This window comes from Alosa alosa, chromosome 19 (assembly GCF_017589495.1).
Source record: "Alosa alosa isolate M-15738 ecotype Scorff River chromosome 19, AALO_Geno_1.1, whole genome shotgun sequence".
Lineage (NCBI taxonomy): Eukaryota > Metazoa > Chordata > Actinopteri > Clupeiformes > Clupeidae > Alosa > Alosa alosa.
In genome coordinates, this window is record NC_063207.1 from 18,326,105 (window position 1) to 18,468,769 (window position 142,665).

The 142,665-nt window shown below is 43.1% G+C and overlaps 9 protein-coding genes across 17 annotated transcripts in view; 5 read left to right on the forward strand and 4 right to left on the reverse strand.

Annotated features, from left to right (window-relative positions):
- Positions 1–2,495: 2,495 nt before the first annotated feature.
- LOC125284665 (zinc finger protein 513) lies at positions 2,496–7,878 on the reverse strand. Its single transcript, XM_048228716.1, is given in 5 exon segments — positions 2,496–3,317; positions 3,320–3,526; positions 4,247–4,975; positions 5,202–5,330; positions 6,932–7,878. Coding segments are annotated over 5 exon segments (1,701 nt in total). The 5' UTR covers positions 6,972–7,878; the 3' UTR covers positions 2,496–2,721.
- Positions 7,879–8,239: 361 nt separating this feature from the next.
- fndc4b (fibronectin type III domain containing 4b) lies at positions 8,240–18,677 on the reverse strand. Its single transcript, XM_048228631.1, has 6 exons — positions 17,891–18,677; positions 13,009–13,124; positions 12,566–12,770; positions 12,202–12,291; positions 10,568–10,704; positions 8,240–9,780 (listed from the first exon to the last, which is right to left on the reverse strand). The coding sequence occupies exons 1-6, from the start codon at positions 17,955–17,957 to the stop codon at positions 9,739–9,741; spliced, it is 657 nt and encodes a 218-aa protein (XP_048084588.1). The 5' UTR covers positions 17,958–18,677; the 3' UTR covers positions 8,240–9,738.
- gckr (glucokinase (hexokinase 4) regulator) lies at positions 18,547–27,240 on the forward strand. Its single transcript, XM_048228630.1, has 20 exons — positions 18,547–18,599; positions 19,072–19,215; positions 19,684–19,839; positions 19,991–20,059; positions 20,222–20,290; positions 20,488–20,561; positions 20,742–20,808; positions 21,879–21,932; positions 22,063–22,157; positions 22,396–22,501; positions 22,779–22,897; positions 23,029–23,127; positions 23,290–23,387; positions 23,628–23,704; positions 23,872–23,968; positions 24,321–24,418; positions 24,524–24,604; positions 24,816–24,965; positions 25,278–25,412; positions 25,878–27,240. The coding sequence occupies exons 2-20, from the start codon at positions 19,162–19,164 to the stop codon at positions 26,001–26,003; spliced, it is 1,824 nt and encodes a 607-aa protein (XP_048084587.1). The 5' UTR covers positions 18,547–18,599; positions 19,072–19,161; the 3' UTR covers positions 26,004–27,240.
- Positions 27,241–28,235: 995 nt separating this feature from the next.
- rp1l1a (rp1 like 1a) lies at positions 28,236–45,956 on the reverse strand. 4 transcript variants are annotated; one of them, XM_048227661.1, is made up of 5 exons: positions 44,706–44,915; positions 44,383–44,421; positions 38,475–39,138; positions 37,554–37,728; positions 28,236–37,055 (listed from the first exon to the last, which is right to left on the reverse strand). In XM_048227661.1, exons 3-5 carry the CDS (start codon positions 39,117–39,119, stop codon positions 29,152–29,154), a joined length of 8,724 nt encoding a protein of 2,907 aa, XP_048083618.1. In that variant the 5' UTR covers positions 39,120–39,138; positions 44,383–44,421; positions 44,706–44,915; the 3' UTR covers positions 28,236–29,151. The 4 variants fall into 4 exon arrangements, with proteins under 4 accessions (XP_048083618.1, XP_048083621.1, XP_048083620.1 ...); XM_048227664.1 differs by lacking the exons at positions 44,383–44,421; positions 44,706–44,915 and adding an exon at positions 45,873–45,956; XM_048227663.1 differs by lacking the exon at positions 44,383–44,421.
- Positions 45,490–48,333, forward strand: c19h8orf74 (chromosome 19 C8orf74 homolog). The gene is made up of 4 exons (XM_048227669.1): positions 45,490–45,570; positions 46,088–46,277; positions 47,368–47,762; positions 48,051–48,333. The coding sequence occupies exons 1-4, from the start codon at positions 45,523–45,525 to the stop codon at positions 48,222–48,224; spliced, it is 807 nt and encodes a 268-aa protein (XP_048083626.1). The 5' UTR covers positions 45,490–45,522; the 3' UTR covers positions 48,225–48,333.
- Positions 48,334–49,209: 876 nt separating this feature from the next.
- LOC125284001 (L-threonine 3-dehydrogenase, mitochondrial-like) lies at positions 49,210–56,089 on the reverse strand. Of its 4 annotated transcripts, none has more exons than XM_048227667.1 (9): positions 55,954–56,089; positions 54,595–54,793; positions 53,997–54,039; positions 53,726–53,796; positions 53,464–53,613; positions 52,621–52,793; positions 52,367–52,457; positions 51,836–52,105; positions 49,210–50,322 (listed from the first exon to the last, which is right to left on the reverse strand). In XM_048227667.1, the coding sequence occupies exons 2-9, from the start codon at positions 54,770–54,772 to the stop codon at positions 50,183–50,185; spliced, it is 1,116 nt and encodes a 371-aa protein (XP_048083624.1). In that variant the 5' UTR covers positions 54,773–54,793; positions 55,954–56,089; the 3' UTR covers positions 49,210–50,182. The 4 variants fall into 4 exon arrangements, with proteins under 4 accessions (XP_048083624.1, XP_048083623.1, XP_048083622.1 ...); XM_048227666.1 differs by having other exon boundaries at positions 54,595–54,790; positions 55,958–56,083; XM_048227665.1 differs by having other exon boundaries at positions 55,958–56,083.
- Positions 56,090–67,120: 11,031 nt separating this feature from the next.
- Positions 67,121–97,954, forward strand: xkr6a (XK, Kell blood group complex subunit-related family, member 6a). Its single transcript, XM_048227816.1, has 3 exons — positions 67,121–68,007; positions 93,964–94,160; positions 94,539–97,954. The coding sequence occupies exons 1-3, from the start codon at positions 67,436–67,438 to the stop codon at positions 95,498–95,500; spliced, it is 1,731 nt and encodes a 576-aa protein (XP_048083773.1). The 5' UTR covers positions 67,121–67,435; the 3' UTR covers positions 95,501–97,954.
- A 10,737-nt stretch (positions 97,955–108,691) lies between these two features.
- maco1b (macoilin 1b) lies at positions 108,692–126,156 on the forward strand. Its single transcript, XM_048227903.1, has 11 exons — positions 108,692–109,234; positions 112,812–112,953; positions 114,521–114,647; positions 116,371–116,494; positions 117,716–117,894; positions 118,315–118,879; positions 119,724–119,882; positions 120,232–120,414; positions 120,639–120,759; positions 120,976–121,150; positions 123,640–126,156. The coding sequence occupies exons 1-11, from the start codon at positions 109,155–109,157 to the stop codon at positions 123,840–123,842; spliced, it is 2,058 nt and encodes a 685-aa protein (XP_048083860.1). The 5' UTR covers positions 108,692–109,154; the 3' UTR covers positions 123,843–126,156.
- Positions 126,157–129,309: 3,153 nt separating this feature from the next.
- The window catches only part of ldlrap1b (low density lipoprotein receptor adaptor protein 1b), a 61,177-nt gene continuing 47,821 nt past the window's right edge, over positions 129,310–142,665 (forward strand). For all 3 annotated transcript variants that reach the window (XM_048227676.1, XM_048227678.1, XM_048227677.1), the window contains exon 1: positions 129,310–129,580. In XM_048227676.1, coding sequence (XP_048083633.1) covers positions 129,496–129,580 — 85 coding nt within the window. In that variant the 5' untranslated portion in view covers positions 129,310–129,495. The remainder of the gene's footprint in view (positions 129,581–142,665) is intronic.

Genomic DNA, 142,665 nt, shown 5'->3' on the forward strand with positions numbered 1-142,665 from the left:
TACACTGTTATATATATGTATATATATTAAGAATCTGACTGCGCTTTATCTTGTGCTGTGCAAGGAAACTGTGTATACCATACAATGTGTGTGCCATACATGCAATGGCACATATTAGAAGCATAACCTATAAGTTCTGCATGGATGTTTCCTTAGCCGCTGTCTCGCATGTCGGCATCACAGCCCGGGGAACATGACTGCCGGGCCGACAGACTGCTGCAAGCTGTCATGGTGACTCTCTTTGACTGACAGAACACAGGTGCTGTCCATCAGGAGTATGTCTGCTTATAAATAGTGGAACAGGTGTGAGAGGGCTCTAATTATGAGCGCTCCCCGCTTCTGAAAAAGGACAGATAATCTCCACTTCCCCGTCGATGGCTTTGAAGGGTGGAAACAATGTCAGCTCAAGATGAATTACAAGTTTCCCACTGCTGTCACGATTCTAAAATTATTTATGCTTTACACAACACTGTTGACCGACCATCAACAAACCATCTATTTGTCTGGCAGAAGCTATGCTGCTGGTTAGTGCTACACCACTTAGTTACTTATTAAACTAACCTCCCTGGCTATTAATTCATTAGAAAACAAATAAACATAACTGTCGTGTATACTATACCTCTGGAATGCAGTCCTTTATGTTGCCCAGGTTCAGAACGTCCTCGGTCTGCTCTGGACGCTCCTGACCATGCTACAGGTAAGATACCAAGCAGCTGTGACAACTACTAGGAAAGCCACAGTCAGTCCCGAAACACAGCCATTCAGCCAGCCCACTGTGTCAGGGCCCACATGGCTTAGGAGCTGGTCAAATGGAACCAAGTCAGGGGTCTCAGTGAGGTTTGGTCCCTTTCAACCAGCTCCTGCGCTGTGCCACCTGCCTGCACCGTGTCCCCCGGCCTCCTGATCCCCACACAAGCATACAAGCTCTTCACCGTCACTATCCATAGCTGAGCCATACAATGTGTTTGATCCAATGATTCATTGCAAGCCCTTGTCTGTAATCTGTGCAAGAATACAAATACAAGTATATGCTGGAAAACCTGCTATTGTTATTCATTACTACAAAATAAAACATTACTACATAATAATACCCCGGCTGATCTTGGGATTCAGTTTTGTAAGCTTTGACTAGGTGAAAAGTCAGGCCAGAAGAGATGGCGTAAAACTCACTAAACCGAGCTTGATTTTCACAGATCATTCATTTTTCCGCCTGATGTAGTGCATTGAGTTCCATTTACCAGCAAACAAACTGAAATGTTCATAAGCAGCTTTGACGTGTCCTGTGCACTACACAGCAGGCAGTTGAAGCTCACATTGTGCACTGCGATGGCCTCTGAAGGACTTCACAGGCACCTACTAGACAGACCTAGAACTCCGAGATAAAAACAGGTCATACAATGTATTCAACTCCCTACTGTCCTCTACAGGCTTCTAGCAGTTACTGCAGCCATTGTGCACACCCACCTCCTGCACTAATACCAATAGCCAAGACACCAATGACCCTAGGAACTAAAATATCCAGATCAATGTTCCCAACATTATAAAAACTCATCTCTTCTCAAAAAAAACTCAAGCAAGTTTGCACTCCATTCACAAACGGTAGAAATCTTTTTTTTTATTATTACAAAGCGAAAGGTCACTTGACAATTCCTGCAAACCATCCTCATGATGGGGAGCAGTAATTCTTTGACTGAGGCAACACCACAGACATGGTGAGGACAGTACTAATGGCACCCAAACATTCAAATGCATTTCTTCCCTGATTCATAGAGACACACTGGTCTCTTTACATGGTGGCCACAGTGACAGAGCATTTTTAGGCAGAGCTTAAGAGCTTGATCACATTCTTTAGGCATTAAATAGTTCTGTCCAGGAAACACGTACTAAAGAGAGTTAAAGCTTCATGAAAGACAACATCAAGAGTTAAACAAGAGAAAAAACCCAGACATGGCTTCTGAAATGCTACTAACCAAAATAGCCAAAGTCAAAAGTAAATGTTAAATACATCTGTACGAGTGTGGTGGTCCCTTCCATTTTGAACATAAAACATAATCAAATAAACCGAGTCAATAACAGATCAAAAATAAAACCAGTAGCATTAAAATCAAAACTTGAATCTGGCAACAGTATTCACCTTCTATCTCAAAAAAATTCACAGTAGATCAAACTAAAGAAAATCAACAGCAACAACATGATACATTTGAGTCAGAATCAATCAAACTCAATCTCACTCTATTCCATCCTCTTCCTCTATCACTCTCTCTCTCACACACACACACACCTCGCAGTCCCCTTTAATGCCCTTGTTAGCAGTGTGCGAGGGGTTCAGTGCAGAATCACCCAGAAAAAAACAGTCAGGGTCAAAAGGTCAAGGCCGGCCCTGACTCAGCGGCAAAAAGGCAACTCTGAAACCTGTGATCCCAATGTGCTCGACTCCATAGCAGCCAGCAGTGCCTGCACAGTATTTAAACAGTCTATTGTCATCAAGTCAAAGAAATCATACACAAAATAGGTTTATTTACAGTTCTCAGAGATTAAGAAAATAAGTGAGTCAGTGTGTGTGCTTATGTCAGAGTGAGTGTTCACCTGTGCACGTTAAACAGTATTCTCCGGAGTGTCTTAAGGTAAGTGCAAGTGTGTGTGTGTGTGTGTGTACATGTGTACATGTGTGTGTGTTTGTGTACAGGTGTGTGTGCCTGAGATTCAGTGCCCTCATCTGTGCTACACCTCCTCCTCCTCCTCTTCCTCCATCTCCTGCTGCTGCTCTGGGTGGCTCTGAGGCCAGCCCTGTGGCATGGTCATGCCCCCGCTGTGCTTCTTCTGGTGCCGCTTGTAGTTGTCCCAGTGGCCCGTGGTGTAGTTGCAGAGCGGGCAGCGGTGTGGCTTGTGCCCGTTGTGGCGCAGCATGTGCCGCTTGAGGTTCATGCTCTGGTTGCAGCTGTACGGGCACAGCGGGCACTGGAAGGGCTTGGCGCCCGTGTGGATGCGCTCGTGCCGCCGCAGGTTGGCCAGGTTGCCGCAGGCGTAGTCGCAGCGGGCACACGCGTACGGCTTCTCGCCCGTGTGCACGCGCAGGTGCCGCTTGAGGTTGTCCAGGTGCGCCGAGGCGTACGGGCAGTGCGGGCAGCCGTACGGCTTCTCGCCGCTGTGCGTCTTGCGGTGGCGCGCCAGGTGGTTGGGGTAGTGGCTGGAGAACGGGCACACCGGGCACGTGTAGAGCCGCTCGGGCTGGGCCGCGGCCGGAGGCTCGGGCGTCTGCTGCGGGGGCTCCTCCAGGGGGTGCTTGGCGGAAGAGGCGCAGGGTGGGGCCGCCAGCGGGGCAAGGGCTGGCCTGGGTCGAGCTCGCAAGATGGACGCCACTCGAGGAGGACGGACGCTACCTCCTCCTCCTCCTCCCCCCCCCCACCCTCCTCGGCTCCAGGCTCCAACAGGCTGGGCGGGGGCTGGTCCTCCTGCAAGCCCTCGTAAGAGTGCAGGAAGTCAGCGTCACTGCTGCTGATGGAGAGCATAAAGTCTGACATCACCCCTACAGAGAAAGAGAGAGAGAGAGAGAGAAAGAAAGAAAGAAAGAAAGAAAGAAAGGAGAGAGAAGGAGAGAGAGAGAGAGAGAGAGAGAGAGAGAGAGAAAAGAAAGAGAGAGCGCAAAAATATTGAAGAAAGACATCAAACCAGAGATGTTAAAGCAACAGACAAATCAGTCTTCCTCTTTCCTGGGGTTGAGGCCTACTTCCTCTTCCTTTTCTGTGGCATTCTGTGCAATGTCCAGTTCCTCACATGGCCTGTCAGACAACACCCCAACACAAGACACTCAGTCCAGCCTACAACTCATCTCTGCTTCTCCCACACACCACATTTACAAAGAAATACTGCTGAACACATACAGTTACCAGAACATGAAAAAACAAGTCAGTACTTAGGTACTGACCCTGAGTTATACAGCCATCAAAATGACAAACAATACATGCCAGAGGCCTATCTAGTTGGGTTTGTTATGGATTCTTCATAAAAAGAGCCATACATTCATAAACAATCATTGAATAAATACTTCCATTACTGAATTAATGGACTACACTATTATACACTACAACATTTTCTGTTTGAAACCAAAACCTCCTTACACCTTCCTATATCAGTCTACCAATAAGTGTACCCACTAACAACACTAAAATTAACACCACCAACACAAATACTAACACTAACAACACCACCAACATCAACAACAACAACCAGTCTATCCATCCCCTACCATCCTCAGTGGTCTCCTCTCCACTGCCGCTGCCCTTGTGCGTAGCCATGTGCCTCTTGAGGCTGACGCTGCTGCCAGCGCGGTAGCTGCACTGGCCACAGGTGTGCGGGCGCTCCTCGGCATGCAAGCGCTGGTGCCGGCGCAGGTTGCCCAGCGAGCTGCAGGCGAAGGCGCACTGCGCGCACTTGTAGGGCTTCTCGCCCGTGTGCGTGCGCGTGTGGCGCTGGAGGTTGACCAGCTGAGCCGAGGCGTACGGGCAGCGCGGGCACTGGTACGGCTTCTCGCCGTTGTGCGTCTTCATGTGCCGCTTCAGGTGGTTGGAGTAGCGCGAGGTGAAGGCGCACAGCTGGCATGCAAAGCTCTTGCGGGAGGTGCCCGCGGCATGGGCGGAGGCGGCGGTGCCAGCGGACGCCGTCTTGGCCGGCTTGTTTCGTCTCCGCGTTCGGAGGCGACCTTCGTTTTGGGCATTCGTCACCTGAGCGATGCCACCTGCAGACCTGCGGCCTGTCCCCGAGTGGGCGAGGACTCCGCAGTGGAGGCACAGGGGCTGGTCGGGCTCGTCCAGAGCCTCCCCGCACCCCCTGCAGCTGAGGTGGGGCCGAAAGGTGTGGTCGCTGGTCGGGTCACGCAGCTCGTCCACATCGCTGCCCAGGCTGAGCTGCTTGTAGCTGCCGCAGTCCTCGTCGCTCAGGGAATACACGGCCATGCCCATGTCCCCAGACACACAGTCTGCTCACACAACACAGCAGAAGACTGGGTTATCATGTTGCCTTTGGGATCAGTTCTACTGACATGCTATTTGTTCCAAGAATACATTAGCTACATACAGTAGACCTATACTTTTCCTACCACATGTATTAATATGAAAATGCTCTTGGGTCAGATCAGCTGCATCACAACATGTCAGATATAGCTGCAACATCCCTTCTCCATTTTAGCCATTGCTTGGGTCTACCTGAGTCTCTGTCGAAGCCGATGATCTTGAAGTCGGCCTCTCCGAATTCCAGGTCCTGTCCCAGCAGCAGGTTGCTCTCCAGCACCAGGGTGTCTGGATTCCCCACCGTAATGCCATCCTCATACTCCACTGGAGAAAAAATGGAACACGCAGGTTGAAATCTGACAAATTCACGGCACAAAGCTACAGACTGTGAACAGAGTAGACATGTGGTCAGCACACTTCAGACTTCAGTGACACTGAGCACAGAATAGGTCTTTATTACTTTATTATAACTGAATGTTAAAAATCTGCACCCTCACATTTTTGCCAAGCAAACAAACTCCAAGTTACAGCTGCTTTGTAATACAATCCTATTTGGTGCATATCAAGGTCTACCCTCTATATGCAAATCTAGATGCGCTTAATGAGATAGTGGGACATGTAATGCACTTCTAGCACTCTTCTAGCATGCCTGATTTGTATTCTGAGAACCTCTATCTCTAGTCTTTTCCTGTCTTAAGCTTCCCCTTTCTATTTCTTCCTCTTTCTGCATCTTCCTCTCCCTCAGCCATCTTCCTCTTACCTCCTCTACTTCTCTTTCCTGCTTGTTTGCAGGACACACACACGCACACACACACACACACACAATTAAATGCATATTTACAAGCTTTTCTTTTGACTTCTCAACAACAGCAAGGTTGCCACTGTAATCTAAATGAAAATACAGGGTCCCCCGAAAAGAAGTCATCTCATTCTGCAGTGGGCAAGTCCAGATGATAAATAACAGTACTAATAACAGGAAATACACAGCCCCTGAGGTCTCATGGTGGCAGCTTTCACATTAAAACATAAAAGCCCGAGACACGGTCAGCTCAAAGACATGGATGGGTCAGGAGTCATTTTGTGAGGAAGGAACATGCAAATAGGAGCCAAATGTGTGTGTGTGTGTGTGTGTGTGTGTGTGTGTGTGTGTGTGTGTGTGTGTGTGTGTGTGTGTGTGTGTGTGTGTCTCAAGGGTGGGGGTAAAGGGAGAGGGGTCAGGGATGGGTTGACCCAACTCTTCTTGGCAGTCTCAAAGGGGAAATGGAGTTAGGAAAGACTGAGGAAGAAGAGGAAGTCTGGAGGGGACACGAACTGATAGCTGCTAGGTTGAGATTTTGCTGTGAACAAGGTACACAGCCGTTGAAAGGCTGTTTAATATTTGTTGACCGAGGATTTTCCTAGGCATGTTTTATTTATATCATGTACTTCGGTGGCAAATTCGGATGTACTGAAATTAATCCCAAACGCAAACGTGCTAAGCTTGAGACAGATCCACCATAATCAACTAATCAAACCTTGGACAAAGGAGGCACTTCCAGTGACGAAACCCTCATTCCCAGAAGAACGGCTCTAATATAAGTTTACAACTGTTCTACACTCTTCCGTAACCAGATTAGTTTGGAAGAAACGTAAACACAAGACTTCATCATGTGTTACATACAAAGCCTAGATGAACTGACCGACACAGCAAACAACTTGGAGAATGACAGGAATCCGCTATATTGTAACACACTAAATAAAAAGCTAGCGGAGTGTGGAGAGATTTTAGATCAAGTTACTTCCTCATGGTTGAAACATTAACATTAGTTGCGAGAGAGAATTGGTGTTAGACTAAGCACATAAAAAATACCATTTCACTTCCACAGAAAACCAGTCACAATATGCGTTGCATTCAAGTAAGTACATAAAATTACTGCTTTACTCACATTTTACTGGCTGTGGATTGGATTGTTTCCTTCGGGGCATTTTGTCCGCTTCTCAAATGCAGTTCCCTCTGGTCGAATGGCAATCAGCTCATTCCTTTAACTGCACACTGTCATCTTCCTCTTCCTCTCCCACACAAAGACACAACTATCAGTGTCATCAGTCTGGTCACCATTGCCTTTGGCTATTCACCTAACAGCAATGATGCGCACACCTTGCCAATGTCGTCGCCTGACAATTTCGGATCATATTTCATTAACGTTAGATATCGTAGTAACCGTAACAAGTGCGGAGGTGGAACAGGTTGCTAAACTCAACTGGGCAGTTGACTAAGTTGGTTTGACTATCGTTACTAAGATCAACGTTAGTAAACAATTTGCCAATTCGATTTAGTCAGTTTGTGTTAGCTATACAATCAATATGCCCAGAAAGTAGTAGTGGTAGGTTAACTAAATTATAATCTAAGGTGTTGACGTAAGCGCCAAGCATGAACCATGTGGTTCATGTACGTCGGTAAAGTTAACCAGCTATCATATCCAGTCCACTAAACTTAAAAATGTACGTTAACTTACTGTAGTGTAGGATTAGTGTAGTGAGGACAGAAAGCTAGCCAAATTGTTTAAGCAGATAGATAGATAGCAATATCTTGTAATAGCATGATATAGTCAACATTGAAAGCTAGTGTTGGCTAGGAAACTTGACTGCATGTTAGCTAAGCTTTTGAGCAAAACTTGTAAGTCTGTCAAGCTACAGAACAGTATCATAACGAAGTTTTGTTGCCTAGATGGTTCGTATGTATACTTGCTTTGACAACACATATACTTAACGTACGATTTTACCATTCTATAAAATCAAATCCTTGCCATCGCTACTAAAACAAATGAACTTTTAAAGATTCATTGTTAGTACATTTCCTGAAATTTCCTTGTCCTGTATGCATTTCCGCTTTAGATTATGACAACATCCGCTTTGCGATCTCTCATCAGAAAGTGGGAAATCAAAACATTTTGCATTAGCCACCCCAAATGTACAGTAATTTTGTGCTGAATTTGAGTCTTTTCTTGACATTGTTAAAATATTGGATACCAAAAAGCTACCATATTGCTTAAACATTACAATAATGTGCTTGTTAATTCTTCTATGGATAATTTATTTTTCCCTTTTCCTTTCCTTTCTATTTTTTTTTTCTTTTTTAGTGCACCTTGTGCACCTACCGTACTGTTTCACATTTGTCTAATAAAGCATTAAAAAAAAAAACAAAAGTGGGAAATCTGATTGGCTCATTTGAACGAAGTTTCGCCATCTATGTAAGCTCAAAGACTTTATTTTATAACTCAATAAACAACATAGCAATACAAACTGTGATTATAATGAGATACATAATTTAAAAATATATTTTAAAAGCACTTTGTGTCATTTAACCTGCCTATTTCCATAAGTAGCCTAGTATGGGAGCCCCAAGCGAGTGAAAATAATACAAGTAGCCTATGTCCATGAAAGACTGTTATTCTATACTTATATACTTATTATATAAGTAGCTTATTATTTATTAACACTTTTGCATGTACATTTTAGGACCTGAAAATATCACTTGCCTAGGCAATGCCAGAGGTACAAGGTCTTATTGTAAAAACAAAACAAAACACACTACTTCTAGGCCTCCTTTTTTCTTCCTTAAGTGGTGACTAGTGGACCTTACTGTATGTCCACATGGGTAAAATAAGTCCCACTGTCCAGAGGTCCTTTTAGTGTGTACAGAACAAGTGCAACATACTTAAAAAGGTTGTTTACCCCACATCTTTAATGAAATCTGTAACATAGGCCTAGCCTAAATTAACCATCTGGATTATCAATGTTAAGACAGTAGGTTTAACTATTCTGTTCTCTAGTAAACATCAAAAACATCAACAGTGTTTCTCTGAAAATGCCCATTTTAGCATATAAGTCCCAATTTTCTGACAGGCACATCTCAATCCATTCATCAGACAGTGTTTTAATGCAAATATGAATTCTGGCAGTTTTCTCCATAGTTTCATTAACACACACATAAGTAGTTTCCTTTGCCTACTCTACTCTCCACATAACAATATACAGAGTGTGATCGAAAATAAGTCACACACACACACACACACACACACACACACACACACACACACACACACACACACACACACACACAAGTAGGTCCACTTGGAATTCAAGTGGGGTCCATGTGGGCTACTCAAATGTCTTCAGATGTCCCTGTTGGATCACAGCTAAATGCATCCATGACATGACACCCAAACCCAGTTCTGTGTGCCTTGAGGCAACCTAAGTAGTCATATTATGAAAAAATGTGATGAGCCAGATAAAAGTGCCGTGCAGTTGAGTGGCCAGATAAGGTGGCACTCTGCCCAGGCAAGAAGGTCACACCAGTTTTCGTGGGAGGGGTTTGGCTCAGCTGATTCAAGAACTGATCGGGATTGTGCACGGGGTCAGGAAGGGCCAAGCCAGTGCTGTTGGGTCAGGTGGGAATCAGGATCAGGCGATCCCTTCCTTGCTTGACTAAGAGTAGCCTGCAGGATCACATAGCTCCAGGGGTCATGTCAGAGGAGGCCTGGTCAGGTGGGAGGACACTGGAGCCGTTGTGTGAGGTGACAGGGTCATGTGCCAAGCAGGTGTCTGAGCCACACCTCTGGGGCTGGGACAGGTAAGTGGCTAGTAGTAGCCAGGGTCAGAGCCTGGTACGAAAAGTGGTTGCTCAAGTCAGTTGGAGGTCTAATGTAGAGGTAGGAGCTAAGCTAGAACCCTGGCCTAGTGGAGGCCTGGGTCAGACCTTGATGATACTAATTGATGATGTGGTTCTTTGAAACTGTAAGAGAGCACAGATATCACAGATTATCACCAATACTGTTTGCAGAACATAATTACTTGTCACTTATCTTTAGATTAGTGCAATGATGCATAGCAGAGTACATTCATAGATGTAACATTGATATTCTGTCTTCTTTGTTAACTGTCTCTTAGCTCAGGCTCTTAGCTCATCTGTAACAATGATATGTCAGATAAACACAGTTGGAATAGAAGGCAGGGATTGGACACTGCATGAAAGTTCACATTGCTTATTTCTCATAACTTGTTTCACATGTTTCTAAAAAAAATTAACCTAGAGCTGCTGATACAGGGGGCAACATTTTGAGCAATGTTGCTGGGCAATGTTCCTTATTATTGTGGTTCTGGCCTGTTCCTACTGATATTGGGCAACAATTTCTTTTCTTGAGAACTTTAATCATCAGTGGGCAAATCATCTTGATCATCCAATCAGAATCAATGGAACTGGTTATGTGGTTGCCCAGCAACATTGCTCAAAAAGTTGCCCCATGTCTCCTCATCTGAAGAGTTCAAATAGTCTTCTACAGCAGGGCTACACCTGGCACAAAACTTTTCTGTAGACAGATCATATGTTGCAACAATTGGCTTTTACTATTTTATATTAAAAAAAAATAGACCAGTCTTCTAAAACTATTTTTGGCTCCATGAACGGAACAATTCACTTGCATGCCCTGTGTGGTCTTGCTGTTAGTTACCATGTGGCTTGCAGGATTCTTTAAGTACATTTGTAAATGTAGTTAGGCCTATAGGGTGTTCTCTTCACTTACCTTACTGCCTAATAAGCCTCCATTGTGGTACTCGGGAGTACTGTGCTCTGAGGGGGGCTTGGCCTTCTCTTTGCTGTGGTTGTTGGAGTCATTGTCTTTGATGATGTCATACTGCCTACAGAACAGTGCTATGACAGCTGAGAAAGACGGTGAGACAATTATTTAATTTCAACAAATGAAATGTATGAATGAAATGTTTAATTCAACAATTGGAAGACAAGCCAATAGCTGTTTGCCAGCTAACAGAAAAATCTGTTTCTTTTCCCATAAGTTCCCTCATGACAGTCGTTTTTCTTCCTTCTGGATTCCCACAGAGCGCCCTCACTTAAGGCTTTAGCACTGTGATATGCATCTCAGCATGAGGCTGCCAAGTATAGATAGCTGATGTATGATCGCACAACAGGTGCCAATTTTGCCAGTAAGGACCAGAGGTGGATGAAGTACACAATTCCTTTACTTAAGTGAAAGTATCGATACACCTTGTCAAATATTACTCTATTACAAGTGAAAGTAGCTAAGTCAGATTTTTAGATAAGCAGAAGTACATAAGTACCGGTACTTGCTTTTAAAAATACTTAAGTATTCAGAAGTACAAGTATTTGTCCTTTTTAATGTATTGTAATGTAATGTTTATTTGGTCATTACAGTAATAGATATACATCATTTGGTCACTAGGACTTACAGTACATACAACAAAACCTATTTTGACCTATTTTCATAACCTTGCAACTGTTCAAATGGATGCAATAATATAATTTAAATCATTATTCATTCTCTGTTCACAAATCTAAAAACATTTTAACTGCCAAATACAAAACCAGATAACTCAATTTTGAGTAGGATAACACCAGACCACTTCTCAAGTCTCAATTGCAAACAGGTTTGTGTAGTTCTCCCAGTCTACATGGAGGATGTTCTGATGAATAATCTATTGCAAACAGGTTCGTGTAGTTCTCCCAGGCTACATGGAGGATGTTCTGATGAAGAATATTGCAAACTTTGTATAGTTCTCCCAGGCTACATCATGGAGGATGTTCTGATGAAGAATCTATTGCAAACAGGTTTGTGTAGTTCTCCCAGGCTACATGGAGGATGTTCTGATGAAGAATCTATTGTCACCATCATTACCACAACCAATTCAGGCAAGTTCAAATTGGACTACTGAAAAAAAATAACTTCAAGATGGTCTATCGCATTATTGCATTCAAAGACTCAAATGTGGTTAAAAGTAACGAGTACTTCATGCTCGTATTTCAAATGTAGTGGAGTCAAAAGTATAGTATTTATCTTTCAAATGTAGTGGCGTAAAAGTCACAAGTTTCAAAGTATAGATACTCAAAAATCATACATAAATACTGTAATCGAGTAAATGTTCTCAGTTACTGTCCACCCCTGGTAAGGACATTCATATGTGTGAGGGACAGAAGAGTGGCAAATTGTGTGCAAGTCAGAAAGCAAAATACCATAAGAAAGCAAAACATTAGTAACTGTATAAGTTTGACAAAAAATATGGAAATTTAAAAGCTGAAAAGATAACCCCACAGTCCTTTGGCAAACATTAGGGTGGAACTTTTCATTATTGGAGTGCCAAGGCAGGACTAGTGTTGTCCACTAAGATCTGCATGGGTGTTTACCTGCCCACATGATTAGTACTGTCATAATAATGACCATCTCTCCAGTCTGCAGCTGTCTGGACATGTCCAGGCCCTCCACTGAAGGGTCATCTAAATCAGAGTAACACAGGAGAAGGGAAAGGCAATATGAATAAGGCACACATGAAACTGTGAGAAGCAAGGAAAAAAATAACCTGCATTCTAGCTTTTGTATTGACACTTCACCACCTCTGCATTTTACTCAATTTATACCATAAAATGTTTGTTTGGGTGAACGTTAACAGGCAGCCATCCTGACTAACAATCCATGTGCTTTAGATCCCTAATGAAACCTGTCAAGTCTGTCTGCCTTGCAAGTCAAGTGGACCTTTGATCTCATGTGTACCTTGGTCCATTAGGCTTGACTGAAAGCGATCCGACTCCTCTAGTGTTCTGAAATGGATCCTCTTGCTTGCTTGGCTCTCGCCATGCAGGCCAATGGACTGGACCTGAATGATGTAATCAGTATCCTCATCCAGGTTCCAGAGCACACAAGCCCGGCTGCTGGTGTTCACCTCTCTGATGAACCTCTGTGCCAAGCCATCCTGCCTCTGACACACACACACACAGACACACACAATAAGGCATACACACAGACACACAAGCCGAGGAAACAAATACATGTACCCACACACACACACACACACACACACACACACACAAAGACATTTCTTTTTAAAACTTAAATCTCAAATCTAATCTAAAAAACTCAGTTATTCAAGGTCACAGCCCAGGAAGCAATTCGATTTGCCCCCTAGGACACAGCCAGTTTCCAGATCTCGCACTAACCTGCTGTGAGATAGCATAACCAATGACAACATCTCCGTCCACAATGTTCCAAGACACGGTCGCCGAGTCAGCTCGCAGGTGTGTGATGGACACGTTGATGGGGGCGGAAGGCCGATCTGATGGAGAGGAGGACAAAGGGACTTTGAAGATAACAAAACTATAATCACAATGTCATGTCCTTCACTGGCTCATTACCACATCATAGACATCTTCCACTCATTTTCAGCAGGCTATGGTGAGTAAGTCCCCTTTGTCCTGCAATAAACCCCCCGTCAAGGTTACCTTGAAGCAGCTTACAAGTAAAAACAAAACACACAGTTTATAGTCTCAAACACTGTGTGATTCACTGTGTTCAGTGTGAAATCTGTCTTCATGGCGTTCTACGGCACATTCTCAGTTCTGAATCAGAGCAGTCTGTTGTTCACTTGAAAGGATGACATTACAAAAAACAGCAGGGGATGATCAGGCAGCGCACACACCAGTGTTAGCTGACATGTCTCTATAGTGTCTCTGTCACTGTGTTTTGAAGGTAAAAATAATCCGGCTCCAATGCCACAGCTTCTTTCTCAAAAACATCCCAGTCTGCAGCTGTCATCAGGCCAGAATAAAAAGGGCCTGGGCATATCATGGGGTGATGAATATGGAACAGCTTCTTTATTTAGCTAAAGCTGTCATGTAGGGTCATTATGCAAATATATTCCCTTTTCCATTCATGTTCTATCCAGTAATTGCAAAGGCAGGACCACTGCAGTGCTAGCAGACATATCTCTGCAGTACCTGAGAGGACACCGCTGCCAAGGAGATGACTAGGCCTTTAATCTGCCCTGGGCCAGTGTCTGCCTTAGGCCTGTTTGGTTTAGACAACACATTAACACTGAAAGATGCTTAAAATCAAACATTGCTACTTACTCTCTTTAAAATCAATTTTGAAGTGGGATGAATGAAGGCAGTGGGTTGTATCTAAAATGTAACATTTCAGTGTCAGATTCTGTGAGTCACACTCTAAGCCGGTAAATCTGTGAGTAAATTGAAAATAAAGTTATTCTCTGAACAATCATACCATGGCATATGTTTTATTAAATCTATTGTCAAGCAAAATCTATTGTCAAGTCACAAAACTTGCTATCCTAAATACTTGATTCAGAACTTTATAAGTACCATATACTTAATTGAATTGTATGTGGTAACCTGTGCTGAATGATATATTTGCAAATATATTGCTGTTTAAATTTATAAAGAGAACTACTGTGATCAAAGAGGATTTCAATAGAGTGCTAATGCTTGTTTTTAAGCTCTTTTTATTGAGCACTTGGGCCCATATAGAGTAGGTAAGTGTTCCTTCCCTCTTAAAATACGCAGTCATGTCAAAAGAGTAAAATATGGGTTAGTTAATTGTAATGCATTTGTAAGCACACAGTATGATCTATGTAGGGTCTTAAAAGGGTAGACCTGAGTTGAATTAATTGTTATGTAGAATATCAGAAAAGGAGAAAAGGCTGCACTTAGCATATCAGTCCTTTTATAGGATGCGTTTCGGCGTAGTGCCGAAAATGGGCTCGAAGTACACTGAAGAAATTACTACGCCGAAATGCGTCTGTGCAATAAAAAGATTGATGTATGCAAAGTGCAGCCTTTTCTCCTTTTCTGATTACTTCTAAGTTGGGCCCAGCACTCCTAAAAACTACCACTCCTACCCTTTGTAATGACATTAAGCTGAATAATATCTGCACTGTATGTAACTTGCTCTTGCTAATGTTATTGAATGATTTCAACCCGAGAAATTGATTGGAACTGGGTTAGACCAGTTAGCCTATAGCTAACTGGTCTAAAAAGGAGCCATAATTTCTAGTGAATTATGTAAAGTTAGGCTGTACAGTGTCCATCTGACTGCGTCATTGCATGCACAAAGAAGAAAGGGTCTCCTCTTATCTAAGTCTGGGGTAGACGGTAAATAAACTTATCTTCCAAAAAGTTGTCCTGTTGTATGATAAATTATTAATCAAATATTTTTTTCAGGTCTCAGTGACTGGCATTAGTTAAAAGACTACATTCTTTCAAGAAAATTGTAGATTATACATACACATATACTGTGGGTTAAACGTAAAATAATATAACATAGATGATAAACAACCACTTACAAAAACACCTCTCGTTCACCTATTCAATGATGTATATCTTGTACTACTCGTACTTGTCAGAGCTAGCTGGTTGAATGAATGCTGAATGAATGAATGGATGGATGAATGATCTTCTTTTTCTTTTGTTTTTCTTTTTTTTCTTTTTTTTATTCCAATTTCGGGTGAGAAATTGAGTTTTGCTATACAGGTGATTAATTAATGCCTGTGTTTCAGCTGTTGTTTTGTCTATGTATTTAGTCAGTGACAGTTGCCTCACAATGCTATCTCTGTAAGCTACAATCCCTTTGCCGCATTCACTGTGTATTGTCTGGTAAAATATATTTCTGCTGCTTTCCAAAATGGCACTGGTCATAGTCTTTCACTCATGTTGCATTTAACCAATAAGTGTGAAACATCTCTGATAACACAATCCAGCAGTTTCAGGGCCACTCAGAGGTATCTGGAAACAGGTACTTATCTCTTCTCTAAAATCAGCCCTGAAAGAAAAAGGTACAGAGGTGGTTTCTGTGGTCCAAACACACACAAAGGTGCAGGCCACCCCAAAATGGCCCACCATCTCCTGCAGTGGAAAACCACCTTTTGTTAAATTCATTAACTGGTTGTCCTGATACAGTGATGGGGGAAGCATTAAGAGCCAAGAGACCAGCCTACTGTACTCTCCAACAAAAATACATCCTCTTTTACCTGCTGTCAATCACCTGACTGGCTAACAATACCTTCAGCCTGGCTCTAAAGACCTGCAATTGATTACACTATGACTCCCAGAATAAGACAGAGTCCATCAAGTTAGCACATGTGGTTTTCAACATGTTACATTTATATAGCACTTATCTAGACAAAGGACTTCACAGTGAAGGGGGAACCTCACTAACCACTACCAATGCGTAGCACCCACCTGGGTGATGCACGGCAGCCATTATGCACCAGTATTCTCATCACACACCAACTTGAGGTGGAGAATGAGCCAATTACACTAAGGTATGATTAAGGGGGCAGATTGAGTGAGTCAGGTTTGGAATTTAGCCAGGACACCCCCCTATTCTTTTGCAATAAGTGCCATGGGATCTTTAATGACCACAGTGAGTCAGAACCTCGGTTTAACATCTCATCCGAAGGACGGCATCTCCTATAGGACAGTGTCCCCATCACTGCACTGGGGCATTGGGATTGCCATGGGGGTTGCCATGGTCGTGGACACTTCAATAGGCACAGGCAAAATACAATATACAATATAAAAATATACAATATCAGTATAGTCTGAGTCTTAAGATTTAAATTTAAATATAGTGCAGTTCAGTGCAATGATAATGTATTAATAACAATATTGTAATTGTGTAAGACTGAAGTATGCATGAGGTAGATGAGCAGAACAGTGTTGATTGACTTTGTTCAGTGTATGGGCGGGGGCTATTTCGGAGCGTTCAACAGAGTGACTGCTTGGGGAAAGAAGCTGTGTTTGTGTTGGCTGGTTTTGGCGAACAGTGCCCTGCATCGCCTACCAGAGGGAAGGAGGTTGAACAGCTTGTGACCAGGATGTGAGGGGTCTGCAGAGATTCCAAGTACTAACCACACCTGCTTAGCTTCAGTAATTCAGCTGAGACAGGATATCCGTTGATATGGTTGCTCTCAATACTGGCAGCTCTGTAAGAATGAGCTCTGCATCTCCTTCAACATCGCCATATTGCTATTTGTACATCATAAAAAGGATTATTAGCATCTGTTTATTTGTTTTCTCAACTCTGCATAGCAACACTCATATTTGACTGTTGACCCACATAGGCCACTCTTGAATAAGATTCTGTCATCTGTGACAGGGGTAAACAGACCAGACCCCACAGGCCATAAAGTGGTCCACTAAAAATGCTGATCTTAAATGTGAGTGCAGGTTCTTTAAGCGCTCCCACTGATTGATAAACGGGTTCTGGCAGCCGTGTGGATGAATATTGAGCTGGCTGGCACTGCGCTGCAATCCACTAAATGCGCTTTAAACATGAGCGAGCACCATGCTCACTCATTTCTGATAAGTGAGTACATCAATTACATTTGAAGAGAGCGTGCCCAAGTCTGCCCTTGGTTTTTTGTCACTGATATACCCTCTACATTATGAAGCACAAAAATATCATTAAGACAGAAATAAATACTGTATGATATATAGGAAAAAGGTTTGTCTAGGCTGCTTAGATCTAACCATGTGTGAGTGCTAACAGAGCACTAATGATGCTGTCATTTTATAGCAAGTATTTCTGTAAGAGTAACTGAGTTTGTGACAGAATCAGGTAACACACTTCAATTGACTTGGCAGCTGTTACGTGTCATGACTTCATGTGATTTACAGTGGACACTTTCACACATTTCACTCCCCTACCCCCAAACCCCAACCCCTACCCCACCCTGCCACAGCCTCATCCACACACCTTCAGGCACACATAAACACAAACACACACAATAAATCCAAGGCGCTTAAAGGCAAGCCCCATTACTCTAATGGCTGGCCGGCACAATATATGTGTTCTGGAATTGGCTAAATAGCTGGTGTTGCAGCTTAACCAGAACTGTATTGTATGTTGACTGGTAGATATAATAGAAGTTTAACCAGGTAGTGTTTTCCTTTTAATCATCCTCAATACACCTGCATTAGAATGCACATTATAACTCTGATGGGCATCAGAGGGATGGGAAGACAAGGAATAAAGTGAATTTAAGACTCAATGATTGATAGATGGGGAACGTACTGGTCTACTTACTTGCCCCTGCGTGAAGTATATGACCTCCACACAGCATAAAAATCACATGTAGAAGAATGGGTGTCATTTTCCACAAAGCACTGTCGCTCCGCAGTTGGTTAAGAAAAACTCAAAGGGACGCGTCCTTCACCTTTCCATCCTTTTAACCGCCTGCAGTGCTCTTCAGTACGACATCATATCGGTAACGATACCGTCGTTTCGTGATTAGGCTGAAGTTCAGACTCGCTCATCTCACCGTCATACAAATGTCACCCACTGGTTCGAACAGCTGACCTTCTGGATATCCGGTTCCAAGAATATGTCCATTCGTATTTATCGGCAGCTGCTCCGAGTTTTTTGCTGTTTCAGTGAATGGGACCAGTTGTGTCTCTGTCACAACAATTACGCACACTGCCGGTGGTTTCCATTATGACAGAACTCCGGTAATAGCGCCGACCTAAATAGCAAATCTCGTAGGGGTCTTTCGGATTGGACCCGAACCGGGTCAGCTATCATTTTGATGAAGGTGTAACACAATCTGATACAAACTGACCACGCATGAGGAATGGCGAACACTCAAATGGCGTCCAAAGCCCTGTATTGCGCACGCAGTGTTTTCTCTCAACTATTTCTCCAGTGCGCGATGCGCCTGTACGCCTCCAGCATATCAATAGCTTCAAACCCACCGCTATCCGAGTCCTCTGCGGAACACGCGGATCACCTCCCACAGGTGGGTTGGGTCTCACTCGTCGCCACAGTCTTCATTGGCGACTTTTTCTCCATAAATCTGTCAGTCTGACGGATGGTCCACGCTCTGTGATGCTGACAGTATCTGTGACACATCTTGCTTATTCACAAGATGCAATAGTTTATATTCTATGTGAATGGACGAGATTTGACATGGTGATAAGACAAATTGTATTATAGAATTCTAATGCAATTAGAATTGATTATTGTCCGCCACATAAGCTGTACACTTACAAAATGATCTATGACAGTAATTGCATTCAGTTCATGCTACACTATCTGATATGATATAAATTGCTCCTGTTTTGCCTATCTGCCACACCTCAGCTCTGCCTGAATCATGTGGTAGCCTTCAGGCTGGGCTACTGTAGATCAAAGAGCATTTGGTGAACTCTGGACTTTCATTTTGAATCTCCAGTGACTAGTGGTTGTTCCTCTATTGTCACATAAACCAGCATTTGAAACCCCACCACACCACATACGACCTGTGAGTGGCTAACAGCAGAAATTGTTCCAGCAAACTGTATTCTTACTGCACATGTGCAATGCCAGGAGACCAGGAGAAAGCCAGCAGGGCTAGAGCTGCACAAGAATGGGAGGTAATGTCTGATAATGGGAGGTAATGTCTGATTTCTGTGCACTGACAATAAAGAAAAGTATTGAGTAACCTAGCTGCATTTTCCCATAGACCCTTTCCTCTATAGATTTTTGTGAGATGACTATCTTATAATTTTGTACATAATTTCTTTACATTTTGTACACTGTTGCTATGTGAAAGTGCTAAGGCTTGCAAATTGTGTGAAATTAGCTGAGAATCAGTTAACCATCACTACTGCTGCAAGCACTCAAACGGTCAAATACAGTATTGACATTTTCTCTGGTGCCAACTGCTACCAATCTCTTTTGTTGTCTGTAGATACTGTAACTATATCATTCCTACACCTTTATGGCTTTTCTTTAAATAACAAATCTGGCTGGCCTGGCCTCTGCCAGCAGAGAGTGGAGACACAGCTGTGAGTTGACATGGCACAGATCAAACCTTGACAGTAACAGAGGCACCCTGTCAGTTTCCAGGTTACGAGTCACCACTGCCCGTCACGGAGAAGTCCAATCCGCTATCCCTTGACATAGACAGGGCGGGGCCGCAGCAGATTGTGCATGTCCTGCAGGAGTGTGATGCTGAGGTATTCCAGGGAGACCTGCAGCCAGACGCAGAGTTTAAGGTCAGGACTAAGGTCAGGACTTTGACAAAAGCCCAGTGACAGCTATGTACTGAAGCAACAGCTGCACAACATCACAGAAAGATGTGTGTGTCAGATGTGTCATGCGACATTTCTTGCCTTAAATATAACATTTGGTGCAATGTTTCTGCAGAGACTCTACAGTGAGTCTGTGATACAAATTCTGGTGGATGTGGCTGACAGGGTGAAAACAATTCTCAGGGTGGGTAAGATCTGTTTGCTACAGAAAAGCATATGGCTATAAACAGATCTGTAAAGAATTAACCTTCTGTTTTGTATACTATATACTATATTCTGTTTGTATATTTTGTACATATATAATTTATTTTTATTAAATCAGAATTTCCCTGTTATTTTTATTTAGGAACCAGATGACAGTTTAATCGTCCTCAGTGGATGTGGGACATCTGGCCGTATTGCTTTTCTTTTAGCGGTAAATTATCTTGTATACATTTATTTTCAATTTTATAAAATCATTGCATTTTAACATTAATTATGTTGTATATCACTTTTGTTTTAGCCATAAAATATGCTTAATTAGCTATAAACTATGCTCAATTTAATAATTACTGGTGCAACACACCCCCTGACTTTTTAGAAATAAAAATGAATGACTCATCTTGTCTATAGAACACATTCAACAGGATGCTTGGATGGCATCAACAAAAACCAGTGTACTCTTACATTATTGCTGGAGGTGACAAGTAAGTAACCTCTTCTGAAATTCAGCATGTTTCCATGACATTTTTACATTTATTCATTGCTGTCTTGCTTGATTATTACTGATTGATATATTCTGAGGCTTGCAAGCATAAACACCCTCTTACTGAATGTGTTGTGAATGTGTATGGTGTACCATTGTAATGACATCCACACCTCCACAGGGCACTGTTGACCTCTCAGGAGGCGCCAGAGGACTCTCCCTCACTGGGAGCACAAGTGCTGAAGGAGGTGAGGAGAGAGGGAAGGAGAGGGGGAGAAAAGGGAGAAAAGGATTCAAGCTAAACACCTAAAAGAGGAGAGCAGAAGGCAGGTTGGATGGGTGAGGTGAAGTGAGGGTCAAAAATAAGAAAAGACAAAATAAGAGGACTGAAATGAAGATCAGAGGATGAAAGGAGAGGAAGAGAGGAGGGTGGGAAAGAGAAAGAGACAGAGACAGCTTGGTGGATGAATATCATATTCATGAAACAGAGCATCCAGAACAGAATGGCCTCCTGATAATATTCCTCATGTCAAGAAATATGAACTGCTTTGTGTATGTTGTCGAGGTTGCCACTTACTGTAGTCAAAGTCCTTTTAGGCAAATCCCTCCACTCGGCGGCCATATTGCAACGCTTTTTGGGCACTTATCGGGCATCTATTTCGGCAGAAATGCACGTGCGCAAGGCTTCACGACACCAATCTTGCTCCAGCGGTGAGATCACAACACATGATTGGCACGATATCTTCACAACACACCACATGGTGTTGGCTCAGTGTATTTACAACACAACACATGATTGGCTCAATATATTCACATATTGACGTTTTGCCGCGGAAGGGTGGGACATGTGTAGACAACTGCCATATTGAGTGTTACAAACTAACCCCATGCATTTCTACGGAGGATTTTTTGAGTGCTGTGTCTCCTCATTAGAAAGTCTCTGGTGTAGTTTTAGATGTTTGTATTATCTGCTTTTTAGGACCTTAAAGCCTAATAAAAAACCTAATTATCTCATGATGATCTCATTACGCCTCCACAATGATGAGTCATTACCAAACCTGAGCCAAAAAATTAGGCTGAGATCTGCTCCACTTCTTGGCTCTAGATTTTCAGTTTCATTTGATTTGTAAAAGGCATTAAAGGCATATATGCCTAGGAGGCATGGAACACTTAGCATCTGCAATCAACCCTGTAAGGTGGATGGGTAGCCGTGCACCTCCTATCCTGAAAGAGGCTTGCACTCCAGACATTGTGGATCATTAGTGTTGTGCCCAGCCACACTACCACACTGAATGACTTGTTCTTTTTTCTTCTACAGGCTTGTGTTGGAAGGAAGCATGTTTTCTTCATTGGAATTTCCTGTGGTCTATCGGTAGGTTTCATGGTTCAGGATTCTGGTAACACAGTGGAGTAGGCCCTTTATCACTCCCTTGGTTAGTGTAAGCAAAACTACCGGTTTGTATCTGCTTTGTAATGGACTTTAATTTATATTCATGATGAAGGCACCATTTGTTGCTGGCCAGCTCGACTTCTGCTTGAACAATTTGGACATGCTCACGCCTGTGCTGATAGGATTCAACCCTGCACACACGGCAAGGTACGACAAACAGGATGTGACACAATAATTATGACCAAAACAATGATGGTGGTGGTGAGGATGTCAGCACGGATTTTAAACAAATTAGATTGGATTAGATGAGCAAATTGATGATGTTAATTAGCTAATAATGAAGACAGATATTTAGATTTTTTTTTTTAAATGGAGATTTAATGGAAATTGTTGTGCACTTTTACCTCGGGTGTCTTCTCATATTCGATTATTAATCTTTCACCAGGAATGAGCCTATCCAAGGGTGGCCACATACTTTCAGACAGGTCACGGAGAGGATGCTGGACTTGCAGAGGGCTCAGAGAGCTTTTGTTCTAAACCCAGTGGTTGGGGTAGGCCAATGTAAAATTCATAACTACAATGTATTATGCTGTCTGTAATCTCAAGCTATGAAGAGTGATGAGAATGGAGTGAGATCACGTAACCCTGAGTATCCCAGCAACCAAAATGTATCATGTGTCAGCGGAGCTGTGGTTCAAAGTTATAAAAAGCTTTGCCATATCACAGGACACAAGTGGGCGGCCGCCATTATCATCACTCTACATGGCTAATACTGTGTATTTGCGTTAATTGAAGTCACCATTGTATATTTCTGATTTCCCTTTGAAGCCTGAGGCCATCAGTGGCTCGTCTCGGATGAAAGGGGGCACGGCCACAAAGGTCCTGCTGGAGAGTGTGCTCCTGCTGGGGCACCGAGCGGCCCATAGCCATGTGGAGATCAATCGCCAGTAGGTCCAGCAGCCAGCTGACTTCAGAAGCTCTATTTGTATGATTCCAATGCACATCACCCTAGTGCACTGAAATCGATAGGAATATTTAATGTGGTTCTTTTAACTTGATTTTCTTGCTGGGGAAACAGAGCTGTGTTGGACTGCATCAGAGATTATGAGAAGGTTCATGAAATGACATACTGTAAGACCAATGAGTTGGCCAGTGTGGTTGGAAAAGCCGGAACTAGGTAAGACAGAGAATAAGCAGGTAAGCAGCCCCCCATCACAGAAGCTTCAGGCTTCCTGAAATTGTGGATGACTCATTTGTGTGTGTGTGTGTGTGTGTGTGTGTGTGTGTGTGTGTGTGTGTGTGTGTGTGTGTGTGTGTGTGTGTGTGTGTGTGTGATCAGCCTACAGAAGGAGGGGCATGTTTATTACCTCGGCTGGAAAACTCTGGGAATTATGGGAATTATTGACGCGAGTGAGTGCGTCCCCACATTCGGAGCAGGTACGCAGCTCGATAGATTAGACATCACTGACATGCTAATCAAGATGAATGTAGGGACCACTCACTTCTGAGACCTCTGATATATGAATGGGTCAGGAGCATCTTAACCAGGACATCTCTGTATGGTATGATGTTCATAAAGGCAGGATTCTAGTAGGTCAAATGGTTTGGCTTTACTGATGTTTGTGGCACTGATTATTCAATGAACTGATGCAGTTTTATTGGTTTGTTTTTCTTCAGACTTTCAAGACATTAGAGGTTTTATGTACGGGGGTTTCAGTGAAATGAACAATAAAGAGGGAAATTTGTCCTCTCTGGTTTGTATAATTCAGTCCATAATGTACAATATTGCTTAATGGGTGTTTTTGCTCTAAAACACTCAATTATCTTTATGACTTATAGTAAACTAAAGCACATTTAAACCCCATTCACCTGTTCTATCTCTTTTTTCCATCCTTCATTCTGGTTCACACTCCATTTCTAGGGTCCACAATTCTGTATTGACCACAAGGACTTTGTGAGCACTATCTTGCCCCTCATAGGAGAGAATGACACAGTTATCTTCATATTTACTGTGGATGGTAAGACAGAAAGAGATTAATATGTTCTACGTATAACATTATTCTGAAGCCTAAGATCACCAAGAACAGTCTACAATTGTGTGGTGACCATGCAAGTTAACAGTATGTATTTATGGTTTGTTACCATGAGATTAAAATATCTATATAGATTTTTTCTTTTCTATTTAAGAACACATATGTTTCCATTCATTTATTAAGCCCAGCAAGTAACGCTACTGTAAGCCAATTTAACATAGCGTCTAACTCAACATAGAGTTATAGGACCTTGACCAGACTGCATGACCATTATTTTAAAAAATATATTTATCCTTTTGTTAATATACTTTTGCAATATTATTTGAATGTGAATCAGATGATTTTGGCGATGTTGAGAAATTAGCTGGACAAGTGAAAAAGAAGACCTCAAATGTGCAAGCAATTTGTCATGAATACAAAGGACACTGTTTTCCTGTGAGTATAAGCATTTACAGCCAACCCACTTCCAGGTCCAGTTGTTAATGCTATCATTTGTACTATTTGTGGTGAAAGTAATCAAGTTTTCTTTTTTAATTTCAGGTGAACATCAACAACATATTTGACTCAAAAGTCCTTAAAATTAGTTGGACCCCATCAGATGCAGATGATGATTTTTTCATGGTACCTATAGCACATCCACAACACAACGCGAACACATCTCGACATTATGCTCAATGCTGGGGCCTCATTCTTTGAGATATCAATTACTTCATGAATAAAACATTTCTTGAAATATCTCCCATTATAACCCCTCTAGTGTTCTTGTGGTTATCGTTTAAGGATTCCCATTTTACGATTCCCTTTCCCACTTGCCTGTTCCCTGTTCATTCAGAGGCTACAGTGGGAACTCTCCACAAAGTGGATGCTGAATGGAATCAGCACAGGTGCTCACATCTTAAAGGGGAAAGTCTATAAAAACTACATGATAGATCTCAAGGTCACCAACAGCAAGCTGTACAGAAGGGCCATAGGCATACTACAGGTAAAACATTCTAATGAACCCTGCGGCCAAGATGTCAGGCTGATAGCTCATGAAGAGAGAATTAACCTTCATTCTAAGTAATAACTGTTCATTGGCCTAGAAAAAGAAAACAAGAGTAAAATGATAGAAAAGAAATGATAAAATGCTAAAAAGTAAATTAGGTACAGCCATACTGTAAGATACCAGTATTATACTTTCTTGAATCACAGATGACTGTTGATTGTTCTAAAATATGCTGTCCATTTTTTTCACCTGTCCGACATACATGATGTTATTTTTTGCTGAAGTGAATGAGCTGTCTCTGGTTCTCAGAGGTTCACAGGTTGCCAGTGGACGCAGGGAGAGAGAGCCCTCCTTAGAGTCCTCTATGGAGCGGAGGAGCTTACTAAGGAGATGGCCACGGCGGATGTCAGCAGACACACGCAGGCAGCCACCACGAGTGACAGGGTATAAGGCATCATAATAGATCACCTCGATCTGATTCACTTTTAAGTGGTCCCTAAAGGGCCTGCCGCAGGACATATAATTTCTACAAATACACTTTGGCAAACATCCATCTGGAAACAGACAAATACAAGACCTCAACTGGAATTTAATCAGTGTATTTACAGTTTAGTGACTTTTACTGGCTAGATGGTACTGTTCAATTGATCGTTTTATTGTACTCCCAAGCCCACCGATATTTTGGAAGCAATTCCTTTTGGGTCATTTAATGTTTCATCTGTAATGTAGAAGTGTGCGGGAAACTGCCACTGCCACCCACAGGTAAACACGTAGGACTACTGCCACAAAGCGAAACCATGAGGTTCATACAATATATGGCAATTGGTATAGAAGACATCACTGCATTGGTGTCTATGTTAATTAGTTCCCTTTTCCTTTAACCTTTATTGGTCTTTGTCCCTTTGCCAGGTGGTTCCGACGGCTCTGGTGGTTCTCCAGACGGGCTGCTCAGTGTCACAGGCACAGGCGCAGCTGAGAGAGTGCTCTGTGGTTAGGGATGCTGTGGAGACCTGTCTGACCTCTGGACGCCACTAACTGCACTCCCAAACTGAAATAACCTGACAGGGCTCTTTGTGTTAAGCATGGCTGATCACAACACGTGTCAGGAATATCATTGTATATGTTTGTTTGCATTTTTTGTGGTGTGTTTAAAACAATATGCTTTCTTTCATTAGACTTACATAATGTATAGTGCAATATAATTGTTTAATTTACAACATGTACCACTTATATGTAAGAAATAAATATCACTAGATTAGTACATTAAAGGTACACTATGCAAGATTTTCACCTTAATATAACCTTTACGAAGCCACTTTGATGGTAAACAAATCTGTAATCGGGGAATCTTTCACCTAGCATAGCCACAGAACAGCGGTGCAACTTCAAGAATAGCCCTGAAGACATCTTGTGAGAATCGGATAACATTACCTTGTCAAAGGTCTTTGGAGATTTTGCCTGTTGCTGTTAATCCATCACCTCCACAGTAAAAAGCATTTTCATTGTGTATAGGGGGAACAAGCCATGAGAAGTAGGCTATTTACAACGGCAGAGTAAATATAAATATATTGTGACTCTGGGGGGAGCTCTACAGTCGCCAAAAATAGTTGAACCTGCATAGTGTGCCTTTAATAAAGGCATTAGATCAGTATATTTGAACAGGGGTACCAAAGTCTGTAAATGAAAAACGTGGGCCTACTCAACATAACCTCAGGATACCTGTGAAAGACAGGTCACATGACGAGTAATAATTCAACACAGTCTGTTAGTTGAGTGAATGGATTAAAACAGGATTTGTCTGCCCAACCAATTGCCCATAAGGGTCTTATTATCAGGGCCTGTGTTGCATACTCATAACTTCAGAACTGAAACTTTATGGAATGAAAAATAATAAAAAGGGGGGAATGTTGCCTTTAACTTTCACCTTCTTTGAGTTCTACATATAGTACAACCCAGAGCCAAAGGTACCTTTATACGGCTCTGGTACAACCCTCCTATGTGACCAGCCACGACTGGGGCATTTATTCCACACACAATTCAAACACCCTAATGACACTGAAATGACTGTGACACATCAGCAACATTTCCAGTCATCAACAGTTCAAAATTGGCCACACTGTTATTATACAGTATATATATGTAATATACAGTCCTTCCACCAGATGGCTCTGCATTGTGCATTGTGCCGTATATTGACCCTTTCAATATGTTCCTAGAGAGATTCCGGTTTAAGTGTTCAAAACCAACACAGATAGTTTAAATGAAAAATGTATCTGACTTTAGTGTAATGCTCTATAAAATGTTGACTTTAAAACCTGTTTTTTTTTTGCTTGTCCCCAAGTTACCATTACTGTAGCTCAATGTTGTTTTCTGTGCCACCGGAAATGCCTTAGGAATGCACCTGTTTGTTTCTGCAATTGAAAGGGTCTGGTAGAGATCACAATATACGGCTCTGCTCTCTACCCATCTGTCTTCAATTACCACCCTGATGTCACAATTAAAATTGGACCATTCATTTCAAACCTCACCTAGTTCATAAAATCAGCAATGCCAAAACACATGTTGCCAAAACAACATGATAAAAACCAGACCATGAGATGACAACACAACATGCACTTTGTAAGAAATGAATGTTGAATATATCATTTTCAAATGAAAGGAAAAGTATAATTGTATGTGGCTCTCCAGCCATGGCTATTTCTTTTTTGCTGCTGACACTCTTGGAGTACCCTGAAGCTGTTAGCTGATACACCTGTCCTATATAAGGTGTGATGCAAGCCTGCCTCAATCCAATCTGTTTGCTAAAGATACTCCTGAAGCACTGGCTCAGGGATTACGATGGCGCAGGTACATTTGTGTATTAGGTCCTGGCAGGACACAAGCAATCTGGATGCAGAGGTCTGCACGCACCATAAAGACAGCTACAACCATGACAATTCAGTTCAAAGGTGGATGGGGTATCTCTCAAAATACATACACCAATTGCCATCTATGTTACAATTTATCTCAGAAAAACATCAAGTAACAGCAATGGTTTTATTTACATACTAAATGCATGCCACCACTGAAAAAATGATGGCACTATAAAATTATTCCGGTTCATTTTGAAGCATGCCACCTACTAATATTCCCCAAATACTTGATGTGGGTGAAAATTACAGTAAGTTGTTTGTGGCTTTTCTGTACTATTCTGGGTTAATTTAACTGTTCCAATTTGAGAGTGAAAACATTTCCATAAGAATTAGCACAACATTTTAAACAATTCTATAACATGTACAGTTCATATAATTTATTTAATAATGACAGACAGTATGATTACACTAATAATAAATATTACATCATGTTAGGGTCAAGTATGATTTACATACAGTACATCCCTTTATCCAAAAGGTTTAAATGTGTGAAATACCAAGTAGAACTTAAGCAGCATCAAATATATATTCCATAACATCTTTCAAAACACTCATACCATTGCAGCATCTTTGAATATTACAGTACATCAAGGGGCACATGAAAGAAATATAATCTTTTCCCTCTCCAGAGACCCTTGCCTGTAAGCACACATATACACTCACCATCAGAGAAACTTAGTCTGGAAACAGACATACCCGTAAAGTGACACATTTTTCCGGATGAAAGTCTGGCTTTGAACACGGCAGTTCTGTACATATTAGCAGTTCTCTCTGTTGCCCAAAGATAAAAGCCCTTTGTTAAATACTTCAGCAGAAACGTTTTAAAAAGTTGAAATAATACTTCCAAACTCCCTGAGGTTGGGACAACTTTTCATATGTCCTCTGAGAGCATTGAAAAACAGCGTTGTGTTATGCACAAATCACAAAGATAGATTAGTATAATGCTCTCTCTTTTCTTGAAACGTGCTGTTTTTACACAATGACAATGATGATATATTGTTTAACAACATACTCCTAAAATCCCTGTCAATCATTGAATAAAATATGGATAATGCACTGATACATCTTTACATCATAAAAAGTCATGACAATTTCTACAAACACTGTACATTCTGTGTGTATAACCAGTTCTGAAACACATTATTACAGTACTGAATGTTGAGATTGTGGTTTCTAACACAAACAATAGGCAGGCCCACTGTAGACGAATAATCAGAAATGCAGTCTTTTCTTTTTTTAAAGTGCGTTATGCAGTAGGGTGTATGGTCAGACTAAAATTCAAGGTCGTCCACTTTAATGTCACTGTCCTTGGGTCTCCGTGGTTTGTTGGCTCTTGCGGGAGACCTGCTTCTTTTCTTAGAAGTAGTCTTCAAGCCTTCGTCGGTCTCATCCCTGTCCATTTTATAACCAGAGATGCTTGAGAAAACTGACTGTACAATCTCCTTGGCTTCCAGCTCCAGCTGCACGGAGTCCATCGATCCTGGCTGTGATTCGACTGATGTTCTGGTCATCTGTCTGTTTCGGAACTGCTCCCACGAATCCCCTCTGGCGGGTTTCAAGTCAGCCACCCCAGTGTCCTCCTCAGCTTCATCTTCATCACCCTCGTCCTGATCCTGGGGTCCTTCGCTAACTTCCTCGGCTCCTGTGTCACTTTGAACTGTAGCATCCCCTTCAGCGTCAGTGACCTCTTCGGCCCCATCTTCGTTGCACACGTTTTGAATCTCCTCATCTACATCTTCCTCTATTTCATCCACTGCTTCAGAGGAATCACCTTGGTTGCCGTCGACATCTCCTTCTGTGTCATCCATGGGTGTCTTCTCTGCAATGGCCTCATCTTCAGTTCCATCCTTACTCAACTGCTGATTTGCTGTGTCTTGCTCTCCTAAACCATCTGCCGCCGCCTCTGCTTCTTCATCTTGAGCTGCCTCTTCCTCAGTGATCTCTGCTTCAGCTGTGTGCTCTTCATCTCCTTCCTCTGTTTCGAGGTCCTCGTTTGTCTTTTCAGCTTCTTCTCCTTCCTCCTCCTCCACCTCCCCAGTAACCGTTTCATCTGCTGCTGCTGCCTCTTCTTCTTCTTCCTCCTCCTCTTCACCTCCATCCTCCCCATCAACAACTTCTCCTTCATCTCCGCCATCCTTCTCTTCTGCTTCTGCGTCCTCTTTTTCACCTGCCTCATTTGGCTCCTCCCCCTCCTCCTCTGCATTTATTTCCTCTAGAACCTCTTCCTCCTGCTCAGGTTCCTCCTGGACCGCCTCCAAGTTGCCCCCTTCCTCTTCATTCTCTTGCATCTCTGACTCTGGTTGGTTCTTGGGAGGCTCTGCTGGTCTCTGTTCTACCTTGGGGGCCGGAGGGGGATCTCTTTTGATCTGGAGGATTTTTCTAAGGTCGAAATCCATTCTGATGGGGGCAGTGTTTATGAGCTCAGCTCGAAGCACCTGCCTGGCCTCCAGTTTCTTCTTCATGCAAGCATCACATGGGCAGTACTCGTCATCACTGCGCTGATCGCTGTTATCTGTGCCAGACGCAGCATCGCTATCCTCGCTTTTGGATGGCATGAGTGATTGCTTACGCATGACCTTCAAACGCCGACGCCTTTGATCAGTCTGAACAGAGAACTCCTTAGACAGGCTGGTCATAGGTGGTCTCGGGGATCTCCCTGCACGACCCTGAATCTTCTGGAGCTCCCTTTTAATGCTATCTTGTATTCTTTTATGCACTTCAACTTTGAGTTCGTTGATCATTGTGTCAAGCATCACATTGTCATCCAAGTCCCAGCGCACCTTGAACTCTGCCATTGCACTGGCATAGTGAGACATGAACTGCTTCTCTATTTTCTTCAGTAGGCTCAACACCCACATTGGATCTGGGTCTTGGGAGACTTTCCTTGACAGCTGAGCTCGTTGTACAGAGGGAGGCGTGCCTGAGCTGGAATCCTCTGGTCGATCGCTCTCGGTTCCATTGGCTGATCTGCTTTCTTTCCCAGAGCTGTCAATGGGTGACTGAACTGTTTCCTCATTTTCTTTGGGACTCTCAGGACTCTCTCCCACCTCCACTGGGGCATCATCTGGGATATTTTCAGCTTCTTCGTCTGGGCTTTCCTGGACTCTTGCAGCAACATCGGGTGTGGCTGGGTCTGAAACAGCTTCCTCTTGCTCCGATTCTGCTGTCTGCTCTGGTGCAGAGACTGATCCGTTCTCTTCATCGCCCCCTTCTTCTGGGGCAGCTTCTGCAGGGGTTTCCTCCTCAGCTTCCTCGCCGCTACCAGCCCCTTCTTTGTGCCCCTCTGAATCTGACAGCTGTTCTGCTATCACAGTAGGAGGTGCTGATGCAGCTTTCTCCTCCTCACCGTTGATCATGCTCTTCGCCGACTCAGCCGAGCCACTGCTGACATCAACCCCAGAGGATGATCTGGGATTTGCCTCATCCTCAGCCGGGGAATGATCTTTGTCTCTCTGCGTCTTCTGATCCCCCTCAGTGGGGTCATACAGCCAGAGCGTTTGGAGAATGTTCATGATCTCACTGTATTTTGCATTTTGGGTGCCTGTTGGATCAGAGTCAATGAGTCTAAGTTTTGCGAGGCAGTCTAGGAGTCCTTTGGCAGATTTGCTGAGTTTCCTGCCATACACAGGGGAGACCTCTGGGAGGCTGTTGCATCTGTCAATTTTGGGGCTCAAAAGGGCCTTCATGACCTGGGCGCTAGAGTGGGATCGCTTTGGGAAATGCTCTTTTCTGGGTGAATCAGAGTTGGGTTTGGGAGTGTTTGACTCCTCTGCCGGGGAGGTCTCGGCCATGTCACCTTCAGTGGCAGTGTCTTCTTCTGGCTCCACTGGAGCATGCTCCTTCTCAACATTCGGCTCAGATGCATTCTCCTCTGCAGCCCCCTCGACTTCCTGTTCACTCTCTCCTGTCTCCTCAGCATTCTCAACTGATTCCACTTGTGGTGCATCCTTGGGTTCTGCTAATTCATCTTCCATTTCGTACATTGGGCCATCTACCGGAATGTTCCTCAACCACTCATTCACAACATCATTGGGAGATGTGTTTGGCAAGCAAGCCTGCACCAACTCTAAAGAGGACTGCTTGTCTCTTTGTAAGGAGCTGATTTTCTTATGTGTGTCTTTGCTGCTCTTGTTACTTTTAGTTTCCAGCTTGTCATTTTCTTTTTCTCTATATACATTACTTGAAACTCTGCTGCCTGGTCTTGTGTTTCCAGACAGCTCTCTTAAGAGATCTGCCGCAGAGAGTGCATTGGATAGGACACTATCACTAGATGTAGAGGCAAGGCGTATTGTAGGTGTCTTATTTTGGTTTGGATGTTCTGAAGCTGGGCTTGAGCAATTCTGTGATATATCAGATGTGTCCCCTGAATTTGTCCTTGCAGTTTTCTCCTCGGTTGGTTCTTTTTCTGGGGTCTTATCAAATTTAACAGACTTCGCTTTTTTGGTTGACTTAAAAGACTTAATACTGCCATTTTCACTCTTACCATCTAAATCAGTTATGGGAACTTTTACATCTAGATAAGATGCTTCCTTGGACACATCACTTGTTTTGGTGACTTTGTGTGATTTAGTTGACTTTTCTGACCGCACCGAAGCACTTGACTTTGGCCGAGAATCTCTTGCAGCTTTTTCATTTCCACTGTCATTCCCCTCTTTGCTCGTATCTGTGTTCTCAGGTGGATTGATAGCAGAAGGCTCTTCTGCTTTGGCAGGTGCTGGCGATTTACTGCGGGTCACTTTGGCAGATGATGTTGACAAAGCTGAGGGACTCCTATCTTCCCTCTCTTTCTTTAGACCTCCAGCCTTGCTCTTTGTGCTTGATCTAGATGATTTTACACTCTCTGCTTTCTTCTCCACCAAGGGGTCAGGTTCCTCCCGATCCTCACTAGGCTCAGTGGTAATTATAGCAGTTGCTTCAAGTCTTGATGGCCTTTCTGCATTTTCTGGCTGTACATTCTCTTCTTGCATTTTTGATGCCTTTGATGTTGTTGACTCTAGGGAATCTGATGTTTTTGGAGGTGAAGAATGATTGCACTGACACTTCTTTGACTTTGAAGACACTTTTGAATTACCGGACAATGCACTGGACGCCCTTGGCTCTTCTTCAGCTTTTCCGGTCTTACTTTGGCTAGATTTCGGTCTGGGAGAGGGAGCTCGGGCTGACTTCTTGGAGGTGTGGGAGGCCACACTTAAGGCACTCTTTGACCTCTCGTTGACCTCCTCTGAAGCCTGTTCGACCTCTTGGCCTGCAGGGGTATCGGTGGGCTCTGCTTGAGCATTGTCTGTTTCTGTAGCACCTTTGAGACATTTTTCGTCAGAGGTTTGTGACGTTACACTTTCAGGTCTCTGCTCTGCTTCCTTCGCTTTTGCAGTGTCATCAGAATGTGCTTCAGGATTGTGGCTTGCCTTTTGGGACTTTCTAGATTTAATAGACACCGTGGTTTTATTTGACATTGCACTGGATACTCTTTCCTGAAATTCATTTTCTGCCTTACCCTGTTTTTTTGATGACTTTGTGGACTTCTTGGACATAGCACTAGTAGGTCTTTCTTCGGAAGTAACTTCTAATTCTTGTCCATCAGGCTGTTTTGTTGCAGGGCTGGGAGATCGTTTAGCCTCTTTAGCCTGAGATTTTCTGGATGATCTTGATACGTCTGTTTCAACAGACAATGAGCTTAAAGGTCTTTTTTCACTCTCGTCCTCCTTCCCCCTGTCAGATGGAGCAGGACTCTTGGCCCGAGCTGTTTGTGCTTTGTCTGATGTAGATTTGGGAGATTTCCCGGACTTGACTGTGGCATCTGTTTTATTTGACATTGAACTTGCTGCCCTCTCCTCCTTTTCTTCCGCACCTTCTGCTGGGTTGGAGTTTGCTAATGGCTCTGTTGTTTCATGGTTTGAAGCATTGTCTTTTACATTTGTTTCACTAGGCCCACTCTCCTCAGCTGCAGGCTCCTCATGGGTTTTTGGGGAGGACTTTGCTGATTTCCTGGACATGGCACTGGATGATCTCTCCTTTGGGGCAGAGTTTGTCTTATCTTCCAGTGGATTGGCTGGACTCACCGCTCTCTTTGACCGTCTTGAGGTTTTCGATACATCAGACTTAACACTTAAGGAACTGGCTGGTCTCTTCTCAGCTTCATTTTCTTTCTCTTCTTGCTTCACTTTTGCTAGACTCTTAGGCCTGGGTGATTTGGCCCTCTCTGGAGCAGCGAGGGCCAACTTCTGTGAGGCTTTGGATTTAACAGAAGCATCTGATTTATTAGACATGACACTGGCTGCTCTCTCCTCTGTAATAGCCTCAGGCTCTGGATCACTGACATTCTCTCTTTCTGCTTCAGGTGCTTTTCCATTTAAATCCTTGACCTTTGCAGGTGTTGCTGCCCTTGGGGATTTTGCCCGTGACGCTGTTGAACAAGCTGACTTATGGGATGCTCTTGATCTGGCAGAGGCATTGGACATCACACTGGGTGCCCGGCTGCCCTCTGCAGGTTCTTCAGTTGCTTTTGCCGAGTTGTCCTCTGCAGGTGAAGGTTCCTCATCAGTGTATGACTGCTTTGGAGATAAATTGGATCTATTGGAGGCCTTTGATTTATTTGATAGCGAGCTTGCTGCTCTTTCTTCCTCGGGTGCTTCAGTTTCCTGTTGGCAAGTGTCAGATACAGCTGAGGTTTGGCTTGCTGCCCTCTCTGATGCTTTGCTTTCAGGTCTAGCAGATCGCCTTGATGCTGCAGACAATGCACTGTCTGCCCTCTTTTCCTCCTCTTCTTCACCTGTAGTGACAGCAGTCTCATCAGGGCTCTTGGCTGCAGGCGATTTTGCTCTTCTCAAAGCAGAACAGTTTGATTTGTGGGATCTGTGGGACTTGACTGATGTGTTTGTCTTATTTGACATAACACTTGTTGCTCTTTCATCGATGGTTTTGCCTTCTACAGCTTCATCAGTGCCTGGCTTCTCCTCCACGGATGCCTGCTTTAAGGATGACACAACACTAACAGATCTCTCCGGAAGGGCTTCTTCTGTTTCCTGTTTCTCTGAGGCAACAGAAGCTTGACTCTCTGCTTGCTTCACCTCAGCTCCTTCAGACTTCCTTGACATCCTCGATGCTTGTGAAGCATTTGACTGAGCTGATGTGGCCCCATCCCTTGCTTCACCATCCTCTGCAATGGAAGCTGGACTCCCTGAATGGTTTGATCTTGGTGATTTTGCTCTGTTTGAGGTGGAGCAGTTTGATGTGTGTGATACCCTGGATTTATTGGACAAGGAGCTACCAACTCTGTCCTCTTCTTTCTCTGAAGAGGCAGATCCTGATTTCTCATCCCCTGTAGCTGATTCAGTCACTGATGACTTCCGACAGTTTGAGCAAGCAGACTTCTTGGAGGCTTTTGAATTGTTGGACTGAGCACTTTCCACTCTGTCGTCTGGGACTTCCTGTCCACCATCTGCTTCACCCTCGGCTATGTCTGATGCTGGTGTGGTGCCTCTTGATGACACATGATTCTCACATTTCGTAGATTTGCTGGATTTCTCTGATTTCACTGACCTTGCTGACCTCTCTGACATGACACTGGGTGGCTTTTCCTCAGCCTCTCCATTGGCTTGGTTATCTTCTACTTTATCTGTCAACTCCTCTGAATGTCTGGAAGTACTCTCACTCTCAGGGTCACACCCACCACAATGGGGACACACACTGGACTTTACAGATCCTCCACTGACTCCTGACATGGCACTTAGTGTTCTCTCCTCCTCCTCCTTCTCCTCCTCCTTCTCCTCCTCTTTCTCCTTCTCCTCGCCTTCATTCTCAGCAGACTGGGCATTTGATTTGTGAGACGTGTGCGATTCTCTTGACTTTCTGCTGGATTTTGACACTGTGCTTGGGGGCCTGTCACCCTCTTCAGCATTTTCTGATTGAGGGGACGCTGCTCCGCACTGACAAGAGTGGCATTTTGAGGAGCCTCTGGATGCTGTGCTCTCGGGCCTGCCATTAGGAATGGGACTGTCTTGCTGCTGGTCTGCTGGTGCGGGAGAAGCATTTTTGAGCTTGTGCTTTGATAACCTTGAAGAGCAAGCAGACGCTTCCCTTAGCTTTGGAGACAAAAGACGCTCATCTGGCGTTTTACTGCGAGTTTTCGCCCTGCTGGACACTTTGTTTTCCTGTTCACCCTGAGAACACAGAGAGGCTCTGGACGAGCCGAGTGGGAGGTCATCATCGTCATCATCCTGATCCTCCTTCAGGGACTCAAGCACTTTGGAGGAGTTGCTGATCGCAGAGACAGGGCGTTCTTCTGTGTCTGATGCCTTGGTGACCTCAACACAGCACATGCCTGAGTGACGGTGCTTTCGCTCTGATGTGTCTGGTCTCCTCTCGCCATTGTGAAGCATTCGGCTCTCTCCCTCACACCTCTCAGCGTGGGACCTCTTGCTCTTTGATGTCGTGGCCATGGAACAAACCTCGCTGCGGCTGCAGCAGCGGCTTATGGTGCAGTACTCCACCATGGTATCTCCTCCTTCCACAGTCTGCTGGTAGCACGAGGCCTTCTCCACCACGTGCTCTGTATATTCCTCACTGGAGCGGGAGACGGTGCGAATGCTGTCCACAGACGCCTCCTTGTGGACAATTTTATGGGATGATGCGCTGGAGCTGGAGGACTTGACCAGCCTGGATGATCTGTGGTGTTCTCTGTGCATGGGATTCTTCCATATGTCATATTCCTGGCAGTGGTTGCAGCAGTTTTCACAGTGAGATTCCGCCATTCGTCTCTGGTGTACTTTGCCATAAGTCTCTTCGACCTCACCACTTGACTCCCGCTCTGAGGACTCTTTACCTTGCTGTAGGTAATGGGGATTTGCTTCCTTCTCGTTAATGGCATCGTTGGTGACCCCAGGGGATTTCTTGATCTCCGTGGACCACTGGAGAGTCTCATCGTTGGTGAGGCGGAAGCGGACTTTCATTTCAACAGAGAGGCTGCCATCTTTGTTGACAAGGACTCGCTTCTCAATGTCATCATTTATGATGGCTTCCTTACTATGAGGGCAGTTTGTGACATAGCCAGATTGGCCAGGTGTACACAGTCCATTTGGGTAAGATTTCTCTGATGACAGAGAGAATCGAGTTGACCTGTTGCTGGAGTCTGACCTTGGGTGGATGATGCTCTTCTTTGTCTCGAGACCAAAATTCACTGTAAGTACAAAATAATGACACAAATTAATATTACTGCACTGTATGATCATTAATAGTCTCAGTAAAACATCTACCAGTAGTACTAGGCCATAGTATTAGTATTAGTACTATGCCACTATGAAGATAATGGTAATCACTTTATATTGGCAAATGTACCCTTACTGACTGGACAGCATATGATATGTAGAGGACAGAGGACATAGTCTATATATGCTAAATAATTAATATCTATCTTACTAGATAATACAACACACATTGCATACTTGTTATCAGCAATGGGCCTCATTTTTCTTATATAGTATCATATAGTGTCAACTCAAGAAACATGTATTGTGTACATACCTGAAGGTTTTTATAGGTTTAGTATGCTACTATTGTATAATGTTTGCTATGGTGGTCTAGAAACACTCTGTATGCTTTTGGTGCTTTGTATTTTTCGTTTCATATTGTTAGACAAAGGAGTGTATTAGCTATGCCACTCTTCTCATGGCCCTACCATTTTTCTTGCTCTCGTGTCCCTCGCTGCAGAGGCTGGAGCGGGAGCGGGCGCTCACCCCCGGGAGCTTCTCCTCGGAGTTCTTCCGGCATTCTACCATTAGAGGCCTGAACGGCTCCCGACCCACACACACCAGCACATTAGGGCAGTGCATCAATGTCTGGATGCTGTCAATCTGCACACACAGGCATACACAAAGGGAACAATGTTAGGGCACTGTTTCTGAACAGGAAGAGACCATATCAGTATATGATGTATCAGGTTTTCATGATTTTCAATATGCACCTAAGCATTGCTGGTAAACATATTTTTTAACTCAACCTACCCTGACTTCAACACGAACATGAATAATACATCAAAATGTCACCGAAACCACTGGATATATCAATCAATACTACACTGAGACAAAGTCAAGGTCACAATAACCCCATTCATCTTTTCAAGTTCTAACATCACCATGCAGTGTAGATGAAAGCGTTGTACTGCAGCAGCATGACACATCTGTAGATTTGACTTTTAAGGATGACTCACAGTGACTCTATTGACTTAATATGACACTATTTTTAGGGAATAATGTTTTTGTGAATAACTTTCAGTTCAGTCATTATACTGTGCTTTAAGATCCTCTGAACAAAAAATCTGTTTCTCAAATTAACTACATTTAACCTCAAAACCTTCTATACAGTTACAGATTCAGATACAGTATTCTCTGTAATGCACTTTAAAAAAATAAAATATTACCTGATATCAGAACATCAGGTTGTGCACTATTACAGTATGGCAATAGTTGACAGCCACAGGTTGATTTGTAATGATAATCAGATTAATATCAGTAATAAATTATCTGCAGATGGCACATGTTGTGAATGGGGTGCTTCTACATGAGATATGATAGCACTGTCTTCACAAAAGTCCAGTTACCTTGCGTCCCTCAATCGTGTAGAGTTTTTTGATGTGGCACTGCATGAGCTCGGACACCTCCTCCATGAAGACGCGGAGGCTGCGTGCCGTCCGGCGGCTTAGGACAATGGAGCGCCTCACCGCCGGGTCGGCGTTCTTCACTAGCACAATGCGCTTGGAGTGGCGGTAGTAGTGCGGGCTGGCGTGCTCGGGCGGGGCCTCCTCGGGCCGCGTGGGCCTACGGCGGGCACTGTGCGGGCGACTGTGGTTGTGCCACACGGTCGGCCGTTTCCCCGCCACCTCCATGTTGATGGGCTTGACGAGGCGGCGGTCCGAGCACAGGTAGCAGCCGCCGTCCTCCAGCTGCTCCAGGCGCTTGATGCTGTGCGTGCCACGCGGCGTGGTGATGGTGCGCACGCCGAACGGCAGCGGCACTTTCTGCGAGAGGTCGTCCAGCAGGGCGTCGAAGCACTTGAAGCTGCGGTTGTGAATGGCCATGCGCACGCCGCTGAACTGCGCGTCGCCGCTCTTGAAGAAGGTGATTCGCTTGGCCGGCGCGGCAGTGGTCACGTTGGTGGGGAAACGAGGCGTGAGGGACTGAGGCTGCTGGGGGTCATTCTTAAACGGGGAGCTCAGGTCCGGGAAACCAGAGGGTCCACTGTGCATTCTGCCCACTCACTCCACACTGGGCACAGAGTAAAGGAGGATTAGAGTCATTACAGTAATCATATTATACTACTCAAATTATTATTCTATTCATTAGTCATCAAAGTAATCACATTCTCTTCATTAAGATATCAAACTTGATGTGAGACAAAGCAATGTCCTGCTCTATGTCCCCATCTTAACAATTTATATGGACACTCATATAACCCTGACCCTGCCCACTCATAGAGTATGCCCATAATGCCAATGTTTATTTGGGATTTTCAATCTATTTAAATACAGGGAACATATAGTCATGTGACAGCAGTGCAGTTCTGAATCTAATCTCTCCCTCCAATGTTCTACCTATTGCTTTTGTGACCGTTTAACTACTTGGACAGCTAGAGGCTGCCAGATTTCTGTCTGTCAGTCTGCCTGTTCCCAAGAGGATTGTAACAGCAGGGAGTTTCCAATGCCTTACTTGGCAGAGGTGTGGGGGTTAAGGCAGCAGTCTTTAGAAGCAAGTTTTTCATACCAAGGCCATTACAAACTATTCAATAGCTAAGTACAGTCTGCTTGCCTTCATAGTCAAGATGAAGAAGTGTGAAGAGTGTCTACAACAAGTGTAAAACCTGAATAAACTTCAACAATTAAAATAGTATAGTTTACCAGCACAATATATATATATATATATATATATATATATATATATATATATATACATTTAAAGAGAGCTTTGGCAAAATAACTGGCAAAATCCACTACAGGTATCAAAACAAGCATAATAACCTTGCCAATTACTACAAAGTGTCTGAATTTGTCATGTACAATACATAATATAAGTGTCAAGTGTCTGACTTAAATCATTCATCCTGTAAACATTCAATTGATTTAGTTATTGAATGTTCTGATGACTACATAGTATTAATATTAGGTGCCAATCTCAAATGGATACCATCTGATTAAATCTCATTGCTAAATTACATAAGAGGAAACACTTAAGAAGTAATATCTGCTGGCCAATTCAGTAGCTTGAGGTTAATTAGCATAATGTTATTCTGTGCCTCTCAACAAGCTGCTTTTCCCTGAGAGAGGGGTTGTGAAAAGGCTACATGAAACAGAGAAACCTAATTATTGAGATATCATCTCTAGCAGACAAGTGAGTCTGCATCCCGTGATGATTTCAGCTCCCATACCCTTTCCAAACCCAAACAACCCAATGCAATAGTTTTACATTGTAACTAATAGACCTGAATATTTTAGATTGTGTCTAGTAGTAAAAAGAACAATAAACCAGAAATGTAGTGAGGGTGGAAACTGAACTGGGGAATACCAAGTCCAAACCCACAAACTAGGTCTGTCTGGGGATTAATGAAAGGCCTGATTTAAATGGCACTTCCATGCTTAGACCTTAAATGGTGGGTTAATCCAGCAGTCAAAGGTGCCTGGGACACCTTTAGACATGTTTACAGTAACAACATACCTATTAGACATTATGTACACAGTTTTACAGACTCCCTGCTCTGAAGCGAGAACAGGCTTATTACATCACAAACACATTTGGGTGTAAAACAATTAAAACAATTGAAAATAGATATATCAATATGTTACTGATCATTTTCAACAATAAAATAGCCTATATACATCACACCCTGCTCAAACCAGCTTTAAAACCTACCACACCTACCAAGAGTAAGCTTATTTACAATTTATAATGGCTAATCTAGGCACACGACGACTGTCACATCATGAATACGCCTACTTTTTGCACATGACCAAATTACATTCAATTCTAAAAAATAGATACTCTACTCACACTTTGCAGCTCCATGATCCAAACTGATACTGACAATGTACATGCAGCTTTTACACTCAAATAAGAGGAGACAGCTGAGCGTTCTGAGCGGGACCTGTGCTGCTGTGAGCTGAATGTTGCTGCGGTAATGGAGAGTTCAAAAGCCCTCCCACAAAAAGTCTCGCCACTAATCAGGGCCTTTGCAAGCTAAGGATAGAACGCAAAGCCTCTTTAATCACCTTGAGATTTCACTGAAATCTAAGGCCTTAGACGGCCACTCCTGGATTGCGTAAAAGTCAACAGAGGTAGAAGTGGAACACTGCACAGATTCAGTATCAATGCAGCATTATTTAATATCAATAAACCTGATGTTGAGTTGGGACTGTTAATGCTGCCATTTAATAAATACAAACATAGTCCACATTGTTTACATAAAGTGCTTTAGAATAACGTGGGCAGAGGATAGTGCTTCATCCAAAATTACATTTTAAGCGTCTTGATCTCTATAACATCCACTCTGTCACACTGTTACATGAGTATTTTTAACACACTCACATATAGAACAATGGCACTGCATGTGCAAACTGCTTGTCATTAAGAGAGTAATGGAACAGAATTAAGTGTATGTGTGGGATGAACGCTGTGGAGCCGTAATAGACACTACCATCCACTGGGAACAAATAAATAAGGCACAAATTAGATAGTGTGTGGGAGGAACTTGAATTTGGGCTCCATTATGGGTGAACAACTGACTGAATCACAAACATTACTAAAAGCATGAGTAGCGCCCCAAGGCCACTGGAACTGTTTTCGACATGAGCGTGCTTCAACAAACGGCTGAAAAGTGAGGTCTAATGCAGTATATCTAGGGTTAAACTGTAACTAGGTGCATATTATTTTAGCTTGTCAAATGATAACATGAGTGAACAACAGTTGTTAATATGATAGATCATATACTGTAAATCTGTTTAGCATGGCTTAGTGAATGATACAGGTAGAAGGCAGGGTGTTTTATAAAATAGCTGGCTGTAATTCAGATTCTGAAAAGATGGCATGGTTGGAATATGGCTGCATTTTGTACCACCAGACTACCTAAAATCTTAGCACACAGTTACACAGACACACTCTGGGAACAGACAGTGATTAAAGACATTAAGGATAATCTGTAGTGCTGTAGGTCGAGCTTGCCTGTACAGAGGAATACCGTATCAAACACCCTTAAAGGTGTAGCATCAGATGAACTCAACATCCTTCAGTAAAATCCCCTATGACAATGATTAAATAGATGTTGATAAGCATTAGCTAACCAAAGAAAGAGCAAAACTAGGTGTTTCTGTTCCATACCACATCACATGTGCAATGATATCGATATCATCGGATATGTAAACACAGTGTACATGGGAGGTGGCTAAAGAGCCATTAAAGTCTATTACTGCCAGGACCGTGGCTTAGTATAGTCTTAGTATAATCTGTGTGGTTATACTGAGCTAGCACATCCTCTGCACTGTCACTCTGAACTCTTACCCGCCATTACCCACTCATACAATGACGTGAAAGAAAGGGAGAGGCGAGTGCAATTGTGTTGCGGCCCTAGTTGATTTTATACTATTCAAAGTGTTTGATAAATTGCTTTTTTTGTTTTAGACATTCAAATTTGGCAATAAAATGAATAAATCATGTTTAAAGCCTAATATCATGCCAAAATGGAAAATCATTTTATTAAAAAACAAAATGTAAGCGATGTGACACTCCCTGATTTCTGCATTGCACATGCTTCATATTTAGTTACATTATGCACCTTCTGACATGCTGTATGGCAAGTTGAGAGATGTTCTGTATGTTTTTTTCTAAATTGTTTGGTTCTTACACTTATTTTAACAATTATGATAGCACTGGTTTTAAAATGTGAGTAGTACAATAGTATAACAGAGTTCTAGCCAATCAGGAGCAGACCATGTTGACGTCACTGTCTTAGATAATATAACCTAGTGTATGTTCTCTCTGAGTTCAAACAGGATTAGCTGGTATTCCTGTCCTGTTTGCTCTTGTTTCTATTAAGAGGAAATATGCACTTCTTGTCAGCATTTTAACTTGCTTGACTTTGCATACTTTGAGTCAGGTTCATCAAAAATCCGCTTAAACCCTCTCTGGATTCATTCCAAAAGAATGTGAGAAAAAGGATAATTTGTGAATGCAATGATTTTGCATTTGTATGCAGATACACGTATAGAGCCATTTGATAAGTCAAGATCTAGATCTAGAATTGTTTTAGTTTGCTTTCCATTTACTCACACGCCCCTAATGTAATGCTGAGCGCAAAGTGCAAAGTCAGTCTAGTCAGAGCAAAGTTCTCATGAATGAACTAATGGCATCATGTGGTGTGAGACAGCTTTTATCTGACCCAAGAATCTTTGCTTAGATAGATTTTGTATAGATATTAAGCAAGCTTTGGTTTGACTTTGCACTTTGCCCAGTATTTAAATTATAGGACCCACAGAAGGTGTGAATAGACCAGACTAACACTAACTTAACAGTTTCCAGGCAGGATTAAACTTTTCATCTGCAGGCCTATCGAATGAATCATTGTTAATTGGGTTTGTATTCATATTTTTAAGTTAGAGTAAAGCATCCCACCAGGTGATGCACTTAATGGGGAATTACTGAAATGTCCCGTCAGACCTCAATCTGAAATGCACACAAAGCCATTCTGCCATCTAATTACATTCAACTGAGAGCAGGATTCTGTAATGACCAATCTTCCATGAGACTTCGGCAGAGCTCCCCTCCACTAAGCCAGGTGTGACACATGTTGCCATCACAGTAGATTCCCTATGAAACCAGCATGCTACACAGCACACACCCTGTTTAACATACGACAAGGCACAGCTGCATCACTGGGACCCACGAGAGGGGAAGTGACAACAGCTAGCTTTCTGTTCATACAAGCAGAGAGGCCCTTCCCCCTTGGTGCCATAAGGCTGCCATACTGTGTCAGAAATACATACTTATGTACATTTGTTTTTAGATTTCCAATTATATGGAATAGATACTTTCAACTGTCTTGAAAATCACATCTCAGTACACTGTGTGGTCTTGTAGCAAGACAGAATGATTTTTGGGGCCAACATTTCATGAAATTACTTCAGCACACCTGAGGCTTGAATATATTATTTAAAGGTAATGACAATGTAACTACTAAGAACCAATAGCATGTGACTGTAGCCTACTACATGCTTTCCTTGAATCAATAATGGATCCCTTTGCTGTTACGCTGTTTCCCTAAAACATCGTCTACTTATTCACATTTTTCATCATCTGCTGGTGTCATTCTAGAACAGAGGTGGGTGACTTTAAAAATGGTAGCAAAAATGTGTGACATTATGTAGCCAAAACACTGTTGTGCGTTCTAACACAGAATTATTCAAGTTTAGATATTTCATATTTCATTCTGTTACATTATGAATTTGGATAATATAAGCCTTTACTAACCTTTACTTTGAGCCATGAGCCTGAGCCTCCATATCTTTCCTGTTCCATAAAATGTAATCTTATTTAACAGACATGTTAAGACAGACATGTAGGCCTAAAGTCTATATTTGTGATGTTTAATATTAGAGTATTTACTTTACTTATTTAATCAATTAATATCAGTAACCTATTCCCTTCTCCCTTCTTAAAAAACATGCTTATTCTGTGTGACTTGTAAGTTGCTGAAAGTATAACCACAATACAGTAGACAAATCGAGATTGCTTTACTCATTTGTTCAAACTGTTCTCAAATTCCTAAAAGAAGTTAAAATCAACTACCTTACCATTTCATCTCATCCAACAGATCAAATCTCTCCATTAGGTACAGCAACCTTCCCATCCAATAGACATATAGGTCACCAGAGACACCTCCGCAGAAATCCAACAGGACAATTCAACAGATTAAAACTGCTCTCAATATCTCTGAGAGCCTCTTAAATGTTGAACAAAAAACTGGCTGCAGTGGACTGTGTTGTTGTTGTCTAATGTCAATAAAAAAAATCCCACACATCCTAGGAGACACAATGTAGCTACATTGTTCTCGCTACTTTGACACCGATCGTTCCATTAGACTAATTATCAAAAGCAAGCGCGTCCAATTATGAAGAGGGAGTGGGGCTCATATATGAAAGAGGATTATGCCTGCTCGGCCATCTGTACCAGTAGGATTTAACTCTTAGGTTACCGTTTGTGCAAAGCACGATGTCAGTGTTTTCTTATAGTATGCCAAACGTTAAATTACAAACATGTAAACATATTCAAGAAAATGAATTGAACTAGAACACCTACATGTCCATGATAGCCTAAAGCTTAATGATTTATCTCCATGATAAACTCTCTATAACTGGTGGTCATGGTAATTCAATTGGCAAGACAGACTTCAAACAGTCTAAGCAGTCGTTGAACTGGATGAGCTGTTTTGTCTGGCACATACTATATTTAAAATAATAATAATAATAATAATTTTAAGGGGGGAAAAATACAATATACAGTAGGCTCCATAAAGTCACTAAAATTGACATCCCTCACGCGCTTGCTGCAGCAAGAGCGAACCTCTCCAAGGTAACCTGGGTAACAAGACGCCCCTAAACAACACAAGCTATGGCCTCACTAACAGCAACAGAAATGCAAAGGATTGCCAAAGTAGAGGTAGGCCTATACATTACTTCAGAGCTATGTGTAGGCTATACCCCCGACGTGACAGACATTACAGATTAGGAATGCTACTTGTTACCGTTCTTGCGTATTTTAGATCTAAAACATCTAATTGTGGCACTGGGTGATGCATAGGCTAGCCTAGCCTACTCATCACACATCACACACAACGTTAGCCAAGTCACAACTTGCGAGGCAACAAGTTAACAGGCTTGCTTTCATAAATAGATCGATACAAAAGCATTTTAGCAATGAATGTGTAGGCCTGTATGATTTATTCATGCGTGTCCACTTACCGTTGGCTATGTTGTGTACCGACCCTAATGTCTGTCAGCCAACCTTAGCACAGACTTGCGCGACAAGTGCAGGTGCATGCAAACACGTTGCTTTCGGGATAAAAATGTAATATTGGGTACCACAGTTAAAGATGATTGCAGCCTTTTCTCGCAATCGATGGTTCATTTTCCAAACAGCTTTCCAGTCCTCTTTACGTCTTCTCTTTGTACACCAGAAACGAGAAGGTATGCAGCGCCTGAGTGAACATTTCCAGTGGAATGAGTTTGTGGGAGACAGCCAGAGACAGCTCCTGCATCAGGAGTTTGTCTATGAGGTCGCAATGTTCGCAGTGAATCGTGGATTCCCTTGGACAGCCACGTCTGAAGTCGCCAGAATGTCAAAGGAACTACTGCCGAATCTAAAAGGTGTTAGTTTTTAAGATCCTCGTTTTGTGTTATATTAAAGGCAATGAATGAGACGGGGGTGAGTGCGTGCGCACGCGCGCTTGCGCTGGTGAGGTGATAGTACAGGTTGACTCGGTTGTTTCTTCAGCGTGCAAATCCGTGATAAGGGAAATTTGTTGAAGTAATGCACAGAAAGGTGCAATCGTGCATATGCTCTTCTTCTTTAGGCCTACTTCCAGTTGTGGAAAGAAACGTGCTGCCAAAAAATACTTGAGCCAGAGGGGTTAGTCGGTAGCATCTGAGGGGAATAAGTCTGATTTTTGGCAAGGTATGCCACACGAGTAGCATTGCATTGGCAGTAGCTTTTTGTGTGTTATCACCCTTGGCTATTATATGGGATTTATTACAGGTGAATAGGCAAAACATCTTAACAAACATCTTAACCCACAAATCTTACACAGCTGATTGTTTACAACATGTCAATTTTTTTTGTATTGAAAGTTTTCTGAAATATTATGTAAATGAGCCATTATGTAATGAAATATCCATTAATTTGCATACATTTCAAGTACAGAAATCTTAACATTGGATGAAGTCAGGTTCAAAATTCTGGGTTTTGTTTTTCATTTTGAAGACATATTAAAATGAAATGTTCTTACTGAAATTCCTGAAATGTCTTCATACATTTGCTGAAAACCCATATTATGAATGTTCCAGAACTTTTATTTATCACATGCTATAGGTTTAATAAAACACAAGAAGCTATACCCAATACGCAATGTTATCACTTTTTCTAACTCTAGGGTGGTATACCTTGTCAAAAATCCGACCAGAGACCGAGACTTATTCCCCTAGAATGGTACCAATTGACCAAAATTAGGGGGTCTGGCTAAAGGACAAAAAGAGAGAAAAAAAAACAATCGGATAGTAAAAATTAAATTAATAATTAATAATTTAATATGGATGACATGTACATAATGTTAATTAGCTTTGAAATCTGAGCATGAATAAATACCCCATGGATGGGCTTTCCCCCACATAATGGTTATATGAACCTGTGCATCAGATTGATTTGGCAACCAAGTTCCATCTACCTGCGGTCACTGTCTAGGTTTGGAGAGAGACCAGGCTATTGAGTTGACTGCAGAGAGAGTATCACAATGTCTTCCTAGCCTCCCTGAAGTCCACCACGCCACCATGTTCAACTTCATTGCGGAGACTTATGTGCACCACCAACAGCTCTACCAGGCCTTCATGAGTCTGCCTGCACCGAAGAACCCCGTGGTCCAGCTCAAAGTGGAGGTGCCCCCTGTCCCTCCACAGCTATCTGAGGGCATGGACATCAAAGAGTGGGAAACGCAGAATGCAGTGAGGAGGCTGGCCTCGGCACAGGAGGAGAAGCTGGCCGAGATTCGCCAGCTGAGGCAGCAGGCGGGACGACTGCAGCAGGAGCAGCTTGAGGCCACGCTGGAGTGCTTTGGCAGGGAGGGCAGCCGAGGAAAACAGGTGAAGGATTTAGAGACAGGCATTCTGACTCAAGTGTTTTTAATCGCCTCCATGTTTCAAAGTAACATTTCTACAGCTCAAATAATTTCTCATTTATGTCATTGTGTGTGGTGTACCTGCAAAGTTAATATAACTCACTAGAATTGGGATGATGTTGCATAATATCACACATCTTTCAGGAGAAAATTGTAGGAGGCAGTGGGAACTATGAAGACAGGTATTTAAAAACTTTTAAAAAGTGAATGTTGCAGTTCAGTGTTCAATGTAATGTCATGCGTTTTGTTATAGGAAGTGGAGAAGATAATCCATGACATTGTCAAAGCTCAAGGGGAGAAGATAATGGAGACCATGATGAAAGAAAGTGCACTTATTCAAGAGCTTTTAGAACTGAAAATACAAATGAAAGCCATGGCACGACCAGAACCTGTTGTCCTCTCAAGTCACCAAAAAACTAAGAAGTAATCTTTTTGTTAAGAGATGCTTGTCACATCTGGGATTGACTGCAAAAAGGAACCCTTTTCATGTAGTAGTATTTTTCACACCTTTTTATAATAAAGCGGATATTTCTGGATGTTGTAAGGAATCAAAACTGAATGACCTGGATTTCCAAGAAGGGGAGACTTAAAAAAAAAAAAAAAAAAAAAAAAGCTTGGAAAATTCCCTTGCAAAAGTAGTGAGCACAATAAAGCAGTACATTGAAGCATGCCTCTGCAGTTTTCAACATAGGCCTATCAAAGGCCAGGCAAACATCAGAGGCTGAATGACCTTTTAGAGATGACTAAACCTTCAACTAGAATTCTGCATGCTGGCTCAGGTCTACTGCTTAAAAATAGTCCACCTTCCTTTTGAAAAAGCAGCACTGCATCACTGTACATCCACTAACCTGCTGTGGACGAACATATCTGCTTCAGTCTGGCCAGATAGTTGGCTAATGGCTGACTATTTGGTGTTGTTTCACGTGTGTTTGGTGAAAGACTCCCTCAGAGGTATAGAGCTTGAGGATATGCAGGTGTTTCGCCTGACTCTGCCTCTCATCTGGCAGTGGTCTAAACACACCTGTGGGATACCGACCATAGTTTTACATCAAACCGACCTATTTGGCTCTAGTTCTGTTAGAAATATGAACAGCAATACTGGGGTAGGCAACATCAACATAAAAATGTGTTAGTATGTCACAGGGTGAATACTATGAAGATTATTTGGAATTTACGGTAGTTATTCTCATGAACATTATCAACTTGATAAAAACATACATCTCGTATGTATGTAAAATTTAAGTATGCATTAGCACACTATGGTGTAGACATTTTGTCAAATGCTTGTTTTGGCAGGTCACGAGCATAACTGGGATTAGAAATTATGAGTTTAACAAGATGGAGGATGATTTAGTTGTGTTCTATTTATAAGATGGCCTATCAGACTACAGAAAGCATAAAAGATCTCCATGAACATTAGCTGAGGATTTAATGTTCTGCTGAAGAACTTGTGAAGAGGCATTTACACAGAAAAAATATATATATTCAGCCCCTACATTATCCTTCATGGCAACAAGACATATCACAAGGGTTGAGTGGAATCTACATTTCCCCTCTACATTAAACCACTGAATTTAGAAAATAATAATTTAAAGAAAAGGGACAATATCAAAAAACCCCTGAACATAAGTTGAACACCTTTTGCCACAAGCTACAAAATAGTCAAAGAACAGTGAAGCACCATTACTTCATTAGGCATAGTGATGCTCTTAAAGCAAGTCATACAAAGCAAGTGACTAGATAGCACCAGGTGGACATTGTCAAATATTCCTAAATAAAAACACAAAACTAGAATTACATTCTTGTTGAGTGCAAAAAAGGAAAAATAAATACTTCATGAAGCCAGGCATTATGAAGAGTGCATTTTCTAATATAATTACACATTGTACTGCAAGTTCAGACTACTATCAGCAACAGGACAATTACTGAAGACTCATTTTCCCTTCCACAATCACCTTGAGACAAGACTGGATGGTTTGGTATGAAATCACATGGACCCTAACACATGTGAACATCATTCAATTGTGGCTGATTCAAGGCAAGTGTAAGTTCACTGAGCAGAATCAATATTTGGTTTGACAGACACTATTTGGTAGACAAAGACACATTCTGGCTATTGAGTGTGTATTTTTGGAAGGGATTGGAAAACATTTACAGTAACATTCTTTCATCCCTTTTGACCTTGGAAAAGCCTCCATGTATGGACGACTTCAGCTGTCAGACGAAAGTGAGACACTGACATATATTCGCTACAATCCCTATTTGAGAGCAAGACAACTTAAAAGACCCAGCAGTGCACTCAAAATATTTACATCCTTTTGGGTCTACAGTCCCTGATAGTCTGAACTGCCCTGTATGTACAGAACCATGCCGGATCTATGGAACTCAGTTAGCACTAGCAATCCTCGAGTCGGACCCAATGAAGTTCAACATGGTCTGCACCAGTTCAGGCAGGTCATAGTCATGCTTCCAGCTCCAGTCCTTGCGTGCATTACTGTCGTCAAAGTTCATTGGCCAACTGTCCGCTAGAGGAGAGAACCAATAGAGAGAGAGAGACAAAGATCAGCAAAGAATGAAATATTGCATGGTAGAGGCTATGCATGCTAAATTGTAAATCAGGTTTGTGTGTGTGTGTGGTGTGTGCGTGCGTGTGGGTGTGTTTGTGCATGTACACATATATTCATTTATTGTATGGTCCCCCATGAAACTTGGCATGCATTCAGAGGGTGTCATAATGATCCTACACTTCAAATTACAAGCAGTTTTGAACTTGTCAGCCAAAGATACAGTACCTGCGATTACTATGCCTCGTTTTTGCTTTTTCATTTTTAACTAAGTGGCTCAATACATCAAATGAGTTGATATGGAATGGGCTGACATGGCCCCTGAAAGCCAACATACAAAAAAGAAATTGGTCATCCTAGGCCCTACAGTTCTCGAGATATTCACAGAAAACTGTGTCCGGCCATCTACAGGCCAGTTGGTGTACAGTCACTAAATGTACACATAAATTAAAGGGGAACTTGGCAACTATTTCAACGTAATAAACCTGTTTAGAAATCATTCGGATGGTTAAATGACCTGTTCTGGTGAAAATGGTGACTTTCCCCGCTGCGCCTAGCGTCCCCAGGTCGGAAAACCAACCTTGCAACATTGAGACTTACCGTCCCGGAAGTGAGAAACAAGAAACTCGTTTTAAATCGTGTTTCTTACCTTGTAACATCCACATAGTTCTGCCAAACTTATGCTAACCGTTCGCTAGCTTGTAAACAAATCCATGTGCTTTATCGTTACCTTTTCCCACAGTTTGAAATAGCATAATGCACAATTTCTTCAACAGAGGGGGAAATCCTGCCAAGTTTCCCTTTAATTTATTGTATGGCCCCCCCATGAACGGAATTCCACAAAACTTGGCATGCATTCAGAGGGTGTCATAATGATCCTACACCTCCAATTTCGTGCAGTTTTGACAATGTCAGTCAAAGATACCTGCGATTACAACACCTCATTTTTGCTTTTTCATTTTTAACTAGGTGGCGCTATACATCAAATGAGTGGTTATGGGATGGGTTGACATAGCCGCTTGAGACCAATATAAAAAAAATGTGGTCCTCCTAGGCCCTATGGTTCTCGAGATATTCACAGAAAACTGTGTCCGCCCTACCCTCCTTTCGGGGGATAAGTGTAATTTTTGTGGAGCTACATGCCCACCAAAGTATCGTGCACTCAGGTCTTTCAGTGTCTCGGGAATCGTTGACACAAAATTACTGAAGAAAAAATTGCGGGCTACTCGGGCTGCAACATGATCCACTATAACATTGATTTTATTCTAATTGTCACCAAAGCTATGGCCTTCACCAACAACCTCAAATCATTTTTGACCAGCTGCTAGGCGGTCATAAATAGCCTGCTATTGCCACACAGCACCTCAATTTTGACCTCTGCTGGCAAATGATGAGTCATGTCATCCTTCAGCTCACTATGCATGGGAGAACACTAGGTGGTGGTGTGGTGTGCATGTTCAATGGGGCTCCTCACCTATGGCTTGCCTGACGGGGTCGATGTGGTAAGAGACCTCCAGCCCGGGCAGCAGTTTCCGCAGCTCGTGAGCCAGCTCCTCTGGTGTGAAGCTCATGGCGTTGATATTGTAGGTGCGCATGCTGAGCACTTCCGCCGGGGCCTCCATCATCTCCAGGGTGGCCCGCAGGCAGTCGGTGATGTACATCATGGGCAGCCGCGTGTCCGGCCGAAGGTTGCACTCAAACTTGCCGGTCTTCACAGCGTCGTGGAAGATCTGCACTGCGTAGTCTGCAATGGGGGAGGGGGGGATAGTTACGCGGCCCCTGGTACAAAGTAAAAATTCTATTTGGAGCTATTGGTGTGGCGGACTTCCTTTACTTATTTTGTTATGCCTATTTCGTCCAGCACCCAATTTTAGAACTTGGATGTGCGTGCTTTATTGTTATTCTTTTTGGGGGGAGGGCGGGGGTCACAATGCATGAAGAACACCAGGACTACAGGAGACCCGAGGTGTGCAGTGTAAAGGTGTGTGAGGCCAGAGAGTCTCACCTGTCGTCCCTCCTCCAGGCTGAGAGTCTGCTGAGATGATGCCTGGGTACCGCAGACAGCGAAAGTCCAGCCCGTACCTATGGTGGTAATACTGTAAAAACAAGCAAAAAAAGTGATGTCATCAAAATAGGGTACACACACTTTTCCTTTTCAGCATACTATACAATCTCCGATATAATGTGCGAGAATGTACATGCTTTATTTCCTCTGAGAATGCCTGGATAGCCCATAGGGAACAGTAGAGTGGGGCATACCTCTCCCATGAGTTCAGCATGCACCTTCGAGACACCATAGATGGTGCGTGGCCGTTGGATGCAGAGGTCAGGAGTTGGGTTTCGGGGAGAGGAGGGCCCAAAAGCCCCGATAGTGCTGGGGACAAACAGACGTAGGCCATGCTCTGCTGCAATGTCCAGTATATTATGCAGGCCTGTGAGGAAGAGAGAAAGACAGAAGGGAGGTTTGTGGCAGCATTTCCATTGATCATATCCATACATTTACAGAATTTCATTTTAATTCATCAATCAGTATTCAGTATTCTAGTTTCTAAGGCAAACACAAATACATAATTGAAAAAATAAATGAATGTGGATATAATAACCTATCCTGGCTCTGGCCCTCCACTCATTTTCATTTCACTGAGATATTAGTATGGCTCTTCTCAATGCATTTACATTTCCCTCAGTCACCAGGTTTGAGAGCCAATCAGTGAAGAGAAGGGATGACGCTAGTTTCAAAATCGAGAGGTTGTGGTAAACGGTAGTAGCAATGCTTGCAAACATCAAAAAATTGCAGTCGGAAGAATGTGTACATTTATACAGCAATGGTGAATAATGCATTGTTTCCTGACTGCCGATGCAGGGAGTAGGGAGTAATGTTAGGAAACACTGATCAACGTGATTGGTTAGGCAAAACCAATGATTTCAAAGTAAACTCAAAGTCTACACCCATTACGATGTTTGGGTTGGAAATATTTCCCAAATGTGAGTACAGACTCTCTTCATGGAGTGAAACAAAGCAGTGACCAGCATGTGACACATTTCTGTATTTGTGCGTGAAAGAGAGCATGAGTGAGGTAATTAATAAAATGAGGCCCTCACCAGTGATGTTGACATCCCGGGCCAATGACACGTTGGCTTCTCCAACAGCACTCAAGAGTGCACTGTAGTGTACCAGCCAGGTAATGCGGTTATTTACCACAATCTCACGCAGGTTTTTATAGTCAAGGATATCTGAATAAATGAAGGGACCTGCAAATGCCAAATTTCAAAAGTTAACTTGAGTGAGGTACATTTACATTTCAATGTACCTTTTAACCATTTATTTGCCGAAAACACATTTGCTACCACTTGATACACTCACCATTGTGATATACATCACTGGGAGGTTTTCTGATGTCAGACAGAATCACATTATTCTTTCCAAATTGCCGCCTGTTTAGAAAATAGCAGCCACAATTAAACTGATGATCATGCATAAATACTACAGTAAACATTGACAAATAATTACCCTCCAAATGAGCTGGAGCATGTGTTAAATAATCCAGGACCACTACAGACTGTATCCATGCAGTGATTTTAGAGTCAAATGCTGTACTGAATACATAACTTGTGAGCCTAAAATTAGTTCTTACCGCAGCATCTTGGCGAGTCCCACCCCCAGCTGACCCAGACCGCCTGCACAGACAGAGGATAGACATGAGGAGGAGGAGGAGGAGGGAAGGAGGAAAAATAAGTCAACCCGTTGCTATGGAGATCACAATCACTGTGCTGGTAACCATAGTGACAAAAAGCCGTGACGTTATGCTCATGGCGTAGGCTATATATTCCAAGAATTTCATGAATGCACTTCTCTCATCGTATTCAGGGATGGATTACTGCACGGGCCTACCGGGCCCAGGCCCAGGGGCCCAAGGGGTCAGGGGGCCCTGAAGCCCAAGCCTTTGCATGGAATCATTGCCTCAATATTAACAAATCAGGATGTAGGCTATGAATCTGATTGAATTTAGTATTGGCCATCCCCAAAATGCACCAGAATAGAGGAAAATCACATCAAACAAATTACATTTTTTCTGGGGGAGGACCCCCAACCCCCCCCCACATATACGACAATTAGTGGGGGGCCATTAATACATCTGGGCCCAGGGGCCCGAAAGTTCATAATCCGCCCATGATCGTATTCACCCATTAACTGTAGGTTATGCACTGAGACAGACGGAGACAGATTTATACCGGTGATGAGGACTTTGGGATGATCGGTCTCGGAGAAAGACACAGAGTGAAAGCCTGCGTCCGAGGTGACCTGACGTGGAGAGAAAGTGATGCTGCGGACAGACACCGACAGCGACTCGCATCCGCAGCCATGAGTCCTGAATGTGTACCTCACCGATTTGCTTAGCGCTCGAGCCATGGATTGCTTTAAACCGTCCTGCTAAAAAAAATACATTTACAACAGTGATACATTTTTAACAGTTTGATGCAAAAAACAAAAAAAAACATGTTACACTCTGACCACATAAGATATTAAGATTCAAAGGTAAGTGATACTCAAATACTCCGAATGTCCAGGAACATTAAGGCATTATATTAACAAAGCACCGCAGTAACTATTTGGTAGTAGTAGTAAATCGCCATCTTCTGGCCTAAATGAAACATCGACCCTCCAAAGATGCTGAGCACACTCGGTGCAGGCCAATGGTAACGTTAGGGCATTCATTCGACAGTACGCTAACGGGATAACTTTACCACAAATTAGAGCAGTTATTATTCTGCAAGTGAAAACAAAAATACTAACGTTAAAGGTGCTTATAAGCAATTTTAAGCGACTTTCTGTTTTGCTTGGACGTCAACAGAAGTGACGTTACCCAGCATCGCTTTAAGCGCCTTTAACCTCGTGTGTCTCCTATATCTAGAATTCTAAACTCATTTCCTTCTTCCCCTTCCTCTGAGGGCATTTCTTTTACTTAGGCTAAAGTTCCCAGATTCAATGAAGCCCCACGCACGTCGGGCTTCGACGTGGTAGGCCTACAATTTGTAATAACAAGGCAATAAACATTAACTTTAGACAACAGAATACACCAAAACGGAGTATTTATTTAACGTTAGCGAATGTTCAGGCTATTAATAGCTCGAATAACAGGGATTTGTTGCTACAATTGTAAACGGAAACGGACACTAACGTTAACATTGGCAAGTTTGTTATCTTGAAGATACCATGTTGCCATTTACTGCTTAGCAAATTAACAAACTGTATCGTTAAGACCATGTCTAACACATGGCTGGCTGCTAGTTAACGTTAGGGCTGAGGCACAAGCTAGCTTTTTAGGGATATGTCTGCCACCAGATCACCTACATTTGTTACAATTCGTAAACTAATTCGTTAATGTATGGCAAATACAAGTGAGCTCATATTGGCTTCAACTATATTTAATATTAGAAAAACTAACGTCAGCTCGCTATCAATTACATTGCTAACATTAACTACCATTGGCTAACATGCAGCATCCCAGAACCACAGTCTTAACTCATCAACCATGTTTGTCAGTCTTAAGTATCACCAATAAACAAGCAAGTACAGTAATACGACACTACCTACGTTGTGGCTGAAAAAAGATATGAAAGCAGCTTGTGTTTTTCAGTAAATTGATGCGGGTTATCTGATGCTCCCACGGTCTGTCTCTGGTATGCTGGTCCGATATATTGCATCAGCTCGAGACACACTTATCTTGAGGCTGCCAGAAGTAAAGCCGGTTTCGGCTCTGATTGGTTCATGCTGGAGAGGCGCGGTCTACCGTCCTGAGCAAACCCCCTTTTACGTCATTCCAACTCGTGCACCGCCCGAGCTCCAAGAATTTGAATGCCAGCTGGAAATAGATATCTATGCAGTAGCCTATGTCGTAGGCTATCTTATCTAACTGAAAAGCAGTCCACACAAAATCTTACTTACTTTATTTTTGTAGCCTAGGCTATGTTGTAGCCTACTTGTAAGACTTTAAAAGTTTGGATTTGCCTTCTGATGATTCAATTCTCCAGGAAAGAAATTGTAGGAACATTCCACAACCACAATAATGAGGGACATTGCCTAGCAACATTGCTCAGAAAGTTGCCCCATGTATCATCAGCTTCAGCCCTTCATCTCTAGCTTGGCTTTGGAGCAACACGCAGGTCTATAGTTTAGATAGACCAGACTTCTGGTGCTAAAAGCCTACCGAGGTTTATGTTATCAGGAAGCATTTTCCACCACATCTTCAGAGAGGACCTGCGAGGAGCAGTCACTGTGACCCTTTAGATTATAATTCCACATGGCGCTTATGTACATTAGGCTATACAGACATTTTCAGAGGGTCAAGCTCTCCCAGTGCAATTTGGACACACTGATTGCCCTGCAATTAGAAGTGCACAGCAGCAGCACAGCAGAATCATAAATGAAGACGACCAGCTCGAAACATATGGACTTCTCCATATGAGCCCACTTAGAGACACCAGTCCAGATGGGCATTAACTCCACCTGTGCAACATAATCAAATGTATCCACTAGCTTGAGCTCCCACCTCAAGTGGTCTTCCTCATGCTCAGCTCACTTGGGTAGAATTAACTCAAGCAAACACACCTCGCTACATCTTTACTCTGTTTAGGCGATATTACTGGAACCTTCGGGCCAACAACACCATCTGTCTCCTGATGGCCAGCACCCTGGCTGAGGTATGTAGGCCAGGGTGATGTAAACATGGCCATGCAAACCATGCAGAAACGTGATTGCAGCCCCTGTGAGGGCGAGGGGGGTCCCAGGCACATGCCACAGACACACCTCCTCATGTGAGTGGGACCCTGTCCTTGTCATAGGCAAGGGCAGAGACTAATTTCATGTGAAGAGTGCTTTAGTGTCAACTCAGATGTCCTATATTTTAGGCTGATAAAACAGGGCTATGCAATACTCTTTGCTGTCTATATGTCTAGCACATTAATAACAATTTGCTTGCACTGTTTAAGTGATATTCTACCATCACAACAAAGCACAATATTCAGTCAGTCTTCTGGTTTAGGCTCTGTGGCACCTCTTTTAAGTTGAGGACATAACAGAACAGAAACATAGAAAAAGAAGTTTTAAAACTATGAGAACTTTTAAGAACTCATTCTATGTCATCCATCATTTATGGCATTCACCATAAAGCTGCAGCCATTATAAGTAAATATTATAGTTTACCATGGACAAAGTTTCCACTGAAATGACATGAGCATAAGGGAGCATTGGCACTATTCATGCATGTATGCAAACCTATGAAAGGCCTCATTGATGAGGTGGCCCACTTCCCCTCTCAAGGCAAAATACAAGCAGCCCACACCTCTGCCAGTGCTATATTTAAACAGCGAGACCGTGTGTGCTGCCTGTGAGCATACGTGTCCTCAGAGAGTGAGGGGAGTTCAGTCACGGTTGAGGTTAATATCCAACGTGACCGAGGTGATCACTGGTGAGTTGCTCAATTTTCCCCCCTGTATTAACAAAGTTTAGAGAGATGCTGTTGTCTTTCTGTTCTCCATTAAAAGCTTTTGTATGTATCATAATGCCTCTGGCCTCTAAGGTGTTTCTGTGTTTTTAGTGGAAACGCAGTTCCGTAAGGGATGGAGTTGTATGCATTTACTATAATACTTTGTAGTTATGTTTTATCAAGTGTACCATTACAGTTTAAAACACTCAAACAAAGAGGAATAAATGAATAGAGCAGAGGTCATGTCATGATTGCACTCAGGCAGTCATTGGTTACACTTTAAGTTTTCGATATTAGAATGCCAAGACATTGACCTGAAAAGTGCATTAGACTGTCATTCGATTGTTATCTGTCTAGACTGGTGGGGAAACCCTGTGATTAAGACAAATATGGAAAGCCAATGAGCACAGAGTGAGTCCGTCCATCCTACAGCCAGAGCTAAAATTAACATTGGTTAATCATATATCTTGCAGACAAGGACAGACTGCCCTGCCTCTCAGCATGCTATGTTTTCCATTGTTTAATTGGACCATATAAGATCCCTCAATGAAAAAAACAAATTTCTTTATCAATGATGTCATAACATAGATCTAGGCCTATAATGTTATAGCAATGCCATGTTGGCCTTAAACTACATTGCTAAAGCAATGCTCTGAGGGACATTTTAAAAGCGAGAGAACTTTTGCCACTATTGATATTGGCAAAGATGATATGTATGCTGTCAGCTGGTGCAAGTGATCATTTCCATGGTCATCTGACTCATACTTCTGTGGCCGGTTGCACAAAGCACCTTTAGTTAAGTTTTTCCCTTAAAATCTGATGGTGTGTTTCCACACACCGAAATTTCGCGTCGCTCTCATCCACACACCGAAATTTCGCGTCGCTCTCATTGAGGTTGAATGGAGACGAAATGAAAGCGAATCGCCGAGGCAGGCGAAACAAAGTTGGCCAAAGTTTAACTTTATTTAAATGAGGACCATTCGAGAACCAATCAGGTCCGCGTCTTTGTGTTTCGAGGCGGGAGTTACAAAAAAGTCTGACCAAGATGGCGGAGACTACCTGAGCTGTAACACGAAAATTTGTATGTGATTAAAATGTTTCTACACGAATATTGCCACTTGTATCAACACAAATTGTGGTTTATATGCCACACGAACTTAGTCAGAGCACATACACCACTAAATAGACCACTATCGTAACACCCCCAATTATCACCACTTTTGTTCAGAAATTCTAAAACAACGATGTTTTTTAACACTTCAAAATAACATTTACTAAATGAACCTTACATTTTTCAGTAGCCATAGTTGTGTAGATTTGAACAAAATCTGGTTTGGTTCTTAACGGGAGCATTTACTGCCTGAAATATCCGATTTTGTTTACCACGCCGGAGTTATAGTGCTGGCCTGATGGGTCGCCTATTTACACCGCTTCAACGGCACATGGACGGTTTAGACCGAGAATTCTCGCCGTGAAATTAAAATTCCACTGGAGCTCCAAGCGGTTGTGTACACGCAGCCTTACAACACTGTTTACAGCTCCTCGAGTCACGGTAAAATGTCATTTTTGGTACATAGCTAATTTAGATACACCTATGTTGTGCGTGGTTGCGTTTCTATAAGAGTCCTCTGTCTTGGTTTGTATAGAAATGGATATTAAGTGACACATACACGCAAGACGGTGGAAATACGGGACCGGTGGAAATAGGGGGAGTTACGATATATATGTTAGTTTAAGCACTCGATCTTTTTAGCTAGCTGACAGGCGAAATGCTAGTATTTTAGGACATTGGATTGCATTGTAAACCTAGTTAGACAGCTAGGCTACATCAGAGAGGGTTAAAGCTAGTAATCAAGGATCTTTGGCTACATGCTGCAACACAGGTATAATATATTATGTCTTATTATACGGCTCTTCACAATGCAAGTAGAATGCTCCATTGACTTGAATGGGATTTCCGAAAGTTCTAGCGGTCATTATTTCTTGGGAAAGGACCTCTGAAAACAAGAATGACCGCTGTCAATGGCAACGGAGTTTGCGCTTGGAACTTCATTCAAAAGTGAAAGCAGACGGTTGATCAGCTGTGTTCTAAAGAATGTTTGATTCAAGTTCAGCGTGTGTTGCGAACTATTTGTTTCTCAGCAAAAGCCACGACGAAACGGTAACAAATAAGTGTAAAGAGACATATCATGGAGTTTATTTTTTCGTTTTGGCAAGTAGCCGTACAATAAGCGGGATAATGTATAGAACGCCGGTCATCATGGGAAAATAAGTCCTTTTAGGGCGAAACAAGACCGGTTCGCCCTGTCGGGGCTTATTTTCCCCATAATGACCGGCGTTCTGTACATTATCCCTTACTTATTGACCTTGTTGTTTCTATGAACATGAATTGTTGTTTATAGGCAACATCAACTTAGTCGAGGCATAAAGACCCCTGGATATCTTCATTAAGTACTTCAACGTTTGAACTAGCTGATTAGCCTAATTAGCTCGCTTGCCACCACTGGCCAACTCAGACACTGCAGTCAAAAGGTTAGCGGTTTGGCCGTCACGCCCCCGAGGCGAAATTTCGCTGGCCGAAAATCGCGAGGTGTTTCGCTGTGTGGAAACCCACCGTTAACACTTACTGCCAGCTCTTCATGTGAGTAGAAGCACAACAAGTTATCCAGGCATAAAGGTTATCACCACGTGGTTTACATCACGTTCCGTTAGCCTATTACAAAAATATGTTAAGCCAGTTAAGCAAATTGCGGTATTGATCAGTTAAGAGATTAAGCAGAGGCGGACAAAGTACACAGCTTCATTACTTGAGTAAAAGTACAGAGACCCTTTGCTAAATTTTACTCAAGTAGGCTACAAGTAAAAGTACAACAGTCAGATGTCTACTTAAGTAAAAGTACTGAAGTACTTGTTTTTAAAAGGAAAAAATGTAAAAGGAATTGAAAGTAAAATCAAGTCATTTTCATCTTTTTAACATGTTGTCAGGGATGGGCAGTATTTCTAATACATGTATTTAAAATACAAAATGCTGTATGTAAATGTAATTGAAACACTTGAAGCGAAAACTATCATTAACTTGTTCAGAAAATTGAAATAGTCTGGCGAGGTGGGGCCACAGGTTGGCACATTCCCGGGATGGATCTGCTGCGTCTTCATCCATTGTTTCGTCTATGGTTTTGTCTCTTATCTAAATCTGACCATGGAGTTGACTTTGGCGGAAAGCTGAAGGTGATTGCTGATAGGCTGTCCCAATCAGTGGCGCCTGCACAATCCAATCTAGCCTGACGAGCCAGACCCACATTTAAATGTAGGGGCGTGTCTAGATTTCTAGGCTAAATCCAATCCCGTTTGAGAGGGAAACTACAAATTGAGGGTTTCTGAGATTTTTCTTTTTTTCCCTTTTTGTAGAAGAAGTAACGGGTACTCACAGTTATGGATAGAAATGTAGTGGAGTAAAGAGTACAATATTTGGCTCTTAAATGTACTTGAGTAAAGTCATGAGTACTCCCCAAAAATGATACTCGAGTAAAGTACAGATCCCTCAAAATTGTACTCAAGTACTGTACTCAAGTAAATGTACTCCGTTACTGTCCGGCTCTGAGATTAAGCGCCCAAACCTGTGACGTCATATGCAACTGTAGTTCGTTATCACCATGTTATGACAAAAACTCAAAACAATTCAACTGATCCTAAAAATAAGGTATGACCACTTGAAGCAATAGAGGTGACCCCAGTGCCTAACATATGGAAGGCATTAAATTAAGATCCCAATGTGCACCGAGAAATATTTTTTCTAAAAAAAAATCCCATCCACTCCACTAAACTCTAGGAACGCAACCACTAGATGGCGATGAGATTACTTTCCCTCCCTATAGAATTTTCGTGCTGGAAAATCCCTTTCAGTGCAGTAAATCCCTTGACGTTTCTCCTTAACTAAGGAAACATTTTAAGGTATTCTGTGCAACACCCTTAAGTAAATCCCTTACCTCAGGAGATTTTAAGTCTTAAGGGTCATACTTAAGGGAAAAAACTTAAGGTGCTTTGTGCAACCGGCCACAGGCTCTTTGGGCCTCCAACTGTTAATATGAAGAGGTGTTGGACGTTGTGACATTTCTTGTCATTCTCATGTCTTCATCTTTACTTCATCTTTCCACACACACACCACAGATGTTCTCAAGTAATTTTTAGGAAGTCCAAGTCAAGTCTCAAGTCTTTGAGGGGCAAGTTCAAGTCAAGTCTCAAGTCTTTTGTCACAAGTCCAAGTCCAGTCTCAAGTCTCTGGCCATCTGATCTGGGCCCGTCCCCTATTTCCGCCCTCTTACGTGTATGTGTCACTTAAAACAACACCAAAGCACTTTTCCTCTGTCCCACACACGCTATTTGTTTATCCAGCACCGGCTTTGGAAACATATGTTCACAGGCAATGTAGAGTATGTCGCATGATTTTATGAAAGTATGAAAGATTTTATGAAAGTATTGCAACATCAGAAGCAAGTCAAAATTGTAGTTTCTTATGTCTCATGTAATAGGTGAATCGTTCACCTTGTATAGCCATACAGCATACAGAGCGAGTCACTACCGAGAAAACCATGCAACTTCAAGAACGGAAGCCCGACAAATCTCGCGAGTACTGTGAAACATTACCCTGTCAGTAGATATAGCTCTTTGGGGATAATTTTTGCCTGTTGTTAATCCTTTACCTCCACAACAAAAGCATTTTCATTGTATACAGGGGGATAAGTCACGAGAGGTTTGACATTTACAACAGCAGAGTAAAATATAAATATATCGAGACTCTAGAGGGAGCTCTACAGTCGCCAAAAATACCTAAACCTGCATAGTGTACCTTCAACGTCTCTTTCACCTTAGTAAGTGGCTGACCTGTCTGGTTGCGTTATGAGATGCCTGAGGAAATTGTAAGTTGTTTTTAAACGGCATAATTTATCCTGGTACCACACACCTTGCATTCTTCCATGTAACTGTTCGCTTATTTCCACTGTGCACAAAGTTATTATAACCGATAAAAGGTACAACTCCGGGAGGACTTGTCGCCATGGTCAATGCATTTTTTGATTTGTGAGTGTGCACACATAGCGCATGCGTTACGTTGTACATTATGGCAAAGGGGACATGCAGCTCATCATACGTTTCCCAAAGTATATGTCAATTAAATGAAATACAAATACATGAATACATTTCTAAAAGCAATAGTTGCATGAAATGACACACACACACACACACACACACACACTTACGATGCGTTCATGTGCATGGGAAAAAAAAAATTCTTAGTGAAATCATCATAATTCACGTCAGTTCATGTGGGAATAATGTGCGCATAGTGTGATCCATTTGTCCAATGTGCTCGTTGAGTATTAAGTTGTCCGAAAAACCGTAAGTCACGCAAAATTATGCGACACAACGCCCCCTAAACTTGTCTGACGAGAAGTCAAACAAGTCAAACAACCCCCCAGTTCATGGCGAGTCCTTACAACAAGGAAGTTACGTCATTTCACAAGTTACGAGTTGTCACAAGCCATGAGCAAGTACAAATGGACGTCACTTTTGTCGCCATGTTGTAGTTCATTTTGTAGTCCTTGTGGACTTTCATGTCCATCAATGTTAATGTGAACTTGAGAATTTGCTGTTTTTGTCACTTGAAAGCTGCATATGCTTCTTTCACAAGTGTCTTACAAAATATAATTAAACAAATATAATTGTTTATTTAAGATTAGTGAGAGTATGCTTTAACCTTTGTTGTCGCATGTTTTTCACACATTTCGACGGCAAAGCACATGAAGACTCGCAGTGGGAAAAACAACGTAATCACAAGGGGGGCAATGGACCAACTCACACACACACTCACACACACACAGCCCTATAGCATTATCCACTTCCGACATTACAATCACTTGAAAAAAGGACTAGACTTTATTGTGCTATGAGGAGGAATTTTCTGAATGTGCCATTGGGAGGTGCTGCTGCCTGGCATGGCTCTAGATTGGAGTGAAGGGATTTTATAGTAAAATGGAAAGAAATGAGGAATTTGCCATTCATTAACAAAAGCCATGTTGAATTCCCATTTTAATGCACTGCTGTTAGTCAGTGTGCCTGTTAAGTAATTTGTTTGATTTCTCTCTCTCTCTCTCTCTCTCTCTCTCTCTCTCTGTCTGCAGCAACACAACATAATTAAGAAGTTAATCTATTTTCAACACACTATAACAGACTGTAAGTCATTAAAGTTATTTTTACTCTTTTAGGCTGTCATTATAAAGTCCCACTGCCAAAAAAACATTAGTATGGGTATATTATGATGAACAATTACAAGCAGCATCCACTTCCAACATTACAAGGACTATAGATGCAAGCACAATAGATCTGAAATGACTTTATCGTTTTATGAGGAGGAATGACATTGGAATAATGAGACCGAGTGTGAAATAAATATGAATACCAGGTAGTAGAGCAGAAACACCTGCCTGTCTGATAACAGGACAACCTGCCGGAGTGATAACATAAGAACAAATGACCTTGAGAGAATGAGGAGGTGAAAACATGATAAGAAAAAAAGTTAGAAGAGAGGCCATGGGAGCACTGAGAACTATGGTGTGGTGAAGAACTATGGTGTGGTGAAGAACATCAGTGCTAGTGCTAGTATTTAATATGATAAGTGTGAGGTACCTGCGCTGTAACTGTGAGAAATAGTAATTGTTGTCATGGTAACTGGCCATCATATTCGCTTGGGCGTGATAAGACAGGGAAGGGCAGTTATATGGATGTGGTCCTCCTTATGGGAAACCTAACGATGTGCTGATTGTAATATCAAAAATAGGCCATTAGAAGGTGCTGCTGTGTGGCATGGCTCTATATTGGACTGAAGGGATTTAAAAGTAACAAGGAGAGAAATTAGGCATTTGCCATTCATTAGAATTATCATGTTGAATCCCCATGTTTATGCACTGCTGTGAGTCAGTGTGCCTGCAATATCAAATCATTTTGTTTCATTTTCCTATTTATTTCTGTCTCTCTTTCTGTCACTCAGACACACGCACACACACACACACACACACACACACATGCATACACACACATACATGAACAGCAGCAGCCTGTTAACAGTTGGCTGCTGGTCGTACTCAAATTCACACATATTGTGTTCATGCATTAAGCTGGCTTTAACACCAGCCAAATGTTGAGTTGGAGCCTGTGGAGTCTGGAGAAGACTGGCCCGAGAGAAATGCTATGGCAACTTACAGCATCTAAAGCAAACCACTGAAATCTAAATCCTTACTCGCCCTGTAGGAATTAAGATGTTTGTACTTAATCTAGTATATCAGTGTTTTGATTTAGGCATGGGCATGTTTTCACAACACAGCAGTCTGACGATCCTCATAGTTAGGTAATTTCAAGCGGCCCCATTGCACACAGTCATCTTTCCCATCCACCATCTTGATTTGAGGACATGTGAGTGCCTGGCATATTGCAACATGAAGCAGAAATGAGAGGCAAAATGTCTTCTGTGCTGTGGCAGAAGTGAGGCGTTGCATTATGGAACAATCATCTAATCCATTAGAGCATCCGGCTGTCTGAGATGGCATGAGGATGCTTCTCCAGCCTCTCTCCTCTCCTCCACACGTTCTCCCTGCCTCCCAAGTCCTGCATGGGCCACAGGCGTGTGAAAGTAACCTGCACCTCCCGGGGATCCCCCAGCAATTATCTCCCTTACATTATTCACCCCCCACTGCTCTCTCCCCCGCCTCAGTTTAACCTAAGCACCAGCCCCAGGGAGAATCACTGCCGCTGCATTTCCTTTCATCAAAATTTCATGCAGAGGAGTGAGGGGGGAGAACCACACCAAGAGGTTTCTGCAAGCCAAGCCAAGGTTTTGAGTGGTCCCACCACTCCCCCGACATGGATGGAGCTAGAGAGAGAAGGGGAGAGGGGCTTCCGCGAAAAGGTACTTTCCTTGTTTCCTTCCAGGCCAAAGCTCTCAGACAAGAGAGAGAGAGAAAGAGAGAGAGAAAAAGAGAGAGAGAGAGAGAGAGAGTATGTTCTCCCAGATCACTGTTCGTTTCTATGGTCTTGCATGTCCTCCTGGGTAATGTTTTTTTCTCTTTCGTCTGGCTGCTGTGACTCGGAGAAAGCTGGCCAGTGGGAGATAACACCACAACATATCCCTCTGGAGAAGAGGATGGAGGGAGAGATTAAGTCTGGCATGTGGGGGAGTGGGCAGCTCTGCGGTTATCTGTTCCTTTAATGCTGGAGGCGTTCCAAAAGTGTGTTTTTTTTATTCATTAATAAATTAATAAAAAAGATCCAAAAATTGTCCAAAAAAATAATATTGTTAAGGCATCAAATCCCTGAACTCCATTTTCCAGTGTAGCAGGACACCAAGGATATGAAATGACACCAGCTTCGGTGGAAAAAGAGGAGATTTGCAGCCTTGGTTAATATCCGTTCTTTAGTTTCCTGGCTGTGATTGTGAGAGCACAAGCTGCAATTAGTAGAGTGTGGATAAGTCACGGGTGCCCCTTTCAGACGATCCACTGAGTCTGTGCGAGGATTTAGTCTGTGTGTGTCCTGCGGGAGGGTAATGGGAGATGTGGGGCTTTTATAACGCCTCTGTGACAAAGGGCTACACTGGTGTCTCTAATCCGGGCTGTTCCCACTTTGCTTCTGACAACGGCTGAAGGAGATTTTCTGGGCCTAAGAAATGGAGGGGAATAAGTCAGACAGGATTGTAGAGTCTTTCACATGCAGCTGCAAATGCCTATTCTCACATGAAATGTGTGCATGTGTGCAAGCACAGACACACAATTACACAAACACACACACACACACATACTCATGCACACACGCACGCAGGCAGGCACGGATGCACACACTCATAGAGTCATATCCATATTTCACAATAAGGAAGCACCATAAAGGCACATTTATGTCTGTTCATCTGAAATACTATTCATTCATTATAGCAGAGACATGGACAAATTTGCCCATTATGAATATGAAAATATTTTACAACAAAAACGAAAAACATAAACAGAATATATGACAAGGGTAACGAGTCTGGTGAATTATTGTTTTATTTTAAATTAAATATTGAACATTGAACTGAATTTCCTCATACAACCGCTAGATGGCAACACTGAGCTGGTAGGTACTGAAGTGATGGAGCTGCGAGGCAAGGTGCACCACTATGCGGTCAGCATCCTTCGCCTCATTACGAGAGCAATCTGGTCAGGACAGTAGATCATTCTGAGCAGCAGCACCAGACACAAGCGTTTAAACAGCTCTGTCAGCCGAAGATATCGGATGACTATGTCGGGCTTGGGATGCTGAGCTCACCTGGAGGTCTGATGATGATGCTGCTGCTGCAAGGCAGCCGACCTGACCCTCAGCTTTTTATCGTCAACGCCAGGCTCGATTGGACATCCCTAGGATCCGAAATGATATCTCATCGTTCCCGAGGTGAACCATGGCATAATTAACTATGATGGGTTGCATATTGGGAGTGTCAAAGCACAGGTATTTGGGAAGTGACGTCATCAGCCCCGGAAGGCGGACGGGGTGCTTGAGAGAGCAAGATGGCAGCGAAATCTGATGGTGTGGGGCTCGCTACCGGTTTCGCCCAGCTACACAACCTGGACGAGGCGGTGGCGGGCTGCGACGATGATGGCTTGGACAGCACCGCTATACACATCTGCCACTGCTGCAACACCTCGTCCTGCTACTGGGGATGTCGAAGCGCCTGCCTGCGCTCCGTCTGCATGGGGAATCGGAACGGAGGCAGGCGGCCGCAGCAGGGCGAGCGCCTGTGGCTGGACTGCCTCTGGATCGTTTTGGCAATGCTAGTCTTCTTCTGGGATGTAGGGACGGACCTGTGGTTAGCCATGGATTATTACTCCAAACGGGACTATCTGTGGTTCGGGCTGACCCTTTTCTTTGTGCTTGTACCATCGGTTCTGGTCCAAATCCTCAGCTTCAGGTGGTTCGTGCAGGATTATACGGGGGGCGGTTTGGGGGCAGTGGAGGGTCTGAGCAAGAGAGCCACCGCTGGTTTAAGCACGGGCATCTACGGCAGGGACAGATGCTGCCAAATATCTGTGTGGATGTGGCAGATTTTTATACACATCATTCAGATGGGACAAGTGTGGAGGTAAGGAAACATGGATTTTTAAAAAGATCTTTTTTTTTTAAATCAAATCAAGGCTGTACACAGCTGTCTCCCCAACCCAAAGCCAGAATGCATTATCTCCCGGTCACCTGGATTAATCTGACAGCCACTGCACTGAGTTCACCTCAGGCTTTGAGTCGAACACAGAGGGGTGGTCGTCATTTTGTGCCAAGTTTAGAGTCTCAGATACAGCCGTTTCTTTTCAACCAGACAGTGTTCATTAGCAGTGCGCTTTTGTCCCTGTGACAGTGGATCAATTGTTAAGATTTGTGTGAAGCTAAGTTTGCCAAAAGTTTTCCAGAGAAGATGATGTGATGTGTGATACCCAGAGGCGACATGGGTTGCAAGTAGACCGCACCTTTGCAGTGCACACTCACTCCGTAACTGAGTAGCTCTAACAGCTGTCATGTCTCCGCTCCATGACATCAGCGGTGTGTCTACCTGCCGCGGCATCGCTGGACGAGTGTGTGTCGAGTCGAGCTTGTGCGTGTGAATTCCGCAAGCCCACAGTATGTGCTGCGGTAGGCTAGAGTCTCCCTCCCTGGTCTCGTGAATATGAGTAATCTTTTTGCAGATTCAGTTGCTTAGAAATGCTTGTCCAGGTGATTTATTTACGCGCTGAATTCCCCTGCATGGATGTGACAAGCAAGCTTGCGGTCGCGAAGGGGGTAAACGCTGGCTATTGGTTCTATTTCGGTCGACGATTCATGTTTATTCTCTGTTGCTGTGATTTTCAAACGTCTACAGTCGATGCGCTACATATTAAAACGATTATGTGCATCATCCGATCCAACACTTGCGACCGAAGTCGATGCATCTGTCATGCAATAGAGTGACGTAAGGTTTGATGATAGGCATGCGTATAAATGAGATATTAAACTAATTCAGGGTGTCATTTTCATGTGTTGAGGTAAATCGGCTATACAGACGTTTAGGCTTCTGCATCTTATTAGTGGAGATTTCTTCCTCTCGCTCATGCGTCATATAAGCTATATTTTTTGCACATCCAATAAGCATTGTGCATTGTGAAGACAATCATTTGCAATGTCCAGACTTGGTTTTCTAAAATGTAATTGGACTGTTTCTAAAGGTAGACCAGTGCCATGATGCAAGGACATACAAGCGTCTCGATCCTTTGATCAGACACACACACACCGAGACAACATATGAGCCTTGCTTTTCGTTCTAAACACACCTGCTCCTGCGCACAACAGCTCTATTGCCAGTAGCCTAGCCTATCGTGTTTAGGGTCAATCAGTTTATCTGGCGCATCCCCCACGTATCGCTCATTCATAAGGTCCCGCGGTTGTGTTTTCCATTAAAAGACACCCGCAGCCTCTGCTTAAAGTCTGGGAAGATGGACAGTCCTGAGTAGCCTAAACTGGATCCTTCCTCTGGTCCAAAGTTGTCCTCTGTTATCTCTCCCAGTCTAGAACCGGATTTTGTCAGTTTGTCCACTGTCCTTTTAGTTTTGAAAAACAAGCTTTGCTCACCAAATGGTAAACAAAATGAAGAAATTAATAAAATCAAAATGCAGTGTAGGCCTAAGCAGTGACAAAACTGTGGCCTACAGATAGCCAACCTATCGGTTTTTTAGGTGACTTAATTGGTGGAAACGCTTGAGTATATTACCAGCTCAGGCTGCCCTGAAAACGGATGATATGACCATCAGCCAAACAACAGCACTGCAGCAATGATACAGCAGTGACATGTGTGAACTACTAATCCCTCACTTGAAAACAACACCATGAATCTATGACCTTGTACAGAGGATTATGTCAGAGGATTTAAAACCACATGTCAGTGTCGTCCATGATGGCCAACTATGAATGAGCTCCATCTGATCCAGAAACAAGGAAAGGCAATTGGGGAATAGGAATGTCCGGTATGTCCAGAGGCCATATTAGCCTATGGGTGGGGGTGTTTGAACAGAACACCATAATAGCATGCATCGCTACGCTGCTGTGTCATAGACTTGGCACTGGCTATGTGCTGCTGAAATTAAATTAACCCCCCGGTGCTCTTTTCTTTTAGTTTCCCCCCCTTTGATTTGAATCAAGCAGTGCCTGTGTGGGTTTGGGCGATGCATTTGACCAGGGTATTCATTTTCACATTAGCACTGGTAAGAGAGAGGGGTAATCTTCATGCGTTGCTTCAGGAGCAGGCTGCAATTACATGGACGTGTGTGGAGCCTGAACAGACACTGGTGCTCTAGTGAGGAGCCGCAGTGTTAGGCCTATTTGACCAACACTAACCTGCAGGGGTAGAGGCCGTCTCTGTGTTCTATAGTGTTGCTTGTTCTTGTCTTCTCCTCTCTGTCTTTCTTTCACTTAAATGAAGCACTGTCTCTTCCACTACTAGTGGTATCTCTCTTTCTCTCTCAATCTCTCTCTCTTTCTCCAGCCTTGCCATCAGCCTTTGAATAAGCCATCATGCTCGAGACACAAGTGGTCCATCTCACCCATTAATAAAGTAAGAAATGAATGGGGTGTGGTGTTATTAGGCTGGAGAAGGCTGGCAGCATCATGCCCCATCCCCCCTGCCTCCTCCTCCCAGAGCCCCTGGTGGAGAGGTGAGTGGCTCCCATCAGAATGCACTCAGTCACAGCCAGTGCACAGTGAGGCAGCATAAAGTAGTCTCATGCAGAGCTAGACCATAGGTAAAAGCTGCAACTCACCCTCAGGCTGGAGTCAGTCAAGAGATTGGAAGCACCATGCAGTCCAGCTCTCTCAATTGACCATATTCATAAACCAATATAGATCCCCTTACTGGGTTGCAAGCAAAATCTTTTTTATTCAGTGGTTACATTTCCAGAACGTTTCTGAAAAGGATTTCGTATAAAATAAGTATCGTTACTCTTTGCTTATATCTACAGTATGGTCTATGCCTATTTAGGTGTTGGTGAATTTAGGAGCATTATTGTCTTTTTTAACTGCAGAGGAAAAAATGTGTACCTCATAAATCTACAATACAGTCTTGTCTTTAATGTCTCTCCGATCACTAAGCAGTGGTGTGTAAACTGACATTCAAAAGATCAACTGAGATAAAGACTCCACCGGGATGCTTTGTAGAGGTGTAGCTGCTCTCTGTTGTTGCTGGCGGCTAACGTAGCGGTGTAGCTTGTCTCTGTTGTTACTGGCGGCTAATGTGCGCTTGGCCAGTGGAGCCTCGCTAACCACACGCGCCGGGCTCATCACGCCTCACTGCTCTCACGCTGGGGGAGCTGTCAGACGAGTGCCGTGATTCAGCCCGGGCGCAAGTGACAAGCCAGCCAGGGCCTGGGCAACGACGCGTGATTAGAGGGGAACAGATTTGCAGGGTCAGAGAGGTCAGGACGCTGAGGCCAGTGCGACGAAGCCACAGGGCACCACAGTCACGGGGTCATAGAGTCACCAGGCTCAGACAGTGGTCAAAGTGAGGGTCAGCCTAGTTCACAGTGGTCATACGACACATGGCAGCAGCATTCTAGATGGTTCGGCAGTTATGCCAATCAGTTGCTCCAACACCTCAGTGTTGTATAGCCATAACAAGTTCATTCACTTTGATGATTACAAGATATGTAAATTAAATCCACCAACTGGCCACAAGACTCACATTTCTTTGGCTTGGTTTCAGTGAACCTAAGGGTTTTTCCTCAGAATTCCTTTGGGTGCTGTGCTGTGGGGTTTTCACAAGTCTCCAAGGCCTGGACTAGATGAGAGGTCTTTTGGTCATGGTCCTGCTCATTTCAGCGTGATCGTCTATCTGGGCCCCAGTCTCCCCTGCCCTCCATGCTCCGCTGTCAGGAGGTGAAGAGGCAATTAAGTGCCCACAGCTCTGGCGCTTTCCAATGCCCCCAGTGGCACCGAGGTGAGTGCCAGCTTGGCAGGAGTGCTGTGGGCTAGGAGCCGGCCCAAGAACACAAAGCTCTCCACCAGGAGCTTCCTTCGGCTGCCCGCTGGGCGCTTCCTTTGGCTCCCCTCGTGGCACATATGCCGGCCTCTTGGCCTGGTGTGATGGTGATTAGGCTGGCGTCTACTCTGAGGAAAGAGATGAGGAATCTTTGGGGCGAGTAGGGCCTGTCCTGGGTTGATACCGTACCTCTGCTCTCTGTGCAGACATAAGTGGGAGATGGATCTGAGAAGTGAAACTCCTTGCCTTGTTTTTGAAGACAGAGATCAAACTGTGTGTGAACCTGAAGAAGCATTGAGGCGTTGTTCACTTTCATTAAAAAGCCAGTAAATGCAGTGTGTGCAGGTTAGCCCTGAGTTTCATTATGTTCCTGCTACCAACCAGCACCTGATTATTTGCTGTAGTGGCAGAGATGATACTCTTGTCATCTTACGAAGGGGAACTATTTAAGCATTTGCTGTGAATTTGCTGCCATAGATTTGCTGTGAATTTGCTGCCATAGATTGATCAAGCGTTGTTTGGCTGATGGTGACTCAAATTATCTGTTTTCAGGAAAATAACAATTGCCCTTTAAGAATGCAGTCATTGGTCTACGTAGTGTGTTGTTTTTTTTTTGTTTTTTAGTGGAGGATGCAAAGCAGTGCACTGGAACATCCCCTGAAACATTCCTGACATGACAAAATTCCAACATGCTGTAATATTTGAGATTTTTCTCACTGTGTAGCAGTCTACCTGTACATTCAACACTTTACAATTTAACATGAAAATGTTTCAATATCCTGCCAGACATTATCCACACATTTGACTTGCCTAAGTGACAACAGCTGATCACTAAGATACGATCCTCCAGATGATACACACACACTCACCAATGCCAGGAGCCCAGATGGAGTAGTGAGTGCGTGCTGTCGTGGTCTTACTCACTGTGTTGAATAGTGAGTGTTGTCGTGGTCTTACTCGCCCACGCCACTCGCTCGCTGACGCTCAGCGCGTCTCACGGGCCCACGCCGCTCACACCTCGCGTACCTCACTGCTGTTTCCACACAGCTTTGAGTCACACTCGCTCCCACACGTGAGACCTGGGGGCGCTCCTGTCAGTCTGTTGACTGTGTGAGACATACACACACACACACACACACACACACCCTCTCTCTTTCACTCTCTGTATTTCTGTCTAGTTTCTGTGCCTGTTCTGCACACACAGACACCTGGAACATTTTGAATCCATTCAAAACAGTTATGTTGCTGTCTTCCCAACCAATCTCACACACAACTCTTTTTTTTTCTTTCTTTCTTTCTTTCTTTCTTTCTTTCTTTCTTTCTTTCCTTCTCTTTCTCTGACATGCACTTGGCCACTAGAGTACTTGAAACCATTATTTGCACCATGTATAAAAACTGCTGCATTGCTGGAGACTATTCCCAGTTACACACCCACTCTTGCAAACATTTGAAATTCCGAATTCATGAAACTCAATGGGTTTTTTGTTGTGACATTTTTCTTTTGTCGCACTGAATTGCTGTTGACCTTAAGAGTGGAGGTGACTCATGAATTTTCTCGGTGTGTGTGTGTGTGTGTGTGTGTGTTTGTTTTAGTGTGTGTGTGCGCTAGGGGGTCCATATCGTGGTTTTCACTTTCCAGGCTGAGGTAACGTATGCTAGTCTCTGCGTGACCAAATTAGACCTGGAAAGAGCCTGGCAGCCTCTGCATATCACATTAAGAGCTTTGTGAGTGCAAGGGCCCCAGCGTTTAATCCTGCTGTTTAAATCACGTCCCCTTTTCAGATTGCTGAGAAGTGTAACCTCTAATCCAGGTTTAGCCGTGAGTTTGTCCTCTCTTTTTTGCCAAAGTCAAGGGAAGATTTTGGATGTTGTCCATCAAGATTGTTGCGTAATTTTCTTTTAAGTCAGGCAGGATGGCTCCGGCCCTTTGTGTGTGTTAGCCCGAGCTTTAATAGAAGGGTCTGTTTTCCTCCCTCAAGCTCTCGCCCTCTTTCTCATTTCTCCTCGCCCTCCTCTTACCCATCCTTCACTGTATCTTTCTATTGCATTTGCTCTCTCTCTCTCTCCCTCCCTCCCTCCCTCCCTCTTTCTTTCTTCCTCTTCCTCTCCCACTCACCAACTCTCCCTCTCTCTCTTCCCATATCCTACTCTCGGAAGGCTTAACTGTTCAGCCAAAGGCTAGGCAACACACACACATACTCACACACACACACAAACGAGCGCGCGCATGCACACACACACAAACAAACACACACACACACAAACGAGCGCACACACATGCACACACACTCACATAGACACACACAGTGGCAAATTCTGGCTTGATCCCAGAGCCTCTGGTACAGTATCTCCAGCTAACTGACCTACTTGTGAGGCGTGGAGAGCTCGGAGCCACTGCTCTGCGATGGGGCTTCAGTAATAGTAAAAGGACCCTCCGAACACAGACTTCACTCTTCGGTCATGGCTGCCCATCCTTTCCCATAGTCCTCCTCATTAAGTTACTATTGTTCTCCCTTTCCATTTGCTGACACATTTTCTCCTATTCAGTGTGTGTTGATTCTTTAAAGCTCATATTCAAGTAGAATACCTTGATAACCTTCTATGTTGGTTGCATTTTCCATGTCCTTTTTTATGGCCATGTTTGATCTTGTTGTTTATCATTCCAAGTGGTTTGGAGTGATAAACGGGTGACTTCATCTATCAGTCAAGAGTGAAAAGCCTCTCCACAAATGTCTCTCTTAGGTTGCGCTTAGCATCTTACAATGAGAGTGGCTCTTCCACAGATGGGCCACAGTGCTGTGACACACTGACCTGGATTACCTGTTCTGTTTGCGCACACACACACACACACACACACACACACACACACACACACACACACACACAGCCCATAAATATTTATTTTGTCCAAGCACACTGACCTCCACCCCCACCCCTACACACACCAGCAGCATTCCACAAAAACCTGATAAACACTCAGACACTATCCAAGCAAACATGAGAAACACATGCCTGCACTTTCTGTTATGGTCATACACTAACACAACAAAAGACGCACACACGCACGCACACACACATGCACACACAAGCACACACACACACACACACACACACACACACACACACACACACACAGTCCTTTCACATCCTCCACTCAGCCACAGCCTGAGTGGCCCTCCAGTGCAGAGACATTCAGCTGCCGTTAACACAGCACAATATAGACCTCTATCTTTTTATGTCTCTTTTATTTTCTCTCCCTTCTCTCTACCCTCCACTCTCTCTCCTTCCTTCTCTCTCTCTCTCTCTCTCTCTCTGCCTCTCATGTGCCTGTTCTGCCTCCCACTCTCCCATATGTGTGGATGCCCGCGCAGCTTTTGTGTGGAAACACTGCGGCTCTTAGTCAAACCCCTGGCTGCCAGTGGCTGAGTGAGTGCCAGGTAGGGAGAGAGAGAGAGAGAGAGAGAGAGAGATGGAGAGAGAGAGATGGCAGGAACACAGTGGCTCACACTGTGAATCACTGGGCCGCCTGGAGGCTGAGCGCTCACCCCAGTCCTCACGTAACGTTAGTCAGGCGGGCGGGCAGACCTGCTGCTAGTCTCACAGTTTGATGAATATGTATGATGACTCCCTCGCTTGACCTTTTGACTGGCTATGTGAGTTCTTCAAATGTTATTTCTTGAAATGTGGGTACTATGGTACTGTTGTGGTTGCAGTGGATAAAATAACATTCTGATTGTATACAAATGTTATTTTTGCCCCCCTCCCACCAGTAAATATAATATATTATTAAGTTATATACTATGGCTTGGCTGTATGCACAGAGGGCCATTCTGTGTCCGAGTTTGCCTGGTTGTTCTGCTCCCCTTCTGACTGGCACAAGGAGTCCTCCCTGCTCTGGCCTGCTGGTGCAGACTAGTGCTCTCTGGCTCATGAAGCCACATGTCACTTTTTTATGTTTTAGAAGACCTCAGGGCAGTCACATACTGGCTCAGAATAACCATTCACTCCTGTCCAGTGTGTGTGTGTGTGTGTGTGTGTGTGTGTGTGTGTGTGTGTGTGTGTGTGTGTGTGTGTGTGTGTGTGTGTGTGAGAGAGAGAGAGAGAGAGAGAGAGAGAGAAAAGAGTGCTGCCTATCGAGTTTTTTGATGTTTGGTTGTATACTCGGTGGGAGCCTCTGCTAGCTCCATTTCCTTCGCTTTCGCCTCGTTTCATTTCATTTGGACATGGTGAGACTTTTAGTCCCGTGGAAGAAGAGAGAACATTGTCACTGTTTGTCCCCGCAGTGAGCCGTCCAGCGGCGTGGGCCCACATCCAGGGTCTATCCCCTCCACCAGAGCCTTTGAGCCTGGATGCTGCCCGCCGTCTCTGCAGAGCTTACGGAGGCGATCAGACTCCCGGCTTCTGGAGCGACTGTAGCATGCTGCATGGCTATAGTCAACAGAGGGTGTCTGGAAACAATGTGATTGCAGCTGCTTGCGTGGAACTCATTCAAGTACTATTTTGCCTGTGGACCGATGTGTAATTACACACCACACACACAAACACACACACACACACACACACACACACACACACACACACACAGAGGACGGTGAAATGCCCGCCTCTGTTTGGCTCTGACATATGGCAGAGTTGTCCTAGTTCTCCACATTGACCCTCAGCTGGTCTGGGTTACGGCCGCAAGGTGGGATGCTCTTTCCCTGCCTTTTGTTTCAGCTCTACAGGCACTGGCTATGGGTAGCTCCACAGCTGTGGCGATGGTCTGTTGTTTCTATAGTAACCAGATGTTCCATCTGGAATGCAGCTCGTGTTGCCCCTCCCCCCACGGCATCGTGGGATCTGTACGGAGTGTATGTAACCCTCACTGACAGACCAAGGCCTCCTACACAAGATATCTGAAACACTACACCTGTAAGAGATGCAGCGAATGATTCTGCAGGGAATATGCAACAGATAAGCTTCAATGAAAATGGAATGGATAATGTACAGTCCATATTATCATAAATCTAAAATAATATTTTATAAGCTTTGAAGAAAGCTTAACATTAATTGTAGCCTAAACCTAAAAACAAGGGTACACATGCCATTTGTACAATGTCAGCTCAATCTTTATTGAAGAGGTTGTGCCTATATTAAGAGCTCTTTTCCCACACGGTGAGCACACTATTCCTGATGTATTTAAAAATAATTAGTCTGATTTATTGTGTTTGATGTGGTAAATATTTTGATGTTTTCCTATGAAGAGCAAGGCTGACAAGCTTGCTTGCCTGTGGTTTGCAACTGAGCACTGACTGACTTGCAGACGTGGTATAAACGGTGTAATTAGCAGGCAGTCAGAAGGGAGCGGAGCTGCTAATATGAGCCTCTCCATAAGAAACCTGCTGCCTGAGGTGGGTGAGTCAGGAGCACATTCTAACTGCCGATTGAAGCCTGCTATATTTGAAGTGTACGTGTGTGTTTTGTAGAGCGCTGGACGAGGTGCGTGTGTGCGTGTGTCTATCTATCTATCTATCTATCCATCCATCCATCCATCCATCCATCCATCCATCCATCCATCCATCCATCCATCCATCCATCCATCCATCCATCCATCCATCCATCCATCAGTGAGAGGCTCCTGCTACTGGCATCTCTTCATGCTGCTCTTTGGTGTTTCTGCCTCTGGCCTGAAGGGCCCTACAGCATGATAGGCCCTCAGACCAGCCAAAGACACACGACCAGCGTTACGCATTTTGTGCAGTAGCCTTTACTTGTGCACATTAGGCATACTTCTGTTGCTTACAATACCTCAGATATTGTATTGTTTCTGTGAATAGCCATAACTGTATATGTATACAGAATACTTTCCACCTGTAAAGCAATTTTGTAGTGATAAAATACCAACGAAAGCAGGAACAAGAATGACTCAGAGAATAGCAATAAATAAATAAATAATAAACAATAAATGCAACTGTATTAGCACATTAGAAAAAAAACAGCAAAGTTGTAGTTGAGCGTGTGGTGTGTGTGCAGGCAGTCAAATTGCTGTTGATTTGACCGTACATGCTGTTTGCCGTCTCTGTTAGTTATTCTAATAAGCGGTGAGGAATGCACTCAGGAGAAAGTGTGGATGCCGTGTAAGGTAGGCTTTCGAGCGAGCGGGAGTGTCTGATCTCAATGTGTTCTGATGTATTTTTAATGCCAGCACTTCTCTGCTGTCTCTCTAGAGATCTGTGTGTGTGTGTGCGCGCTAGGGCTCGTGTGTGTGTGTGTGTGTGTGTGTGTGTGTGTGTGTGTGTGTGTGTGTGTGTGAATGAGACACATGCCGTGCCTGACATCAGCTGTCTTCATTTGTTTCTGCTTGAGTAATGCTGAATCTGTTTGCCCTGCATGAGCAAATGGTTCAAGTGCACTTTGCCCTCCACACCACATGGTTACTGGGGTTAGTGTTGTCATGTTAAGCAAGCACTGTTACCAGTATACACTCACGCATAAACATGCATGTGCATAGGATTTCTTCTCTAGTGCAGATATTAAGTAAACACCAGAGTTAGTGTATACCAAAAATAGGCTAGATATTCAAATGATTGGCATATAACAAGTTTAGGTATTTACATTATGCTTGAGGCTAAACATAATGCAAGCAGCTGGAGATAGGGGAGTCTTACATATGATGTCTGTGTGTGTGTGTGTGTGTGTGTGTGTGTGTGTGTGTGTGTGTGTGTGTGTGTGTGTGTGTGTGTGTGTGTGTGTGTGTTTGTGTGTGTGTGTATTTTGTGCAAGATGTTGACTAAGAGCTTTTGTGTGAGTGTGTGTATGTAAGAGTGCTGTTGTGCATGAGAATGTGTCTGAATGGGGGTGTATGAAAAAAGGTCATATTAGAGCTTGTGTGCGTTAGTGTGTGTGTGTGTGTGTGTGTGTGTGTGTGTGTGTGTGTGTGTGTGTGACAGTCATGTGTTTCTTCTCTGGTGGCCTTTTCTTGCACGCGTGTGAGCGCTCATGTGGAAGCCTCCACTCTCCAGCATGGCTTTGGCCACGTAATTGACATTTTCACAGAGCGCTGAACATGCATTGGTGCCCATACACACACACTCACTCACACACACACACACACACACTCCCCTCCTCTCTTGCTCTTACCCCACGTATGCACACATGTGCACACAACCCTGCTCTCTTCCTCTCTTACCCCCATCTACACACACATATACACATACATACACACACGTATACACACACACAGTGGGGTGTACACACTCATTTCCTCTCACTGATTTATACCCATTTATGCAGACACACACACACACACACACACTCACACACACACACACACACACACACACATTTTAGTCATAGTTAGTGTTTCAGCCTTCCTTTCTAGGTCTATTTTTACCTTGTGCTGAGCTTGTGCAGGATGACAGGGGAGGAAAAGGAGAACCGCTCCCCCCTTCAGCATGACTGCTGGGACCCGCCTGCAGCCCTCCTCGTACCTCACATATGGAGCATGTCTTCAGGTGTTCTGTTTGGGTTACGGCTTCTTGAGTGTGTTTTTGCATACGATTACACTGACTAGGGTATAGAATGTATTTTTTACAAAGCCTATTCAATTAATCTTGAGCCTTATGAATTATTTTCTCTCGATTCTGTTTTCTATTTTTATCGCCATGTTTCATATATATTCATGTATTTTCTGCTGGGTTCAGCTGTGTTTTGTTTTGGTCAATTTAGGACATAAATGGAAAATCCATCCATTAATTGTGTGAAGTAGTGGTCAGTTAACTCGGTTTGAAATGCTGTTGACTCCTAGCCTGTGTCTCATCAATATGCAGAAGAGCCATTCATTTTGTGCAATGAGAACTTGTCTTGATCTTTGCTTTCGCTGTGCCAGTTCTTTCTTGTTCTGTATGATGCCTGTGATCTGCTCGTAGTCCCAGTTTAAAACGACCTTCACATTTTCTGGAACGTTGTGAGTGGCCACCCTGTTTCATATGGGGAGTGGTCATGTGACTCACTCAGCTGGACCCAACCTCAGCTTCCTCTGCTCTACAGTTGTGTATGTGTGTGTGTGTGTGCCACAGTGTGTGTCTGCATGTATTCACTGTCCTGAATGAAAGATTGATAATACAAATGATAAAGTAAATAATAATACATTTATTATTAAAATGTTACATGTGTTATTATCAATATTTGTTGTATTTTTTATTATGTTCATTGTCATAATTATTCCCTCTAATCCCCTATATCACCCAGAGATTTGTGTTTACCTCATCATTTTAGTTATATTTTTTATGTGTTCCTTTTTTCCCACTCCATGGTCACATCATTCCCCCATTACTTTCTGTTTGTTCTGCTATAGTTGCCTGACGGCCAAACACTGCTCAAGCTGAGAGCTGAGTGGCTAACATTCTGGAGCGAGTATCTTGTAAGTGCCCCCCCCACACACACACACACACACACATACATACACACAAACACACACACACACTTTCTCCCTCCTTGTTGTGGCCTGCTTTCCCCCTCCAAACCTTTACTTCTCTTCCCAAAGTCTGTTGCTTTACTCGTTTCATGTCCCCCTTTCCTTCCAGTCACTCCATCATGGCTTCCTGACTCACCTGACTTTTCTCTCCGTAACTCTCCCTTCCTTTCTGTCCTGGTGGGTCTGTGGTGGAGGCTGCACCTTGGGACTGACTATCACAGTGAACTACCCTGCTACTAAATCAGTGCAATGTGTAGGAGTGAGCAATTTAGATGAACTAAATGACGTGTAATCAACCAATGTGCTGGGCATCTGGTCAAAGATATTTGCATCTCTAAATAATTCGCCAGCCTCAGTAGCTCTGGATTCAGCACAGAGTCAGTGTCTTAGGGTAGATACTGTTACTTGATCCCAATCGATGGGCATTAACATGCGTGTGCTTATTGATGAACTTAAGATATTTTTAGGTTATTTGCACAGCTACGGTTAATCTTTAACCATGTATAGATTCCTGCAGCTCAGGAGTCCTCTATACTGCCAGTTTCACAGTGCATTTAATCACCACGGACATCCTCCCACTTGATGTGAGAAAAGCTAAACCCACTGTGCCTTAATAGGGGCTCAGTATTCAGCTCATCAAATATTCTCTCCCACATGTGTACATATCATTTCACATCCTCAAAGAAGAAAGACATATTTTCTTCCCACGAAGAAGGAAAGTACGTGTGTGTGTGTATGCTTACTCTTGTCAGCGTGGCGGGGAGATCCTCTTTGATGCCGTTTCTCAGGGAAGGCTTTGGTAGGAAACTGTGAGCAATCCCTAAAGATTTCCTCTCTATATGAGTTGCAGCGCGGTTCCCCGTCACCCGCAGTCGGCCTCAGAACCAGGAGTTGCTAATGCTGTGTGACTGTGTCTAGACTGAGCGAGTGGGCGAGCATGCTAACACAGCACCTCGCAAGGTTGGGGTTCAGAGGGTTTGTAAAACGAGAAATATTATGCAGACTACAGCTACACACATTAAGGACTATAGCTACTGAATACAACATAACTGCCATAAAAGAAATGAGCTTTGTACACAATAAATTCATGTAATATACAAACAAAACATAATTCAGTGCAAGATACTTAAGAATACAGGTCTATAGACAAAGTGACCCCAATCTTTTATACACAACAGTTAAGTAGAGACAGAGAGAGTTATAAACAGTCCTGAATAAACCACAGAAGAAGAAACCATGGAAAGAGCCATGGGGCCTTGTAGACCAAAAGCCAAAAAGTAATAAGAGGATGCTGGGAACACGCTCAGCGAGATTCCAGAAGCGACTAAGTATGAAGGTGAAGGTGTAGAAGAATATACAGTATAGATATACAGAAACACATGGAGAACATTGCAGTAAAGCGGAACAAGGTGCAAAAAGCCTAACTGACATGAAAATACTACTCTGACTCACATACACACTGCGCAATGACAGACCTATGCAGGAGTACTGGAGACAAATTGAAATATTGCTATTGGAAACAATGAACTGCAGTCAACATGGACAGAGGCATTGAAGGTCATGCTAGAGAAAAAGCTGAAAATCCAGTAACTTAACAATGAGAAATGCAAATTCACTAACATGATTAAAGAGTTTTCGATCAACCCAAGGCCCAGTCAAAGCAGCTATAAAAAAGACTACAGAATGAGAAAGTACCAGGAATTTACTCCATCATGACTAATGGCCTCCTTAGACCAAGCAACTTTGAAACGATTTGGGAAAGATTCTTAAAAGAGTGTAGTCTTTTGAGTATAGCTTGAATGGGGGGCATTAGTTAAAAGACTCCAATCTTTCAAGAATCTTTCCCAAATCGTGTTAAAGTTGTTTGGTGTAAGGAGGCCATAAGTTACTGAAGGAAGACTATTCTCATGTGCGTTTTGAAAATTGTCTAATGTACCATTACATAAGTTATAGGAATGCTTTGAGCAGAAGTGCAGAGCTCTCAGTCTATCAGCTACACCATTCCACACTTTTCAGTTTCAGCTCCTTACAAAGGCACCTGGCTTTAATACTCCAATGCTCCTCCTGAAGGGCTTAATAAGTAGATTTGGGGGCTCCTAAATTAAAGTTGCAGCCAGACTCTGCAGGAGGCCAGATATCTAGGAGGAGAGTCGCAGTGAATCTGCCATTTCAGTTAAGCAGAAATAGCTTGAGTTTTTCGGGATGAAAACTTTGGCAATTGAGTTTGCTGAGTTAAACAGAACTAAAGTAACCTGCATGGTAAACCCAGACGAAACTGCTAGCAAATTTGAACTTCGTTTGGAGACCTAACCATTGAAGTTGATTTCTGAATCACCAAAAACTCAGGAACCACTTATAACTGATTATCTGGCATGGCCACAGATCCTGGTGAACTTCTATCGTTACACCATCGAAAGCATCCTCACCAACTGGGTCACAGTATGGTACCGACCGGTTCCTCACTCCCCTCTTTTGAGACCAACCAGGGCAAACAATGCTTGCGTAATGTGCGCAGCATTATCAACTGTTCTTACCCCAACCACAGACTGTTCACCCCACTCCCCTCCGGGTGGCGTTACAGGTCTCTCCGCACCCGAACCAGCAGGTTCAGAGAAACCTTCTTCCTTGCGGCTGACACCCTACTGAACTTTAGCTCTGCATCCCGGTGACCACCCACCTATATTATATATATTTATATTACTGTAAACCACCTTCTGTAAACCAACTGTATACTACTGTCTACACTGCACTATATATCCTGTCCTGTCTATGCACCACCTGTCTATACTTTGTCACATTGCACTTTTCTGCTTTTTTTCCCTTCTGACACAAACTGCATTTTGTTGTCTTTGTACTTGTACTCTGCACAATGACAATAAAGTTGAATCCAATCTAATCTAATGGGCTTTATATGATGACAGACAGAGGACAGAGGAGTACAGTTAGTGCTGTTCAACACAACCAATGGCTGAGCTGATAGAGTCAGTGTTAAATCACATGGACGTGTATTTCCTCTGGAATTGAGTTAACAACTACAGTACATTTAAAACATTCATTTCCAAGAAAGATGTGTTTGCTGTACTTCTGGAAAAAACGTTAGAGTTTAATGTACCATTTTAAGTTTAATTTCATTGTTGGTTATGCCCCTTGGAAATCTAAAGTGAAATGTCCCCAGTTGAGATTTTACAATCTGTCTGGTGTTAGCCAGGCTAGAACTAAGGCATATTCCAAATACACTAAAACACCTTCACATATAACTTGAAAATACAATTAACATCAATGTCTTTCCCTTCATTTGTTCCAAAGACGTAACTGTCCTATGTATTGGCTAGTTTAACCTTAGTCCTTATAAAGTAAAAACAAATATTTTAAGTTGTGTCAGCAGCATCCATGTTTTGTCCCAGAGAAATGCAATAGCCTACTGCACATTTGAAAATAGGAACTGGCGGCTGTGTCTCTAATGTCTTATTTGAAACCTTGAAACACCTAACAGCCTATCTGCTTTACTGCTGTAGGCAGTCTAGAGGTGTGTTAAGACCCCTGCTGACAGCCAAACTTACAGATAAAAGTAGAGACTCAGCATCTGTGTGCTTCTTAAGCAAAACAATACAAAGCACTGTGATGGTAGTAGAACCTGCAGAACTACTAAAGGAGGATGCTGCCCAGAGTAAGCGGCCTGCTAGAGGAATGAACAGTGAGAGAAAATAAACTCATAAGTATATTTTATACAGTAGTAAATATTATCAGTTAGTTCTCATTATTTTTATAACTGAGATAGTTGAGGTCTATCTCGCTTAGGTATTTATTTATCTTTTATTTTAAGTAACTGGTGAGTCAGGTGAGAGCCTGTTACATTCTCATAAATAAACACACACACACACATGCACAAATTCTCTCTCTCACACACACACACACACACACACACACACTTGTCATTTCTGTCTTCCTCTCTGTTCAGGCCCTCTGTCAGCTGTGTTTTGGGTCTAGTTTTGTTTACATTGCCATAGTACACTTGTGATGCGGTCAGATGATTGTAGATGGTGTGTGCATTGGTATTGAATTAAGACCTTACACCTTCCTCATCAGGTGTTTTAGGCACGTGTAAGATACCAACGACTGTTTGTGAATAAATATGCCAGCCATAAAATCAACATATCCCTCAAGTGTAACAGCGGGACCACTCACACAATCAGTAGTCATCTTTCATTAGTCATACATCATCACCTGTTAGATATTGAGTGTAATGGAGAAGAACTGTCTTGAGTGCCAGAGAGAGGAATACCCTCTATGAAGCTGCGAGAGGTTGGAAACTCACTAAGCTAGGTTATGTGCATGTCTTTGATGTTAGGGTAAGACCCCCTATCTTTCCCTGCACATGTTTTCAATGAAGAGGAACAAAATATTAACATTCTCTTTTTACCTCAGATGAACCCAGCTTGGCATTGGAATGTGTAGGCATTAACAAAGCAGCATTCAAATGCACACAGACAAATTCATCCAGCAAAACAGGTGTTTAGATTTTATGCTCAAAATGGAAATGAGATTGGAAATATTTACAGAGATGATATAAGCCAGTGGTTCTCAAAGTGGGGTCTGGGGACCCCTTGAAATTATAAAGTTGAGTTTTATCATTTTGAAAATTAATATCTACAGATGATGCCCCTTTTCACCCATAAAACTTAGGTCATGAAGAACCATTCCTACTACTGCTTAGCTTGGCTTATTTGTTAGCCAGCTAACTGATGAATGTGTAGAAATGTTTGAGTCAGTCCATGTTGTCAAGTGATACAAAATCCAAAACTGACAAAAGACGAAGTTGCACATCTGCCAAAACATGGGATAGTGGACCTGTCCACAACTTCAGAGAATACAAATGACATGCTTAATTGTTACGGTTATGAGGGAGTCCTCGGAATATTTTCTCCCCCAAAAGGGGTCCTTGGAACCAAAAACATTGAGAAACCCTGATATAAGCTATAGATGTCCCATTATTAGCCAGACTGTATGCTATCAGCAGTTTGTTTACAGTCTACCTGTTCTCAAAATAGTGGTTATACTGTAGTTAAGCCCGTTGATCATTTTCTCACATTTAAGTGAATCTCTCTCAAATATCATCCGTTTCTGTGTGCTCTGAATCATTTGTAGAGTGAGACCTCATCAGTCATGCATTACGAAGTATTACTTATTAGGTGGCATCTGTAATCATTTGCCAGACATTATTAACGCACCTCATGCATTGCTTTGTGCAGCATCCAAAGAGTCTCCTTTGGCAGATGACGGGTGATGCTGATTTTCCCTGTTTTCAGCCATACGGGAGGCTGTGTTCTGTCAGTCCTGGCGAACAGCTCAGCGCCTGATCCCGGCTTATACCTGTCTGTACTTCCCTTATGCTTATCGGAGGTGCCAAGCAACTGAAGTGACAGGAAGTCCTCATTACACAGGGGCTCCCTGTGCGAGGCGGCTTTTGGTATTTGACCTTTCAATTAATTTGGCGATTGACACATTGGCTGATAGCTTATTGATCCCTGGTGGAGAGTTACACAGATGAAAGTCTGTGGTGAGAAGCCAATCACAGAATAACAGTCTGAAATTCAGTTAAATCACTTAGACAATGTGGTGCACGCATCCAAGATGGATATGTGTGTGTGTGTGTGTGTGTGTGTGTGTGTGTTTGTATGTGTTACTTTTATCAGTATGACAGCCTGTACTGTACGTGTCAGTTGAATGCATATGAAAATTTATATTAACACATCAGATTTATATGAGCCTGTATGTTAGTAGCCTGAAAAGTATGTGTGGAGGAAAGGTGTGTGTGTGTGTGTGTAGGAGAGGTGTGTGTGTGTGTGTGTGTGTGTGTGTATGTATACACACAGTGTGTGTGTGTGTGTGTGTGTGTGTGTGTGTGTGTGTGTGTGTGTGTGTGTGTGTGTGTGTGTGTGTGTGTGTGTGTGTGGAGGGAAATGGGGCATTGACAAGTAAAAATGAGCAGCGCACTCAGACAAGCGAGATGGAGCCCCTAGGTCTAGCCGTGGTGTCGGAGGACTGCTGGAGGAGTGCTGAAGTCAGCAGAGCCGATCTGAGCTGACAGGCCAGCCATGAAATGGCTCAATCGCCCACTTCCTCCCCATGTGGGCATTGCGCCTGTTTGATGGTGTTCCACAAAAACATGCTTTTGTGGTAGAGAGAGCAGCGTGATATTTAGCACTTTACTATAAGTGCACCATTTCATCTGTCCCAATACACATGAGTATACCACACACACACACACACACACACACACACACACTCGCACTGTCTTTCTGTCTTTTTAACACACACATGCACACAGGCACACACACACCTAATGATTTTTTCATGTTTGGCTAGAGTGACTAGGACTGGATTTGTGCCTAGGGGAACCTCCGAGCATTTTGGAAGAGTAAGAGGAAGACATGATGGAGTGAGAGAGAGAGAGAGAGAGAGAGAGAGAGAAGGGAAGTCGCATGGGAGAGACGCCAGACTGATCTCCACAGAAGGAAGACTGGCAGAGGGGTTTCTCTGTGAATGGAAATTAATTCATTTCTTGCTTAAAGCGCTCTCTCTCTCCTTCCCTTTTTCTCTCTCTCTCTCCCCCCATCATGTTCCCTCAGGATTTCTTTCCTTTCCTACTAATAAAAAAAAAAATCTACAGAATGGGAGAGGTGGCTTTCTGTGCTAATGTGATTATTGCCATCAAATGATCATTCTCTGATATATTTTCTCCGTTTCTGCTGTAGCCGAGCAGTGGCAGAAGCAGCACACTAGTAACTGGAACCTAATTGTTAGCATCCTTGATGCTCATCAACCATCTACTCTGTCTGTTATTTATCTGAATGGGAGTGTTTAGCTTCCACAGATAGAGTAAGAGACCTAGACAGCAGAGCCAAGGGCACCTCATTGATAAGAGGTTCTCCAAGCTTGAGGCTGCTGAAAAAGATGGCGGAGGCGTGACAGTCTCTCACACATTCGTCTCTCTTCACCTCGGATTCTCCTTCACTTGTCCCTGAGATGGAGCGATCTCCCTCACCGCCTCACAGCGGTCAAGCAAAGCACTAGAGGACACAGCAGTGCATTAGCCAAGCCAGACACGCTGTGCTTTGAGTGTTCTGTAGATGCTTTCAGATGCACTTGGATGACACACTGTACAAACACAAACGTGGCACTCTGTGATTCATGAGCAGCGTCAGGTTCCGGTACATAGCCAGAAAATGGTGGATGTCTGCTGGGCCTGAAAAAGAAAAGAGAGGGATTGTGAGAGAAAGAAGTACAACAGGGAGGGAAATGGAAGAGAGAGAATGAACTGATCATAGAAAGAACAGTCAAACAAGACTGTTGGCAGTATCTTTTTTTTTCCGTCAGCCTTTTCCAGCCGTCAGCTTTTCAAGTTCTCAATCCGTGGCCACCTCAGCAAAGATATTCGATCTCCTCTGAAGCGATTGCAGTTATTCCAGGAGATGAATTCACCACCACGGGCCATTTAACAAAGTTACAGATGAATCACTTATTTTTCTTTAACCCTGGAACACAGCTGAGTACAATATATGAGTCAAATGAGAAGTAAAATTCACAGTTAACGCACATAAGACAAAATATCACATCAGCAATCATCATTGACAAGGAAATAAGTCAGGCAATTTTCATGTTCTCTTAGATTGTGGGAGCACATTGGCATAACCCATTTCCAAGTCTACAACATTTATTCTTTGAGCAGCATTTGAGACAGACAAGAGACTGTTAGCCTGCTTTTAAATTTGAAATGACTGAATGTTTATGCTGGAATGATTTTGTTTTGCAGCAGCTGTGACTGAGCTTCTCCTCTCCTATGGTTAACACTTAGCTCTGTGCCCAGGTTGTTGGGCTGTACTGGGGACTTCCAAGAGCAGCATTGTAGCCACAGGCCCTAAGACACACAGTCGGTCTTGACCAGAAGCCCGTCATCATCCACCAGCAACTCCTCCACCCTCGGCCGAGGTGGAGGAGTCTGCAGGCGCTCTGATTGATTTCACAGATCATTGGCTTTGATTTACAAAAGGCGAGGCAGACACCATGAAAAAGGGGAGGAGAGAAAAAGATGGGAGGAGATGCTAAAGCTGTTGGATAATATTTAGACCAAAGTTAACATCCATATAAATGGGGGAGGCAGGTCGTGCTTGTGCTTTTTGGGGGGAATAGAATTCAGCATATCTTGCCGTGGCCAACCCACCGTGGTTTGAAAGAAGCATCACCACTGGTGAACACCAGGCTGTCCTCCCTTGAGTCGTGTGTGTGTGTGTGTTTAAATACACATAGGCACAGGCATACAGACTCCTCCTCCTGCACCTCCTCCTACACCTCCTCCTTTGATTGGACTAGATACTGCTCAGCATGGAGGAGGCGGTGGAGGGATGATTAAGATGGATAGATTTGGTGGGAGCTGAATGAAGGCGCTTATTCTCCGATGAAGGAGCGGAAAAGAACAAAACGGAAGCCTGTGGTGAGGTCGAAGAGGAAAAGGGAGAAATAGAGGGGTGGGGGGGGAGTGAGTGAGTGGAGGCTGGAGGAGGAAGAGAGGAGAGGGAGGGAGCCATAGAAAAACTGAGAGAGAACAGGGCAGCCAGAGGCATGGAGCCAGAAAATTGCATTGTGTGCTCTGAGATTTGTTTATCTCTTGGGTCTTTGTCTCTCTCTCTCCCTCTCTCTGTCTGTATCTCTCACTTCCTCCTCCATGCTATCTCTCTTCTGCCTCTCACTAGCCCCCTGTAGTCTCCAAGTCTCATTCGGATTACTTTTCACATTTTCTCTCTTTCTCTCTCGCTCTCTCTCTCTTTCTCTCCCACACACACACACACACACACACACACACTGACACCACACTACACCTTTGACACACCACATTCCCTCTCTAACTATTATGAATGACCCTATCTTTAATTTATTAGTTTCTCTATTTATCATCTGAGTGTGTGTGTGTGTGTGTGTGTGTGTGTGTGTGTGTGTGTGTGTGTGTGTGTGTGTGTGTGTGTGCTCGCGCGCCTGTGCCTGTCTATCATATGACTGTTAAGTGTGCATACGCAAGTGAGTGTGTGTCTGTCACATGCCTGCTGGGGCTGAGTCCGAGATGTGTGCACACTCATGCTGGTGTCCATCATACTGGTGTAGAGGGGCTTTTGTGGCTTTCTCTTTGGCACTCGGCTCATTTCTTGACAAATATTGAACTGTCAGCAGCATTATGCAAACGAGGCCTCGCGCCTTTGATGGCACTGGCGCCCGTGGGAGGCGTTTGCATTCGCCATCAAACGGTACAGGGGAAACACGTCCAAAGCACTTCCTCATTTGATGGATGATGAAATTATGCCGGTTATGGCGACAAAATGAAATGGGTGGGCTCCGTCCCATTTGAATGTGCCGGCAGCATTAATCAAAGTGATTAAATTATTTACTGTTTTTTTTTTTTTGTAGCTGGAGAATAGTGCCATTGTATCACCGGCTAATTGTGCACTCACTTGCCTGTAATTGTTAAGAAAAAAAATTATTGCTCAGTCACTCAATAATAATTAATCTCTAATTAAACAGATATGTAAGACAGACAATAAGAAAAGAACACAGCAATGCCTGTTGTAGGTGTATAATGGACATTCCACAGTATGTCTATGTAGCTGTTGGTGTATGACATCTTGTCACCTAGCTGCAAATGTCATCATGTTTTTTTTTCTGATGTCAAAGCAGTTGTAATTAAAAAGAAATCGTGGTCCAAGATGGTGCAACATTGGTATGGCGCAGATGAGACACAGAAAGGATGTATCTCAATGTCTCCCAATGGGCTATTTAAGTTCCTTAGCATCCTTTCTCTGGTTATACAGTTATGTGCAGAATAACAGCAGTGTGTTTTAAAAAAATGAATAAAGCTCAAATTCCTTAAAATAGCTGTTAATTCCATAATATCAATGCATTGGGAACACTGCACATTCAATTTCAAATCAAAACATGACCATAATTGATATACCTTTACAGAAAGTGAAGAAAAAGGAATGTTAGGCTGTTCAAAGAAATAGCAGTGTTTGCATTTTGCTCAAACATTTACTGTATGAACTGAAAAATGTCTCAAGATTTTGCTTTACATGGAGTCGACCAACTACTGGCACCTGTGAACAGGTATTCCAGCCACGATTGAATTACATTTTGGAATGTAATTCAATCCTTCTGGGCTGGAATACCTGTTCACAGGTGCCAATAGTTGGTCGACTCCATGCAACACAGATGTGAAGCAATTCTCAGAAATAATGGTAATGCAACTAGATATTAGTGCAGTGATTCAAAGTAAAGCAAAATCTTGAGACATTTTTCAGATTATACAGTAAATGTTTGAGTTTGTAACGAAAAATGCAAACACTGCTATTTTTTTAACAGCCTAACATTCCTTTTTCTTCACTTTCTGTAAAGGTATAACACAAACTTGATCAATTTTGGTCATGTCTTGATTTGAAATTGAATGTGCAGTGTTCCCAATGCAGTGATATTATGGAATTAACAGCTATTCTAAGGATTTTGAGCTTTATTCAATTTTTTAAAACACACTGCTGTTATTCTGCACATAACTGTAGTTTCACAATACAATTAATGTTTTTTATTTAGATATTTAGACATTTGTATATGGTTTATGAGACCTTGCAAGGTTTTGAAATATACCTACCTTGCATATAACTCGGGGATATATGCAGGAGTATTCAGTGTAATTAGAATGTTTTGAACCTTGATCAAAGCTAATGCTAACAACATTAAGCACTGAGTTTTATCAGTTGCCCAGAACTTACATATCCTACCCTGCTGTGAAGCAATGTAGCTGTGATTCTTATCGGACGGTGACAGGGTGTCTTGCGGATCCTCAGGCTTTGTTCCTAGCTGGAATGACATAGCTGGCCATGGAAAAATGTCTTACTCATCGGAGTCGCTTGTGTGTGAAATGTAGGGAAGCTTGAGGCTCCTGTTTGTGAGGGGGGAAAAGAACCCGCGGCAAATGTTTAGTAGGAGTTAAGGCTGAGAATGACACACAAATGTTCTTCATGCCTGTGTCATGTCCTTAGCAGTAGGCCGTGAGTGGAAAATGTGTCTGTAAAGTCATTGTAGCGACAGCATGACGTTGTACGACGTGTTCGAGTGGGCCTTCTAAATCTGCTAGACTGGAAAGATGGTCAGACAAGAGTGGGAACAGAACGTGGAGGCGAGTGACAGTGGCCATGCTGTTCTCAATTCCCTCCCACCTAATTGCTAGCACGCCTCAAAATCGTCTTGTTCTTCATCATCCTCGTGGCTGTCATTGCAGCCCTCCTCTTCATCAGATGTCCTGTTACTCAAGTTCTCCTCCGCATTGGACCATCAGGCCCGTGCCTTCAGCCACCTCCACTTTCATACACTGTGGCCTTGTACCTGTAGTACAGTTGAGTCAGAAGGGGCTCATCTGTTTGGCTACTATCAACAACCAAAGAATTATAATGAAATGGCATTTTGTAGTCGACTTCCGCTCCTTTCTTGCCCTTGCTCTCTAAATGCTACAAGTTCTGCCATTCTATGTTCGCAGAGTGTAGTCCATGCGGCCTTGGCTACAAATGTTGACATGTTACATACACTTCCCCTGCTCCTGTTGCACCATAATCTCTCCTGAACGGGAGATTTTGCCACCCTGTAGGGGCACAAAGGCTCTGAGATGGAAAACCCTGTGTGAACCGTCTGATTAACTGTTTCTTTCTTGTTCTCATTAAGATAAGAAGTCCAGGTCTCCTGCTGGGGACTTAGCCTTCCCTCCCAGCAGTTCTTCTGATGCTGCAGTGTGGCAAAGCTGTGACTGCCAATACGGAAGCTATGCCTCTGACAGGCCTACAGCTGATGGTGGCTAAGCTGTGGCTAAATGTGTTTTAGCTAACAGGACCACAATGAGCCTTTCTGATAGTTAAAGTCAAGCTGTGCTTAGTCTTAACTGTAACTTGTGTAATGCAGTTTCCGATATACCCAAAAACTGTAATTCAGTCAGCCTTATATATTGCATCAGCTCACGCAGTGCTAATGATTAACTACTGATGAGATGTGGGTACCTTGTAGTAAACAACATATTATCAGCTGTGTTTCTGATGCCAGCAATGACATTGTATGGTTTATCATTCCATTTCAGAAGATATAAGTCTAGTCTCAGGAGTTGAATTACAGTAGAGAATATGAATTATCCCCTACATATTTAGCATTAATTTGCATATGGCTTTATTGTAAGAAACAGTGTAAATTAGGTCTGTGGAGCCTTTCGTGCGTTCCACACAGATGAATTCATGTGTTTGTGTGTGAGGTGGAAATTACTAGCGTGGCTGTACATTCCATTCGCATGTGTTGCATGGTGACAAATGTGCTGGTGAGTGCATAATGTGCGCGTCTCGTACTTTCACACTTCCATCTGTTGGAGCTGTTTTCCTAGCGCATAAATAATTCACAGACGTGACCCACTCGTCTCCTCCGTCGTTGGCCTACCGAGCCGGAGGCGTGCTTGCGCTCCATCTCACTGGTGGAGGGTTTGCAGATGGGTCTGGTGTGGATTCCTCCCTCAGCAACCTGCTCTGCTGTGTGCGTGTTCCAGCAGCTGGGTGCGGCTCTGGGGAGCGGAGGAACCCGAGAGGAACGTCTCTCCTTCGGGGGGAACATCTCCTGGCCAGCGTCACAGGGACGGTAATGGGGATGTGAGTTTCCGGAACACACTCAAGCGTGTGGGGCTGGTACTGCCTGAGGTGTGTTGCTGTCCGAGGCTTTACCAGGAGACATCGTTTTCAAAGCACATGTGTATGCCATTGTGGAGGTGTTTTACAACACAAATGAACAATATTGGAGTGGGATGTTGGTTTAGAGTAGGAGCGTATCGGAGAGTAGAAGTAGAAGTATAGCTAAGGATACAGAAAGAGGAGAGAGTAGAAATGTATAGAGAAATGGCAGCTTTTCAAAAGAAACATTTTTGTGGATGTATATCGATTTTTTTTCTAACTACAGTGTCCGCAATCATGGTGATGCTAAGGGAGACGCTGCTGTTCTCATGTATAACGCCAGACTGTCAGGGTGTGGGAGTTGGGACTTCGCAGCCACTGAGCTGGCACCACTGAACAGAGTCGAGGTGAGAAGTAGGGGAAAGGTCCGCTGTCAGTGTGTGATGATCTGAGGACTCCTGAGATCAGATGATGCATATTCTGGTGTCATCACCTTTAATGAGCGTGGGCTTATGGGATATTAAGGGATTTCTTTATGCCGTTTTACTGCTGGAGTGTATCTGCAAGCTACAATCTAAAGGGCCCTCATTATACTGTGTTTTAGCGCTAATTTGTTCCCACCTGCTTTTGTTCAACTCTGAATGCAGGCACACGTCTCCAGTCTCTCTCTGGTTGATTTCTCTGTTCTGTGCCAATGTTCTCTGAGGTCACACCTGCTTGTTCTGCCACCCCCATAACTCAAACTCTTGGGGATGGGTTTTAAAACACACACACACACACACATACAGACACACACACACACACAGGACCCTTGACCTTGATCCTGATGACCTCTGACCTCTCGTCACTCCCCGTCCACAGGTACATCCGCACCATGTACCTGGGCATCCAGAGCCGTCGGCAACAGGAGCACCGGCGGCGCTTCTACTGGGCCATGATGTACGAGTACGCTGACGTCAACATGCTGCGCCTGCTGGAGACTTTCCTGGAGAGCGCCCCCCAGCTGGTGCTGCAGCTCAGCATCATGATCCAGAAGAACCGCGCCGAGACCCTGCAGTGTAAGTCTGCACCTGTCAAGTCTGATGACGTTGATTTGTTCTTTGTGAGAATGGCTGGACATATGTAAGAAATGGCTGGACATAGGGGTGGGAATCACAAAATAAAATGATGCTGTCATGATGCTTGGACCACGATAACGATAATATGAGGATAGAGTAATGTGTTAATGTGTTAAACGTTACATTGACACGTGTCACCAAGTCAGACCAGTAGGTCAAATTAGTCTGATCATCCATTTCAAGCACCTGCATGTTTGTGTGAATTGTCAAGGTATTCCATTAATTGAAATATGAATAAATGATATAAATTGACATATGAATAAATCTGTTTGCCGTGTATGTTCCCTGTTCACCAACATGTCTTTTTGTGTTCTGTAGGTGTGTCCTCTGTGGCATCACTGATGTCCTTGGCCTGGGTGCTGGCGTCCTACCACAAGCTCTTGCGCGACTCGCGCGACGACAAGAAGAGCATGAGCTACCGTGGCGCGCTCGTCCACATCTTCTGGCGCCTGTTCACCATCTCCTCGCGCGTGCTCTCCTTCGCCCTGTTCGCCTCCATCTTCCACATCTACTTTGGCATCTTTGTGGTGGTGCACTGGTGTGCCATGGCCTTCTGGGTGGTGCACGGCGGGACGGACTTCTGCATGTCCAAGTGGGAGGAGGTGCTCTTCAACATGGTGGTGGGCATCGTCTACATCTTCTGCTGGTTCAACGTGAAAGAGGGCCGGACGCGCTACCGCATGGTGTCCTACTACTTCCTGGTGCTGGCGGAAAACACGGTGCTCACCTGCCTGTGGTACGCTTACCGCGACCCGGCCACCACGGACTCGTACGCCGTGCCGGTGCTGTGCGGCGTCTACATGAGCTTCGCCTCGGGCGTCTTCTTCATGGGCCTGTACTACGGCGCGCTGCACCCTATGGGCCCGCGCGTGCGCCTGCAGGACGGCTCGTGCTGCGCCGAGCTTCTCTGGGGCATGCCGCTACCCCCCGAGGCCGAGCCCATGGCCCCGTCGCATGCCACGCCCAGCCGACGCTCCATGGGCGGCGGCGAGGGCGTGCAGACGGACGAGGACGAGGCCACTGACACCTGCCTGCCCGTGTTCCAGGTGCGCTCGCCCGAGCGGCCCACGGGCTCCAGTCGGCACTACCGAATAGAGGGGCCGCTCATCAAAATCGACATGCCCCGCAAGCGCTACCCGGCGTGGGACGCGCACTTTGTGGACCGCAGGCTGCGGAGGACCATAAACATCCTCCAGTTCATCACCCCCACGGCAGTGGGCATCAGGTACAGGGACGGGCCACTGCTCTATGAGCTCCTGCAGTACGAGTCCTCCCTGTGATGGCCGGCTCTCTCGCCCTGACCCCCCCCCTCTCTCTCCATCTCTCTGTCTGTCTTCTGTCTACATTTATAATTGCCAATCTCAGTTTTTTCTCTCTTTCTCTGTCATTTTCTTTAAATTGATTTTTTATCAAGCAGTTATACTTTTTCTGTGACAGGTATTCATTTTTCTGTGCCAAACAGAAGATGGAATGTCATTCAAGTTCAAGTTATGTGATTCTTCTGTGTAGGTGAAAAAAGGGAAAACATGTTGCAGAAGTGTTGCACAGACAGCTTTTTATCATTCTCCCTGTGGGTAACTGTGAGTGTAAATATTTTCTATATGTAAAGTCTATTATTGTGTTTTTGAGGTCTCTGTGTTTAAGAAGACATATGTGGTTCCCTATCAGGGCGAGCTATGTCTCTCTCTTTCTCATGGGGGTTGCAGTCATACAGTTTGTTTCCTCCTGCATGGGAGAGGATTCTGTATGTGCTTCTCTGATTGGGGGGAGGGTCTGTAGGGGCTCATTTGATTGGTGAGGGAATTGTGTGTGCTCACCTGATTGGAGGGAGGGTTGTATGTGTTCACCTGATTGGTGGAGGAATTTTGTATGTGTTCCTTATTGGTTGTGTATCTGTGATATTGGATGTTTACAACCAGATAAAGCTCATTCGGTGGGAATGATGGAGGCAGCACAGAAGGTCTGTCTGTACACACCCCCATTACTCAACTTGCGTTAACTGAGTGGGCCCCCAGCACAGCATAACCTACAGTAAATGATCCATAAAACTGTTAGATATCATGTGTTCACCCCAGAATGCCAAGAAACTGTATGGAGGTAGATTTCTTCTCAGTGAAAGCACAAATTTGCAGGATGCCTGCTGTTCTGTGAAGTCAATACTGCCCTCTACAGGACAAAAACCTGTACTGAGGACTCACCAAATTCCCCCCTTCTTTGACAAATCACACTGGCGTTATCTCTGCTTGCCTTAATAAACCCTCCTGTTTCCGAGAGTATATCATTCTGGAGTGAAATGGAGATCACTGATAACTATATGTGGCACAACTGACCATCTCCAGTTTATTTTTCAATGTAGCTCAGCACAGTAGATGTGAGCTTTAGAAAATCCTGGCCCTAAGCCATGATTGCACTGTATGCCTATACTTATCAGATCTCTTCTGAACAGTATAGAGGGTTTGGGCCAAAGCTCTTAATCTAATCATTTTTATTTTAATTAAAAAATATTTCTCCCTTAGCACATTCCATAGAGATCAGGCGGAACAAAATACATATAAAATACTTAATTTTATTGAAAAACTACATCAATACTGACATGTTTTTAAAATGTACTGAAGCAGGGTCTTTGACAGAAAGCACAATGTTAAATCAATGGCACATAAAGTTGTATGATGAGGGATTATTAGTTCATATCAAAACTTCTTTTCTTGCATACCAAAGGGCTTTCTTTATTTTCTCTCATAAAACTGAAAGCAACAACAGACATTAATTAATTTGAAAGCAACCAAACTAAGAAAAAGCACATTGTAGGCCCCTGTTTAACACTGTGCAGAGAAGTCCCCCAGCATTCGATGAAGACCTTCCATTCTGATCTTGTGTCCTCTCCATCATTCCCAGGCTCTTCCATGTGTTCTGTGCCATGTCACATATTCGGTTCTAAGTATGGAAACTGGGCTCATTTTTAAAGTAATAAACTCATAAGGTGCAAACGCATGTCATGGGTTCTCAAGGGGAACTCTGGCATGATCAGCTCTCAGAAAGGGAAAACAATCTCATTACTGTTATGCTCACTGTACTTTTTTTTTTTCATTTTCATTTACAAAATGTGTGAATATTTAAAAGAGAACTTTAAGTAGAGGTAATAGTAGATGTGTATCTTTGCCTGAATATACCTGAAACGCACCCAGAGTCACTGGCAGAGTCACGACTACAGTGCTCTGCTCTCCTGGTCTGCTCTGTGGAGCTTCCAACCTCCCGGCACACACAGGGCTCACTGCCACTGGTAGTATCCGCCAACAAGCCAAAACATAACCTGGTTGGTTGACGTCGCTCTTACATATGCACCTGTTCACTTTTGACAAAAAGTGCATTTGGCCCCTGTCACCAAATGTGTGGGGATATCTGACGAACTGCAAGGTGCCATGACAGTACCTCAAACTGAATCAAATGGTGCTATATTCCAACGGGGAATCTCTGATCGGGTCATCAGTGTTCCGAAGTGTTCACCTGCTGTTCCCTTTAGTGTATTTGAGAGCTCCCAGTGTAGCGCTGGGCTTCACCACTCTACATCTTAGTAAAGTACACTTTTAAGTTTTTAAAGTAGTGCAAGCTATGCAAGGGCATGCCTTGCTGCTTCTGCTGGTGTGTTGTACTGTACCTTAGTCCTATTTTTTCCTGTCAAATCTAAATAAGAACAAAAATATATATCAAATTTACAGTGTTGATTGAAAACCTGTCTGGGGTTAAGGGGGGGGGGGCTGATTCAGAAACTTGAACTAGTGGGGTGCAGCAGGTGAGGGATAGCCAGCTTGTGAGCCTTTGTGCCTGCCTAATGTCACCATGAGCAGATTTCCACTCTGCTTCCATCAGCTGGGGCGAGGGGTTTCTTGCCAGGGGGGGCCGGGGGAGGCGAGAGAGTCAGCTGCTGGGATGACCTGGAGGGATTTGTTCCCCTCCTACCTTCATACGCTGGCTCTGCATCACTTCGGCTCATTCCTGGTTGCTGCTAGCCCCTCCCCCACGGCAGGTTGTGGTACAGGTGTATTCTGACGCAGATTCCTACTTTAAAGAGTTTTTTGTCGTGCAGACTCATTTTGAACTTGTCTTCTTATGTGTCCTATTTAAAAGTGGTGTACCGAAACGGCCTGGGTGGAGATGGCAATGGAAGGGGCTGGTCATGGGTTTATCATGTGTAGTGAAAAAGAGAAAATCCACACATCTCTCGATCCATCTTCAACCTGACCTCATTAGTGATAACCTGCAACAGGCCCGTGATTGTCTCCCTCCCCTGGTCCCGTTTCTGCCGTGTTGTGTGTGTGTGTGTGTGTGTGTGCTGTGTTTTGTTTCTACTGGTACAGACAGGTGAATCTCCCATTGTAAAGATGTATTTAAAGTCAAATTATCTTCAGTGACCTGCACCAAAAAAAAAAGAAAAGAAAAAAAAGTGTACAGTTGGCTGCCTGGTGTGCCGACCCGACAGGTCCTATGGTGCATCTCGTGTCCTGTCCTGTTCTCCGACGAACTGGAGTCCCGTCCCCGGTGCTGCCACACTGTGACTGGTTTGCCTTCATCAGAACCTTCCACACTGCTCCCACTGTAAAACAACGCACAACTATGACAGTGTTATCGCATCCTCGCAGAGAGATGCTGATGTTGACGTCTGCTAACTGAACTCGCCTAGTATTGTCTCGTACAGTAAATACTCAAAGATAGACAGATAAAAGAGAGAGAGAGGTTTAACTTCCACTCTTTCTTGGTGCATCTTGATATAGTCACAGTGGAACATGCATTTTACCGTTCTAAACAATGTCTCCATTGAGAAATCCAGGAGATAATAGTTTTTTGTTTTTTTTGCGCTGTAGTAGTGCTAAGCACTATTCGACATTTCCTTCATTGAAGTTATTTTCATCATTATAGATTTTGTGTTATCCTGTAAATAGAATCCCTCATTTCTGGAAAGGAAGGTTTTTTGTTTTGTTTTGTTTTGTTTTTCCAAATGATGGCTTGTCACTGTAAAATAATTGAACAATGAGCGAATGTGTCACTGAAAGCTCTCTGCCGCAGTGATCTCGACAGTAACTCTGATACACTCCAGACATGGCCTTTTGTGTCCTCGTCCGTCCCGTTAGAATCATTTCCGTGGTGCCTTCCCTAATGTCGGTGCTTCTGACCGCCAAGGCAACCAGTTCAGCCAACAACAATGCCAGTATTTTTGATGTGCCAATGCAGTTCAAGGCAAAAAGACAACCAGTCTGCTGTACATTAATAAGGCGTGACGTACTAACATGAGAAGCAGTTGTTGATAAACAGTACATTCCAGTATTGCAGTTTTAGCATGTTGTGTTAATGTGTTGTAGGATCAGATGTGGTTGACTGTCCTCTGAGTACATGGGTGATAACTGGAAAGATAAAGCAATACTGGACATCAGCCAGCAGCATAGAAGTATTCACCTTTGCTTTGTCTTTCCATCTAGTAAAGTGCTGTCACATCTGTCTTTTGCTTTTTGAAAAAAAGTGAGAAGTTAGCACTGTGTTTAATTTCTGTGTTTATGAATCAAGAGATGCCATGTACTTTTAGTGAGTTTATGTTTCCTTAAGTTTGCCAAAAGTATATTGTGCCATGGTTGAAATGAGTTGAACTTTTTACAAGTTTTTTATATTTTTGTATTATTCTTTTTGTTCCATGTACTGTATTGTTGTGCTTCCCCATGTCATGGGGTTTGGAAACCTTTACCTGAGGGAGTGTGAGGTTTATGCGCTCAGGTGTGTAAGGTCCTCCATGTAGCTACCCTACTCCCAAGGTGCTCACTGGGTCACCCAAACGTGCCACCATGGAGCTGTTCTAATGTGGTGCAATCTCACTAAAATATCCGCCTGGTGCTGTTAGTGTCCAACTTCTCCAACTTCTGAGGTTCAACGTGTAATCATCTTTACACCCGTGATGAACACCTTGCCTCTCCACTACACCCATTCTCCTCACTTGCCTCAGTCTTTCTATGTGTTGCACATAGGGCCTGATAGTAGAAGTGTAGAATTGTAAAATAAAGCCTAATTGGCAGATTTTCTAAATCATGTTCCCTGCTTATGTTTCCTTCAAAAGCACCATGAATCCTGTTTTCTTCCTGTAGGTTACATATTCACTCATGCTTTACAACTCATTTACCACATGTAAAATGATGTTCATCACCGCCTATTTTTATCGTATGCCTTTGTTATCAGATGTCCAGTATTACTCTATTCCTAAACATTTGGGAACAACACTGTCAAGGTGCTAAAAGTCAAACCTCTTTTTTTTTGTCAAAACTAGTATTAGCCGTAGGATATGTTCCTGTGAAGCCTTACTGTAGTTGGATCTATATAGATGAAAACTCTGAAAACAAATTCAGCTCGTACATAGGGGTTGGAATACCTGTACCTGTTAATGTAAATTTTTAAATTGTGTTTCACTTCTGTGTATATATTTTGTCTGGTAAAGATTGCTTTTTGATAAAAAAATAAAACAAACAAATAAATAAATAAAAATAGATATGTACATACAGTGGCATGTTAACGTTTGGGCACCCTTGGTCAACATTTCTGTTAATGTGAATGGCTAAACAAGATTACTTTTCTATTTTCATCTTTAAGGGTCGCAAAATAGCAAAAGGGGAAATGACCTGAGGCAAAAATGTAGGCACCTTGCAAGTACATGCTCAGTAACACCCCTGTTGGCTAGTACAGTATCCCATCATGTAAATGTTTTTTGTAGCTTTTTGAGTCTTTCAATTCAATTCTTATTTTGGAGGTTTTCCCCAATTCCCACCTGGTAAAAGGCCTCTAGTTAGGTCAGATTCTTGGGCCGTCTTGCATGCATTGCACTTTTGAGGTTTATCCACAAATCTTCGATTATGTTGCTGTGAGGGCAATAAAACCTTTAGCTTGCGCCACTTGCATGACATTGTAGGTTTGGAGGTGTGCTTAGGATCACTATCATGTTATAGAAGCTATCTTCTGGAATTTGTTGGTATTGAATAATTAGTTCTCTACCAGTGAAATGTTCCTTGCGCCACTGACTTTGACATAACACCAAAGCAATCAATCTCCCCCTGTGTTTAATTGTTGTAGTTGGGTTCATGTAATTATTTTTTTCTCCAAAGACACCTTTTTGGCCAAAATGTTCTATTTTAGCTTCATTAGCCTAATTCATGGGATTTGTTACCCGAATCGACCAGATCATCAGATTTCCCTCTGATGGCTCATTCATGAGTCATATTTGTTTAGGTGTTGCTACACAATAGAACCGTGCATCACCATTCCAGAGGAAGCTAAATTTGCCTGAAGGATTTTTATACACTCAAATGGGTGTTTTGGTTTACCTTTAGCAATCCTGCATGCAGTTATCTCAAAGTGTCTTGGCATTCCAGACCTCAGCTTCATCTCCACTGTTCCTGTTAACTGCCATTTCATAATAACCTTACAAATTGAGGAAATGGCTACAAATGCTTTCTTATACTTCTTCTGTTTTGTGGACAAGAGTTATATAAGTTCCAGTGTATAGGCAGCAGCGTAGAATAGTTCATGGCTGCTGATTGTAGGGACAAGGCTTAAGGAATTAAGGTATTATAAAGGTTTGTTAATGGTCATTGTGAACAAGCCATAGTCCTAACAAGCTAATTAAGGTCTGAGGCATTTTAAAAAAAAGTAGCCTATATGAAAGCCTAAATCTCTTGTGGTGCCCAACCTTTTCATGGTGCTTCCTCCTTTTTGTTACTCTAAAATTGTACATGACAAAATAATACCCCAACCTCTGAAAAAAAATGTATGCCTTTAAGACTTAATCTTCACTTTAACTACTCACAGTAAAAGACATGTTGACCAGAGATGCCCAAATGTCTGTATGCCACTGTAAATGCTTCTGCTGTGAGCTCCATGACCACAGTCCTAACTCTAATCCTCTCCCTCTTGTAACTCAAACTCTTGGGGATGGGTTTTAAAACACACAGACACACACACTTAAAACACACACACACAAACACACACACGTTTAGTTTCGCTCACCACCATTGTTAAGCTTAGTCTTGGTTGTTTAAGTTCTCCATTCAACTGCACTTGGTTGGGTGAGCACAAAACATAACTGGGTAAAAGTAGTATGTGAAGTGTGTGAAGAATACTGTATAGTATGCATGACTGTTGGAACAGACTTCATTTCTGTTCTCAAACAATGTGTAGGTTAGCATGGCGTGTCTGAAGAGAACTGAATGTGCTTGGTTTTTAACCAATCTGTTTGGCTGTTATTTCCATATACTTTTCTTGTAGACCAAATCTGCAGTGAAAGTCTGCAAGATTTGTATTAGATCTCATGTGTAACATGTTTGTTTTGTATAGAATCAGTAAATAAGATGTACAAATGATGAATAAGAACTATTAAAGTGACCGCCATATGTATTGGCACCCCTGGTAAGATGAGTAAAAAGGTATTATAATCTTATCTTATTTCACATTGAAACAATGAGGAAAACTCCAATGTTGAAGGGAAGCAGAAGAAACAAAATCAATAATAAATATCAAGATTAAATTAGGAAATAAATATTTCTAACAAAAACACACGTCACAATTATTGGCACCCCTGTATTTAATTCATTGTAAAGCCTACCTTGCCAATAAAAGCTCTTAATCTTCTCTTATATTGTCTCATAAAGCTGAAGAATGCAAAGCAGGGGATTTGAGGGTATTCCACTTTACATTGTTTTATCGTCCAGGTTCCGAGGTCCTCTTGTGCATTCTACTCTTAAGCTCAAGCTGAGTTTGCCAGGGCCTTTGGATTAAAAACAGCCTCAGAACATCACAGACTCTCCACCATACTTATTCTAAGGCATGGGGTAAATTATCTGTATTTTCAGTACTTCGGTGTTGAAGAATGACAATTGGATATTTGACCTTTGTGTGACCTAATTTGTATACCTTAACAAAACAGGAAATCATGAATTACTGCTTTAAAATTCATAAAGGTGCTCTAAGCGATGTCACATGTTTTAGCACATGCTAGCTGCCTGTTCCCTGTTTAGTGACAAACCTGATGGGGCTCTTGTTGTAGGAAGTTTACCACTTACTCTTGGAATACCCCCCTGCACCACCAAAAATAACAAACAGTGTTCCAGCCAATAACCGACAAGATGCACATTGAAGAGTTTCAATTGCACGCAGGGAGGGGAAGGGAGTAGCGAGCTAGCTCTCTGTTTTGTTTGAATGTCAACAGAAGTGACGTTGCCCAACATAGCTTATAGCGCCTTTAAAGAAGTTGAATATAAAGGTAGGATGGGGATAGGATGCCAATAATTGTGGCACATATTTACTGTCAAAACATTTTTTCAGAATAAGCTTCCCTTCAAGGTTGGATTTTTTCCTCGTTGTTTTCATTGTCAAACTAATGTAAAACTCCAATATTATTTTATTATTTTTAATACAGCTTTTAGGTCATCTTTACTAGAGGTGCCAATAAATGTGGCGGGGTGCTGTAACTGTATGCCCAAAGGGGAATGTATTGCAAAAGAAATTTATCAATTGAAATTTCTCCAATCGGTTTTTATGTTGGTGAGAAATAGTTCAATGCAGACAACTGTTGATTCATCAGACATCTCATATGTATTTTTTTGTCTTGATGCAAAACCACAACTCCAAAACTATGCAATCAATTATTTCCTGGCTTACTTACTTGACTGTCAATGCAGTCTTGTATGTAAACAGGCTCCAGGTCAAACAAGTACCAGGTCAAGGTGACAAAGGCAACATAACTCATTAAACAGCAGAATTAATACTTAACATGCAAGACCAATGCACACAGACTCCATATCATTTGTATTTACAAATTTCTCAGTTAAACTCTGATGTCTACATTTCGACCCTGTGAACGTTAGTTTTTATAAGTTTCAGTAACTATTTCATTAAGAATAGTACAGTGTTCTGCACAGGCCCACAGAGTGTCAGTTTAAGGCAGAGAATGCCTTAGGACTCAGTTGTCTTTTGAGAATCATCTTACATTTTCAGAAATTCTCATTTGGAGATGAAACAACACATATGATTGCATTGCTCTGTTTCTTGCAGTATTCGTCTTAAGCAATGATGTGTGGTTAAATAAAGAGGGCACCTCCAAAATGTCCTATTTTTTCTTTAAGTAGTGCAGGAAGTATTTTTTCTCATTGGATATTTATTGTATTATTGCATGTTACATCTATGACTGTATTTGTTGGAATTTGCATCACTGTATTTTTTAATGAATGATTAAACACATGGTCAGGGCTTTTCTTTATTGCACCAGTGTGTCACATTAAGCTGGTTCTGGTACATCACCAAACCTGCCACCTAATACCAAAGCCATCTGAAAATGCCATTTTCATTCCTACTTTGTCACCATCTATCAGTGTGATATCTTTAGATGACCATACAATTCTCCAATGTAAATGCAAACCTCATGACGGAATACACTGCATAATGCACAATGTCATGTCATCCTCGGTCCTTTACTTCTGTTGAGCACTGCATCTTTGGAGTGTACCTTTGATGAATGCTTTGCAGTATCTCTTTGCTTTGTGTTTTAAGTTTTTATGCTATTTGAGAAGAAGAGGGGCATCATCCTACAGTACTCTAAACAGCTCAATCACCTCAGCTGTCAGGGGGAACTATCCATTCAACCATCCTTCATCACTAATCCAATAATGCACGTTCTTACTTGCTGTACAATATGTAATATACTACAAAGACTGAATGCTATAAAGTGATATTTTACTCAGTGCAATATATTTTTGACAGAACAATAGCATTTTGATATCATTACAGATACCGTGATATTCATCTTTGCTGTGACCTTGGTATGACGGGTGATGACGTGAGGCGCGGTTTTCAGTCTGTAAACTTTGCGCCATGCATTATTGTCAGAATAGCTCAGATCTGTCACTACACTGATGCCCTGGTCATTTGTCCACCCTCCAGGGCTAACGAGCACCCTTTCTCACCAAGCATCATTATTTGACCAGAGATTTGGTCAGACCTTTAGGCCTACCTCCTCTTTTCCAGCCATGTCAGCACTCTCACTCTTACACTGCTCCTCACTTGGCTGTCCATGTCAAAGTAGTGCTGTCAGTCCAACAGTGCTATTCCTCCCTCAAGCATCTATTTTTATATCAATAACTAATCAAACTATGAAGGTATCATCACGTTCTTTATTAAATGAACTATAGGGTTCCTATATGTAACTCCATGTGAGACTTACTGAGAAGTTAAAGCTTTCTTATCAGAAAGCACTTGGTTGATAATTAGTCACACAAATAAAACGAATAGCTATACAGATCATACTATGGTCAAGCAAGGGCTATATGTTACAATTAAAAGTGCAATCACAAGTATTATTTTTGTATGTATAGTGAAAAAGTAACGTTCATTGTGGACGAGTATGTTTCTGTCCTCTCCTGAGGAACATAGAGACTCATGCGCTTCCACAGATCTCTATGTCAATTAGTCAAGAGCTGCTATACTCTGTTATAGCTGACGTCTCATTTCACTGTTCTTCTCTCTTTCTCTCTTTCTCTCTTCTCCTAACCCTAGCTCTCTTCTCCTCTCTTTCTCTCTTCTCCTCTCTCTAGCTCTCTCTTCTCCTCTATTTCTCTCTTCTAACCCTATAACTCTCTTCTCCTCACCCTAGCTCTCTCCTCTCTTTCTCTCTTCTCCTCACCCTAGCTCTCTTCTCTCTTTCTCTCTCCTCACCCTAGCTCTCTCTTCTCCTCTCTTTCTCTCTCCTCACCCTAGCTCTCTCTTCTCCTCTCTTTCTCTCTTCTCCTCACCCTAGCTCTCTCTTCTGCCCACTGCTCTCTCTTCTCCTCTCCTACCTTGTTATTCACTCAAAGAGTTGCTATAGGGTGATGCTCCCACTCCTTCGTGTATTTTTTTAATTTATTTTTTTATTTATGACTTGTCTTATGATCATATAATGTTGTTTCCTTATTTTGATTATAATTGTGTGGACCATAAACAAGTCCAGTTACTGAATTACTGGCTTCCCTTTTAACTGTTGCCTGAGACAGTCATGGAGAAGTCCTTTGTCATTCCATTATCTATGCGTTAAATATGCATTGAGTTGGAATTTTACTGTCAAAGGGTATGGCATGGATAGTATTTCTACTCATTTTCATTTTTTATTTCAAAGCTTGTACTTTTCCGTGGTGAATTTGAAAATTTTTTTTTTTTTTGGGGGGGGGGTGCTAATATCAATACTTAGATGACTACACATTAGACATTTTTATTTTATAAATGGTCAGTGAAATTGGGAATAAATGTAATTTTATCTTTATAGATCACTTTAAATGACCCATCTTCTTTATGTGAATGGACCCCAGAATAGGCTGTTCTGCTGTTCCATTTGAAGATATTAGCACAAAAACGAGCCAGGTCATTTAAGTTTATGGCAGATGTTGAGGCTTTTACTCAGTGATGTTTGTCTTCTGATTAAAAAAGTTATAGTTGTTGTCCTGCTAAACTGGATGACAGTAACTGGACTGTTTTACTGTTGTGTTAAAGGATGTCCCCCAATAAGTGTATTTGGTTATTCATTGATTGATTGGTTATATGAATTTATTGCATTACCAACCAACAGTTTGACTTTATTTTGAATGTTAAAACAAAGAACTAAATATATATATATGAATAATGATGAAATGTGTTTTTGCTAGGGTTGTGTGATGTTGTTGTCCAGAACCTGTATACAATCCAAACTGTATATGATTTTATGAGATATCTTGCTGTCATGATGACTGCATCGTTGTAATTATTGAAATTCATAATGTCAGTGTTTTAATAGTTTCATTTTGTTTAAAAAAAAATACTAAAACATAGTGAAGACGTCTGTGTAAACTTGCATGGGAAAGATGTACTTGGTGCAATAGGAAATGTGAAAGGTTATAGCAGGGTTAGGCTGTTTACTCATTGCTTTGATACAGAAAACTTTACGCTATGGATTATTTGAACCTTGCTGTTTTAGACCTGGTTGTATTGTCCCTCAAAGCCCACTATAATGCTTAAATTATGTCAGGGTGCCTAGTAGTGGGTGACATAAAAATCACCATAAAATTGTTCCTGTCTAGAACTGCATTGAATCTGGTTCTTGTGCAGCGCTAAATCAACCATATTCATATATTATACCTTGCTGTGTGATTATGGAGCTCCCTCTGCTATTAAACTTGGAATGCATTGCAATCACCCATTTTTTGTGGCGCACAATTTTCCTATACAGTTTTCTTGATTCCAATTTTTGTCAGATACTCCATATTAATTATTAGATATTTTAATTATTAGATATTGCCCTCAAATAGTAAGTGACATTAAAGAAAACACCTAAAATGTTGGAGTCCATGCCGAAATAATGGAGTCCATATAATGTTTTATTCGACTGTTGAGACTCAACGTTTATAATGAGTACATTTTTGTCACTGGGTTTGTCATATTCTTTTGTTTTAGAACCCCTTTGACATTTCTTTTTTCTGACATGTTTTAACCTTAAATCCAATTTCTGACTGCAAGATCTCTGTCTTCTCTCAGGACACTGATGAATGTATCTATACAAACACAGATTTGCACCCACCAGATTTATTCAGCTTTTACCTTGGTGATCCGTTCTACCCACCCCCTTTTTTGTTTGTAGGATGTGTAATTGTCTCTTAAGTTAACATTGTATCAATGTTTTACAGGATATAGAAGAGTGTGTCAAGATTATTAAGTCAAAATGACCATGGATATGATGTACTTTTTTTCTGAATTTCACCATGCAAATGATTCTTTAAGAGTTACAAAAGATCACACTTGAGATGTTGTTTATGAAAGCCGATCACAGGAACATGTAGTCTATAAATAAACAATGTACTACTGTACACATGAATCAATAATTATTTAAATTTTGTATATTTCCATTTTAATACATTATAATGTTGTGATTGAGACAAAAAAAACATGTATAAATGATTCATTTTAATACAATTGTGTCTATTTGTTGTTATTCCTCACGCCTTGTGCTGTCATTATTTGGATACCATAGTCCTAAAAATAGGCCTACATTGAATTCCTGGGACTCAAGTAGCAAATAGCATCAAGGCTGCTATTTGGAATATGAACAGGAGGTGAATGTTATCCCTTATTATCCTAAACGAGGTTTGTTCTATGGTTCTGTCCAGACTTTTCATAAAAGCAAAATCATAAAAGCAAATTATGTGTGGTGGTACTACATTGGCCTACCTGACTAGACAGCCTAAGTATTCCTACAGCGTTGTCCAGTCTCTCCTTTTTAGCTAACCAGCTGCTGCTGATGGCCTTTCATGCTGGCTGTTAGGGGTCTACTGGGTTATTACCCAATGGTGATTTGGTAGGCTACGTACGCAGCTGTCACTGTGCGCTGCCAACGTAATCTGAGCACAAACTGCGTAGCCTACCTACGCCAGAAACGTTGATAGCCCGCCCAAGATCCCGCCTAGAGGGTTAGAAAATGTTTTTGATAGGGTAGCATGGCATACCTGATTTGTCCACAAAAATGTTGATTGGTTGAATGGGGGGAAACTCATCAGAATATTTTTGTCGTCCCTCTGTTCCACTCCTGGTGGTCGTGGTAGAATATGGCAATGCATATGGCTAGTTGTTGTATCAATCAAAATGATAGACGGTTAAGAACAAACCGATTGGATACGCAGATTGTCTGGCAAGCTCGTGTATGTAAACTGTCGCGTGTGCTGTTGAGTCTGCGCTGAAGGAAAGAGGAGGGCCTTGAAGACAGTGTTTTTATTTATTTCTTTGTTTCAGTGGAAAAAACAATAACAACGATAGTTGCATTACTTGAAATCCTTCCTTAGTAGTTACACTCAACCAAGAAAGAAAACTGGAAAATACAACAGTAAGAATTAAAAAGCCAAAGCGAAGGAGGGGAGGATGAAGCGGCGCAATGCGGACTGCAGCAAACTCCGACGGCCGTTGAAACGGAACCGAATAACCGAGGGTATATACGGCAGGTATGGTGTATAGCTGTGGGTCCTTTATCTGAGCTGGGTTATCATGGAAATAGCTAGTTAGCATGCTAGCTACCTGGCTACCTTTGTTAGGATCAATGTAATGCTAACAAACTGGCTAGCTATATCCAACTAACATTAAGTAATTCAGTAACATCACCTCAACGTTTTCCCATTAAAAACAACTTAACATAAGCGTCAGTTATCCAAAGAAGTTATACTAGCAATTGAGCTAGTCAATTATTTTTGACCAGTGAACTGCTGGTTGTCGTTCTCTAATGTGTTGTTGCTGTGGTTGATATGTTCTTAGTTTGACAATGAAATATGGTTTAACGTTAGCTGCCGGGCCTGGTGTTCTGACTTCTGATTGAACAGACACATTTCTAGACCGTGCAAACATTAACGTTACCTACATGTCGCTGATATTGTAAGCTGGCTAAATAACTACTAACGTTAACGTTATGCTATTTGATGTTAGCTACGCGGACGTTGGGTAGCTAGCTAACTGCTTTTAAGTAAGCCATTTAGACGCAGTTTGCGAGGCTAACGTTTAGCTTAGTTGGCTAACCACAGCTGGTGTTGATGTCACCATGCAATGCTGTGTCTATATTCTGAATATTATGTACTGAACCATATGAGATAGCTACCTGACACTGCAGACATTTTCGTTTTTTGTCCTCTTAATTGTTATTTACTGTATGTTCATATGGTGCTGGCTCGAGATCCCTGTCAGCTAACGTTAGCTGGCTAGTTAGCATCTGTTGAGGTGAGCTGGTATCATTGACGTTAATAACATTACATTTTGGCTACAGTTAAATGCTGTTCGAGGAGTATGTATCATACGCTCATTGTATTCAGTCATGTTTTTTGTTCAGCATTTTAAAGAAGATGACTCCTTATGACTTTTCTTAACAGTTCAGGTAGCTCAGGCCCAGTGTTATACGAGGCATCTGACGTTATCGTTACTTGCCACAACCCCAAGTAATCCTTCCTGCAGCCTGATTAATGTGAACGGAACAAGTGTCCTCATCAAGATAACATAATTCAACGTATTCTTTCAGGTATTTGTGTTTAATGAATAGTGTGTTACGCAGAAGGTCAACTTGATTTTTGACACAATGAGTGTATGAAATGTCAGGATCACTCTGGCACAGTATTTTCTGTTAGTTCAGACAGTAGGCTACACTTTCCTTGGTTCCCATCCAAGCACTTTGACGTTTAGATTCTAGATTCGAGAACCTTTCACGGGTTTCTGCTCCGTGAGTTCAAATCAAATTAAAATGTCGATGATTTGGTTAGGCTAGGCTTTAGGTTAGGCTCATAGACTTTATACAGTCTATGGTTAGGCTAATATTTGCACGAAACCACAGTGGCTTTCTAAATTTGCTCTTTGACTTGCATCCTTGTGTTATGTTATGAGGCACCTGTGGCTATGACCACTTAAACGTGTAGCCTACCTCTGTTCTGTCAGGGAGTTGTATGTGTTGGAGTTCATACATGGGCTAGAAGTATAGTAGAAAGCGTATTTTATTTAGCGTCTCTGAAATACTGAAGCTGGTTCCAGCTGTTTCAAAAGCATTCTCTTTTAAATTTTCATCTACAATATAGATATCATAGGTTTGTATGTTGAACAAACAGAGTGATAAAATCTTGTGAATGTGGGTGTAGGAAAGCCCAGTGGCCATGTCTTCCCATCTTCATAGATGTTTCCTCACAGGGCGTACTGCGGTACCCCACATTGGTTATAAGTTAGGCGCTGCTCTACAGCTGTGGTGGTATTTAGCTCACAATGATCTAGAGCAGTGTTTTTTAACCACTGCCGGGGCACACTAGTGTGCCTTGAGAAATCAGGTGTGCTGCAGAAAATTACCCAAATGTCACTCACTGGTCCAGAAAAGCAACTGTTGCATCAAAGAATTTATAATCACATGCTCTCATTAATTGTATGATTGCACTATTTGTGGTATGCAGGCATTGTACAACGGGGGCCCCATATCCAGTATTCACAGAATCATCACATATCCAGTTCATAACAACAATTAAATTAGATATAGTCACCTACAAATGAAACAGAGGGCGCTTGTTTTATTGAGCAGGTCTTGCATAGAAGCCATAATAAGGCCATATCTGTGTATTATTTGAAATTTTAGGCTATGGTATGTTTTCATTGTTTCTTCTCAAAGAATGTTAGTGTGCCGTGGGACATTTTAAGTGTCAAAAGTGTGCCGTGGCACAAAAAAGGTTGAAAAACACTGACCTAGAGGATAGAAGCTACCAGACTTGTATTAATAACCACCATTACAATGCAGTTAATGATCCACCATATTGTAGATAAGACTTTCAGACCATCAGCACAGACCCTTTCACTACCTCTCTGGTTATTGGTCACCATTGGTCAGCATAGTATTCATGCTATCTTTCCATTTTTTTTTTTAAAATGCCAGTTATATAGATACGGGCCAGCTGTTCATTCAGTTACAGCTCTGCCGCTGACATTCATTTAATTGTTCTCCACTTTTGGGCCTCCCAAGTTCAGTACCGTTCTACAAGCTGCTGGGTGCTTCTTTTTCAGCCTTCCTCTCCAAGTAACTCAAAGGGTGTAGTTTTTAGTAGACAATCTAAGTGGGTGGCCGTGGTGAATGTTGAGATCATGCAAATGCCCATTGCCAGAATGAACATAACACATGCCCAGTGAGACTTGCATATCATAAGCAGCTTAGCCCAAATGCTAAACATGGGTGTAATCTCTCAAACCTGGGAAATGAACACATGCACACACTCTGCTAGCACATCACGCTGCCATGTCTTCATGGGGTTGCCCCAGCTCTGCTTTTAAGATGAGTGTTTAGTGGAATAGTCTAGGAGCAGAGCAGACCTCTCGTGAGAGAAGATATTCCAGTTGCTAAATGCAGCACATTTTCGAGCATGTGTCTGATGTGTGACATGTTTGGTTGGTGTTCCCTGTGAAGCTTTGGCACACTGCCCAAATAATTTCATCATGTCTTACAGTAATACCCCTGGCAAAATGTCATATCCACATGTCCATGTGTGTGACTGACTGGTGATCCACTATGATTGAAAGAAGGCCCTATGTGACACTTTTCACATACTGAATACTTCACACTTCACTAGGCCAGTTTTTTGTGATCTATGGATGTGCCATATCGTCCATTATTCAGCAGTAGAATTCCTCCCCATGACAAAATGTTGCCATCCCAGATTATGGATTAAATAGTCGATGCCATGCATGTGCACTACCACTTGGGCAGCTTGCATGTATAGTTCAAGCCTAGGTGAGGAAGTTATTGTGTATAACTATTCTATATAGTTATTGTGGATAACTATTCTCAAGACTGCATATTCATATTGTCATTTATATGACCTCGCAAGAAATAACATGAACTATCATGATCCAGTTAAGTCTATCACCTGCCACTAGTGTGCATCTTGATGATTACCTATTTGTCTTGCAGTGTTATGTGACAAGTTTACATTTCTCAAATGTACTAGGCTACATAAGTGACATTAGTTTGGATGAAATTCACTCTTTCTGCTTTTCCTCCCTCTCCCTCTCTATCAGTACGTTCCTGTACCTGAAGTTCCTGGTGGTGTGGGGGCTGGTGTTGCTGGCAGACTTTGTGCTCGACTTCAGGTTTGAGTACCTGTGGCCCTTCTGGCTCTTCATCCGGAGTGTATACGACTCCTTCCGCTACCAGGGCCTGGTGAGTTTGGGATCATGCAGCTGCTGCTGCTGCTGCTTCTGTTGTTGTTATGTAAACCCGCTCAGCGGAAAGCCTTTTTAAAATGCATTTTGCAGTTTGATGAAAGTTTAATGAAACTTCTGTATGTTGATTGCAGAGTGTTTGTTTGTGTTCTTTCCTGATGTGCAATAGAGCAACAGTGCAATAGATCAAATGCCTGCAAAACTAATGCAATTCAGTAAATGCTTCATAAGTACTCAGTTCACCTCCAGCTGGTTGACATAAAGAAGCCCTACATGAGCTGATCCCTTTCCATCTGTTATCTTGAACCTGTATGGTTTTCATTGTCAAACATTGGTGTTGTCATGGTCTCTTTTGTGTACCAAAGGCCAAGCATGGAGCCCACTGGCTTTCTGTGCCAGGTCGCTGAAAGTCAGCCAGGTTGTCGTCTTGAGGGCAAACCAACCCCTCGCGTTTTTCAGTGTGGGAGATTAGATTAATGCTGCGGACTGTAACACAGAATGGCAACCTCCCACGCCCGCCTAGCCCCCACCCCACGCTGGGTTTTCCCCCTGTTATCTTTTCTTTCCTGTCATCTCTGGAGCAGCAGGGTCACCACGCTGTCCATAATCTTATTTAACGTGTATTACTCCTGCCGCGATTTAAAGGCTTACATCCAATCTATCAGCAAACCAGCAGCCACGACACCGCCGGATGAGGGCATGCCCCCACCCCCCACTCTTGCGTCGCATCACATTCCGCTTCCAGCTTCCCTCTGGACCGTTTCCATTTCATTATACAGGCATGTCCAGTGGAGCCCCATTTTCATATTTAGTGATTTGTGATGCATACTGATTGCTCCTGTATAATATTGTTTGCCACAGAGTAATGGATACAGTTTCTCTGTTGCATTTGCTTGGTTGCCCCAAAGCTGCACGGGAAATTGCGTTGTGCAGTAAATGTCACGCATCATTAACTCAAAGTTCAGAAGAATATTCAAACGGCACAGCAGGTGCACCACAACTGTAATTACACTATTTTGTGGAACAAGACACAAAACAACACTCACAAGAACACACACGTCCCACACAACTCGGGTGACCTTTCGCCGGCGCAGCATTGTGCCACAGTGTGGCTGCAAGGGCTTGTGTGTTTTGGCTTTGAAGCAGCCTGCAATTTGCGATGCAGTTTCGTAAAATGTTGTTAGTATTTGTGCTGCTCGACAGTCAATCGAATGGCAGGCACTCCTTCCTTCTGTACTCCTGAAGCACTGTGCTGATTGGCTCAGCTTGGCTCAGCTTGGACCGAGCCACTGTGTGGTCTTCCCATTTACAGAGCGAGAACAGTGTGCTCAAAAACTCTCTAGTATTCATACAAACACTAAACAGACAGCTAGAGGACCATAAGGAGCAATCAGCTGAAGCTGTTAGTTTTAGTTTAAAATAAATTTAATTAGTGTTCAGGCTTTTTCACCTCAACGTCATTTGATTATTTTTCCCTCATTATTGTCTTTGTTTTGGAAATCTCAGGCTTCTTGTAGGCCTTAACTAAAGCCCACTTTCCCCCTGTTTCTCTCGGTCTCTTCCAGGCGTTTTCAGTGTTCTTTGTGTGTGTGGCGTTTACATCAGATATCATTTGCCTGCTCTTCATTCCTGTGCAGTGGCTCTTCTTCGCAGCCAGCACCTACGTCTGGGTGCAGTACGTGTGGCATACAGGTAAGCACACCCTCCCGCACATTCATTTACATTATGCACTCACCTACACACATAACACAGTGTAGGTTTTCTATGAACACTGGAGCCATTGCATGGCTTTGTAAAGATTTAGAGCTAAATCAAGGTTTGCATCTGGTCTGTTAAGCTCTTGCACAAATGTTGGTTTTTGTAGCTTTGGCTGTTTCACCCACTGCGGTGGAGTCTGGCAGCACAGTGCCCGTGGCATTTTGTTCTCAGAATGTCGGTAGGCTGTGTCTAATGAGGGTTGGCTGGGTAGCGTTTTCTTTTTCTCAGAAGGTGCGCAATGGAGATTTGGCAGAACACTTGAGACCGGAGGGGGGCTGTGATCCTGGCTTGATCCACTGGGTCATTTGTAGTTAAGCTAACTTTGCCAATTCACAAGTCACGGAGCTTTAAGTTGGCTGTGCACTTCATGTGTGTGATATATTTGCCAGAAACTGCAGAGGAGACACATCAGAAGTAAGATCATATGGTTATTTAGTGCATAGTTGTTCTCATGAAGACAACACTCATTTTATGGATAGCCAGCTTTTGGCAATTATTCCTAATATCTTAATAAATGATTATCTTTGTTGTCTCACATTATGACCATGAATCCAAAAGATGTCCTCAAAGAAGGTTGTGTTAACCTTATGTTGGAAGTGATAATTCCATTATATGGTGTATCAAGAAAATGCATAGCTATGTGTGTGTTTTCCATAGCTTTATGCTGTTATACACTTATTAAATAGTTGTAGTTAAACACCTCAATAATAAATATTCGCTAACTTTAATGGCAAGTGAATAAGATCTTTTTTGATACTAACTGCATCAAAGAAAAAGGAAAATCCAACAGCTATGTGGTGTGTTTTAGTCCAGTTCCATAGTTTACAGTAAGAGTAAAAAAAAAAAAAAAAAATTTATTTTATAGATGTTGCTGATTTTGCAGGCCAGCTGGTGACCGGTCATTTGCCTAAAGTATGTCATTTTGAAAACCACCTTGAATTTGAATACAGGGAAATTAAGATTATAAAAATCCATTGCTAATCTTAAAATGGTTGTTCTTTTATTCTATTTTTCACCCACTGTAGTGATTCCTCAACCCCAGTGGTATCTATCTATCTATCAGCTGGATCAGTAGATTTTACTGGGCTTAGCGTGGGGTGTGTGTGAGGGAGGGTTTTTGTTCAGGAATTCATGATGTAATCATACAGAACTGACATGAAGTATTAGTTCTTTCATATTTCTGCTTTCTACTGTGACATTTCTGAAGGGGGCATGTTTGATGGCAGTGTGCTACTCATTAGTAGCTGTGAGAGGTAGCTGCTACTCCTCTGATTATACAATACTGCAGAGTGTTTGCTGTGTGTGTGTGTGTGTGTGTGTGTGTGGTCTAATTTATCCTTCTGAGAATTCTTCAGGGTGTGTATCAGGTGGCTGTCAAATTTGGCCTATGATTTATCAGTTGTGACGGTGGAATGACCCTGGAGTTGAATATGGCGTCCCGATCCCCTCCTCTCTTCTTATGCCCAGCAGCCCCCCCCCTCTCAGTCGTGTCCTCTGTATGCAGTGACTGGCCATGAGGAGCTCTGTCTTTAGTTTCACCAGTTTTCATAGTTTTGTCTGTCCAGAAATCACACTTAACTAACTCCTCTCTAATTCTTGGCCTACTTGTTTTTTGACTTGTGTATTTCCTCTCTTCCTTTACCTCTCTCCTTCACAGAAAGAGGAGTGTGTCTCCCAACAGTATCGCTATGGATACTTTTTGTATATATAGAGGCAGCTATCAGATTCAAGGATCTGAAAAACTTCCATGTGGACCTGTGCCGTCCATTTGCGGCACACTGGTAAGTAGCTTCAAATCGTCACAAATGTATCAAAACTGACCACAAGCACTAGCCAGTCTTAGCTGCTTACTTGACGTGACCGACCTGAAGAGTTCCAGGAGGTGCTGGGATGCCCAGTACCAAGTAGAGGAGGATGGAAGTAGAGGAGGAATTAGAGGATGGTGGTCTTGTCCTTGCTTCTCTAGCTTGCACTTGTTCATTGTCTGGGGTGTAGGACTGTTCCCATGGCACTATTTCTCAGCAAATAACCAGACAGGACCCCCGTTGCCAACAAATTCAGTTTTGCTGAAGGGGCCCCGGTGTTTTGGAAATGGACACAAACATGGCAGAATGGGGCCAACTGAACTGGCAGTGATGCTTCATAGACTCTCATTTTCCTTCAGCTGCAATTGCGGAGTAAAAAAAAAAACGGAACTTTAGCAAGAGATGTTGCCGTAGCCGCCAAGCCTTCTTTAGCAATGCTGAGATGACCGGATAACAAAAACCTGTTGAGGCTGTTCAGCAATGACTGAAGACCTGCAAGGTTGGCTTCAGTGATGAAATGTTTAATGAAGAGCTCAGTTACGGTCTTCTTAAACACAGATGAATGACAACAGCACCTGTGACTGACAGAAAAAGCCATACCATAGCTTTGGCAGTGTTGGTTGTACAGCTGTTTGGATGCTACAGTGCTTGGTGTGCAGTTTAGCGGCTGCAGAAGCCTGTTGGAAGAAGTAGCCCAGAGCTATGCCAGATCCCTCACACACCCCATTAACTTATGTATCTGCGTTACTTCCACTGAGAGGAGCCGGGCAAGCAGCCTGGGCTCCTCCAGGCCTCTCCCTGAGCAGCAATGCTTTGGGTCCTCTCTCAGAAGGCAGTTGCATCAGATCACACACACTGGAGAGGGAGGAAATGAAGAGGTGCTCTGAAGCATGAAGATAGTTGGAGCCTGATTTGACTGGTGGTTTGGGCAAATAACAACATGCAGGCTTAGCAACATGCAGTGGGTGGGCTAGACACAACCAGGCTACGAGACCTTTTGGGAACACAATACAAATGTGGGGAGTATGCTTTGAAGATTTGGCATTTGCTGATGTGACATTTCAAGTGCTACTGACATCATTTCTACTGCTTGTGTGATTGCAATACCTAGAAAATATTTTTATATTCAATGTCAATGTTCCTCAATAGAGAATTGGCAGTAGTATAAGCCACATTTTTTTTCTTTCCCTCTTACAGTATTGGCTACCCAGTGGTGACGCTGGGCTTTGGCTTCAAGAGTTACGTGAGCTACAAAATGCGTGTGCGCAAGCAGAAGGAGGTGCAGAAGGAGAATGAGTTCTACATGCAGCTCCTCCAGCAGGCCCTGCCACCAGAACAGCAGCTGCTCCAGAGGCAGGAGAGGGAAGCCGAGGAAGGTGAGGTGGAGGAGGAGGAGCAGACGGGCACATCCACTCGTGCACTATGCAGCTCTGGAAAATATTAAGACACCACTGCAAATTTGAATATGACCAGTCAACCAGGGCTCGTCATTAAGGTTGCCCAGATGCCCTTGGCTACAAAATTGTTACAAGTGGCAACCAGATTTGGTTGGCTTTAGTAACCAAAACCTCATGCCAGGTCTTCAAGCTGGCAACCACTTTTAACCACTTAAAACTCTGCAGTGGATGAGTGGATAAGCTGAAAGCAGACCTTGATTTGTCATTGTAGTGTTCTCTGGCTCAGCTTGGCACTCTCTAAGACTTTACTCCTCAATTCATTTTCATCCAGTACTTGCTTGAGCTCAGCTGTTGGCTGATTCACTCACCAACCCCCCCTCTCTCCCTTGTGTTGTCCAGCTGCAGCCGCCAAAGGGATGTCCGAGGACTCCCAGACGCCCGTATCCCAGAACGGAGGCCCCGCCATGGGCAAGAAGCCGTCCTCGGGGCCCCTGCCCGAGCTGGAGTACCGGGAGAAGGGGCGCAAGGGCCAAGGGTCGTCGGGGGCCCAACAGAGCGGCGACAGCAGCAGCAGCAGCAGCAGCAGCTCCAGCAAGGAGCCGGAGTACATGGAGACGCAGCCCAACGGCAACAGCAAGAGACTGAGCCACAGCGACAGTGCCGAGAACCTGCTGCTCAAGGAGGAGAGCTCCTTCTCATCCTGTTGCTCGTCCTCTTCCTCGTCCAACTGCAACGCCAAGAACCAGAAGAACGCCAGCGTGGCGGCGGGCAACTCCTCGCCCCGGGGGCACGGCACGGCCAACGGGAGCGTGCCGTCCTCGGCCCAGCAGCCCTCAGCCTCGGGCAAGGGCGACAAGAAGCAAAGGAGTGGTGGGGGCAAGAACGCCTCAGCGTGCCACAACAAAGACACACTGGAGAACTGCATCCCCAACAACCAACTCAGCAAACCAGAGGCACTGCTGAGGTACACACCCTTAGACAGCTTCACACACCGACAAAAGCACACTCCAGTTCACACCATTTTATTGGTGGTCGAGACTAGTGCTTGAAGGTATCCATTACTTTCTTGACCTTACTTGCTAGGAGGTTTGGTTTGATATAGGTTACATTCAGAGATATAGTTGGAAACGTGAAAAACCACATCCAGTACCAGCACAAGATTTAAATCCAGGTCTGGTTGATGCAATGATAGACCCCACATTTGGGATGCACCTGTTGAAATGATTAATCTGTATGCACTTGTTGTCCCACCCTGTGCTTAAAGAGATTGCAGTAGGTCCCATACTGAAGCAATCACTTGACATCCACAACAGCCAGCTCCGATAACTCCAGGCTGCCCACAGCCACTGGTATACATCTGAGAAGCCACATTCAGCTCTTGAAGTTACATAAACACATATTGTTGTTATAGGTCCCAGGCGACCGAATCCCCATGAACCAAATCCAAACATGTTTACATTGGTACATAGTCACCCACATGAACATCCACTTGCACATGTATAATTTCACACAAATACACTATCCCCTACGCTCTCACACTGAAGTGAGTCCTGGCTGGTCATCCATACAGTGGAAGTAAGGTGATGAAGTAAGTGAATGCAGAAACTATGGCTATACTGGTGTGATGTGCCCTGTACTCGTGAGGGTTGGCACTCTGCTTGCATTGCCTTTCCTCTGCCTCCCTCTCCCTTGTCTTTCCTTTCCTACTCCACATGGTCCTTATTTACCTTTTCTTGCTATTTCTTTCAATCTTCCTTCTCTGTTTCTCTCTCTCTCTCTTTCTCTTTCTTTCTCTGTCTGTCTCTCAGGCTGGAGCAGGACGTGAAGCGTCTGAAGGCAGAGCTGCAGGCCAGCCGTCAGGTGGAGCAGGACCTGCGCAGTCAGCTGGGGGCTCTGGGCAGCGCCGAGAGGAGTGTGCGCTCCGAGCTCGGACAGCTGCGACAGGAGAACGAGGTCCTACAGAACAAGTGAGTGTGTGTGTGTGTGATACTGTGGGGGTGTGACGGTACATATACCTGTGTGATGGTTTTCACCTGTGAGTGTTAAATCACTTCTATGAACATGACTTGCTATGGCAGAACAGGTGTTGAGGCATGTGGTAATAGCACTGCTGTTCAGTGTAATTCCTCTGGGTTAGACTTGTGGGAAGATATGACTGTGTGTGTGTGTGTGTGTGTGTGTAGTGTATAATCTGTATGTTGTAATGTTGATGCTGATGATTGATGATGATCCTGACATTTACATGTGGTTGAGTAATCCACTGCTGTGTACAATGCAATGTTTTACAAGTACGTATTTTGGTGTGTGTGTGTGGAGGCTGCACAGTGCGGTGCAGGGGAAGCAGAAGGAGCGGCAGGTGCTGGGCTCGCTGGAGCGGAGGCTGAAGCAGGAGCAGGAGGCGCGGGCAGCTGCTGAGAAACAGCTGGCCGACGAGAGGAAGCGCAAGAAGCTGGAGGAGGCCTCAGCTGCCCGCGCTGTTGCGCTCGCTGCCGCCTCACGGTACAGATCAACTATCTCACACACACGTAGATACAATGCAGACACTTGTTGTTAGACTCATGACTTATGTCTCTAACAACTAACATTATGATAGTAAACTCTTTATCCCATCTAAGAGTTCCCTCTTGTGTAATGATTCTGTTTCTGTGTGTGTGTTTGTTCAAAGGGGAGTGCACAGACTCCTTGTGTAAAAAATGTGTGTTTGTGTGTGTGTGTTTGCTCAGAGGGGAGTGCACAGACTCCTTGCGGAGGCGAATCTTGGAGCTGGAGACAGAGTGCAAGAAACTCAGCAAAGACCTGAAACAGAAAGAGGAGCAGATCCACGAGCTGGAGCTCACAGTGCAGGTACCAAACACACACTCATGTATCGACCAATGTACAACACATGCCGAGGAGGCAACAAGAGTGTGAGGTTTCCTAGCTATGCTTTTGTCCCTCTTGTCATTTTCTTATTGTGACAAGTGTCCTTCTTTGCCATCTTATTGTCTAGTTGTAACCTTGTCTTTGGCATGATTGTATCAAGTGTGTGAGCGGCTACGTTGTCTCCCCCCAATGTGGCAGGAGCTGCACAAGTATAAGGAGAATGAGAAGGACACGGAGGTGCTGATGTCGGCGCTTTCGGCGATGCAGGAGAAGACCCAGCACCTGGAGAACAGCCTGAGCGCCGAGACGCGCATCAAGCTCGACCTCTTCTCTGCGCTGGGCGACGCCAAGAGGCAGCTGGAGATTGCACAAGGTGTTTGTGTGTGTTTGTGTGTGTTTGTGTGTGTTTGTGTGTGTGTGTGTGTGTGTGTGTGTGTGTGTGTGCTTTTCTAGCTCTCTGCACCCGGTCTTCAACACACACCCTGTTTAATCAGAACCATTAGCATTCTGTCATTCATACACACAGGCATGTGCACACTAGGTGTGTTCAAAAGGTTTACTTTGGTGCTTTCCAATATTCAAACATAACAGTTTGTGTGAACATGCCCTGAAGCTGACATTTTAACTACTGCATGATTCTGACACCTGTCTGCATTCTCCCTCCTGGCTGGTGATTCAAATGAGAAAGGGCATTCATGCAAAAATAACTGTCGGGGAATAAAGCACATCTCATATTGTCATACAACTAAACTTGTATGAAAATGTGCTGTACGAAAATGTGCTGTCTGAATTTTAAAAAAAGGTTTATAGAGAAGGTGGCATGAGTCATCCTCGGAGCAAACGCGATATTTTGGTTTCCCCTACAAAGACCAGTGGCCGGTTGCACAAAGCACCTTAAGTTTTTTTCCCTTATTTATGACCCTTAAGACTTAATTTCTCCTTAGGTAAGGGATTTACTTAAGGGTGTTGCACAGAATACCTTAAAATGTTTCCTTAGTTAAGGAGAAACGTCAAGGGATTTACTTCACTGAAAGGGATTTTCCGGCACGAAAATCTATAGTTTCCACGGAGATTGTTCAACAGCTGTAGCCTACAGCTAACTGCCTTTGCCGCGATGACGTTAGTTAACCCACCGAACACAGTAGGCCTAAAGCTTAATGATCTTATCATTCATCTTACCTTAATAATATTCGCGGAAATTATCCAGGTAGCAAGTAAAGCATGTTATATACATGAACTGAACAATACTAGTTGGCAAGTTAGAGATGATCCTGACTGCCATCAGTGCACCAACATTTTGCCTAGCGAACCGAACCGAAGCTCATAGGCTAACAAGACATCCACATGAATTGTTGACATTAGCCTACGTAAACCACACAATAACAATATGCTACGGCATGTTTCTGATAGGCCTATTTGACAGAGGAAGCATATTATTAAGAGGTTTTATTTTGAATTGTCAAAAGTAGTTAATAAACTTATCAGCATCAATTCAGTTAATAATATGGTTAAGGTAGAGTCAGATGTCCCTTAGGTTTTTCCCCTTAGTTAGACTACTAAAGATTAGATTAGATTACAACAGTTTAAGGGATTTCTTACAAGATAAGGACAAACCCTTAGATACTAACATGTTAAGGAAACCTTAAGGAGAAAACTTAAGGGTGTTTGTGCAACCGTTTTTATTTTAAGGGACCCTTAAATCAGATTTTAAGGGAAAAACTTAACTTGAGGTGCTTTGTGCAACCGGCCACAGGCCTCAGCGCAGAGGGATTTGTATCCTGTTCACGAGTAGCAGCAGTGTTGAGAAAGCTGGTCATGGTGATGGTGAAAGCTGACCGAAGGCGGCCAGATTAGATTTTCAGTAGCGTCATGTCATGCCATTCTGAGTGAAGATTTGGACACGAGAAGGGTGGTTGGGATGCAGTGAGATTTTCCCAGACTTTCCTGTTTGACTTGGCAAAATGAGATGCCAACTCTGGGTTGTGGTGATTTGCCAACTATTGCGTTGAGTTTCATAAGACACTTTCATTTTTGAATTAGAAGTTGCTTTCAAAGAGCATTAATCCTCTCGTGCTTGGGTAACGAAATCGGAGATTAATTCAGTATTTGGCACAGAATGCTTTTAATATTTTTGTATATTATTTTTTAATTTTTTTTAATTTTTTTTTTTATATATATTTTTTGACCTTGAAAGGTTCCACTTTCCTTCCACAAGTTGAACATTAGTGTTGTTCCTGATATGGAATCATACCTTAGAGCCCTATTGAATGGTCAGTGTCATTCCAGATTCGTTTCAGATATCTGAAAAGATTCTGGAATGACACTGACCATTTAATAGGGCTCTATTATGGGCTTTAATACATATCTACTGGGTTTGTTAGCTATTTACATGCAAAAAAGGATGTATTCTGAACAAATCCTGCTATATTTTTCCGGAATAGAGAAATGTCACTGTAGTTTAAACATGACCAAAAGGGTGGAGTTGCCGCTAATCGTGTGTGTGTGCGCATCCTATTATCCCGTGCTGCTCTAGAGTAGACATTATAGAAGACCGAATAGCTGGGCACAGAGGACGGCTTTTGTTTCATTTTCCCGGACGCCCAAGGACGACTTTTGTCTCAGGTTCATTGTGCTCAGTTTTCACTCTCCACACTGTGGTCCTTTGACAGTTTTGAGTCTTATGGTGGTGAGCAGCTCCAATGGAGCTAGTGTGTAATGTTGACCTAAAGTTCTTGCAAGGTTGTTGCAAAGTATGGACACTCAGATTCCATATTGCTTGCTGTTATGCTATGGATTATGTTCTTGTTACTGTCGCAGTGTTGTAATGGTACTGGAGTGATGTTCCATGTGTTGTGTCTCCAGGTCAGATCCTGCAGAAGGAACAGGAGATCGCCGACCTGAAGCAGAAGATCGCCGAGGTGATGGCGGTCATGCCCAGCCTGGCCTACTCCGCAGACACCAGCAGCATGAGCCCTGTGGCGCCGCACTACTCCTCCAAGTTCATGGACACCACCCCGTCCGGACTGGACCCCAACGCCTCTGTCTACCAGCCCCTCAAGAAGTGACCGACCGGCCTCCTTCTCACCGTCCCTCTCCCACTCTCTCTGTTTCTCTTTTTCTTTTTCTCTTTCTTTTTCTCTTTCTCTCTCTGTTTCTCTTTTTCTTTTTCTCTTTCTTTTTCTCTTTCTCTCTCTGTTTCTCTTTTTCTCTTTCTCTTTCTCTTTCTCTTTCTCTCTGCCAGAACCAGTGGAACTCTGCATGTCTGCGGCTTAGAATGTTCTCTATCTCTCTTTTACTCCTCCTCATCCCTTTCTCTTTTGTTTTTCTCTTCCTCCGTGGCTCTTCCCCTTCTAACCACCCCCTCTCCATCTGGCCGGCGCAGCAGAAGGATGTCGTGTTGTGTGACTGTATTTGTCGTAGTAAAAACAAAAACTCAAAAGACACAAAAAAGAGACTTCAAGTGATGGTCAACTCAAGTCTGGAAACCTCACAGAAACGACGTTCCATCTTACATTTAAGCATAAGGAAAGGCCCCCCCCCCCAAAAAAAAAAGCCTTTTCTTGTCAGTCTTTTTCTCCTCAGCTTCACTCAATCCATTGGAGTTTAGCTGTAGATTGAGTATGGTTATATTGAGGGGGTTGTTGTCCATCGTCAACACTCGAATTCTACTTACATGCTGGTCCTGGCTCAACAAAAGTCATCTGCAAAAAAAAAAATGTCACCACCAGTGGCAACAAAGGAATGTAATAAATTGTGGACTCGCTCTGTGATAGAACTCCATGTCTTGTTTGAATCTCAAGAACAGGAGGAAACCCTTGTCTCTAAGCACCCCCTGCTGCGATGAACAGGTTTTGGTTACATGATATGTCAGCCTTCAGTTTATTTGGAGCTCAGATGGAAATGTTCCCAGATTAAAAAAAATAAATCCAGCAGAGTGAAATTTTCTTTTAAAAAGAGCATAAATGCAAGCCTGTTCAGTCCCTTAAACTATTAAATCATCCCCCCCTCCCCCTAAGCTCTGCCCCTTGTGTTCAGGTCAAACATCCCTCAAATTAAAACTGATCAGTGCCTTGAGATAGCAGCTCATTGATGGACTGGACTCCCTTGCCCAGCCAGGGTTGTCAGTGTTGGGTGTGCTCACCAGAGTCAGCTGCACTCTGTCTCTTCGATTGAACAGGTGTGAGAGAGCTACATTTGGTTAGCCAATGGGCAGCTGGCTGAGGGCTGGTTACATAGAGGCCTAGCTGAAGTCTTTGGTGGGTCATTTGCAGAACTGGAGCACTCACTGGAAGTTTCTGTTGAGAGCTGTAGCGGTCATGGCAAAGTGACCTGCACAAGGCCTTCAGGCTTGGTTAGTCAGGGCCTTCATGCGCTTCAGTCTGTTGGTATTGGCCTCTTTATAGAAGTCTCGCAGTCATGTTTCCAATCAAGAGATAGAACAGCCCTGACCTTGGTGAATGCTGTACGCCCCTGGCAATGTCACTCCTTTATAGCAGTCCCAGGAACCAAATCACATGAGAAGCTACCTGCTGCCACAGCAACACTCCTGGTCAGACTGGCCCAGTGGTTTACTTCATTCAAGTTGATATCAATGTTGTAATGAGTTAAGGACATTTCATAATTGGACAGCATATGAGCAAGGAGGGAATTGCCCACATTATTCAGGCCTGTTGAATGACTAGTTGTTCTGTTGATTAATCCATTATTATTCTGTTTTCATATGGCAGTGTTATGACACAATACCTGACCACAGTCCTTGCCACAACCAAAGCTTGTTGTGATTTTTCATGGAGGACTTTTGGGTTTCAGTGGCCCAGGCGCATCCCTGTGGAAAGGACCGACTCTGGCTCATGTTTAACGTCCTCCCCCGGCAGCAAAAGGTTCATTCGGATGTGTCCTGTCTAAAAACGTTCTGCCATGGTGGAGCCATGACAGTGCATCACTGATCCTAGTGAACTCAGGAGGAATGTCACTGTATTTTCATTTTGCTCAAGACAATAAGTATTAGTGATCCAGTATGTTGAGGCCACAAAGTTAACCTGTTCTGCTTAATGTTTATGTCCCCTCCCGCAGGGCTTAGATTGATTGATGGATTTATGTGATTTTTGCTGTCATTTCATGTGGTTGGTTCTTTTGAGTGTTTACGTGGTATGCTGGACAAACAGATTTTCTTTTTTTTTAAGTGCAGATGACAATGGTTCCTGTGTTTGGAAATAATGGGAAAAGGTCAGTCAGCTGAACGTTTAATGGGAAAAACATTTTTTTTTTTTTTTTTTTGCCCTTGGTCGCTTCTTGCTCTGTCTCTTTCCTCCAGTCTGGATCTCAGTTGTGGTCCCTTTCTGTGAGGTTTTCAAGGGATTAAAGAAGGGTTTTCTTGCACATGGAGTTTGCCTGGTTATTCATGTCTCAGTGGAGCCCATCCTGAATGTGTTAGATATTCTGATGCAGGTTCTCTGAAATATTGATGTGTGCGAATGTAACACCCATCTGCTCTTACATACAGGGCACATACAAAAAATCATAAGCATAATCCTATTAAAATAATAGCTTGACTTGTTGCATTTGCCAAAGTTTTGACCATTGATGATGATGATCAATCAGAGCCACTCTGCAATACATAAGTTGTGGTAAAAAGCCAGAGAATGTCCTGTGGATTCAGTAAGGCTCTTATGCCACTAGAGGGTGGTAAAAGCACAGCCTCTCAAGTGCTTCTGCTTATGGCGTGTGTCCAGCAGCAGTCTTTGGGTAACTGGTCAGTATTATGCCAAAAGACTAAATATCTAAGGTATATCATATAGTGTATATTTTATACAAAATCGAGCATTCTAATATGCTGATGTCTAAGTGTAATTTATATCAAATAACTTTGAGTGAAGTTTAAAGTTATGGACCATAATAATAAAGCAATATAGCTATATATTTTTAGTCATCTATTTTTAGTGTATAAAGAGGATACACTGATTCACTGACTTATTTGTGTGTGTGTGTGGGGGGGGTCTATGAATACGATTTTTCTGTTGTACTAGGACCGTCAAATGGCCAGAACAAATGACCCAACCAATGACTTTTTTTTATTTGCTTCTTTTTCTGTGTTTGGGTGTATGAGAGGGGTGACTGTTAATCACCAAGGGCAAGAGTTATGTGGACCATGAGGTTCAAGGCGGTAATGGGGGAGGTGGTGTTAATATATTGATGACCTTAATCCATGGATGAGTTTAAGTAGTTAAATCACTTTCCTCCCTCTGTCTCTCTCCTCTCTGTTTCTGTCTCTCCTTACCTCCCAAAGGCCACAAGTTTATTAAGAAATTATAATTAACCCACTGATTTCTGAAGTGGAAAGACAAGGGATGGTGGGGTGGGCTTAAGGGAGAGAAGGTGATTTAATGCATGGATGACAACTGTTATGCCCATAATTAAGATGCTCTACTTTATAATACTGTGAAGTGTTCAATTAACTCATTTACTTTGACATACATGCATATTCCACATCTGACTACATTAATTATATAGCCACACACATATATTTTACTCAGGTATAAGGCGTACCATACACATATTAGCTACATATAGCACTTTCTATTCTACATTCTGAATATTATATTATGCACAGGCTGTGGATTTCACGCATGGGGTAAATTTGGCTGCAGTCTCCTTGGAAGCAGAAAGGGCCTTCATGCCAACTCATCTTGCCAACACTTGATGGCTCTCAGTGTGGCCCTATGTGTACAGGCCATGGGGGGCACTTCCATTCTCTGAGGTTACAAAATGCAGTTGGGCCACCTGCACTGCACATGACTTTCGATCTGGCTATAAGCATGTCATATCATAACCACATTAACAGGACAAGGGAGTTAAGCCTGATTGAGACCATTAAAATATGAATGAGCATTTGTGGATTAGGCAGTCGATAGCACAACACTGGAGTTATTCTTTGTGTGTTAGCTGGGTGGGCCGTTCCTGGACAGAGCCACACATTCAGCTCTGAATGACAACAAAAGAAGCAGTCTCTGCTTGGTTTTAAAAACAACTGACTGCATCTACACAGAAACACTGGCTGCTGCTGTTCCTGTGTAGATATTCCATGTGTTGTCACTGTTTTTACAGTTGTAAAGAAACACCATTAGCATAAAGCCCCCAATCAATAATTTACAGCTCTATCATACTTAGCATGTTGCTCACGTTCTCCATAGCAGTGATTTCAGTAGTGCTAGAAGGAAAACAGCAGGGCCTATATGAGGGCTGAGTAAACATCAAAGAGTTCTGTTTCAAATGTGGTAGTTACACTAAGCTTCCTACTGATTCACTGACTGCTTTCTTGTGTGCTCTCTCTCTCGTGCCCTCTCCCTGCCTGATCCCTGCTGCTTTGAACATGACATTCATCTCTGACATCTATGGAGACAAATGTTGCCTTTGTTTTCGGAGAAAAGGCTTCTGACTGAGATAGAGAATTTGCTGAGTGAAGAGACAAGGAGATTTGTAGAAAAACATAATGAGATCTGAGTGCTGATGCCCTCTCTGTGGTGGAGACATGCTTATTTTATCTGCCATGTTACACTGCATATTTACATACAATCTACAGAAAGTAGCCCTATTCACTTTAAGTTCCATTTACATACATTGGGCAGATGTTCTTTCAAGATGAGAGGAATACTGCATTCATCTTGCCGAAACAAGAACAAGGTCGAGAGAAAGGAAATGGGAGTGGTGGCTACTCAGTGGTGGTCTTTGAACACAAAAAACACGTCTGATCAGAAAAATGTGCTTTGTATTTCTATAGGTGCTTGGGTGTGTTTAACAAAAGACTTCTATATCAGCAATGTGGACATGCAGCATTTTCTGGATGCCTGGCTCTGTAATGTCTAGGCCTACAATCAGCTAGCCAACTACACACTTTGTCATAAATGAGGTGAAATGTTTTGAAGGTAGGAAACCTGCATGCCTAATTCTTAGCAAGCCCCCCTGGGTCCTCTTGGGGTAATAGTCCAGCCAGTCGGCTGGGCTGCATGACCAGACGAGTGAGCCTGTCATCCTGCTCCCCGGCTGGCTGATCTTCCAGACAGACGATCTGCCACCTTGCACCTGGCTATGGCTCTTTTGGGACTGCATCCAGAGGTGGACTAAATCAATAGACCTTCAGTTCTGACACACACTGAACCATCTTTCTCTCAGTATGAATCTTGGGACTGTATTTGAACTTCAGGCTATTCTTCAACGTTAAGTCAATCTTGTTAAGGGCCTAGGCTGCGTAAAAAACAAAACAAAAAAAAAACATTTGCATTAAATATTGTATAAATATACATTCACACATGTTTGACAATGGGAAAACACGTTGGGGACCAAAACGTTTTAGTTTACATAGCAGCGATGTGCGAAAATGCTCAGATTATGGCACACAAGCAGGAGAATGCAGCCTGACTCTGCGCGCCAATTAAGCACCGCCTTCTCTGAAACAAAAAAAAAAAACAGAAACACAAGAGATTCTCGCGCATGTGGTTACTCTGCGACGTCATGTGCATTATCCGGTTAATTTACATACGCATCACCGCCCACCGCTGGCGAGCATGAGCAGCCATCCGCTCCAGCTGTCCTTTCAGACTGGGAAAAAGCAGGTTGCGGGAAAAGTTTGCGAGTACGTGAAAATCTAGTTTAGTAGTTCGAGTGGCGAAGGCCAAATACCGGAGCGCACAGAGCTCGGATCCTACTCGTTGGATTAAAATTATGGATGCTTTGAAGTCGGCTGGGAGAGCCATTATTCGGAGCCCTAGTATTGCTAAGCAATCTTGGAGTTATGGCAAACACAAAAGTAAGTTTCGGTCTTTTCGTGATGAACCAGTTGAATGGTCTTTAGCACTTTAGTCTTGATACTGGTAACGTTATAAATGTAAGATTAGCTTTTGAACGTGACGGGTTGGGTTGTCTGCTTGTCCAAGAACCGAGAGGTAGCTATGTAAGTTAGCTAGCAGGTTTATGCTGGCAATGATAGTAAATTTAGTAAGTTGTGCTTGTGACATTAAACTGTTGCGAATGATGGGGAAGCTACAGCAACGGACTCTAATATTTAAACAGATGCCATGGGAGTTTTTGGTTTGCTTTAACATGGCACCACGTAAACTTAGGCTACAAGTAATGTTAGCTGTATACGTTATAGTTAATATCAGCAATTTGGTTTATTGCCTGTAATCGGGCTAGCCACGTTCAATACATAAACTTTAACTCGTAGACTCAAAGTGTCGCTAGTCTCGCATTCATAAGACCAGGTAGTCTATGTTAACCAACGTCAGTGTTTTTGACTACAGACTGTTTTCGGATCTGAATGAATGATGTTCCACAGTTCAGTTTCCTTTACGCCAGCGTCTCTTGGCACGAAGCTAGGATGTCTAAGCAAGCTAGCTGCCTCCATTCATGCTTGCAGTGTTAATATGTAGCTTAGCCTCCTTTACGAAACGTTTGGAAGTGTTGACGGCCAGTAGTTATTTCTTCTAAATGCATTTGAACGTGGCTATCCGAAACCAGTTGGTGGGCTAACTTGCTGGACAATGCGCACAGTTTTCCAACTTCTCCAGTCTGCATTTTCCCAGCCTTTGAGGTGGCTCTCAGAAATTATACTTTGTAGATGGTCAGCTTGCGGTTCCAAGCTAAACTGTGTTTTTATTCTCACATGCTGATCTGTCATCTGCCTCAGTATCTCGCCACGTCACCTCCGGGCAGGGTTGTGTTGTGTCTTAAAAAGTGGACGTTGCAATATAGTAAAAATGTGGTAGTAGGCCTATGTGAGAATAGAAAAAGTGATTGGAGGCGTTGATTGCGATTCGTCCTTATTGTGTAACACCTTTTAATATGGTGACAAAGAAGCTTGTTGGCAACCTGGTGTTGGGGTGATGCGCTTTTGGAGAATGTAAGCTTAGTGCTTTTGGATGCTAGGATTGCCAAATAAATACTGGAGAGACAGAAACCTTAACCTTGGATAGTAAGATCTGTAATCCCTCTGATGCTTCTTGACACTAATTTTGATGCATTTGACAGGCAGGCTACCACAAAACCGCACAACTTGAGTACACAACCATTTATCTCTCCATAGTACGAGGGATCCGGGTACAGTGTCCACGCGGAAGCAATGCCTGACATCGTGATCGAGGTTGGCATCTTGCTGCTCATCAGAGCTCCTGCTGGTGCTTTGATCTCCGTACTGGCTGTTTTAGCAGTGCGAACAGCGAGATCTGGCCATGCGCAGTCGCCCAGCTCGGCTGCACTACCTCTCGCTGCTGTAGTGTGGCTTTTCAAAGAGCAGATTAGCTGCTTGGTAACCGCATTGTTTGGTTTCACAAGAGACCCCCTCCCCTTCCCCGCGTGCCATCCTCTGACAGAGCTGTGCTTTTGGGGCCAGAGTGCTGCCACGTGTTTTTTTTTTTTTTTTTCATTTCAGTCCCCTGTGTGGCCACAGGCACGAGCAGCATTAACAACTTAAGTGTGTATGATGGCCAGTGTCCAGCACTGGGTACTGATGACACTAATATCCATGGCAACAGGACATGGGAAGTCTTTCACTGTATGGCTTAATTGCTAACACCACCTTCCATCTTCCATTGTATGGCTTTTACCTCCCCTTCTCTCTTCCATCCTTTAAATACCTTTCCTGTCTTTGTGTGTGTGAGAGAGAGGAAGACGTACAAAGAGAGAGAGAGATGGATAGGGAATGCACATGAAAGATTTCCCAGTATCTTTGTTCTTGCCCATGGCTTCTAGTTGAGCCATGTGAAGGTTCAGGTTTGACCACATCATGACCACTTAGCCCCATCCTAGTCCTGAGTGTTTTTGCAACAGATCAAAAATGTTTTACTTGTGTGTTATAGGCTGAAGTGTGGTTTGTTCACCTACTGAGTGGGTTTCGCTTTGATGGAGGTGTGCCTGGGAGGAGATGTGTTGTAACAGTAGTACGTTGTTACCTTGGGCACAGTTGGGGAAACTCCCTGATGGCTCAAAGAGGTTGGATTGTTTAGATATACCCTCGGAGACAAGTTATTTTTAACTCTCTCTTGGCCTTTTATGTTTGCTAAATAATAGTGTTGATTATGAGAACACTTTTCTGGATCTCTACTTTTAATAAGTCCTCTGGAGGCTGAGAGAAGTCAATTTGTTTATGGTTTCGTTCACATTTATCTGGTCACATTCAGTTTCATTGTCATAATTTTGCCTGAAGATTCCTGACCTCTAGGGATTCCTTGGCCAAGTATACTTACCTTGGTCAAGCGTACTTTCTAGACATATCAGTGTTTCCTCTAGGATTTTTTAAAGCGGGGGCAGGCCTGCCAAGGCATTATTATGACCGCCTAGCGAAGGAAGCGGTCATATAGGGATTGTCCCCCCTCATCTACTTCCTGAATTTTTGGTCAACGATACCCGGGACACCGAACCACCTGGGCACATGAAATTTGGTGGGTATGTAGCCCCACTAGACTTTTACGGAAACATTTCGTTTTAGCCCCCCGGGGCCACTCCCCTGTGCTGGGCCCCCCGAACCGAGGATGCACTGAGGATGAAGAATCTTTTATGGTATGTTGGTCTCAAGGGCCCACATCAACCTGGCCCATAATCACTCATTTGTGATTTGCACCCCCCCGGTAAAAAATGAAAATGCAATATTATTCTGCTTTAATCGCCCCTATCTTCAGTTAAGATGTTCAGAACTGCACCAAATTTTGTGTGTATGATTGACCTGGCATTCTCTGAGGGTATGCCAAGTTTCGTAGAATTTCATCCATGGGGGGGTCTAAAAAACAGGCACCCGCATACTATCGGTATTAGAACGGCCAAATACATAATTACAAATTCAGTAGGATTAAAAGAAAGCCAAAATAAATTCATCATCATCATCATGGCTGCATTTCCAGTATTGGCGATAAGTAGTCGTTAGTCCACTAGATGGCACATCGTTGCAGTGAGACGTAATTTTGTTGGAAGTTAAAAGTGGGTTGGAAAAACAATGGACGCTTCCTACAAGGACTGTAGTTTACTGCAGAGAACGTCTAATAAGGATGGGACGATGTTCACATGAAATGTAATTCCCATTTCTTCTTGAAGCCGAAATAAATCTGAGGATGTTTATCGGACATGCTTGGTTTTTACTGCAGGTACGTTAATCTTACAATATCAATAAGGACCTAGGTAATGTTACCGTTAGCGTTAGTTGAGTGATAGAGGCCAATTTGATTGATTTCATTTGTAGAAAACTATAAATGTGGTTATACCAAGCAAATTGATAGCAGCACTGTAATTGTATCTTTCGACTGTCATTTGTTGCACGTGCTACAAAAATCATTCTGTGCAATGGAAGATTTACCAACGTTACACCGGGCTGATACAGTTTTGCCTATACATGCGTGAGACTGAGACGCCTGTTTATTTTGTTTTAAGTGCGTGCAGGGTGTAAGAGGGGAATCGATGTGCTTGGATTCCAGCTTGGTAGTTGTAGTCTGTGAAATTAAAAAGCACGTGTGTGTGAAGTATCCAAACAATGACACCTTCATTTCATTATGGCTGCTTTAGCAACACACCTTAAGCTACTGTGTAGTGGGTCCCATTTAGAAGTGGCTACTTCATTCACGCTTTCCTTGACTCATGAAGCTGCGTGAATTTTATTACAACTTTTCGCCACGATATGGCAGTTTAAGTCCGAAATACACCACACCACTCAACAACAAAATCCGATTGGTTGGAACATTTTTTCCCCATGCATATGAACGCACCATAGGTTTCCTTTATGTCTAGCAGCCTATGCCGATTGCTGTGTGCATGTGATTGACATATGTGCAGGGTAGAAATTTGACTGAAATTGTATTAAATCAGGTTGTTTTAACTAATATTAGACTGCAAGGTGGGGTTTTGTCCACTACATTTAAGTTCCCTGTTATAGACTAACTTGCCATATTAAAAATTCCCAGTTTATTCCCATTAATTCCCGTTTATTCCTGTTAATTCCCATATATTCCCGTTAATTCCCATATATTCCCGTTAATTCCCATATATTCCCGTTAATTCCCATGGAATGTTTCCGACTTTGAAAATTCCCGGAATTTTGCAACCCTACTTGTGATTGTTTAGAGATTTTAAAGGTTTTATAGCAATGCTACATCTTCTTTGGCTATTCTACAATCTATTCACCTTTTCAGCACCAGTAGGCTACTTTCTGTGCAGCCGCACACACACATTCAGGCATGCCAAACAAGCATACACAAAAGTTTCAAGACTGGGGGATAGAGTAAAATATGTTGACAAATTGAAGTGTGATTTATTTTCGCGGAACGGATGTACAGGACTGAGCGGCGGTCATATTTTGTACCGCTATGCGGTACATCTAGTTTTCAGTTGTGATTGAGCTGTATATTTGGAGAATCTACAACAGGTCTGCACAATGAATTTTGAAAGGCAACTGCGACTATTGTACGTCTGCCCCATTTCTGATACCGTGGGGGAAGAAAATTAAACCGTGAGGGGCCGCCACTACCAAATCAACATAGAGGAAACACTGCATATTAACCTTGCTTATATGGCCCAACCACTTTGATTTGTAAAGTTTAATGAACCCAGTACATAACATTTAGGTAGTCAGGCTTCTGTCTTGGCCAATGCTATAACAAAGCCACAGTTCACAACTTGTTGCTGAACCTGTTGGGTAAGGACATCCCCTCAGTATCTGTTGCTGAAACGGCTGGAGGAGGGTATCCCCTTTCACGTTTTGGGTCTAAACTAACTAGTTTGGGCACTTTTATCCCAACGTTTCTTTTTTGCCATTGAAGAGTGATACTCTTGCTGCATAAGGTGACCAATTTAGAAAAAAAAGCCTTCAAGGCATGGGGTAGCAGTGTCATGAAAGGTTTCTTAGAAATTCTAAGTTTGAACTCGTAATAGAGAGCAAGTGTACTGTTTTGCATTACTAGTTACTCTGTGTGTTGGCTGTTAAGTGTTCTCCTCCAGGATGCCACTGGAGGATCATGTCCTCATATCATGCTTAAAGTCATCCTCCAGGTCCAGCCCATGGCCTCGCTGCCAGCCTCTAATGGAGATTGCTTCATTCCGCACCCTTTTATGGGGCTGTAAAGCGTCAGGAGATTTACTGTTGTGCGGCATCTTCTCTATCTCACCCAGGCTGGTCATGGGTCTCCACCCTGAGCCCTGCCACACGATGCCAGTGCTGACTCAGGCTCAGCACACTCATGTGTCACAGAAACGGCATTTGGGAGAAAAGTATGGCAACACTGTAGTTAACCTTGAGGGAATCATGATTCATTCGTTTCTGTTTGCCCTCAGAGTTTTTTTTCTATCTAGGGTGTCTGTGTTTAAGACGTGGCCAATGGGGATGCATAGACCATCTGGGACACCTGCTAGTCTGACGTCCGATTACTTTTGTGTGTTGTCCTGCCCATGTGGTCAGATATTGTGTGACAAAGTTGTGCAGAGTGAGTCTGCACTTCTACCTGAAGCTATTTACAGCAAAGCCCAACGCCACCACAAATCCCATTAGCCTTGGTTTATTTACGCGGCTGCCTCTTTCTACTGTACCTGCCCAGAGTCTCTGATATTTATGGGTCCTGTCACTCATCTCATCTCCTTGTGTTGGCGCTCTCTCTCTCAGCACTATCTTTGGACATCTTTCTGCCACCGGCTGTTTGCTCTCTGGTCTTTTGTAGCCTTCTCTCTGGTTTGTTGTGAACGCCTTGTTACCTTTCACATAACGTCTTTGCTATCTCTACATTTGTAATTCACCGTCCCATTTTTCCATAGTTTCTGTTGTTTAATGGTTTGTTGATATTGAGCGGAATGCATGTACCGTACTCCTCGGTGAGGATTACAATTTTTTTTTTGAAAATGTTACTGATGTGAAGCATTTTAAACAGTCAGTCTCATTCTACATGTGTTTCAAGCAAATCTAGCAAAGAAAGATGTGCATTATGCCATGTAGGATTTTTGGTCTTTATATTTTCAACATGACTTTATACTTTTGTCACAGTAGGCTGATATCATTAATTTCCCTTTTACCCAAATAATGGATATTGCATAATTGTACATGATGCTGATAAATGAAATGACCCTGATTTGCATGTAACATGAAGTCAAACGTTTGGTTTCAGAAGTTGTGACTGTAGAACTTCACATTTCCTTTGGAGAACTGCTGAAAAAGGAACGTTGTGTTAAAGAGAGAAGTGTTTTTTTGTTTTTGTTGTTGCTGTTATTCCAGCTAAGGTTGGCTCATGTTATGTATGATGTGAGATATTCAGGAATGTAGCAGAACAAGTATTAGAGAGCTGGGACCGAGAGGTGCTAGAGAAGTGCACATGCCCTGGATGCTGTAGTCTGGACACTCACACTCAGTCTGGAGAGAGGTTGATGGGCTGAGCTTCAAAAGAAAAAAGGGAGCAGGATCCCTGACCTGACGTCAGAGTGCACAAACTGGCAGGATGGTGGAAGCATCCATTCTAAAACTGGCTTGGAAAGACCTCTGAAAGCATCATAAACCAAAAGCATAATTTAAGATGACTCAAAGTTCAGACACTACCCTGCTTTTCCACTGTAATGTCCCCCTCTACTGTTGGTAGATTGTCAGAATATTACAGTGTCAGAAGTCATTTGATACCATTTTTTTTAAAGGAATATGAAATGATGACAGATTTTATCCTTTAAGAAAGCAGTAGATGTCAGAGGAAAATTACCAAATGATTGCACAAGAGGTTCAAGTGCCGATGGCTGTTTCACACCCAGCAGAATCCAAGAAGCGCTGAGTCAGCAGCTAAGCCCAAGGTTAGGCTCCCCAACACCCATTCCCACCGGGATTACATATGAGCAAACCCATAATTACTTCTGGTCTCTGTGGAAAACGGTGTGGAATACTGCGAACTTGCGAACAACGTGGGCGTTCAGCTGAATCGCATGAAATGAATCGCACTTAGCGAGCGTCACGGGTTCTTCATCCCTTAAGAGAGCTTCCAAACGACTGAAAAGCGTGCTTCAATGGAACCTTCTCCACCTGCTTTTGTCTGCTGGTCTATACTTTGTGTCTCCCGCACCTCTTCGACGCTCACCCACCCCCCCAGCAGCTTCTGAACAGTAGCAAGTGGTGGTTTGTCTTGTCGGGACTTAGCGACCGGCGATAAGACTCTTATCTTGGCTTAATCCCTTTCCTCATTGAGTTGTGGTGGCTGTTCTGGAGGCGTGCCAGAACGGGGACCTGATAATGATGTAAAGTTACGCAATAAGTCAGCCTGTTGGGTTTGGCATTACTGTAGGCAAAGTTATGTAAACAATGCACGTGATGACCCTGAAGGTCAATTCTGCCTGTTCATCTTTCTGATTACATGCACCGCCCTTTCACATGCAGCGATTGCCCACTGCGATGTAATCAAAGACTGAGAAATGGATTCAAAAGAGGGAGCCTATGGTGAAAAAATATTGTGTGGAGGTGTTTAAAATGGATCGGATGTGTTTTGCTGCGTGGTCATTTTGTGGTGAGAGTAAAGGTTCTTGTCAGACCACTTAGGAACATTCCATCAGGCTTTATTGCAGGGCTCTCGCAAGCATTATGAGGCAGAGAAAGAGTCACTCTTTCACACTGATGCTCTAATGATAAAGGAACTGAACAGCAAATAATCATGTACTTCCAAAGCTGCAATGGCATAGTTATCTTTCCCAATACATCTTCTCTGATGTAGTGGCTGTTGTAGATGGTTCACATGTACACTTCTCCCCTCTTTTCTTCAGAATTGAAGAATTACGGCAATATGCTTATTATAGGTTGCAGTGTTTGACCATTGTGTGTGTACAAGGGGGGCGTTAGAAACAGACACAGAATGGAGACAACGGCGTGCACTGTGGCAGTTGCTGTGGGTTGACCCAGTGCCTGGTAGGACGAGGTACTGCGGTTCACTTACCAGTGTTCTCTGATCTTTCCATTTCCTTCACCACAGTGTCCCTCTTTCAACTCCCTTACTTGTTCTCGCCACCTCACTACAGATTCATATCTGAGCCCTTTTTCCACTGTCAGGACTTCATGATGTTTCTGGTGTTGCAGCTTGTTCAGTGAAAAGACATAATAATTCTGTAAGAGCTTAAGAAAGCAAATGAAGGTGTGTGAGCAGTGTTGTTTTATTACCCAATGAGGACTGGATGTCTGTGTTCTGATAGTTATATATAACTATATCTGTGGACATCTAGTTACCATTACATCTGTAATGGTAACTAGTGCATTCAAATGCAAAACATGTATTAACATAAAATGCAAAAACAAACTTTTATATGGAAACAGTTGTGGGCAGAGGAAACAGTTGGCGGAAGTCATAGGAGTCATAGTTGATGATAACTAAGTTGGAATGCCTGAACAGTTAAATAGTTGAGTACCGGTAGTTTAAATGGTTAAATTATTTAATAGTGAATTATTGTAGTGAAATAGGCGAAATTGAGTTACTAAAAAGTTTTTTTAATTATTAATTCACATGGACCATACCAATGTCCAGCACTAACGAGACAGCTGCTGGGTCATTCCACGTCAATTCAACCAGGGCCCACGCACTTAGGTCTCAAAAAATTCTGAAAAAATTACCAGGTGTACCTATGTTACCCAGGAGACACACTGTAAAATTACTCTTATGTAAGATCAATACTTTCCAAGATACAGCCAGTTTTACAGGAGGAGGGGGGTGTCGATTTTGTTCGGCCTCTTTTTTTTGTCAAAGTTCACAAGCCCACAGCGCAAGAACTAAACCATGTAGGGGGCTCAAATTTTGCATGCTGGTACATAAATAGATATAGTATGTAGCAAAATAGTCACGTTTGGTCTGGATAATCCTGCATGGCCATAGCTGTCCCTCAAAGTTGATACAAATTTTATTGGAGTTTTTGGCTGGGCTCTGTTTAAGCCTTTAGAAGACATATTTATGCAATAAATACTAATATCATACTTATGCAAATCTTTCTTTTTCACTTTCCACCCTGAACATGGGCAAAATGCACCATTGACATCAATATGTTTTGTATAGAGCTACCACAGGTTACTTTATACAACCACAGGTGGCAGTGTGGTGACTCTATATAAAACATATTGATGTCAATGGGGCATTTTGCCCATGTTCAGGGTGGAAAATAAAAAAGAAAGATTTGCATAAGACAAGTCAAATTGGTGTTTTCAAAAAGAAGGGATCATGGAGAATAAATAAAAACATATTTAAAAAATCTTAATATCTTGTATATTAAGGTGTTTGGGTGCTCTGAAAATGATAACCAAAATAATTTTTCAGACTTGTGAGGTCTGCTGTTCAGACCCTGAAGGGATTTGTTTTCTGTTCATTGCTTTTTGTGAGAGTGTTTCTACTTATCTCAGTAAGGAAAATAAATCAAGAGCCTATGTTGAGTACAAATATGTCTTCTGAAGGCTTAAACAGAGCCCAGCCAAAAACTCCAATAAAATTTGTATCAACTTTGAGGGACAGCTATGGCCATGCAGGATTATCCAGACCAAACGTGACGATTTTGCTACATACTATTCCTATTTATGTACCAGCATGCAAAATTTGAGCCTCCTACATGGTTTAGTTCTTGCACTGTGGGCTTGTGAACTTTGACAAAAAAAGAGGCCGAACAAAATCGACACCCCCCTCCCCCTGTAAAACTGGCTGTATCTTGGAAAGTATTGATCTTACATAAGAGTAATTTTACAGTGTGTCTCCTGGGTAACATGGGTACACCTGGTAATTTTTTTAGAATTTTGAGACCTAAGTGCGTGGGCCCTGGTTGAACTGAAGTGGAATGACCCTGCTGCCTTGGTGGCATCCATGTTCTTCCCAAAAAGACTACAAACCCCAGCGTTTGTGCTAGCAACTCATTCGTACATGACGTACGGATGGCCGTACAAGACTAATGGAAAGACCCAGTTGTCTTAAGGGAACCAGATTGTATGCTTAAAGCCTGAGACAGAGTAGATAGTGTAATGGATGTTGATAGGCAGATTGTTTAATGGATGTTGATTGATAGTTTAATGGGTGGATGAGTGAATGGTTTGAAAAAGATGGATAGATAGAAAGTTGGATGGAATGTGCCTTATATCCTTGTAGAATGGAGAGACACAGAGAGAGTTGGCCTAGTTGAGCAGAAAGCAGTTGATACAGGTGCAATCGGTTGAATTGGCTCTTTGAGGGGGCCCAGTTGAGCAGCTGACAGTTGATACAGGTGGAAATCAGTTTAATTAGCCCATTGTTATGTCATTGTGCCAATGCAAAGTCTATGGGGGAAATAAGCTTGCTGTTTGTTAATATCAAAGTATAAAGTTCACAAAAAGGAAAAAATACATTCCTTAAGTGTCCTTTACAAGACCTACATTACAAAGTTTGAACGAAGTTTCTACGTTAAACGGTTGAAGCTGAATTAGGCAAAGAAATTTGGTGGGATGAAGAAGAAGACTTCGGGTAACAGAACAGTGCATTTTCATGCACTGTAAATATATGGCCATCTTGTAGTTTGGAGCCTTCAGACATCAGGTCAGAATTGCTTATTTTATTGTCAAAATACTTCTAACTGCAGTTTTAACTTCAGTGGAATAATATTGGACATGTTTTAGTGTTTAGATTGCTGTTTGTGGAAGGCCCAGGAGCTAGCTTTATGGACTCGATGGAGGTTACCTAACTTGTTGAGAGGAGGTACATGTCATAGGTCAGCCATTAAAAGTCCCAGTCTGACTTTTGTGACCTTCAGCTTAGCAGGAAAGTACCATTTTGGCTCCTTTGCCAATTGGAACTGAAGGGCAGGCTGTACATGGGCTTCAGTTGGGAGTTGTCTTGTCTGCACTGGTAGGGATACTCGCATAATGGACTGTTTTTTTAGCAGCCATTCTTTGTTAAGGGCTTCACCCTTACACAAGGATGCCGGATGTAGCGGAAATTGGTGTCAGTGCCTGATCACGGGCAGGTGTAGCACCAACAATACAGGTCAGCCCGGTCGAGTCTTCCTGAGCCTGTGAAAATCCAGAGTGCACTTTAAAGAGAAGGTTCAAGTGCTGTTAATTACTTTTTAGTAGTCAAATGGCCAGTCTTGTCTAATCTTCCCTGAGTCTCAGTGCCTGTAAACAGGAAGTATCCCTGCTCTCCTGACACTGGACCTTTGGGAGGAGGGGTTGCCTGGAAACCGGGCTGTATGCCACTAATGGCCCCCGCCCCAACAGGATGTCTGACATCACGGCGGTAGACCACCATGACATCTAGGCAGGGGTAGCTTACATACAGATCAAGTCTGGAGGGGTTGTGTGTTTTTTAATGGTATGAGGGATGGGCTGTATTGTTTTGGCAGATTGGAGTGATCATTGAGCATGTCTGTAATATTAGGTGACATGGGTCTGTACAGTAGATTTATTAAATGAAAGCTATATCTCTAAAACTTCTCATGTAGATCTATTGTAAGCTAGGCTATATCTATGAAACGTCATAGGTTGTTTATGACATAAGGACTGTGGAATGATCCAGAGAATGTGCTGGTGTCATGTGTGCTAGGGAGTGTTTGGTGTGTCACTGAGGAATGCATTTTGCACCAGATGGTAGTAATGATTGATAAATGACTAATCTACCAGTTAATCAACACTAGCCAGTGTGTCTCTGTGTGTTCAAGAAGGACTTGAATGCCATGAACGTGAATGATTCAAAGTTTCCAGTGGCCACAGATGGAGGTGATCCTATGCAGTACAGCCATTTACAGACTCGGCCTTGACATTTACGAACAAAAAACATCAGCTTTCCTCTTTCCGCCTCTGATATTGCCAATTCACTCTGCAGCTAAGCCAGGATTAATACCTGATCTTTTACCAGTTTCCACGGTAATTCAAAAGCTCTTTCCTGAACATGGTGCAACAAAATAGTTGTTTTTAGATGGAGGTGTCTGATTCACAAAGCTGCTCCTTAATTCACTGAGTGGGATTTTCTTTGATCTGCGCTCACCAAAGGTTAGAGAGGTTTTTGGTCTCTTGAGTGGGGAAATGCATTAGGGTCTTGAGAACCCTGACATCTGCTACGCTAATGGCGGTTTGTGGGATGGAGTGTGTGTGCTGGTGTAATGCAGAGTGAATTGCATGGGGAGGGTCTGCTGTCACATTTCTGTGAAGACTCCATCAAATATTTAGTTTGTTTATCGAAGTAGTCCTGAATAAAGTAAGTGTGTGTGTGTGCTTGCATGTATCTTCATGATCAGAATTAAAAAGTAAAGTGGCATGCTGTTAAATCTTTGCTCTAAATCCTCACATCTCGTTTCCTCTCGTGCTGCATTTTCTCTCCTGCTCTTTGCTCTCCTTTACTTTGACTTTCTTCTCTACCTCTCACGCCATTCTCTTATGTCCTCTCTGAAAGGTCAGAGCTCTGAATTTTAACTCTCTTTCTCTTTACTTCCTCACTTCATTCTCTCTCTCCCCCCCTCCCTCCGTAGCAGCTTCAAAGGTGTTCTTTGTCCCCCAGCAAGATTTGGCAGTCAAGCTGAGTTCCATCTCCTGTCTACTCTTGTCTCTGGCATCCGTGTTTTTGTGGGTTTTTTTCCCTCTCGCAACTTTTTTCACTTACTTTTCATTACATTGAAGTCACTTTTTCCTCACGTGTGTTTGCATCTCCGTTTGTCTGACTTGGAATGTCTGTGAAGTGGACGCCCTTCCCCCCCACCCCGGTCATCCAGCTGTTAGGCCCTTCTGCTCTACTTCCAAGATATGTGGGTCTGTCTGATTATTGCATTTTTATTTGTTTATTTAAAAAAAATAAAACAGGTCAGGTGCGATGTGTCTAATCTGAGCGGATTTCCCGGGTTTTTGGTTGTAAAACCATAAGCTGAATGGACAGTGAGGTGCTTATGGTGAAACTTGGCTCACCCCCTTAAATAATG

What these genes read in the sequence shown, in the direction of transcription:
- gckr (XM_048228630.1), top strand. Translation starts at nt 19,162, where the DNA reads ATGCCAGGAGACCAGGAGAAAGCCAGCAGGGCTAGAGCTGCACAAGAA. An exon ending in GTATTGCTTTTCTTTTAGCG is followed by an intron (nt 20,291 to 20,487) that starts GTAAATTATCTT and finishes TCTTGTCTATAG; the next exon opens with AACACATTCAACAGGATGCT. An exon ending in CAGCCACCACGAGTGACAGG is followed by an intron (nt 25,413 to 25,877) that starts GTATAAGGCATC and finishes TCCCTTTGCCAG; the next exon opens with GTGGTTCCGACGGCTCTGGT.
- c19h8orf74 (XM_048227669.1), top strand. Translation starts at nt 45,523, where the DNA reads ATGGCCTCACTAACAGCAACAGAAATGCAAAGGATTGCCAAAGTAGAG. An exon ending in AAAGGATTGCCAAAGTAGAG is followed by an intron (nt 45,571 to 46,087) that starts GTAGGCCTATAC and finishes TTTGTACACCAG; the next exon opens with AAACGAGAAGGTATGCAGCG. An exon ending in ACTACTGCCGAATCTAAAAG is followed by an intron (nt 46,278 to 47,367) that starts GTGTTAGTTTTT and finishes GTCACTGTCTAG; the next exon opens with GTTTGGAGAGAGACCAGGCT.
- LOC125284001 (XM_048227667.1), bottom strand. Translation starts at nt 54,772, where the DNA reads ATGGCTCGAGCGCTAAGCAAATCGGTGAGGTACACATTCAGGACTCAT. An exon ending in ATGCTGAACTCATGGGAGAG is followed by an intron (nt 52,458 to 52,620) that starts GTATGCCCCACT and finishes TTGTTTTTACAG; the next exon opens with TATTACCACCATAGGTACGG. An exon ending in GCCTGGAGGAGGGACGACAG is followed by an intron (nt 52,106 to 52,366) that starts GTGAGACTCTCT and finishes CCCCCATTGCAG; the next exon opens with ACTACGCAGTGCAGATCTTC.
- rp1l1a (XM_048227664.1), bottom strand. Translation starts at nt 39,119, where the DNA reads ATGCACAGTGGACCCTCTGGTTTCCCGGACCTGAGCTCCCCGTTTAAG. An exon ending in ACACGATTGAGGGACGCAAG is followed by an intron (nt 37,729 to 38,474) that starts GTAACTGGACTT and finishes CTGTGTGTGCAG; the next exon opens with ATTGACAGCATCCAGACATT. An exon ending in ACACGAGAGCAAGAAAAATG is followed by an intron (nt 37,056 to 37,553) that starts GTAGGGCCATGA and finishes TTGTACTTACAG; the next exon opens with TGAATTTTGGTCTCGAGACA.
- fndc4b (XM_048228631.1), bottom strand. Translation starts at nt 17,957, where the DNA reads ATGACACCCATTCTTCTACATGTGATTTTTATGCTGTGTGGAGGTCAT. An exon ending in GTTATGCTATCTCACAGCAG is followed by an intron (nt 12,771 to 13,008) that starts GTTAGTGCGAGA and finishes TGTGTGTGTCAG; the next exon opens with AGGCAGGATGGCTTGGCACA. An exon ending in GAGGCTTATTAGGCAGTAAG is followed by an intron (nt 9,781 to 10,567) that starts GTAAGTGAAGAG and finishes GCTCTCTTACAG; the next exon opens with TTTCAAAGAACCACATCATC.
- maco1b (XM_048227903.1), top strand. Translation starts at nt 109,155, where the DNA reads ATGAAGCGGCGCAATGCGGACTGCAGCAAACTCCGACGGCCGTTGAAA. An exon ending in GGAGAGGGAAGCCGAGGAAG is followed by an intron (nt 117,895 to 118,314) that starts GTGAGGTGGAGG and finishes TGTGTTGTCCAG; the next exon opens with CTGCAGCCGCCAAAGGGATG. An exon ending in AGCTGGAGCTCACAGTGCAG is followed by an intron (nt 120,760 to 120,975) that starts GTACCAAACACA and finishes CCAATGTGGCAG; the next exon opens with GAGCTGCACAAGTATAAGGA.
- xkr6a (XM_048227816.1), top strand. Translation starts at nt 67,436, where the DNA reads ATGGCAGCGAAATCTGATGGTGTGGGGCTCGCTACCGGTTTCGCCCAG. An exon ending in CAGATGGGACAAGTGTGGAG is followed by an intron (nt 68,008 to 93,963) that starts GTAAGGAAACAT and finishes CCCCGTCCACAG; the next exon opens with GTACATCCGCACCATGTACC. An exon ending in CCGCGCCGAGACCCTGCAGT is followed by an intron (nt 94,161 to 94,538) that starts GTAAGTCTGCAC and finishes TGTGTTCTGTAG; the next exon opens with GTGTGTCCTCTGTGGCATCA.